This window comes from Tenrec ecaudatus, chromosome 14 (genome assembly GCF_050624435.1).
Source record: "Tenrec ecaudatus isolate mTenEca1 chromosome 14, mTenEca1.hap1, whole genome shotgun sequence".
Classification (NCBI taxonomy): Eukaryota; Metazoa; Chordata; class Mammalia; order Afrosoricida; family Tenrecidae; genus Tenrec; species Tenrec ecaudatus.
Window position 1 is genome coordinate 31,406,110 of NC_134543.1, and position 129,961 is coordinate 31,536,070.

At 39.9% G+C, this 129,961-nt stretch overlaps 2 protein-coding genes and 5 pseudogenes across 9 annotated transcripts in view; 2 read left to right on the forward strand and 5 right to left on the reverse strand.

The window, feature by feature from the left end:
• Nucleotides 1–34,969, reverse strand: part of PSEN1 (presenilin 1) — a 64,580-nt gene extending 29,611 nt beyond the window's left edge. The window contains exons 1-5 of one of the 2 annotated variants that reach the window (XM_075532136.1): nucleotides 34,832–34,969; nucleotides 21,773–21,915; nucleotides 21,546–21,674; nucleotides 3,997–4,253; nucleotides 1–51 (exon numbers count right to left, since the gene is read on the reverse strand). The exon at nucleotides 1–51 is cut by the window's left edge and continues 91 nt beyond it. In XM_075532136.1, the coding sequence (XP_075388251.1) occupies nucleotides 1–51; nucleotides 3,997–4,253; nucleotides 21,546–21,620 (383 nt within the window). In that variant the 5' untranslated portion in view covers nucleotides 21,621–21,674; nucleotides 21,773–21,915; nucleotides 34,832–34,969. Of the gene's footprint in view, nucleotides 52–3,996; nucleotides 4,254–21,533; nucleotides 21,675–21,772; nucleotides 21,916–34,831 lie in introns of both variants that reach the window. The other variant, XM_075532135.1, reaches the window with a different exon arrangement.
• On the forward strand, nucleotides 6,898–7,989 carry LOC142426057 (DNA (cytosine-5)-methyltransferase 3-like pseudogene; annotated as a pseudogene).
• Nucleotides 12,006–13,828, reverse strand: LOC142426059 (large ribosomal subunit protein uL14-like; annotated as a pseudogene).
• Nucleotides 34,970–41,896: 6,927 nt separating the features above from the next.
• On the reverse strand, nucleotides 41,897–87,538 carry RBM25 (RNA binding motif protein 25). Of its 7 annotated transcripts, XM_075531442.1 has the most exons (23): nucleotides 87,356–87,538; nucleotides 81,853–81,881; nucleotides 80,605–80,674; nucleotides 80,228–80,343; nucleotides 78,428–78,544; nucleotides 78,196–78,316; nucleotides 75,724–75,773; nucleotides 72,238–72,405; nucleotides 70,847–70,904; nucleotides 68,135–68,295; nucleotides 60,502–60,687; nucleotides 57,805–57,858; nucleotides 57,506–57,589; nucleotides 53,869–54,155; nucleotides 51,831–52,047; nucleotides 51,638–51,727; nucleotides 50,574–50,647; nucleotides 49,079–49,229; nucleotides 46,523–46,847; nucleotides 45,903–46,177; nucleotides 45,270–45,368; nucleotides 44,136–44,183; nucleotides 41,897–42,324 (listed from the first exon to the last, which is right to left on the reverse strand). In XM_075531442.1, the coding sequence occupies exons 5-23, from the start codon at nucleotides 78,467–78,469 to the stop codon at nucleotides 42,232–42,234; spliced, it is 2,583 nt and encodes an 860-aa protein (XP_075387557.1). In that variant the 5' UTR covers nucleotides 78,470–78,544; nucleotides 80,228–80,343; nucleotides 80,605–80,674; nucleotides 81,853–81,881; nucleotides 87,356–87,538; the 3' UTR covers nucleotides 41,897–42,231. The 7 variants fall into 7 exon arrangements, with proteins under 7 accessions (XP_075387557.1, XP_075387559.1, XP_075387560.1 ...); XM_075531444.1 differs by lacking the exon at nucleotides 81,853–81,881; XM_075531445.1 differs by lacking the exons at nucleotides 80,228–80,343; nucleotides 81,853–81,881.
• On the reverse strand, nucleotides 82,412–82,534 carry LOC142427121 (small nucleolar RNA SNORA42/SNORA80 family; annotated as a pseudogene).
• A 4,531-nt stretch (nucleotides 87,539–92,069) lies between the features above and the next one.
• LOC142426230 (solute carrier family 25 member 16 pseudogene) lies at nucleotides 92,070–93,153 on the reverse strand (annotated as a pseudogene).
• A 16,041-nt stretch (nucleotides 93,154–109,194) lies between these two features.
• Nucleotides 109,195–109,455, forward strand: LOC142426231 (large ribosomal subunit protein eL38 pseudogene; annotated as a pseudogene).
• Nucleotides 109,456–129,961: the final 20,506 nt, after the last annotated feature.

Consider the following 129,961-nt stretch of genomic DNA (forward strand, 5'->3'; position numbering starts at 1 on the left):
AGGGCTCTTTGGCCCACGGTCTCCGTGTCTTCTGTGAATGGTGTATATATTCTACAACACACGAAAGACAAAAGTCCAGGTGAGTGTTAATATATCCCCTGCCCACACCAGAATTATGCCTTTTCTTGAACCAACCAGTACTTTGTAAGACACTTAAGAATTTATAACTACTGAAAAATAGCGATACTCAGTAAAAGGAAATAATATCCAAGAGACTGAGAAGTGGTCTCACATGTAAGCCAGACACTGGCTCCATCTAGTGGGTGGTCTTGTACTGAAATAACTAGACCTCATCAAATATTCTTTCTCCATAGCTCTCCAGGGAGTTGGGGAGGAGCCAGACTGCGCCCTATACACTAGCCAGGCTATTGGTGCTTGTCAGCGAAAGGTAACACGGCTCACAGTGACTGCCTTTCACGTGCAGGGTGACTGCACTGGAACTGACTAGTGGTAACGCCACGTCTTTTTCCCCCTCATGTCTCATTCATATAAAAACATTTCTACTCCAAGTGCCAACGTTCTCAGCTAAGACTTCACTTTCCCCCCACCGCCTTAAAAACAAAAATGGTTTTAGGTGAAGGTTTACACTACAAATTAGGTTCTAACTGAATAAATTATTTTAAATTGCTCCATGATGGTGGGTGTATTTTTCACAACATGCCTTCTTGTTTCCATTCTGTTTACTCTGTTTCCGTTTTCTCTAGCTTCCCTGTCCCTCCTTGCCATTTCATCTTTGCTTTTGGGTACATAGGATGCCTGGTGGCACAGTGGGTTAAGCAGGGGGTTGCTGACCAGAGGGCTGGAAGTTCAAATCCAGAAATGAGGCAGTAAGGTCTGGTACCGATGGCCAGCCTCAGACACCCGAGTGAGTTCCACAGTCCTCCAGGGTTGTGCGCTGGCGGTGGCTATTGGGTTTATGTTACACTGTCTGGTCTCAGAGTTGGCTGCTTAAGGGAGCACATTTCTCACAAGTGATATTGTGGATGTGACTAGCCAATCAATTATTTGGCTAACAAGTGATGTCTGGGAGTAGCTGCAGGTCCGGGTTCAGAGGGTACCAGCAATTCCTCTAGTTCATCAGTCCAGTAAGTCTAGTCCTTTATAGAATTTGAATTTTATTCTACAGTTTTCTCCTATAATCTCAGGGTATAGGAGCATCTATTCTGTCTTTGGTCAAACATGACAGTACTAGTAGCAAGGCACTATGTAGTTTCCTGTTCTCAAGTTAGAAGCGGCTGTGTTCCTGTGGATTAGTAGTCCTATGGACTAGTTTTTAATTTGTGTCTTTGGTTTTCTCCATTCTCTTTTACTCCAGGTGAGTAGAGGCCAACAGGTGTAGCTCAGATAGCTGCTCACAAACTTTTAGGACTCCAGATGCTACTCAACAAACTAGGATGTACACTGTGGTTGTTACATACCGTATATACTCAAGTATAAGCAGACCCAAATATCAGCCGAGGCACCTAATTTTACCACAAAAAATGCATTAAAAATGTGCTGAAAAACTCGGCTTATACACGAGTGTATATGGTACTCTGTTGTCAATTTGAGACATGAGACTGAAGTGGTGCAATTTAGCCTGTCAATCAGGTCGCAGCTTGATGACCCTATTTGGAGGCACTAAGGAGATAAATAGCTCACTGAAGCCAAACCACAGACTCACTCCCCGTAAGACATTCCTGTTGAGAAGACACATGGAGCTATGCTAGAGTCACGGAGCGGAAGAAGCCACATGGAGACCCCTGCCAGCACTGAGATGCTTCCAATGCCACTGGATCCACAAGACTTCCCCCACTCATTGGCCTTTGATCTTCCTGCACTCAGCATCATTGCATGTGTTGCATGAGTCTGAAGAGGAATTTATGACTGGTATCAGACATATATGCTAATATCGGATTTATGGACTTGATCTGGACTAAGCTGGGTTGTTTTCTCAATATTCAATGGCTCTTGTATATAAAACTCTCTCTTATACACGAGTCTTCTTGGATTTGTTTCTCTAGTCAACCCAGACTAACATATACATTAATTATCTTTGTTAATTATGTTATGTCAATTGACTGAGTTGTTCCAGGAGACAATGGTGCCAAGACAAATACTTCATTTTTGACTCCCTTATAATTAGGTAGGGTCATTAAACTAAGTACAGGGTAATGAAATATAAGATGATGTGTTGTAAGGAACTTCTAGTAAAGGAGTGAACCGCTGAGATGTATGTCCCTTGTCCACTCCTCAAAATCTTCCCTTCTGTTTGGAATAAAAGCCATACCTGACCCTGAAGTAACCTACAGGACAGAAGCCAAAGGAACCAGTCTGGACTACCTATCCCTGCACTTCTCTGTACAAGAGATAGAAAATATGTCTTTCATTTAAATCAGTTATTTAAATTTTCTGTACAGGGTCAAACAAATTTTTTTAATAAAAGGAAAAATAGTATTTTAAGTTTTGTGAGCCATACAATCTCTGTTGTAACTGTTCAACTGTTACTATACTGTGACAAGAGTCACAGGTGGGGTACATGGATGAGTATGACTATATGCCAATAAAGTTTTTTTTTACAAAAACAGGTGGTAGGCTGAATTTGGCCTGCTACGGCTTGTCTACCTCATTCTGTAATGCACACCCAGATCCAACCCTGGCCTAGAGAGAGTATTCCCTTTGGGTCCATGTCTCCAATCCAAGTCCTTTCCTCATTGCCTGGGCCGTTCTCGCCAAAGGGTAAAAACCTGGTTTTCAGAACACCACATAGGTTTTCAGACTTACCGATTTTGAACTCTAAAATTCACTTAAGACTCTTCATTGAGGCCCATGGTAGTTATAGACAGAATACACTGACATCTGATTCAGAGCCAGGAAAGCTACATAATAGCTCTCAAAGAGACCAGAGTGCCAACTAGTATTTATGATTTTTTTCCATTGAACAACTTTGATCCAGCATTGACGATATGCCTGGCCCTGACAGAACAGTAGAAGAAGGAAACTCACTGCCAATGAATAGATTCTGACTCACAGCAGCCCTAGAGCACAGAGGCAAACTGCTCCTTTGGGCTTCTGAGCATTTACATCTTTATGATCTTCTCCCTTGGAGCCGCTGCCGAATTCAAACTGCTGGCCTGGAAGGTGCAGCTCAGTGTGTACCCTACTATGCCACTGGGGCCCTTGTTTACTAAGAAAGCAGCAGGCATTCAATGAAGTCAGTAAATATGTGTCTGCAGATGGTGAGAAGTGAAAAAGAACCCATTGCTATGAGAAAGAGTACCAGATAATAATATCCACTGCTCTGACTAGGACCACAAAATGCCCTGAAGAGAATGGAAGAAAAACGTGGAACAAAATTCAAAATCATAAAAAAGATCAGACTTACTGGTCTATTGACAACTGGTAGATTTCTAAAATTGTGACCCTCAGACATCCTTCAAACCTGGAACTGAACCTGCCCCTGGGGACTACCTTCAGTCAAGCAATCACTGGTAAGGAACTGACTCCTTAGAATATCAACCATCTAACATTAAAAGGATCTCTCTTACACAAACCGAAAGCACAGATCGCAGGAAGGGCAGGAAAGGAGGAGAAATGGACACTGGGAACCGGGAGGAAGCAGGAAGAGAGAGGTTACAATGAGAGCTGCAACTAGTGTTACAAAACAAAAAACGTACAAACACTGAATGAAAAACTTAATTTGCTGTGTAAACTTTCACTGGAACGTGATTTTTTTTTTTTAAAGAAAGAACAGCAGGAAGGACTAATTCAGTTAGAAGGCTCGTGGACATTGTCTTTAAGGACCTAACATTCAAACCAAAATGGGGTTAAGAATAAATCCAGTAAGATTACAAAAAGGAAGAATAGTCTAGGCAGAACAATGGTCCTAATCCGGTCTATCTAGTGCGACCCTTGAGAAAAGCAACTGTGCAGCCTTCACGTGGCTCTCGTGCCAAGGCCGCCCGGGAGAAGAGGACACGCTGTGAAGGAAGAAGCAAACAAAGCACTCATACGTACAGTTGCCCATCGTTCCGGGTATAGAAGCTGACGGACTTGATGGTCGCCACGACCACCACCATGCACAGCGTCACTGGGACAAAGAGCATGATCACATGCTTGGCACCGTATTTCAACGTCAGCTCCTCATCTTCTTCTTCGTCTTGTTCCACCACCTGCCGCGTGTTACCCTGTGGCTGTCCATTGGACAATGGCTCGGGGTCGCCACGCCGCCACCTCTCATTGTGCTCATGGCGCTGCCGTTCGCGACTGTCGTTCTAAAAACACAAGACATTTCTTCCTTAAGTCAGATTCTCCAAAGAACCAGGTACTTCACCAGAATCACAAAATGTAGGAAATAGGCTTGGGGTTGACAAGAGGTCCACCACCTGCATTCTAAACACTGGAGCTAAGAAAGAACTAATGAATAAGAAGTATACAGACACCCATGACCTCCCTTTTACCTGGGTCGTGGTTGACCTTAGACCTGGATGCGATCTGTGTGGTCAGCAGTTCGAAACCACCAACAGCTCCTCAGGAGAAAGACTGGCCTTACACAGACTCACTGCGTCAGCACTAACTCAATGGCAATGAGTGGCTTCCCTCGTTTCCTCTTTCCCTTTCTTAACCTAATACGGAAGTACTGACTCCGACGGGCACACTGCCACTTTGTCCTTCCATTCACACAGTGCGTGTGTCCTGCTTGCGGTTTCATCCCCGTGAGCAAGAAACTGTCTTACGTTCATCATGAACAACACTGTATGCCCGCCATGATGGATAAGCATCGCTATTATTTCTGATAAATGCACGTGAATTTGTAATTCTCTCCCATAAAAGTTTTGTTTTTTAAAAAGTCCCTGCACAGAAAGCATGCCGTCAGCACTTCTGGCAGCCTATCCCCTGACCCCGCCCATGCTGGTCGTGCCCAGAACAGAGTAAGGAAGCAACAAATACAAAAGGGTATCCCTGTACCCCCCAAATTTACAGGTGTTTTTTCAAAGTATTTACATTTTTAACAAAACAATCTTATCACCTTCAAAGTATTCTCCACTACACTTATTACATTGACCAAATCTGTGATTCCATTCTTGGGAACACTGTTCCAACTCATCTGTTTGGACGGCTGACAGCACCTCCCTCATTTTGTTCTTCACCTCCTCTCCATCCTCCAATTACCACCCGTCCTTTCATGCCCTTCTTCATTTGTGGAAACACAAAAAAGTTGCAGGTAGAGACGTCAGGTGAGTAAGATGAGTGGGGAATGAGAGGCACACTCTTTTTGGCCAGAATCAGGGGAACTGAGATGGCTGTGTAAGCAGGTACATTGTCGTGGTGGCAAAACCAGTCTGTCTGCCACAAATCAGGCCTTTTTAGTCACACACTGTTATGCAATCTATTCAGAACCTCTAAATAGCAGTCTGACCTGGTGGAATGGACTCCAAATGCACTATCCCCCTCTCACATAAAAAACAAAAACTAACACAAAAAATAACAAATGAGCATCATCTTGTTACTTGATTTCACCTGATGAGCTTTCTTTCCTGATGAGGTAACGATGGTGTCTTCCACTGGCTTCACTGATGTTTGCGTTTGGATAGCACCATGTCTCCTCACCTGGGAAAAACTCTGGGTTGCTTCCGAGCTGTTCTCTCAAAGCACGGCAGGTTTCCACTTGCCGCTCTTTCTTGGTCGTCAGAACACGAGGCAAATTTCACACCCACACTTCTCATTCCCAATCTTCCATTAAAACTTGCTAAACCGATCTCTAAGATGGTCCAGATAACTTCCTCATCTCTTCAATGGCCTGTCTTCAGTCTGCACTCGAGAGCAAGTACACAAATTTCGTCAACATTTTCGTCTGTTCGGGAATTGACAGATGTCCAGAATGAGGTTTGTCATCGATCAACATTTCACCTTTTTTGAAATGAGAAAGCCGCTCAACACTTGTTTTTCCCATAGTGCTGTCCTTCTAAGCGGTGTTCACCATCATAACAGTTTCAGCAGCATTTTTCCTGAACAGGAAACAAAATTTCACAGCTGCACACTGTTATCTTAAATTGGCATCACAAAAAAAATGAGGTTTGAGCAAAAATACTTTCACGGAAAACTTGACGTGATCTGAGAATAGTCCCAGACGACACCACTGGATGCACTGACTCAGAGTGAGTTGCTCGAAGGCCACCTCGCTGGAAAATTGTACACAGGTCTACCCAGTGGAACTTCTCTGTGGGTCTTAATGGGTATCCCCTCGCACTTCATCAAATACTAAAGGAGGAAATGAGCACCTTTGTTGGGCTCTGCTTTCCGCAGACCCACAGTCCAGGCACTCATGTTCCTTTTATCTTTAGCCCAGCTTGAGCTTTGCCTCCCATTCAAAGTCAGCCTTTTTATTTTGGCATTGGCCTTCTGTGTTAGTGCAGGTGGACTAGAAAAACAAATTCAAAGACATGCACATGTGTATAAGAGAGTTTTATATCAAAGAGCAATTGTACATTAAGAAAACATCCCTAAGTCCGATATTAGCCCATATGTCCAGTATCAGTCTATATATTCCTCTTCAAACTCACACAACACATGCAATGGTGCTGAATGCAAGATCGTAGGCCAGTAAGTGGAAATTCTTGTGGGTCCAGTGGTGGTGGAAATTACAGTCCTCTCTGCTTGGACTGGCCCCTGAAGTCATGACTGAGTGTCTGCTCTCATGGAGGCATAGTCCATTACTCGTTGGGCTGCTAACTCCAGGGTCAGCAGTTCGAAACCACCACTTGTCCGCAAGAGAAAGATGGGGCTTTCTACTCCTGTGACCACTGACGGCCTCAGAGACTCACGAGGGCAGTTCTACACTGTCCTCTAGGACACTGGCTCTGTGAGTCTGAATGAACTTGATGAGAGCAGTCCTGGACCTGGAGGACTGACCAGACCATGGACGTCCTCCTCGTGGACTCCAACGAGCTGTCATGTCCTTCACCCCGACTTGATAGAGACCTTATTGCCCATGAAGTCAGGGTTAAGCAGAGATGCACAGAAGACATCTGCACCTGCTGTGGGAGCTTCCAGTCCGGACAGAGCACCCTCGCTTGGAGGGAGCCAGGTGCGCTTCCTGTACGAACAGGTTCCTGGACTCCCTCCTCCTGTATGACAACGATGGGTACCAGTCCCCCTGCTCCATCTGCTGCTCGGTGAGACACTGCTCATCTGTGAAAACCCTGACTGCACCCGCTGCTACCGTTTCAAGTGTGTGGATATGCTGGTCAGCCCTGGGACCTCGGAGAAAGTTCAGACCATGAGTAACGGGGTGGGCTCCTGGGCCTGCCCTTCCCAAGCACGGCGGCTGAACCGAAGGAGAAAATGGCGGGGTCACCTGAAGGCCTTTTACGACCAGGAGATGAAACAGGAGAGTCCTTTTGAAATGTATAAGACAGTGCCTCCGTGGAAGAAAGAGCCAGTCCGGGTGCTGTCCCTTTTGGAGGACACCCAGAAAGAGCTTGTGAGCCTGGGCATTTTGGAAGAAGGCTCAGACCACAGTTATCTGAAGTACCTGGGCGATGCCACCAACGTCTTGAGGCGGGAAGTGGAAGAGTGGGGTCCTTTCAACCTCGTGTATGGCTCGATGCCTCCTCTTGGATACGCCTTTGAGCAGCCTCCCGGTGGTACCTATTCCAGTTCCACCAGGTGCTGCAGTACGCACAGAGCCAGGCCCGCTGCGGGCTGCCCTTCTTCTGGATGTTCATGGACAACCTGGTGCTGACCGCAGATGAGCAGAAGGTGGCTGCTTGCTTCCTGGAGATGGAGCCTGTGACAATCCAGGTCTGCGGCCGAGTCACCCAGAACGCTGTGCGTGTGTGGAGCAACATCCCAGCCGCGAAGAGCAAGCACTCCGCACTGACTGCTGAGGAGGAGCTGTCCCTGCTGGTTCAGGACAGGCCCAGGCCCAAGCCGCCCCCCCCCACCCCCCACGCCGGCACCTGCCGCCCTGGTGAAGAGCTGCTTCCTCCCTCTGCGAGAATATTTTAAGTGTTCTTCAACTGTGCTCCCTCCCCCTCCATAAATTCTCTGAGAAAACACAAGAGCAAAGGCCGCGTTCTTCAGAGGGTCCCCCACCCGCTCTTTGGAGGATTACTTTATCTGCTGGAGTTGTGCTTTCTCAAGGTGGCTACAGCTCTGCCTTTCCTCTGGTGCCTGGACAAGCAGGGTCCCCACTCCCCTCACCCTCGTGGGTGTGTGCGGCGAGTACAAAGTTCCTGCCACTCTGAAGCACTGTTCTTTCCCCAAATGTTTCTGTTTAATAAATATACTAAGGGTGCATATTATTATCTCTAAGATCTATCTAGATAAGACAGTGTAACATATGACAAAATAATAATAATTTATGCATTATGAAGGGTTCATGAGGGAGGGGGAGTGGGGAGGAAGATGGAAAAATGAGCAGCCAATATTAAGGGCTCAAGTAGAAGGCAAATGTGTTGAGAATGATGATGACAACAAATGTACATATGTGCTTGAAACAATGGATGTATGTCGGGATTGTGATAAGAATTGTACAAGCCCCCAAAAAAATGATGTGAAAAAATCAGAGTTACAGTCTTGGTACTCACAGGGGGCCATTCTAGCATCCTCTAAGGCTGTAAGTTCTGTAAGTTCTCAACCTTCCTCATGCCGCAACGCTTTAATATAGTTCCTGTGGTGGTGACCCCAAACCATAAAATTACTTTTGTTACTTCATCACTGTCATTTTGCTACTGTTATGAATCGGGCGACCTCAGTGACAGGGTTGTCTGCCCTCCAAAGGGGTCACGACCCACAGGTTGAGAACCATGCTCGAGGGTCTCTACGAGTTGGCATCAACTCAATGGCAGTGAGGGACTGCTGAGGCACGGGACTGCCACACCCTGTTCATGGGATTGTAGTTATATACTGCCTTCAGAAAGCTGTTTAGTGGCCCCTTCCTAAGAGGCCCCCATGATTACCTACGTCCTTTCAGAAAACCTATCCACGATTGTCCCTTTGAGAGCAATCCCCCACAATAGTAGCCATTCACCTGAGCTGTGACTCCTCTGCTTTGAATCTAAGGGGCCCAGCAGATCCTCTGCTTTGAATTTAAGGGGCCCAGCAGATCCTCTGCTTTGAATCTAAGGGGCCCAGCAGATCCTCTGCTTTGAATCTAAGGGGCCCAGCAGATCCTCTGCTTTGAATCTAAGGGGCCCAGCAGATCCTCTGCTTTGAATCTAAGGGGCCCAGCAGATCCTCTGCTTTGAATCTAAGGGGCCCAGCAGATCCTCTGCTTTGAATCTAAGGGGCCCAGCAGATCCTCTTTGGAAGGCACTGTTTTGACTTTTTACGGCACTCTGAAGAAACAAAGACAAGTACATTACTGAAAGAACTTGTCTGCAGCCATGCACTAACAGCAGAAGCCTGTTCAAACAGGTGTTGTTTAGAATAAACCTGGGCGCGTATGAAATGGAACCCTGGTAGCAGCAGGACTTTGGGGATTTATCTTCATATTTCTATGTATTCAGTCAGCACGCTTGTAATTTTAACTCACAATGTATTCCATTGTGTCGACATATTTCCCAATCTATATAGTTTACTTAAATGAATGTCTATCTCTATTAAAAAGGATAACCTTATAGAAGGGTCACGGGGAGATGAGCCAGTCAGCATGCAGTATAGCACCGATGAAATGTACAACTTTCCTCTAGTTCTTACATGCTTTCTCCCCCCAACTATCATAATCCCAATACTACCTTACAAATCTGGCTAGACCAGACCATGTACACTGGTACAGATAAGATCTGGAAACACAGGGAATCCAGGACAGATAATATTGAGAAGCAATATTGAGAGTAGCCATACCAGGAGGGTAAGGGGAAGGAGGGGGGAGAAAGAGGGAACTGATCACAATAATCTACTTATAACTGCCTCCCAGGGGAACGGACAACAGAAAAGTGGGTGAAGGGTGACATCGGTCACTGTAAGATGTGAAAAATATACATATATAAATTGTAAAGAGTTCATGAGGGTGGGGCAAAAAGGGAACTTGACACCAAGGGCTTAAGTAGAAAGAAAACATTTTATTTTTTTGAAAGAAAACATTTTAAAATGATGATGGCAAAAAAAAGTACTTGACACAATGGATGGATATATGGATTATGATAAGAGTGTGGGAACCCCCAATAAAATGATCTAAAAAAAAGAAAAAGGATCAGTCCTTTAGGACTTTATGGCTGCTGTTTGGATTTCTACAATTAGAAATACAAGGCTAAGCACCTTGGAAGACCTGAAGTAGAAGCTTAACTAAAGAACTGGCAAGTTAAATGGAAAATTTGAAAACACTTACTAATTATAGGCAATAAGTTTCCTACAACCCAGAATTCCAGCTAGCACCTGCCCAAACTTTTCACGTTTAATGAGTACTTTTCAGGTTTAATGAGAGGTAGACTGGCATTTCCCTAACAGTGGACACACATGGTTAGAGATAATATCTAACTTTTATGTGGCTGCTGTATTGTGGGAAACAGAAAGATGTCTCCCGTTTTCTCCAAATATATGTTAGACTTTGGACACTGCTTGCAGCTAATGTTAATGATTGTCAAGTTACCTCCCTGAAGGCAGTCAGTTGCCAGACTACTCTCTGCTCCTACCACAAGTAGGGCCCACTCCCTGCTGTTAAGGATAGGCTACTTCTCCCTAATGGCTTCTAGTCATAGGTTTGGTCCCAGCAGGGTGGGTGTTTATGTCCTATTGATAATGGTTTCCAGAGTGAGCCAGAGAACAGGTCAAACCTGCTCAGTGGCATCCGCAGTTAGGCTGCCACAGGAATCTAGGGTCCGCCCATCTTGTCACATGTATAACTTTGACCCCTCCTCTTCTTACTACGAAGGTAGCCCAAGATGAGCCCCTCCCGTTACTGTATTACCTATAGCACAAACCTTTCCTGTGATGTCACTACCTGTAATTAGGGAGCTTGCATGTCCCCAGAGAATATAATAGCCTTGATTAGCAATAAATCTCTCTCTCCCCCCACATGGACCACCAAGTGAGGCTGAGGTGAGCATGCTACCATGAAATGTGTCTGACTCTTATTTCAATCTCTCTTCCATCTCTCATGCTCTCTGACTTTACTATAAACTTTACTTATTATCGTTGTACAATTGGGTCTACCGGACCTGTGATGATAGGGGCTGGTTTCCCTCACAGTTGTATTAGATTTAAATAAAGCATTTATTAATTTTTAAGATGTGTAAAATATTTTTAATCTTGACACTGAGGCAAAGGCAAATGTTCCTCTAGAGGTCTCTGAGATTTTCAGTTCTGTCTCCTTTACTTTTCTTTGACATACCAGGAAAACAGATTCATTACTATGACAGTACAATAAAACTGTCAAAGGCTAACTGGGTCTGTGGAAACAATTCCATTGAAATTTAGAGCAGTACTTCTATTTATTTTATTTTCTCCTACAGGTTCCAAGAACTTCGATGGCAGTTTATTTTTTAGTTTTGCTTTTTCTGATTATTTTCATCTTAAGAGATTCCTCACCTCTAAACAACGTGAACCATTATGCACTACAACGGTGCTCAACCTGTGGGTCGTGACCCCTTGGGAGGGGGGGGTCGAGTGACCCTTTCCTGATTCATCACAGTAGGAAAATGACAGTTATGAAGTAACAACGAAAATAATTTTATGGTTGGTGGGGTCACAACATGAGGAACTGTACTAAAGGGTCGCGGCATTAGGAGGTTGAGAACCACTGCTCTAGAACATGAAATTAGTTTTGTCAGTTTATAATTTGCTGACAGCTTAATACAAGTACTTAATGTTTTGTATTCAGAATAGAGAGCAGATAACATTTATTTATAAAGACTAGACACAATGCTGAAATCTAGCAGCTGATGACAGCAAGCTACAAAATTTGTTCTTTAGCAATTGCTTTATAAAGAGAATCATTGAGATCTGTCAATGGATTACCATATTAAGACTTCTTATTTTAGTTAACAAATGATTATTGTCTATTCTAAACCCGAGGTTGTTAATTTATTTCCTGGGGTACTGGAAATTTGGGTCCAATTAAACCCAATTAAATTTGGGTCCAATTAATAGCATTTTTCTTTTATTTCTTTACTCGAAGCGTGGGGAGGGCACTTCAAAACGTTCGTGGGAAATTCTTTTAGCTTTAAAAAAAAACCATTTTATTGGGGCTCATACAACTCTTTTTTTATTTTTGGGGTGTGAATAATTTTCAATAGGGTTGGTGGTGGTTTTTATAAACATGTGGCAAAATCACGCAATGCTGCCGGCACTGGACGCGATCGGGGCCACAAGTCCGCACACTCCTTTGCAACCGGTCCTGTACTGACCGAACCGCTCATCTCGCCTTTACTGTTTCCGATGACCCCGCGTGGTCTTCCAAATAAAGAAACACACCGTCTTTTCTCCGACAGGACTTTCGTTGCCCTATCACCACCGCAGGATGGACCTTCTTTCTGAGCTCGGGTTTGCCTTTCTTGACTGTGGCCATCACCATGTCACCCACTCCGGCAGCGGACGGTCTGTTCAGCCGGCCCTCGATCCCCTTCACAGAGATGACATATAGGTTTTTGGCTCGTGTTGTCAGCACAGTTGATCACCGCTCCGACCGGAAGACCGAGGGACATCCGGAACTTTGCACCGGAGGACCCACCACGTCTAACGCGGGTCCATCTAAGAACTGGGGGCCCGGACGAGGAGTCCTGGCTCCAACCTCTGCACCACACAGCTCCCTCCTCTAAGGTAGAAACCCCCACGGACGCCCGCTCTGAACTAAAACCGTCCAACTTTAGCCCCGAGACCTCAGCGCTCCGCACGTGCCAGCCCGGCGCGCTGCCGGGAATCAGGGCGGGATCCCGCCTCGCTCGCCCCCGCCCCAGGAGAGCGAAGGGCCCCAGCTGCCCAGCACTGCCGCCCCCCGCCTAGCCCGCCGCCACCCTGCGGCAGATGGCGGAGGATTCTCCACTCATACAACTTTTATCACAATCCATACATACATCAATTGTGTAAAGTACACTTATACTTCGTTGCCCTCATCATTCTCAAAATTCATTTTCCGCTTGGGTTCTTGGAATCAGCTCATTTTGCTTTTTCCCCTCCCCCTCCTTCGATGCTCCCCCCTCCCTCTTGAACCCTTAATAATTTATAAATTATTATTTTATCTTATCTTACACTGCCCGGCGTCTCCCTTCACCTACTTTTCTGCTGTCCAGCCCCCCAGAGAGGGGGTTATATGTAGATCCTTGTGATCAGTTCCTCCTTTCTATCTCCCCTTCCCTCCAGGTATCACCACTCACTGCTGGTCCTGAAGGGATCACCCACCCTAGATTCCCTGTTTCCAGTTCCCATCTGTACCGCTGTGCATCCTCTGGTCTAACCAGGTTTGCAAGGTTGAATTGGGACCATGATAGTTGGGGGGGGGGGGGCGGAGGGGGGGGAGGGAGGGAAGGAAGCGTTTTAAGAACTAGAAAAAGGTTATGAGTTTCATTGTTGCTACACTGAACCCTGAGCGACTCATCTTCTCCCCACTACCCCTCTGCAAGGGATGTCCAGCTGTCTACAGATGGGCATTGGGTCCCCATCACGTGCTCCCCTCATTCATGATTATATGAGTTTACTCCCTGCCCCATCCCCCGGCCTTTGGTGCTTGAAACCTGGTCCCCTCGGCCCTTCATGATCACACATGTTGGTGTGCTGCTTCCATGTGGGCTTTGTTGCTTCTGGGCTAGATGGCCGCTCTTTTACTTTCAAGCCTTTAAGATCTCTCAATAGCCGGGGACCATCAGTCTTTTTCACCACACTTACTTATGCACACATTCACCTTCGGCATTATGTGGAGAAGGTGATCACACAATGATGGTTTTTGTCCTTTGGTGTCTGCTGATTCCTTCAACACCTCGTGTTCACACAGGCTGGTATGCTTCTTCTCTTTGGGCTTTGTTGCTTCTGACCTAGATGGCCACTTGTTTGCCTTCAATCCTTTAAGACTCCAGACACTATATCTTTTGATAGCTGGACACCATCAGCTTTCTTCACCACATTTGCTTATACACATGTCTGTCATCGGCGATCATTTCGGGAAGGTGGGTTTCATGAAATGACCGTTTAGCTGAGCAAGGTGCTCTTGTATTTAGGGAATGTGTGCGAGGAGGCCCAATGTCCACCTGCTACCCTACTATTAAACTTATAAATATATGCACATAGGTCTATTTCCCCATAATCATAAATATATTTACATATGTACATGTCTGTATTTAGGCTTCTCTGTATGCCCTTTGCCTCCTACTCCTTTCCTCTATTTCCTTACGCTTTCCTCCCGTCCCACTACCATGTTCAGCCTTCATTCTGGTTTCAGTAATTCCTGTTACCTTGCCCTTGGTCACTCCCTACCAGTCTCCCATCCCCTCCCTCCACTGGTTTTGAACCACTCCTTGTTCCCTTGTCCCTGTGTTGGCCAACACCTCCTCCCTTCCCCAACCTCCCACACTCTCATGTCCATCCGGGACCATTGGTCCCGTTATTTTCTTCTCACATTGTCTGTCCAGCCTATCTTATCTAGGTGGACCTGCAGATATAGTAATACGTGCATAAAATTGGGGATGGCTTTGACAGCACCAAAGTGGCAATAAGAACATGACGACAACGGCAGCAACACCGACAAGCTAACAAACGAAAAAACCACTGACATACAAAATTTAAAAGAAGAGAAAAAAAGAAGGAAAAAAAGCCTGTTAGTAGTTCAAGGTCTGTTTGTTGACCTTTAGGAGTGTTTTCTGGACGAGTCTGATGGGGTGCCATGTCCTGGCCCCAGAGCCCATCCTTTATACTCCCTCGGAACCTCCTTGCTCTGCTTCCCCCGCACAGCTCCATTGCACGCCCCCAGTGTTTTGCCTCAGTGTGGTGGGGTTCCTTTAGCTTTTAATTCCAGATTCCCACAAATTTTCTGAAGCCTCTTATACAGGGGTCCTAAAAGCACGGACCCTGGACCAGAAGCATTAACACAGCCTGAATATGATTAGAAATGCAAATTATCTAGCCCTAACCCAGACCTACAGAACCAACTCTGTGTGGGGTAAAGCCAGATAATTTGTTTTATCAAGTGCCCCCACAGGATTCCGATGCACATCAAAGTGTCAAAACCACAGTGGAGCTGGGAAGCATTTTCACTATCCTCAGAGGTATCAGGTGACCAGTGAACTCTGATAGCAGCTCAGAAATATGAACAAAATACTATCTCCAAAAAATTGACTATTTAGGAGGGGTAAACAAAGAAAAAGAGTTAAAAATCTAGAAAAGTATAAAGACTAGTACCATATAACACCTCTAACTTCAATAGGAATTTAAATTTAAATGTTTGATAAGGATACATTTTCCAGATAATCAGAGCTTAAAAAATTCTGGTTTTTTTTTTTTCATGAAAATGTCCTTCATTACACTATAAACACCTCAGTCTTGCAAAATGAAAACTCACACACATAGCCACACTTCTCGCTTTTGTTTCATCTAATTGGCTATTCTGACTCTCCCGCCATTGTTGGTCAGTCATCAAGCTGGAATGCTGCTCCCTTCCCATGGGTATTCCCCAGGAAGCGTATTGTTTTTGCAGTCTTCTTTCACATTAAAAATTTTTATCTTTATTTTTAAAAATAGTTTTTCTCTTAAACGAGGAGCTATTTTAGTCATAGAGCATTTGTTTTCTTCTCTAGTTTTCTGGTATAGATGTAAGACAATAGTGGAATAGCTGAGCATCTACTTACTGAGAACAGTTTCAAGCATCAATTAGTTCAGTCTATTTTTATAGGCTATGCAAAGTCTTTTTTCATTTTCAGGGCTGCTAATCTCTGGAGCAGACTGCTTACATGGTGGGCTGCTAACTATAAGGTCAGTAGAATTTGATCTTAAATTATTTTTAACTGAGAAAACACCAATTAATTTTTTAAAATTTTCCTTATTGCATTTAAACTATCTACCACAAGCAAAATGACAATACAAAGCAGGAGAAAATATCTCAAAAGCACATAACGAAAAGAAAAAAGAAACAAACAAAACCCAGTCAATTCTGACTCAGGACAACCCTCCAGGGCAGAGGGAACTGCCCCACATGGTTTCCAAGCCTGGGCATCTTACATAAGCAGACTGCGACGCTTTCTTTATCCCTCGGAGGGGCTGGGAGTTTTGAACCACTGACATTTTGGTTAGCAGCCAAATTAAACAAACTTTCCGAAGCCCCACTGTACTGACACTATCCATATAAAATCTACCCAAGAATGAGAAATTCCAAATTCAGCATCATCCCTACAATCCAGAGAAAAGATGAAGGAAAATTGGCGTGATAGATTTCAATTTTATCTGCAATATTGTTATATATTTCGCCTCTCTTTCCAAATTAAATTTTTGTTGTATTTTTAATTGGGTGTACACAACAGAAACAGAAAAGGCTTACTGGGTTAAAAAAAAAGCCTTCAAAATGAAAAGGGTGCACAATGGATAAGTTGGGCACACAAGTACTTGTTTTAGTACCTGCTAGACGTTTCTGCACAGGCTTGCTGTGTACTTTACAGTTGGACGCTTGAGCAGTGTGGGCTTAAACCCCTCAGGTCCCACTGAGATTGAACTGTTTTTCCTACTGCTATTGGGGTGAAAGAGCCCTGTTAGCACTGTGGCTAATTCCCTGGCTGCTAAAGCTAAGGTCAGTGGCTCGAATACCCCAGTTGCTTGATCTGCTAGACAAAGATGTGGCAAATTAGTCCCATAAACCATGACCACAGCTGGGAAGCCTGTCTTGTAAGCTAGTCCCAAGTTGGCAGTGGGTTGGGGTTGGGGTTTCAGTGAGCTCAGGTGCTGAGTTTCCACTGACGCTGTGCTCTGTGCCCTCGAGATGAACGCTCCCTCAGAGGGGGTTAGTGTCACTAGGCATTTAAAGCAGATACTAAAGCTCACCCAAAAAGCAACAGGAAAATAAATCCAACGATAAGTGGACCCACAAAGTTCAAACCCATGTTGTTCAAAGGTCAGCTGAATTTCCGCTTCAGGCATTCTGAGTTTATCGGTGCGAAATGAATGCAGACTTGGTATTTTCCTTATCCAGAATATTCTTACGCATTACCTCCTTTTGGTAGTTTTTTTCTTTATCTCATGTCCCTGAGGTAAAACACAACTGGATGAACACAATTAAACGTAGGAGCACAAACCTTGAAACTCTGGTTTCCATGTGATCTTGGACAAGTATTTAAACAGTGAAGCAGGGGTCACACTCACCGATGCAAGCTGGAAAGTTTGAATGTGAATGTACACAGATCTTTACAGGTCACAAGAAATAAACACTAGATAAATTTTATTTCATGTCATACTCACAACGATAGCATCGAAACTAAACAAAGAGGCCAAACCTGATTTTCTGGGAAGCGCTGCTCTAACAGGTCTGGAAGGTTCCACTCAGCACACTAGCTAGCCCTAAGCCAGCACACATTAACTACCAACAAACCCTGCAGCAGTGCACTTCCTCTGCGGCACCCTTCACTGTCACTAATCATGAAAGTGTGACTAAAGCAGATAAATATCATACACACTACACAAAATCTGAAGGGCTTTTTAAAAACAACACTCCATTAACAATGTACAGTACTTCACACTACAGTGGAGACTACTGCTCAGCTGGGGATACAGCAGCTTACATGTTATTATGAATAAAATTATGTCCCTCAAAATATAGGTTGTAAATCCTAACCCCTATAATACTTGTGGGTAGAGCCACAGTGGCACAGTGGGTGAATCACTGGGTTGCCAACTACACAGTTGGCAGTTTGAACCCATTGACCACTCCTTGAGAGACAGACACATGTCTGCTGTCAAGTGGGACCATCTCAGAGACACTATGGAGCAGTGGTCCTCTATCCTAGAGGGTAAACTCAAATGCAATGGACAGATGGATACAGTCTCACTCAGGGACAGGGTCTTCTTTGCTAAGTTAATGAGACCATGTCAATGTTGGTTGTGTCTTAAGCCTCAGAGATCTAAAACAACTGGATTAAACACAGAGAAGCAAGCAGAGATGAGAGAAGGCAGATGCCACACCACGTGATGATCACCAAGGAAACTCGGAACAGGAGCTGAAACAAGACAAGGACCTTCTTCCAGAGCAATGAGAAAACCTCCCTCTGGAGCCAGCACCCTGAATACTAGCTTCTAGCCACCTAAACTGTGAGAAAATACATGCCATTGTTACTTGTGGTATTTCTGTGACAGCAGCTAAGGAGTCAACACTACATAAGTAATTTGCTAGCAATGCCAACAAGTGCTATGCACACTTAGAGCAGAGTAAAAGGCAGAGAGAGCAGAGTGGCTGGCGGGAAAGGAAGGAGAGCTTCTCTTTCATACAGGGAAGGTCTCACTGATACGGTGGCTCTAAATCTCAGACCTGAAGAAAGTCAAGGAAGGGGTCATCTGAGAGGAGAGAGAAAAAGAGGCCCAGAGGTTCCACTGAGGTAGCAATGAATGGGAGGATAAAAATGAGATCAGATCTGTTGGGCAGGGATCTGCACTTGTAAGAACTGATCCGGGAAGTCTCCCAGGCACCAATCCCCAGGCTTAGGGTAAGCAGAGCTCAGTGGAAGGGAGATGAACTGTGCGGGACAGCCGCGCCTGGGTAGTGCTCGCACAGCCTCCTCATGCATCAGGGTCCCAAGTGCTGTGTCACTGCAAAGACTGTTGGCTTCATCAGTGCAAGCCTTACACCCCAAGGGGATGACTGACACTGCTTTACTTTTTTATTTCTGTGGGGTTTTGTTTTCTTGTCTTTTGTGTTTCTGTTGGATTTTCCAGTTAATGAAGCACAGAAAGAGTAGATGCATAGAGATAATAATTGATGCAAGGGTTTACGGGGATGGAGGGGTGAGGGTCGGAGTTAGGGAGGGTGAGGGGATATGGGGATATGCAGTGGGGGGAGGGAGCACTAGAACAGATTGTGATTATACAACTCATTTTAAAAGCGATTTAAGCATGGAAGTATATGATATATGAATACTCTATCAAGAGAACCATGGGGAAAAGAAAAAACTTGACCAATGGTTACCATAGGTGAAGGGGAAAAGTTGTTGCATGGGGCATTGAGTTTATGTCAATGGTGGTAGAATTTGGAAAAGGATATCAATAGTGGCTGTACAGCATGAATAGTATAATGAATGACACTGAATTATTCAAGTAGAAGTTGTGGATTTGGAGAATATTCTGTTGTGTACATTTTGCCAAAAGTAGAAAAAAATTACATGAAAGACCATGACTATAATAAGGAAGAAAATTTTCTAGAATTGAATATGATGACAACTGTACAACTCTTCTTGATATGGCCAAATTATTGAATTGTGTGACATGTGGATAAAGTGCTAATGAAACTGTTAAAAAAATGAGATCAGAGATGGCAGGAGTGGGACTTGAAACTTCGTATTCTGATTGAGTTGGGGCATTTTAGAGGATTTGGAACAACTGATTGACATGAAACTTTTTACCTGCAGAATCCTTTGTTCAAAGAAGCCCACAGAAGTGCAATGACAATATTAGTTAACACTGTGGTTAGGCAGAGAATCGTCAAAAAAGAGGAAGACCTTCAATGACATAGCAGCTGCCACCAGGTTTAAGCACAGAAATGATTGTGGAGATGGTGGCAGGCAGTGTCGAGTTTTGTTGTACATACGGTCGCTATGAGTTGAAACCATAGCATTGAATGGGGCTACTCCAGGACCTGCCTGAGTCAGTTTCTGCTCCCATTGTTCTTCCACTAAAATAACAGTTAAAAATTAATACAAAGGCTCCAGCATTCAAACTTTCATAACCTGTGTCCAAAGACCTTCTCATAATCTAGATCCTACTTGTCAAAAACAAACAACAACAAAAAAAAACACATTATCAAGGAATGGTTCTGAGAGAGAGAGAGAGAGAGAGAGAGACAGAGAGAGAAAGAGAGAGAAAGAGAGAGAGAAAACTGAGATCCTAAGTCTCCAGAATGTTTGGGAACTCCCAGGCATCCATGGCTCTACTTCAAAGTTTCATTCCAGGAGCTAATCCTGGCTGTGGTCTTCCCACCGGCTGGGACTGCTTTAGGGACATGGACATTCTAGCCCACAAAGCATCCCATTGCTCTTTCTTTACTACAGAGTTACAATAAGCAAGACAGTGTTTCATGTAATAAGAAATTATTGTTGTTGGCAGGTTCTGTGGAATCAGTTCAAACAGTAATCCTATATACAACACAATAAAACACATAAAAGCTTATCAATCAATTGAATAGAACCGTGAGTCCAGATATAAACTCATATGCACATCAATTAAATATTGGCAAGGGTGCCTAGACAATGCAATGAAGAAAGAATAGTCTGTCTAACAAATGGTACTAGGACAGCTGAAGAGCCAGACGCAAAAGAATGTAGAACCCGACCTCATAAGACATACAAAAATAACCTAAAAAAATACTTAAGATCCACACTTTGAACAACAATAGCCCCTATTTTTATTAATTTAATAAATATTTTTAGTGGGGCTCATACAACTCTTATCACAATCCGTACATACATCAATTGAGTAAAGCACCCTTATACATTCGTTGCACTCGTCATCCTCAAAATTCACCTTCCACTTGGGTTCCTGGAATCAGCTCATTTTCCTTTTTTTCCCTCCCCCTCCCTCCCCACTCCCCCACAGCCCATGCTCTTTTAGACTCAAATTATGAGAAAATAAACTAAGTCTCAGTTTCAGACAGTTAATTAGGAGAAAATTCTTTTTACTAAAGCAGAACCTGTTCCTGGGAGCTTCCACCACTCTTCTCAGGCCTGGTCTCGGTTTCAGCAGAGGCAGTCTGACCGCTCTCCCCAGGGTAGCCTTCAAAATTTCTATTTAGCCTATGTTTCCCATTTGGGCTGTACTCCTAAAATGTCACCAATTTGCTAGGCATCTCCCAGGTCAAGATTTGACCTCTGTACGTCTGATAAGTGAATCCATTATCTCAGTCCATGATGACATACCTTTCCTGAGTCCCTCCCTTGAACTCTTAGGACTTCTACATGCAGCCTGGCATTTGTCACTGGGCAATCACTCTGTCAATAAACACTTACTGAGGCCTGCCAGGAACTGTGCTAAGTGCTCAAAATGAAAGTAAATACAGAGATATATATATGTTAGACAGGGATATAAAGTGAAAAGGGGAAGAAAGTACATAAGATGATCTTGCTCTAAAAACAAAACCAAGATAAATAAAATAATAAGCACTGGAGAACCATGAGGTACCATGTATCTGGAACTTGGAGAGGGCTTTCACAGAGGAGCTAGCTATCTGAGCCAGCAAACAGCTCTATCAATACTCATGTCTTAAGCAGCTTTGTTGCTCATATGCTTCAGTCTTTTGCCCTCACTTGCAGTTCAAAACTGCATATATCTGGTGATGCAGAGGGAGACTGCCCAGCCCCCTCAGCCTCTCTTGGAGGGAAAAGGGGTTAGCACCTACACCTGCAGGATGACAATCATAGTTTCAGAGGTTGGCACTGTACCTGGCTACGTACGGTATTGCTCAAGTGGTTGTCCTCAGACCTCTGTGCATTCTGGAAGTAAGACAAGGGTGCAGGTAACTCTGTCATTGGAGCAAAAGTATAGAAATACTTTTACCACAGAACACAAAGTCTCTTGGGGTTCTAGAAAGGGGAGAAAGAGAAAAACAAACCTTTGTGCATTATGATTATACTTTAATTCCAAAACACTTTAATATAAATTACATTCACCAAAAACAAACCTTTCTTTCATGTGTTCTCTCCCAAGCCAAGTTTTCTAAGGCTCTTGTAGGCTGCGGTCTCTTGAGAGTTTTCTCAGGTTAGGACTGAAACAGGATTTTCACCAGGTCACAACCTAGTAAATCTAGTCACATCAAGCAAATCCCTGTAAGAGCAATTTGTAAACCAGAAATGTATTAATTTCCCATGAACTTTGGACTGACAAATTTACTGTCAGCTAAGAGACCTCTCGTAATGTACAGGTCTACTTGGGAAAGCAATTAGTCCTTATCACAAAGATACTAAAAAGACTTCAGATTTAGAACAAAGGAAGCTGAATGTCCTCATCAAGATTTATTTTTCTATGTAGACCAAACAAATCTAATTATATATTTCCCTAAAATTAGTTATCGAGTGCTTTTGATTTTGCACAATTGTTGACTCCTTTTGTGCTTATCACAATGTCTCCAAGGTGGGAAAAACTAAAACCCCAAAGTCACTGCCATGAATCAATTTCTGATAGTGACCTTAGAGGAAGACCTGACTGGCGGGGGTTCGGAGGCTCTAAATCTTTCTGATTCTTCTAGAGCACCTGGTGTCTTCAAACTGCTGACTTCGAGGCTAACAGCCCAATGTGTGCCACCAGGGGTCCTCCCAAAGCAGAGAGAAAAGGTAATATACTCACTGCAGAAAAGCAGGAGTCCAGAGAAATGTGGAGACTTGCTTTTAATTCACACAACTGGCCAGGCAGAACAAGGCAGGGCAAGAGTGGCAGACTCCTGGCTCCCAGCCTCCAAACTCTCCTTTGCATCTTACCAAACCCTTACTTATGCACATCACTATCTACCCTCATTTCCACCAGCCAATTCTTTATCACTTCAAATTTCCTTTTCACAGTCTTTGAATATACAGTGAAAAAAATTTGTTTGCATACCTGAAGCAGTATTCTAATAAACAATACCTAAACATTACCATATGTGAGTTAGGTTTACTGTGCCAACCTGGCCAACAGGATGGCATGGGATTAATCAGGTTGCAGTTTGATAAAGAGATAAATGGGTCTTCCATGGCCGCCCCTCTCTCTTTTTCTCTCTGGTGCTCGGAGCGTGCTGCTGCTTTAGCTAGTTCTCTGCATCAACCCATGAACTACACTACCTGTGGGCTAAGCCAACCCCTGGACTGTTAGTTGCTCCTTCGAGACCTGCTTCCCCACGCTGCTGATACTCATACATCACTTGAGTTTGAGGCTGGTGGACCCTGTCACCTTGCATTGCTTGTGTTCGATATCCCATCAGGGTCTGCTTCCCTAAGCTCCACTGTTACTGACTGTTGGTGACCCACCTTGCTGTTTGCTGCCTGTGGGTAGACTCTGCTTACCTTGTCTGAGGGAGGACTCTCTTGAGTCTGCTTCCTTGACCTTGGATCTGGCAGCCCATGTGAACTGGAGGACAGTATATTAACTGTTCCACAGAAGTGAGTTGAACTGAACCCTCTGCATTCTTGTGTGGACTAATAAGCTGTTTTATTCCTTCTTGCTGTATACACCTGTCCATATATCATATATACTTGAGTATAAGCAACCTGAATATCAGCTGAAGCACCTAATTTTACCACCAAAACTGCATAAAATATGTGCTTATACACGAGTATATATGGTATATAATCATAAGTATTCTGGTTTTGTTTCTCAAAGAGAACCCTGCCTAACACACAATGCAAGAGCTCTGGTGGCATAGTGGGTTATGCATTGGGCTGCTTATCACAAGGTCAGCAGTTCAAATCCTCAGCAGTTCAAATCAACAGCCATTCCTCAGAAGAGGCTTTCTACTTCCATGAAAAGTTAAATCTTGGAAACCCACAGGGGCAGTTTGCCCCCATCTTATATGGTCATTATGAGTCAGAATCAACTCAATGGCAGTGCATTTGGTTTAAGAAACATTACTGTACACATAAATATTTATTCAGAAAAGCATTTTACCAATGTTCTTTTACATCTGCTCATTTATCTTTAGGAGCCTCTTCCCTCTAAATATTCCTTTGCTTGACTTTAATATATATGGCAGCATTTTCCTCTAGTTAAAGTATCAAATTCAAATGAACCCTTCATTGCTGATTTTTGGATCCTTGGCATCATGACGAATTTTTAACCTGGGAAGACTTTCCCTTCTGTTTTACATGTGCACCTTTATCCCGCTATTCTACAGTCCAGTCAAATTTAAATTTATACTAACTAAACACAAAATTAACTTGGTTAAAAAAATACAGTGGATCAGAATACAAATAAGAGGCGATTAACACCTTTAGTGGAGTGGGTTGTTCACTGCAAGAAAGGGGAGGCAAGCTTCCAGGACATTGGAAATGTTCTTTTTCTTGATGTGGCTTAGTTACGAGCCAGTTCAGTTTGTGAAAATTCAATGAGCTATATACCTATGATTTGTGCACGTTTCTGTCTTACATTATACGTCAATTAAAAAGCCAGATAGATTTTTGTGAGATAAAAACTTCTACACGCACTGAGGATTATTCATACCACCAGTCCTGTCTTTGAAAATGTGTAGTATTAAGACAATGTAGTTATCTTGCCCAAGGTGGGTTCCAAACACACACACACGATTTATTTTCTAAATGCTGGAAATATTCAGAAGGAGCTCTTGTTGCCTTGTTCAGTAAGCTCTGGACTGTTAATTGCAAGGTTACTGGTTCAAACCCACCAGCAGCTCCTCAGGAAAAGACGAGGCTATCTGTTCTCATAAAGATTTACAGCCTCGCCAGGGCCTTACGCATAGAGAGCAAATGTTTTGAGAATGATGAGGGTAACGAATGTAAAAATGTGTTTTATACAATTGATGTATGTATGGATTGTGATGAGTTGTATGAGCCCCCAATAAAATGATTAAAAATATATATTTATAGCCTCAGGAACCCTGTATTGGGCTGTTGTGAGTCAGAATCAATTCAATGGCAGTGGGTTTTAGGTTTGGTAAGTATTCAAATTCATTGCTCTGCCCCAAGCTTCAAGATCAAAGTTTTAACATTCATGCAGCAATTAGACAAAAACAAAAACCTACTATTGTGGAGTGGATTTCTTTTTTTTAATTTTTTATAATTTTAACAATTTATTAGGGGCTCATACAATTCTTATCACAGTTCATACATATACATACATCAATTGTATAAAGCACAGTCTTTGCCCTAATCATTTTTTTCTCTTTTCTTTTTTTACATTTTATTAGGGACTCATACAACTCTTATCACCATCCATACATATACATACATCAATTATATAAAGCACATCCATACATTCCCTGCCCCAATCATTCTCAAGGCATTTGCTCTCCACTTAAGCCCCTTGCATCAGGTCCTCTTTTTTTTTCCCCCTCCCTCCCCTTTCCCCCCTCCCTCATGTGCCCTTGGTAATTTATACATCGTTATTTTGTCATATCTTGCCCTATCCGGAGTCTCCCTTCCCCCCTTCTCTGCTGTCCCTCTCCCAGGGAAGAGGTCACATGTGGATCCTTGTAATCAGTTCCCCCTTTCCAACCCACTCACCCTCCACTCTCCCAGCATCGTCCCTCACACCCTTGGTCCTGAAGGTATCATCCACCCTGGATTCCCTGTACCTCCAGCCCTCATATGTATCAGTGTACAGCCTCTGTCCTATCCAGCCCTGCAAGGTAGAATTCGGATCATGGTAGTTGGGGGGAGGAAGCATCCAGGATCTGGGAGAAAGCTGTGTTCTTCATCGGTACTACCTCGCACCCTAATTAACCCATCTCCTCTCCTAAACGCCTCTATGAGGGGATCTCCATTGGCCGACACTTGGGCCTTGGGTCTCCACTCTGCACTTCCCCCTTCATTCAATATGGTATATATATACATATACACATATATACACATACATACACATACTTATATCGTTGGTTTTTTTTTTGCATGCCTTATACCTGGTCCCTTGGCACCTCGTTATCGCACTGGCCGGTGTGCTTGTTCCATGTGGGCTTTTTTGCTTCTGAGCTAGATGGCCGCTTGTTCACCTTCAAGCCTTTAAGACCCCAGACACTATCTCTTTTGATAGCTGGGCACCATCAGCTTTCTTCACCACATTTGCTTATGCACCCATTTGTCTTCAGCGATCCTGTCATGGAGGTGTGCAGTCAATGATATGATTTTTTGTTCTTTGATGCCTGGTAACTGATCCCTTTGGGACCACTAGATCACACAGGCTGGTGTGTTCTTCCATGTGGACTTTGTTGCTTCTGAGCTAGATGGCCGCTTGTTTATCTTCAAGCCTTTAAGACCCCAGTCACTATCTCTTTTGATAGCCGGGCACCATCAGCTTTCTTCACCACATTGACTTGTTCACCCACTTTGGCTCCAGCCGTTGTGTCGGGAGAGTGAGCATCATAGAGTTCCAATTTAATAAAAGAAGGTATTCATGCAGTGAGGGAGTGTTTGAGTAGAGGCCCAAGGTCCTTCCGCCACCTTAATACTTGACCTATAAATATAGACACATAGATCTATTTCCCCATCCTCCTATATATATTTGCATGTACATGTCTTTGTCTAGACCTCCATGAATGCCCTTTGACTCCTAGCTCTTTCCTCCATCTCCCTTGACTTTCCTCCTGCCCCACTACCATGCTTCATCGCCACCTGGGCTAGAGTATACCTCTTCTCTAAGCAACCTTACCCTTGATCATTTCCCACCAGGCCTGCCACTCCCCCTTCTCTACCATTTGGGGTCCCATGTTTTTTCCTTGTCCCTGGGTTTGTTAACACCACTTCCTTACCCCCCTTACCCCCCCACCCCAAGTCCCCCCGGAAGTGTCGGTCCCGTTGTTTTTCCTCCAGATAGTTCATCCAGCCTGTCCTATTCAGACAGACCTGTGGAGTCACTAACATGCACGAAAACAAGACAGAAGAAAACAAAGCAACAGTATACAACCAGACAACAAAACAACAAAAACAAATCACTGACAAAGAACAGAACAAAACAGTTCACAAGAGAAAAGCTTGTAGTTAGTTCAGGGATCGTTTGCTGGCCCTTAGGAGCGTTTTCCAGTCCAGTCTGTTGGGGCACCACACCCTGGCCCCAAAGTCCACTTTCAGCATTCCCTGGGGACCTTGCCACTCCATTCCCTTGCTGTTCCGCTGCACTCCCCCAGTGCTATGCCTCGGTGTGGTGGGATCAGGTCAGGTGCAATTCCCACACTGTGTCTCCGGTGCTGTCCCCTGTATCGCCCTTAGTCACTGAGGGGCATCATGTCTCATAGTAGGGCCAGCCATGTTGTTCTCTCTGTGGACTGGCTGCTCTACTCAGGAACATCATCATCACGGCCTGGTGGGCCAGGCTGTGCTCCACTCTCTCCTCCTGCCCCTTCATCTGCTCCCATGTGCTCTGATCAGATATGTCCATCTCCCGGAGCTGCAGAGTCAATGTCGTCCTTTGGAACAAATTCTTTTCGGGGGATGTGGAGTGGATTTCTAATCACAGCGATCCTATAGGGCAGATTAGAATTGCCCCATAGGGTTTCCAAGGCTGTAAATCTGTATGGAAGCAGACATCTTTCTCTTCTGGAGGAGCTAATAAATTCAAACCACTAACCTTTTGGTTAGAAGCCAAGTACCATCATCCGTGTGGTAGCTATATAATCTGTTGTCAATTTGAGAGGATTAAGAGTAAAGGGGTGGAATTTAGCCTGTCAATCAGGTCCAACCTTGATGACCTCATTTGGGGGCACTAACGACATAAATAACTTGCTGGAGGCAAGATGCAGGTTCACTCCCTAGGAGACATTGTATCTGACAAGGCACATGGAGCTACACAAATGCCTTGGGTTGGAGGAGCCTCCTGCCAGCACTGAGATGGTTACAACACCATTGGGTCCACAAGACTTCCTACCCACTGGCCTGTGATTTTCCTGCATTCAGCGTCATTGCAAGTGTTTCATGAGTCTGAAGAGGACTTTATAGATTGGTATTGGATATATGGGCTAATATTGAACTTACGAACTTGATCTGGGCTAAGCTAGGATGTTTTCTTAATGTACAATTACTCTTTATATATCTCTTTCTTATACAGGATTGTCTATGAATTCGTTTCTCTAGTCTACCCAGACTAATACAATCCATTAATCCAAATATGCTACAGAATGTCAAATAGACAACGTGGCAATCGGTTATCTCCACTGGCTCGCTGAAGATCACAGAATTTCAAGTATAGCATTATTACTTTTTTATGGAAAAACCCTTAGGAATGTTTCCTTAATAGTTTCTTATGATTCCACAGAAACAAGAATTTTCTGAACGAAAGAAGGAAAGGACAAAAAGGATCAATAGCAGGCATGCATACATAAACCAACGGGTATAATATTTACAGGGAGCGCGTAAGAAGAAAAATGATCATGCATTCACTAAAAGACAGTTTACTGTTCACTTGCAGGCAAAACTCAAAACACTGAGATTTCATGCACATATGTACACATAATGTTCACTTTATCATTTTGCAAATGAAAATGCATTAAGATATAGAGAGCCGATTTTTACTAACTAGGCAATCTACTGCTTAGAAGCAAATGATAACTTAAACATCACTAGCTGGTCTAAATACAATTAAAATCTGAAGTTTTAATGCCATTTTCCCCAACCTAACAGCCCTATGATTTAATTTGTTGATAAAGAATAACTATAAAGGGGATGATTGCGTCAAGTTGTTTTTTTAGTTTTATACTTAAAGGAGCTGTTCAACAACTCTAAGAAATACATGATCGCCACAATGGGGTTTCCCAGACAGCTCTTGTAAGAATGACCAGTTACACTGTGATCTTTCTGGCAGACTCCAGTGGATTTTCAAAGTACTCTTCACAACCATGACAGGTAGTCCTCAACTTAGGACAGGGATCCATTCTGATAACTCCTTAAGTAAAATGCCTAATTATTTTTTAACATTTTCATTACTACTTTTATCTTCAGTATCCTTTTAAATCATATTGAACATTCGCAAGTCAACATCTGAGAATTATAACACCAACAAATTACAATGCTACAACATCACATGTAGACCACATTACTAAAAGATTTAACAACAAAATAGTAATAATAAGACAGTCATAAGAGTGGTTCGTAATACCTCAAAATATATTATAATTCAGGGGCTACCTATCCCATTTGATTCTCAAAATAAATCCTATGAAAAAATAAACAAGACCAGGCTTACTGTTCGGACAGAGACTGGTGGAACCCCTTGAGACAAAGACCCATGTTCACCATTTAGGTCTGGAAATGAACTCAATCCCATGGCTCAAAGTTAAGCTAAAAAGAGACAGGTCTATAAGGGGAACGATAACATTAGGGAAGTACACCTTCAAATAATCAAGCATGTGAGATCAAAAGGGCAGCATTTATCCCAGGACAAAGTTCAGAAGGGTTAGGAAAGGAGTAAGAATAAAAACAGAATACACAGGGAGGAAATGGGATCGGGAATGAAAGGACATTGCAGGGATTGGAATCACTGAGATGAAACACAAATGTGTATGAAATGTTAGATGTCAAACTGATGATCTGCTCTGAAAACCTTCACCCAAGCCACAACAATATATATATTTAATTTTTAAAGGCATCCGTATTTACATGTGAGGAACTAAGGAACTTGTCTGCCAAGCAAGCCAAAAGTAGCAGTTCTAGGACCCAGGCCTGCTGCCCAAGCCAGTTCACCCACAGGATTCTCAGGCCTCCCATGATGCTTTAAAGATTACCAGTGCTGCTCCAGGACCCCCCTCCTGAAAAAACTGCCCTGTTTGCTCAGGAAGAAGCAGAGGCAGGCGACAGGGCGAGGTCTTCATTTAAGGCTTAGGGAATAAATAAATCAACATCGGAGCTCCCAAGAAAGGGGCAGGCAAAGCCTGATTTGGTTTGGGTCCAGTAACAGCTGAAGACAACTGGTGATGGCACTGAGATCAATGTGCCCGCTGTTCAGAGAGCCGTGGCCAAGAACACTAGTGAACAATGTAACATCCTTAACAGAACACTGAGAACAAGACCAGACCGCTGGGGCAGGAGGATCCTCCCCGTAACCTGGCTTACACACGGAGGGGGGCTGGAACTAGATTTCTATATTTTCTCTTTCTGGTCACCTGCTAGAATTTCTGGTCTCTACCAATCATTTCCTTTATCTTAAGACACTTGCTCAGGGAGGGGTAAGTGGAGAGGGAGGAGGAAAAATGAGGAGCTTGATACCAAGGGCTCAAGTAGAAGGCAAATGCTTTGAGAATGATGATGGCAACAAATGTACAAATGTGCTTGACACAATGGATGGATGTATGGATTGTGATAAGAGTTGTACGAGTCCCCAATAAAATGATTTAAAAAAAACACTTGCTCATCCATATAATAGGGGGAAATCCTTCTCTGATGGGCAACTACAATTTCCTTCTACACTCGTATGTACAAGAGACTGCTCATATATACAAAGAGATGAAAAAAAGCCCCAGGAGAACCAATCCGTCTCCCCAACCTTACGGCAAACCAGAAAAGTGTTGTGCCATCAACAAGTACCTCAGCAGCCATGTGCAGACTCTCAAAACACGCTTACTACAAATCCCGCTGATGGACGCATCATTGGAAAAGTGCATCTCTCTCACTACAGTTCAGGGTTGACAACAAAGCCCCACATCCTTGAGAGCGTAGTTATTCGTTAGGTACCATTTTCTCCCTTCACTCTGAGATAGTAGACACACACAAACAAAATGTGCCCTCTTCCAGAGACTGTACCATTCTCTTCTCCAGTGCCCAGAGCTTGTGGCTTGCTCTGGCATGTGGCCACTTGACTTAGTTTCTCTTTCACTTAGAAAACTGCTAAGCAAGAAGGAGGATTTCTTGTTTTGTTTGCTGCCCTGCATTTTAAAGCTAAGAAGTTGTCAAGTGCCAAAAAATTTGGAGATGTGTTATTTTTCCACAAAAGTTAATCAACCTTGGTGGTACTCTGACAGCTTCTCCCCCGACGGGTAGTGCACATTCTGATGATACGGATGGGCTGCTGACGCCTCAATTTAAGTTCAAAAGCTCACATCCAATAGTAAATGCAACCAAACTCTGAACATCCTGAGAAGAGTCCTCTAATTTTTAATAAACTAGGAGCAAATACTTCCCCAAATTCACAAAAGACTGTGAAAGTAGAAGACGCCAAAAAGAGCAACGATAATGAGGCATCTATTGGTGATTCTTCTCCCCTCTCCCTCCATCCCACGCCACCTCTGTGTACCATCTGTGTCAGATTAGACTAAATTATCATCCAGCAAACATTCACTCCCTCCCCCAGCATCCCTAAAGTAGGACTACATTCTTGTCTGATGACGTTGGGTTAAGCCCTGTCACTCACTCTGCCTTCAAGGTGGGTACTCTATTACCCCTCCCCCTTGGCAACAACTGCTTGACTTGCTTTGGTCAGTAGTGTCACAGCAAAGGTGGCACAACCAGAGACCTTAAGCAGGCTCATGCCAATGGCCTCCAGAATGGGACATGCACAGCAGAGCTGCTCTGGCTGCCCTGAAGACCTGCACCTTAAAGCAGAGCCTTGAATGAAACCAGATTCTCAGTTGCTGAAGTGTGGGAACTATATTGTCTGACTGTGGCAACTTGTTTAACTTGTTTTTAAATAATAATGGCCTTGTGAACTCCAAAGTCCCTGGCGGCATAGTAGGTTACATTGGGCTGCTAAAAGGTTGGTGGTTCAAACCTAACACCACTCCACAGACAAAACAAGAGGCTTTCTGTTTCTGTAAAGATTTACAGCCTTGGAAACCCAAAAGGGTTGTTCAACTATGTCCTACAGGGTCGCTATGGGTCAGAATTGACTTGATGGCAGTGAACTACGGGGATTCAGATGATACAAAGAAGATGACAATCATGGATCTACAAGTCAAGAATCCTTTATCTGAAACCCAGAGGACAAATACATTTCAGAATTTAGTATTGTTATTGTTGGACTTTACAAAGTTAATATGATACAAATACCACATCTTATAAAGTGCCATTTTTGCAGGTTCATAGGTAGAAGTCCAAAGTAAAACTGGTTAGTAAGTCTAGAAAGAACTATAGTTTTAAGTTACATAATAGATTAAAATAGGTTCTTTAAGATGTTACTGTCAAATGAATTGTGAAAGACTTTTGGTTTTCTGAGGTTTCTGAAATATGGGAGGGGGAATGTAATTCTCTATTATCAACATTTGTGTACTTATAAAGAACTTTCCCCCCCAAAATATTTAACTTCACTAACTTGATTAGGAAAGTATGATTACCAAGAGTCAAAGTCTCCAATCCACTTTAAAGATTTTAATGAAAAAATATTGGCATTCACAGCAATGCCTGAATTCTTTCCTTTGCCCTGAGTTACCCAAAACAAGAACCTGTACAAGGCACTGGGAAAAATCAAACATTTCTAACTCCTAGTCAACCATCACTTACTTTGTTGTTTCTACCTGGTAGAAAATGCTGGGTGACTAAAGAATCAGGGCTAACTTCTGTTTTCTTAAAACTCTCTTACTAAGGCAAGTATATTTTTATACTGTTTACATGTTGAAATGCAAATATTTTGGATATGCTGGGTTCAATGTATTCAAATTCATCTACTTCATTTTACCTTTTAAGAATGTTTATTAGAATATTTTAAATGACAGTTGTGAGTCACATTGTACTCTTATTGGTAACACTATCCTCAATCTTCAGTTCTTTCTGCTACATCAGGTCTAAGACTCAAAATCCCTCATCATCTTTTCCTTCCTGAAAGCTCTGCTCAGCTTCTGGGACACCAGGCTACCTGGGTTCTCCTCTGGATCCTCAATCTCCACACCTCTCTCCTTACCTTTCTCTTCAACCTCCCATTATAAGTATTCCTGCAGGTCCGGCTTTGTCAATCTTACTTCCCCTAGATAGCTCCCTCCCTCTACTATTCCAGCATCAACTGGCACACCTATTTAAGCGACTCTCATGTTTACAACTACAGTCCTGTCCACAGGCCTTCTGGAACCAAAAAAGTGGTACCGCTCTTGGTATATATATTTCCACAATTAACAACAAAAAAGTACCGTATATACTCGAGTATAAGCCAAACTGAATGTCAGCTGAGGCACCTAATTTTACCACAAAAACTGCATTAAAAATGTGCTGAAAAAACGTGGCTTATACACACGTATATGCATAATACTTAGAAATGACTTCATCTTCTTCTCTAGACTAGTTCCTTCCTAACGTTCTTATTTCTGGTCTCCCTTTTCTCCAAATTTAAAACTTCCTAGTCATTTTCCATTTAATTCAATGCTCCTAGGCAGCTTATCATGTCCTATTGACATTTCTCTTTCTTAGCCTCCACCACCCAAGACTGATCTCTCAAACCCTTACTCACTCTACCCCTATGCAAGCACAGCAACGACTGATAGTGTCACACTAAGAACACCTTCCGAATCTGCCTGATGTTTATCAGACTAAGGAGAGCCAGTCTTGGGGTTTTCCAAAGGGTCTTTCAGAATACATCCAAGAGAAGTCAAGTCTCCCGAATAGCATTGGAAGAGCAAGAACAGTGAGAACCTGGACCTGGAAGGAAGACGCCCACATTTTGCTAGGATGATTCTCTGAGGCTAACTCCAACCCTCCAGTTCTCCCAGGGAAGGGGACGGGGAAGCCACGCAGCAGTTAAGAACGAGCAAAGCAGTCCTGGTGGTGTAGTGGGTTCTGCCTTGGGCTGTCACTCACAAGAGTAGTGCCTAGCCTCCACCAGCCTTCCATGAGAGACAGACAATGCTCCCTGACAGTCTTGGAAACACCACGGAGCTGCCCTAGAATGTAGCTATGAATCAGAAATGACTAGATGGCAGTTGGGAGGTTCATTTGTTTCTTTTGTGGTTACAAACTTAAAATCAGACTACATTTCATAACCATCTGGGGAATGTAAACCTAGAACTGTAGGAATCATCTTCTCCAGGGCCAGAAGAATGGAACCTGAGCAAATGACAGACTGCACAGAGTAAACAGGGTTCCTTTGTCGCTTTGAAGGGCTTATTAATGATATATATATAAAGGGCTGATTGTGGTTGAACCCTGCAGATGGCAACTGAACCAGGTCTTTTGCAGGTGGCAGAAATTAACCAAAAGCACAGGTTCCCATTATGTTTCTTTTTCATCATACCGGTTAGTTAACGTTCACAATGGGGCGCTAGCCTCAGTTATGATCCAGAGCCCCAGAGCGTTCCTGTTTGTGGCACATCTTCTGATCATAATATCTTCTCCTGTCCCTGCATCTCCAAGAGGTGGGGAAACTTTGTCTCTTTGTAAGATAACTCAAAACCCAAGATTCCCTTAAACTGATTTGATGTCTACTTGCCTCAACATTTCAGAGAACCTTATGACCTTACAATGCGCTTCATTATAATCAGCTGAAAATTAGTTTTATCTCGCAGACTGAACCTCGAACACTTTCTTGATCTTGGTCCAACACCTTCAAAATTGTCTCTAATTGACCTTCCTGCAAGAGGTGCGGGCAATTTAAAAGCCATCTGAGAAGTACTGAAGACACAGCAAAGCACAGGGCAGACAACGGTTTCAGGACAGTTCTGACCAAGGCAAGAGCATCAGACCCTGCTTTCCTGCGGAACGTGAGCAATAAGGAAGTCAGCCCGAGAGCCACCCGCTTCCCCGAAACCAGGACGTACTTAGGGTTCGCGGCGCGGACTTTCACCAGTTGCTCAACCAGACCCAGCGCCTTCCTCTTTTCTCCTCCTCCTCCTCCTCCATTCCAGCCCAGTCAGTCAATCTCCGCCCAAAGCACCTGCGCCCTGAAGTGTCTTGGGGACTAGGATTTCCGGACCCCGGCTCTGAGCGCAGTCGCCCAGCAGCGAGCCTGCCTGCCCGCCGCGCCCGCACAGCGGCCGCCCCTCACCGTTTCCCACCCGGGGAACCCTCGGTCCAGGCCGGCCGCGCCCCGCCCCTCATCTTGGAGGGCTCGGTTCGGCGGCCGGGAGGCCAGGGCCGGCCGAGGCTGCTCGTTTCGGGAGCGCCTGCCTGCTTCCCCCGACTGCCCCTCGCGCACTTACACGTCGCCGCCCGCCGCTCGCAGCCGAGGCGCTCCCAATCCGCCGCGGTTTGATTTCCGATGTGAAATCGCGGCCCACTGAACTGCCTGGCCCAAGCCCCGCCCAGAAAGCATCGCGGTGCCGTCACTTCCGGCCCGGGCGTCGTTGACGGCGGCGCTCGGAGAAGGGGCGGGGCCGGAGACGGCGGGGCGGCGCTCGGAGAAGGGGCGGGGCCGGAGGCGGCGGGACGGAGTCGGTTCTTGCTAGTAGCCAGGGAGCGGCCTGGCACCGTGGTCCCAGCAAGTCGCCCCGCCAGGAGGACCACTTCCAGAGTGCCGCCGCCGGTCCAAGGTGGTCGGGGTCCCACATCACCTGGAGCTCAGAGCGGAAGTTCCTCTGTGCACCATACCGCCCCGCCCACAAACGATAGCGTCTTAAATGGAAGGCGTTTTTCATTTCTCTAGGGCAGTGGTTCTCCACCTTCCTAATGTCGCGACCCTTTCAGACAGTTCAGGTTGTGGTGACCCCCAACCATAAAATTCTTTTCATTGCTACTTCAAAACTGGAATCTTGCTATTGTTACGAATCGTAATGTAAATACCTGATATGATTGAACACAGTGATTAATCACAAAAACAATATGTAACTTTATATTGTGAACTATTTCTAGTTAGAAATGAAATTTTATCTAGAAGCATGGTGTAGCATGGGAAACAGTCTTCACGCTTGGTACTCGTTTGTGGGCATGTCTGCATGTGGGTGGACCGCCTAGAGATGGTAGAGGAGTGGTGTCTCGGTTCCTAAAACGATCAGAATGTTTTCCGAAGATGTTAGGCGACCCCTGTGAAAGAGTCCTTCAACCCCCAAAGTGGTCGCGACCCACAGGTTGAGGACCGCTGCTATAGATAGAACATCTTCAACTTCCTTAATGCCAACCCTGGTGCGTCTCATAGAATTAGCCAGCTTTTTCTCCATACTCTCCGGGTTCCCAGGCCACCCCTCTGCCTGTTTCAGTCTTGTCAACCTATGAATTTCACTCTTTTGATTTTTCAGTCCCGGCAGACTCAGCCTTAGGATAAAGGAAGAGTCCCAGCAGCCTGCCAGATGTGTGGTGGAGCCAGGCCTGTGTCCTTAACCCCACATGCCCAGTGTGAGCAGAGCCACACTGAGTTGCAATCCATACTGCAGGCTACAGGCTGATACTCATCAGCCAGGACTTCAAGTCTTCACTTTGTTAGCAAGGTTGTGTCCTCTAACATCTCACAGGTGAATGAGCCCTCAACCGTGAAGCCATGTTGCTCCAGCATAGATTACACAATTGTCCAAGTATACAACACACACCTTCCCCGATTTTAAACTATACAGTAACCACTTGTCCTTGTCAAGTAACTGTTTTTGGTCTGTGCAGATTCTAAAGGAGCACCATTGTAAGTGTTGTAGAATTCATATTTTTCACAATGTTCTCAAATTTGTTATAATAGAAGTATCATATATACTTGTGTATAAGCAGTTTTTCAGCACAAAGAATGTGCTAAAAAACTGGGGTTTGGCTTACACATGGGTAAATGGTACCCCAGAGGTGTAACATCTCACGGGTAATAGCCGTTTCTCCGCTGTTAATTCAAATCCCACTGACACTGCAGGGCTTTGAATGTGTTTACTCACATCTAACCAATCAGAGCCGTCCTATGACATGGATGGCTCCAATTCGCAGAAGCACCCGTAGTGATTCACTTACGCCAGCAGCTGAACTGGTAAGGATGTCTGTGGCTGCACTCTATGCCGTGTTAATTCACATCCTGCATTTCCCACCCTAGGCTTATACTCGAGTCAATCAGTTTCTCTGGTTTCCCAGGTAATAAGTAGGTGCCTCGGCTTATACTCGGGTCGGCTTATGTTTGAGTATATAGGTACTTACTTTTCTGGCATTCTTTTTTGTCAAGCTCTATGTGCTATCAGCAATAGGATTACTTGTTCCACATCCTTTTTTGAATCTGGCCTGAACCTCTGGCAACTCCGTCACTGTATTGCTGTAACTGCTTTCAGAATTTTACTTGCATGTGGATTTTATTATTCAAGAATTACCACATTAGTTGCTGTGTTCACCTTCTTTGGAATAAGCAAAATATGGATCTCTCCAATTGGCCAGATGACAGCAAAGGAGATAGAATCCAAGTTGTTTTTGTTTTTTTTAAAAGCACACATTCTAGACTAAGTGAAGAGTATTGGAAATACCTGAGCAAGGCCCAAGAACCTGCAGGACACAGGTGGAACCGTAACCATTGGGGCTAGGAAGGTCTTCTGGAAAGGATGGAGTACATATTATTAAAGGAAGTGTAAGTTCAGAATGGATGTCTGTAGCTTGTGAACTAGAATTTGAAAAAACATGCTTAGTGACTTTTTAAGTGGAAATTATTTGCTAGTCAAGGGAGAAATATAATTTATTTACTTAATGAACATTTGTTCAGTAATCACTCTGTAGCACAGGAAGTTCAAGCAGCCATGTGTGAAGAGCTGAAATTCATTGAGTGGCCACTGAATTTAGGAGCAGAAACGGAAACACGATTAATAAAGTGACAGAAAACAGACAGGGAGTACAAATTTGCTGAATAATAAATGGGAAGAACGGATTTCAGTCACAAAGAAGTAATGCCAGAACCTATTAATTAGAAAACTAAAGGTAGTTTTTTACACCAATGATTCCAGGAGGTCCAATTCATTAACATTTCTACACGTAATAGCTTCTCATGCCACATTACACTAAAATTGCCAGCACTGTTCTTCAGAGAAGGCCCTCACTCACTCACTCACTGCCGTGGACTGTTTCAGTGACCCCTACAGGACAGAGCAGAAAGCCTAGCCCTTCTCGCAGAGAAGTTGGTGACTGAGTGGATACGGAGGAGTCTGATTTAGCTGTATCCTAGTCACCTGCAGTTTTTCTTCAAGTTTTGCTTGTGCCGGTTCCATTAAATGTAATCTCAAAAACATTGAGAGAAAAAAACTGGCTTCCATATCATTAACAAAATGAAACTTTCTTTATAGCAGTTCCACCTAATGTCACAAGTGGTCAAATCTTTTAACCAACTACCAGGAGACAAAAAAGGCTTTTATATGAAGTATGTGAACTCTCCAACATAAAAGTACTGATTTTTCTTATGAGAACAGGAAAACAGAGTTTACTGGTATTTTTCAATCCACACTACACAAGCTTCTCCTAAAACTGCTTTAATTCTGTGAAACTTTCTATTAGCACTTTTATTTGTCCATAGATGCCCATAGATGTCAAGCACCACTGTGGGCGAGGCAGTATGGGTTAGCAGCTCCAGTGAGTAAATAGAAGCGGTCTCAGAATAAGCCTTAGAAATAGTATTTTGTTATGAATGGGAATCAACCTAATATTGCATGAGAAAGTTATAATGTCCATCTCAATCAATCCTATTAAACTTGAGGAAAAATGACCTTTCTCCCTATAAAAAGATATATTTAAAATGAATTTTAAACTTGTGAAAAGTCTTTTTATATAACACTTCAAGAATTATACTGTCATGGTTTTCGTGTGAAAATGGTTTCTAAACATATGAACTCACAGGTTTATGCAAAATAAAAACCAAGTCCAGTGAGGGGGGGGGGATACTGGGAGTAGAGGGTGAGTGGGTTGGAAAGGGGGAACCAATTACTACGATCCACATTTGACCTCCTCCCTGGGAGACGGACAGCAGAGAAGGGGGTGAAGGGACACTCTGGATAGGGAAAGATATGACAAAATAATCTATAAATTATCAAGGGCTCATGAGGGAGGAGGGAGTGGGGAGGGGAAAAAAAGGGGACCAGATGCAAAGGGCTTAAGTGGAGAGCAAGTGCTTTGAAAATGATTAGGGCAAATGTACGGATGTGCTTTATACAATTGATGTATGTATATGTATGGATTGTGATAAGAGTTGTATGTGCCCCCCCTAATAAAATGTTAAAAAAAATAAGAAAACCAAGTCCAATAGCCCAAGGAATTTATCAGACATTTCCTATGTGTTGTGTACTCTTACATAAATTCTGAAAGCCAAGAAACTATGAGGAAAGATTTTTCACAGCACGTCTGGTGGAGAAACCTGACTCCATCTCCCTAGTCTTCACCCCATTAGTTGTGACCACACCTACTCTGCTACAGACGTGTCTATGCTTGAATTGGAGGTTCTGCCACAAACCAAACCCGATAGTGCCGTGGTCCTCAGCCTTCCTAATGCCGTGACAGTTCCTCATGTGGTAGTGAACCCCCACAGCCATAAAATTATTTTCATGGGTGCCCACCTCCCTGATACGATCAATGAAGACAAACATGTGCATAAGCAACTGTGGTGAAGAAAGCCAGTGGTGCCCAGCCATCGAAAGATATAGTGTCTGGGGTCTTAAAGGCTCGAAGATAAACAAGTGGCCATCTAGTTCAGAAGCAACAAAGACCACATGGAAGAAACACACCAGCCTGTGTGACCACGAACTGTCGAAGGGATCAGGTAGCAAGCATCAAGGAACAGAAAATCGTATCATTGAAAATGTGGGTGAGTGCAGAGTGGAGACTCAAAGCCCCATCAGTAGCCAACTGGACATCCCTTACCGAAGGGTTTTTGGGGAGATGAGCCAGTTGGGGTGCAGGGTAATAACAATGAAACATGTAACTTTCCTCTAGTTCTTAAATGCTTCCTCCCCGCTACTATCATGATCCCAATTCTACCTTACAAATCTGGCTAGACCGGAGAATGTACATAAGTACAGATAGCAACTGGAAACACAAGGAATCCAGAACAGATGACTCCTTCAGGACCAGTGGTGAGAGTGGTAATGCCTGGAGGGTGGAGAATGTGGGGTAAAAAGGGGGAACTGATTACAAGAATCTACTTATAGCCTCCTCCCTGGTGGAGGGACAGCAGAGAAGGCGGAGGAAAAACATTGGACAGTGTAATACGAGACTACATAATAATTAACGAATGATGAAGGATTCATGAGGTGGGGGAGAGGTGGAGAGGGAGGGGGAAAATGAGCAGCAGATATTAAGGGCTCAAGTAAAAGGCAAATGTTTTGAGAATGATGATGGCAACAAGTGTACGTACGTTATGTTCTGGACACAATGGATGTATGGATTGTGATAAGAATTGTACAAGCCCCCAATAAAACGATTACATAAATAAACCTGAAAAAAATTATTTTCATTGCTACTTCATTAACTATAATTTTGCTGTTATGAATCATGATACCCCTGTGAAAGGGCCATTTGACCCCCCCCAAAGGGGTCGCGACCCACAGGTTGAGAACAGCTGCTATAGTGGGTTATACAGCTTGAGCTATTATAACTACAAAGTCAACATTTTGAAACCACTACATAGAATGAGGTCACTGACAGGCTTGGAAACCCAAAGGGTCAGTGCAAACAGGGCCGCTATTCGTCGGAATCAACAATAGTAGGTGGTCTTAAGTATAGCTTTAAGAATGAAGAAACCAAACTAAGGGAAATGAATTCACCCACATGCTAATTATGGGTAAACAAACACAGCCTTAGAAGTAATGACTGGGCAGTATGTTAACAAAGAAAAATGTAGCAAACTGCTAAATAGAAGGGTTTGTACTGCTGTGAGAGTGGTAGTGGACTGGAAAAAAGGGGGTATGCTTTTATAAATATCAAGGGGAATCTTTCTGAAAATTTCTTCAGAAACCAGAATTTTATGTAATTTACATAAATTAAAATGGATATATTTCTGTAGCTGGATAGATCATCTATAAATAGCTTCTTAGACATTCAGCTACTTACTTAGAATCACTATCAAGCCCATCAAAAATTCAATTTTAAAAATTTTCAGTATGCACTACACAATTACAACATGATGCCATTTATTTAACAAGACTGAAAGAATGAGTCTTAGATCAAATATATACATTTTTAATATTTGAAATATTTACATAATGCAACCACCTCATATTCCAATGTTAAGGTCGGTGTTTTCAAATGTCCTCTGAAGTTGTAAAAACTCTAGTAACTTGAGCTCAGGGATACTCTCTAGCACAGCGCTCTGTCCTCCTTTAAAATGCATGCACTGCCAGGAGAAGCACTGGCACCTATCTGGGCTAGGAACTGTTTGAACTCCAGGCCCTTCTGCTCTCTGGTGAAGTTCCGAACTACAGTGTCTCCAAGAACATCATCAGTAAACTTTTAGACACTGATGAGAAGAAATAAAACTCTGTGTGTGTGTGTAAGCTTAAACACACACAGACACAGACATGATACAAACCTATTATAGAACGAAAGTTAGTAGTGGTTGATAACTGCCAAAAAGCCACCCCACCTCACCCCCTGAATTAACATGTAAACCTTGTGAATTGTGAAGTTGGATTTTTGTTAATCAAATTCCCTACTGTCTAATTTTGGATAATTCCATTGTTTTAGTTTTGGGATTTTTTTTTTAAGTCCCTTTCTTTTAAAAGGATTATTGGTTTGGGTTTTGGGGGTGGGTTTTTTTTTTGGGGGGGGGTATAAGTTTATGCTTTTGGAAAGAAGTTTTAAAAAGTTTTCCAAAGGGATACACCAAAATTAAGGATCAATTCCATGCAAAAGAACGCATCAAATAAAGCTCTGTAGAATCCAAGGATTTACCTCATTCATAAATAAAAGGGGAGCATCACTATGATTCATCTCCTTTCAAAGAGCATGTGTGAAGCAAGCATAAACTGGGAAGCCCCTTCCGTGCAGCAAGATGCTGCTGCTCACCACAACACAATACAATTCTGTGGGAGACGAATCACCTAATTTATCCCAGACAGTGGGTTGGCACAACTTTTCCTTTGTAACTCTACCCTTCAATTAAGACTGCTTAAGGGAGCCTTCAAAAGTCCAATTAGGTCTTTTTCACAAACATTCACACAAAAACACTTGAGATATTGTAAAAAGGGATTGTCCACCAATTTTTGCATTCTTTTAAAATTCCACAACTTCATGAAGATTTGCCATTTCTGATTAAAAGGGAGTAAGAGGTGTTACCGGTATTCTTTTGATTAAAATGTTGCTTCCTAAACAGTACAGTTCAATATTAAGTGCAATTTTGCAAAAGAATTGGGGAGTCATTTTAATATTTACAAGGAATAAATCAGCAGAACAAGATTATGTCAGATAGGCTGTGTACAGCAGCGGCAGCTTATAAAACATACCAGTAATTTGTACCTGGTGAGTATAAAGAGAACCAAAGTAAGATGCAGATGACTTTACAATCAAGGGAGTACATAGGGCAGCAACAAATTGGAGGACCAAAAAAAAAAAAATTCACATTTTCTACATTAAAAAAAATTATAGATCTCATAAATGTCTTTGAGGACAAAGAAAAACTCCATGTCCTTTGAATGATGGAAAAGAAATCTGAAATGGAACTCTAAATGCAAAAAAAGTTTTACTTCACAAGACCAATTTTTTTGGCTTCTGTTTCATATATCAATAATCTCCACATTTTTACTATAAAAACTTCTGCTTCTTCATCAAGTACCTAGGGGATGGAGAGAGAGAAGAGACAGAAAGACAATTGTTAACATCTCCACCATTTGGGCCCAGTATAAAATAGTTATAAGAATTTACTGACAAGAAAATGACTTAACTCTAATATGAGTAATGAAACTAATTTGCTGTATATACAACAAAAAAATACAAGAAATTACAAACTTTTTGAGTATTATAAGAAATGTATTGGCTATATAACTGCTGAAAAAATTTAGTAGAATTACATGACTTACTAAACATTAAACACTACAGTACTTTTCTGACCCACTTTATCTTTAATTTATAGTATAGAGTTGATATTTCAACATGTCTTTTAAAAGTTCTACAAAACAATTTTTAAAGAAAGCAATTGGCACTCTGGTAGTGTGGTGGTTACGAGTGGAGTTACAATATGCATGGTAGGCAGTCCAAACCACCAAGAGCTAGCTGCCCAGGAGGAAGGTTGGGCTTTCTATCCCATCAACAGTTACAGTCTCAGAAACCCACAGGAGGTTGGCTCAAAGTCAGCATTGATTCCATGGCACACAGTTTATTAATAGAAACAATATAGGCGCAAAATGCAACCAAAGTTCTTTAAACAGTACAAAATGAGGAAAGGCACATATACTTTGGAAAAGTGAACATTTAGAGTGTACTACTACTGAAAAAATTACCGTACACACTCCTGTATAAGCCGAGTTTTCCAGCACATTTTATGCAGTTTTTGTGGTAAACTTAGGTCCCTCAGCTAATATTCAGCTTATACTCCAGTATATACAGTAGTAAAAGTTTCACACTCCCCACCCATTTAAGAAACACCTATGGGGCCAAGAGCTTGTAACAGAGCTGGCAGACAACACTGGCTCAGCTGTTTTCTACTCACAAGAATCAAAAATGAGCCAGAGAAACCAAGCCCACAGAAGGGAATGCATAGTCTCACTAACTGTATTCTAAGAATCAGAATTTTTCAATAGATTCAGACATGAATAAGATTGACACATGAAATCGCCACTAAAAATGAAGGCAACTCAGCCAAGGATGAATGAAAGCTACACCATGGTTCACTCATGATCCCTCCTCTCTACTGCACAGCAGCTGGGGCTCTGACCACTTCAGGTTCTACTCTCAAGGGTGGGGCTTTTCCACACGTCCCTTTTTTAATTATTTCACAGACAACTAGACACCACAAATGTTTTATCGGAAATTCAAACAGTTTCATCTGGGTGGCTCAGCAGAAAAAAAGTATTAGCTGTAGCAAACATCAGGTAGTGACTTAACGATAAACATTTTGACTTGGGAGTTCCGTTTGGTTAGGAACCCCACTTTGTCCCTTCCCCTATCCTTGGCTGTATTTCAAAATGTAAGCTTCCATCATTGAATCATAACCCCTCATCCATAGTTGCTTTGAAAGAAATGCCTGGTGATCTCATTTCAAGAAATCAACCATTGAAGGGCCGATGCAGCCCCAGTTGAACTCTAACACATGGTGCTGTGTTGGGGCTAACTCAACAGCAAGTGGTTAGTGCAAATTAAATGTAAACGGTCAGGAAAGAGTCAGGGTGATTTATGTTTTTAACACAAGAGTAGGCAACTAAATATATATTTAAACTTATAAACACCAAGCAGGAAAAAGCAGATGAAAAAGAAAAATCTCTAGTGCTATGTAATGATATTCAATGATAACAACATTTAAATTTTAATTCATGACTATATAAAAAGACCAGCTGAAACCAACACATGTAGAAAATTAGAGTAAGATAATTTTTTTCTTTTTTTTTCTCACATGAATAAAATACTAGAAACGGCAATCTTCTAACTTACCATAGCAACATCATCTAAAATGCTCTGAGGTGAACTATGAGCCATAACCTGAAATAAACAAGCAATTATGATGATGAAATTATGAAAATAGCAATATAGAAAGAAATTTTAAGGGGCATACTCTCAAACTGGTATTGAAACTTCCTTTTAGGCTACTCAGAATCCAACTCTCTTAATGGAAATGGGATACCAAAATCTGACATTGGAATCACTAAAGTCTCCTCTCCCTCCTGCTTCAAAGCCAGAACTCAAGTGTTTTAAGTTTCAATGCTACAACAAGAATTACAAGTAGAAAAGGCAGGTTACATACGCTTTTAATAATTGAGAGAATACTAGGAAGAAAATATAATTCCCTTGAAATGCAATTAGTTATATATAAAAGTGGTATATTGCAGAAATATGGCACTTCTACAGTAACTGTCATGAGATTTTACTTTCAGGAGCTAATGGGAGGAGATAATACATTTTAGTAATTAATAACATTGGTTTTGGAAGCTTAATTCTGCAAACATACTTAGTCAACATCTATAAAATAGAGATTATATGATTACATTAGCAACTTATACTTCCCTAAGGTGGTCAGAAGGTTGAAAGGGTCCATATAAGATGCTTACCAAGCACCAAGCCTATCATGAAGCAGCAATCAATCCATATAGACAACTAAGCTATGTAGACTATTTGTTTCTCCCGAGTGATAGAGGTTGAGGAGATAATCACAGGTTCTCTCCACAAAGTCCTCCATCAACTCTCACATAGACTTCAAGGACAGGACTGTCTCAGGGTCCAAAGAAGAGCGCACAATTGGCAGCATCCGTTAGTTCTGTGGAGCCCTGGTGGTGTAGTTATTATGCGTTAGGCTATGACCCACAAGGTCTGCAGTTTGAAACCACCATGTGCTCTGAGGGAGATAGGGCTTTCTACTCCCACATGAAGCAGTTCAACCCTATGCTATAGGGTTTGCCATTGAGATGAGTGGATGGCAGTGAGTTTTGGGGTTTTAAGTTTTATTAATTCAGTGATCTTTGATCCCTGAAATGAGAGTGTGTGGTTCATTAAATCATTTAAGTTAGCCCATCACTAAACTAAATCATGGTCTTGATTTGAAAAGCAAGTGTGGGAATTTAAAATACTAACCTTAGAACAAACAAAATCAACTAATGTAGCTTCTTCTTCACCTATGTATTCTATGATTTTCTTATTAATCCATGGTCTAATTCGTCGTTCCATCAGTATCTGGAAAAGAAATTGTGATTAATTTTTCATTACTTTTCAGTTTCTCATTAGTTTTATCCAACTCTATATCCTGTCTTTCTTAAAACTAATTGAGGAATGTTTACTATTCAAAATTGATGCTAAAATACAAGTCACTACAACTACATATAAACAGTTGAGGCCTCCGAAGGAAGCTTAAACATGAAAAGATGGAAAAATAAGACATTGGGCAAAATCATGCCACTAGTATAAATTGTTTAATACATATTTTCTCTCTGTAATCCATATTAACCAAGAACCTTTCTTTCACCACAATGTCTGCCTGAGTTAAATGAAAAGACAGATACCAAGATACAATTTCTTGGTTCTAATGTTTTAATAGCTTGGCTTCACTGTAACGAAGGTATCACTAAGGATCTTCCAGTAATATAACTTGGCCATGGCATTTATTTGGTGTCAAGGTCCCAACAATGCTATTATCCCTTCCCTTACCAATGACAAAATAAATCAAATGAGCTTGTATTCAAATCCATTCCCAATAGCATGGCTACTCACAGAATCCACAATAGACCAATCGAGGGGATAGGCAAAGAGCTCGGGCTTGGCTGTAGGGATTTTCTCAATGAGGCTCTTGATGTGCTTGCGTTTTTCTTCTGTGTTTACAGTGCCTTTGGCAGCATTCTTATCATCTTCACCGTAATCCAAGGGAACTAGCTTTCTTTTTCGGGGCACGTCATCACTGTCTTCATCCTCAAATTTGTTAAAGACACTATCTACAGGGAGTTTCTTTCTCTTCACAGAATTAGGTTGACCAGGACTATTGGAAGCACCTACAGTAAAATCATCACATTAGCCCAATAAAATACTCTTCAAATATAAAATCTTACAACCCACCATCCCTCAAAAACAGCACAAAAAACAACTTTCACAAGTGTCAGAGAAAGATCCCAACTGGAAAAAGTAGCTCACTACTCACAAGTGCTAGAAAATTAACTTTCACTTCTTCTCAGAACTTGAGGCAGCTGCAGATATAGGATCACTAGTAGAACTATGAAAACAATCATGAGCTAGAAACGCATGAGTAGTTCTCTATCTACCTACCACATAATTACTTTCCCTTAGGTAAAACTTAGACCTTGGCAGGACGAAAAAAAGGGAAGAAAACGATAGCATACCCAGTTTAAGACTAAGTCCTATTTTTGGCCTATGTTCCTCTGGCTGCTGCTGGTCAGGTGAGTTTTCGTGAGGAATGATAATACCACAGGGAGACTCATCTCCAGGAGTGTTGGGGGTTGCATTGCCACTGGCCGAGGAAACAGACGGCGCAGAGCTGATGGGTCTCAGAGTCGGTTTGAGACAGGGCTTCTGTTCTGGCTCCTCTTCCTCTTCTACAGGCTCTTCTCGTTTTTCTTCTTTTTCTTGTTTTTCTTCCTCCTCCTCCTCGGATTCCGGCTCTTGCTTTATTTGTGGTTGCCTGCGTCTCTCAGCCTCTTGTTCCATCTATAACCACAAAATAATCTCATTAATTAGAAAGACCTCAGAAAAGCTAGTTTTCAAACTGTCTGAAATTTGTACTTATACATTTTATCAATAGATTAAAAACCTGTCCATTTTTAAAAGTAAAAGTAAAGTGTAAATCATGGCTTATATCAATGAAAAGCATATAACACTTTCTTGGGCCTCTACTCAAACACTCCCTCAATGCATGAATACCTTCTTTTATTAAATTGGAACTCTATGATGCTCACTCTCCCGACACAACGGCTGGAGCCAAAGTGGTGAACAAGTAAATGTGGTGAAGAAAGCTGATGGTGCCTGGCTATCAAAAGAGATAGTGACTGGGGTCTTAAAGGCTTGAAGATAAACAAGCGGCCATCTAGCTCAGAAGCAACAAAGTCCACATGGAAGAACACACCAGACTGTGTGATCCAGTGGTCCCAAAGGGATCAGTTACCAGGCATCAAAGAACAAAAAATCATATCATTGACTGCACACCTCCATGATAGGATCGCTGAAGACAAATGGGTGCATAAGCAAATGTGGTAAAGAAAGCTGATGGTGCCCGGCTATCAAAAGAGATAGTGTCTGGGGTCTTAAAGGCTTGAAGGTGAACAAGCGGCCATCTAGCTCAGAAGCAAAAAAGCCCACATGGAAGAAGCACACCGGCCAGTGCGATCACGAGGTGCCAAGGGACAAGGTATAAGACATCATGCAAAAAAAAAAAAACAACAACGATATAAGTGTGTGTATATATGTGTATATGTATATGTATATATATACCATATTAAATGAAGGGGGAAGTGCAGAGTGGAGACCCAAGGCCCAAGTGTCGGCCAATGGAGATCCCCTCATAGAGGCGTTCAGGAGAGGAGATGGGTTAATTAGGGTGCGAGGTAGTACCGATGAAGAACACAGCTTTCCCCCAGATCCTGGATGCTTCCTCCCCCCAACTACCATGATCCGAATTCTACCTTGCAGGCCTGGATAGGACAGAGGCTGTACACTGGTACATATGAGGGCTGGAGGTACAGGGAATCCAGGGTGGATGATACCTTCAGGACCAAGGGTGTGAGGGACGATGCTGGGAGAGTGGAGGGTGAGTGGGCTGGAAAGGGGGAACTGATTACAAGGATCCACATGTGACCTCTTCCCTGGGAGAGGGACAGCAGAGAAGGGGGGAAGGGAGACTCCGGATAGGGCAAGATATGACAAAATAACGAGGTATAAATTACCAAGGGCACATGAGGGAGGGGGTAAAGGGGAGGGAGGGGAAAAAAAAAAGAGGACCTGATGCAAGGGGCTTAAGTGGAGAGCAAATGCCTTGAGAATGATTGGGGCAGGGAATGTATGGATGTGCTTTATACAATTGATGTATGTATATGTATGGATGGTGATAAGAGTTGTATGGGTCCCTAATAAAATGTAAAAAAAGAAAAGAGGAGAAAAAAATGATTAGGGCAAAGACCGTACAGATGTGCTTTATACAACTGATGTATGTATATGTATGAACTGTGATAAGAATTGTATGAGCCCCTAATAAATTGTTAAAATTAAAAAAAAAAGAATTTGTATTATTCAATTCTGGACACATTTAAAACTAAGATCTTTTTTGTAATTATACTATCCTTAATTCCAAGAATACCTAACATCTTGTCTTTACATATAATTAAAAAGTGTTTAATTGCTAAAACGTGAATGAAACATTTTTTAAAACAAAAATATGAGGCGGCACAAGAAAGGACAGATGGAAACCACATAAAGTCCTAAGAGTCAGAAGAAAACTACTGGAAAGAGTTTTACAGCCAAGTTTTACGAAAAGACAACTCATTTAACTTTGTTGATTAGAGGAAGGAAAGCATTAAGATGTCTGTAAGATGTTTAGAATTAAAAAAAAGAGGACCTGATGCAAAGGGCTTAAGTGGAGAGCAAATGCTTTGAAAATGATTAGAGCAAAGAATGTACAGATGCGCTTTATACAATCGATGTATGTATAAGTATGGATTGTGATGAGTTGTATGAGCCCCTAATAAATGGTTAAAAAAAAGATGTTTAGAATTAAAAATCCTAAATCAATCAGTATTGCAAATAGGAGTGGGAAAATAATATAATCCAAAAATTATCATGAAAGATATAAGAATTAAGTATCTTCTTCAATTAGGTACGCTATCATTTGTTTAATATAAAGTGATGATCTTATAGAAACCAAAGTTATGGATCTGAGAATCTCTTACCCTTTGGAGCTCTGCATCTGGGTCTGGGTGTCCTTCTGCCAAAAGACGCTGCCTAATTTCCTCCAGTTCTTCCTTCTCTCTCTTCCTATCACGCTCATCTGCTTCCATTTCCTTTTCCCGATCACGCAATCTCTTCTGAAGAGCACTTCCCCTGCAAGAAAAAAACAGTAAGGATCATGTAATATCCACATCAACCTTTCTACATGCCCCTGGCAGGACTTTTTCCTAATGCTATACATGATATGCTAATTGACTGCAGACTCCTGTGTCTACAGAATGCCCAAGTCAATGTGTTCTCTACATGTTAGTCTATTAAGAAGGCAATATTTTACCATTTTTTCTTACCCTTGTTCTTCAGTCAGTCTAAGTGTACAAATGTAGCTTTAGGAGGGAAGAGAACAGTTGTCGTTTGGAAACCTTAAGCACTTAATTTGTCTTTCCTTAGATACTCTACTGAGAAAATAATTCAAGCAGAACTAGTACCATGAAGAATGGTTACGTCTCTTCAATTTAATTATTTTCCTAGTACAAAAATGAAGGTGGTGCAGAATTATCAGAAAGTATAGGCTACAAATACTTGTATATTTAGATAGCATTTTATTATGTTTCAGGTAATTGGAATTATGCACTTTCATTTTCTTATTCTCCTTCCTTCAGTAATTTATTTTTTCCCCTCTTTTGGAACTTTAACTTTTAAAATCAAACCATTGAGCACTTTCATTTTTATTACTTTTTTTTGGGGGGGGGGAAACACTCTATTTAAATTGCCAACTCGTCTTTTGAATATTTTGTACAAAATTAATTACATAGTATTGTGTATAAACGCAATTATATATCAAATACCTACACTACACATCTGTTTATCAGTTACAATAGAAATAAAGTAAAACCAAAGCACTGTTCAGACTTTGGGGCAGGCAAACAGGGACTAGAAGAACCATTCCAGGGCAGTGAAGTGCTAGAGTGGGCTGGAAAGTGTTAGGGGAGCAAAGTGTTGAGAGAAGTCCAGCTTTACAGCCTTCACTGCACATTAGTGGGTGTGGCCTGGTAAGTAGCCCTGTTTAAACCTTTTGCAGTAAAAATTTCTAGACAACCCTAGATAGCTATCAATATCATTGTTGGAAAAAATAATTATTGCACAATACTTTTTTTAATTTACTGTGATTTGTATGAAAGCTTTACACATTACATTAGTTTTCATTCAGTCATTCCTATATATTTTGATTAATGACATTGATTGCAATCCCGACTTTTTTTAAATGTTTTAAAATAAATCTGAATCAGATTTTTCCCAAAAAAGATGCTAAGAACTGCTGATCATTTTCCAGTAACTTTATTTCCTCCTGAAAATAGGATGTGCATATGCAACTACATAAGCTATTTTATCATCAGCTACAGTGATTTCAATTATCAGCTCGTAAACAAACCTAAGGCTCTGGGGTGACAAGGGATAAACACCTCAAAATATAAGTACTTTTATAAAGAGGTTTCTTACCGGTAATATTTGGGATCATCTCTATCATCATCATAATCTTCTAAGAATTCTTTTAATCGCTTAGCTTCTTTAGCCTTCGAAGAATAAAACAACAAAGGTATAATATTAACCGAAAAGTCTTAAAGACTGTCCTTTAATTCTCTTCCGGGGGAATAATTTTTCCTTACTCATTCAATCACACTAAGTAACAAAAAAGTACATTAGCACATCATATATTATTTTCTCTTTTACCCGAGTGACAGTAAGACTTATCTGTGAATGAAAACCACACTGTATACTACAATGAACAACCTCTGTCTGAAGTACAGCCATTATATCTAAAGAAAACTGAGAACACTAGGAAAGAAAGCTGAAAAAGCTATCCTACTTGATTTTACTGATTGGACAAAATTATTTCTAATTTTATTTCACAGGTCGAGGATGCTATATAATTTTATCTTGTAAGGTCCCAGAAAGACCCGCAGACATCGAGTCAATTCTGACTCATAGTGACCCTGGTAAGAGCAGAGTACAACTGTGACACAGGGCTTCTGAAGCTGTGACTCTGTGCCAAACACTTCACTCTTAAAATAGTTCATCAACCACATAAATGCAAATGCAAGAACTCATTTCTACATTTACGGTATAGTTCGATGAAAGAATAGCAGGGCGATGTAAGGATTAAAGTTCATATATGAATATATAATTCATAAGTGTTATATACACATTAATTTTTATTTATAAAACCAGTTCTCTCAGCACACTATTTGTTTCACTCAAATACTATGCAAATTACCGAATATTCAAAGCTCCCCAAAATTTCAACTATTTTGCGGATTCTGAATCAAAGGAAGCTTTATAAATTATTTGATATATTAGTCTATGGCAGTGTCATTTCGATTGCATTCAAATTAGAAAATTTTACATGTAGGAAAAGTTTGAAATGTTTGAAACATGTAATAATAGTTATCGATTAACTGGGAATAATAAGTTAGTTGGTTTTTATTCCTTTTATTTAACAGTAAGGAGGTGATGTGATTTTTATCTGAGAAAAATGTCATTAAAAAAAAAAATCACAATCTTACCATTTCTCTTCTTCTTTCTTCTTCTCTTTCAGCCTCTTTCTCATATTCTCGGGTTTTTTTCCGTTCTCTGATTTCCCAATTTTTAAGGCGCTAAAAAAAGAGAAAAAATTAGAGACGTTTTTAAATTATTGCTCAAAGAGAGCTAAAATGTTGACAGCCAAACTGCAAGAATAAAAACATTTCCTCCACTTACCTCTTGATAAGCAGCTTCTTTCTCTCGGAGTTTTCTTTCAAGCTTTCTCCGTTCATATGCATCTTCTTCATCCTCTTCCCGATCCCGTTTCTTGTCTTTTTCTCTCTCTCTCTCACGTTCCCTCTCCCGCTCTCGTTCTCTCTCTCGCTCTCTTTCCCGTTCCCGCTCTCGTTCTCTCTCTCGTTCTCGTTCCCTTTCACGATCTCTGCTCTTCTCTCTATGTAAACAAAACAAAACCTTCCTGTCAGCTTACTGTTTTCCTTACAAAAACAAAAATCACAGCAAAAAACAGTAAGATCTTGTAAGACATACTAAGCCTACAAGCCAGAATGAAGGCTTTAATTTCTACAAAATTTTAACAATCAGGTAAATGTATACTATTATTTCTACTCCAAGGTTCAGGAATGGTTTCTAAATGCTTACTGATAACTATGAAAACAAAAATAATGTCCCATCCTTAAAGAAAAATATAAATATTACATCATGTTGGAGATAATCTAAATGTCCTAAAAGACTAAAAATAATAAAATACCCAAGGAATAGAACAAAGTACAAACATAAATGATATACACAAGGAAACTAAGACATTAAAAGAGACCTCTATGAGGGAAGTTCCATTTTCATGGATTAGCAGGAATCAATGAAACTATCACTACCAACAGCAATCTGTAATTAAAATGTAATCCAGATGTAAATCTCAAAATTCTTTACAAAAAAGAACAATCCAATTGTCAACTTTATATGAAGTCTCAAATAGCCATACAACAGAGTAAGGATAGAGTAAGAGTGATCCAGTCATTCATTTGACAAGGGGTGAGGTGCACATCGCTTTCTGAAAGTGATGTCACTAAGACATGCACAAGAATATGGACATAGAGGGCCAGCGGGCGCCCGGCCTGGCAGAGCTTCCGAGGCGCCAGTGGGAGGAAGAGGCCGCGCGGGCCAAGCTTGTCCTCCTGGCTGGAGGCGGAGAGCCTGCCCACGGCAATCGGGGGCTCCAAGGACCCCGCCTGCTGGCTCCTTGGCTGTCCCAGGTTGCAAGTCAAGCCATGTAAAGCAGATTACAGAGAAAGAAAAGCTGTAGATAATATTTCTAGCTTATAAGGGCAGGGTATGAGAAAGAATAGATGATTAAACTCATTGCGAATTTTTTTTCAGGAGTGAAAAATTTGGTAGTTTATGAGTTGATCAAATTAAAGTTTGAATTCAGTGATTTGCTGTTAATTTTAGACATGGAATTTCGAAAGCAGTAAACTGGAAGTGGTAACAAAGTACCTGCCAACTTGAAAAAAAAAAAACAACAAAAATATGAGAAATCATTTGGTACATGAGTATGATGAAATGCATGCTACACAACAAATTATATCATATATAATAGAAATGAAGGTCTCAAATATTTCATTCACTGATAACCAAATTGTAGAACACATACTTAAGAAGGAATACTTGCATACATGTACATAGTGAAGACAGATATAACTTCACATAGATCAAATTCTAATGAACAAGTCTATCAAACGAGAAAGAAAGGCAAGGACGGAGAACTTCCCCTGCAACAACATGGTAGGTGGACTCAGCTAAAACCAGGTAGACAAACTGTTCACAGAGACATTAAATTTAGCTTGCAAAAGAAAGTAAATTAACATTGTCTAGGAGTGAGAAATGGAGAATAAATTTAGAGCCAGCAAGGAAGTAAACTGAAGTAGTCCAAGTAGTATATAGATTGAAATAAAGACCTAAGCGAATAAAAATGGTGGTAAAACATATTTATTTCCTAGTGTTAGGCCCTTCAATGGGTAATTGGAAAAATGCCCACCAATCCAGGAAGACCACCGGGTACATTTCTTTACCCAGAATATTCGGCATCCAGATGGAGTTTGTTTCCCATAAAGATCTCAGTTGTAACCTTAACCAGTGCTGCGTGGCTGTGTCACTGTGAGCAAGGATAAAGCAGCGCTCTCATCGCATACATAAACGTAAATGATTCTACAGAAAACTGTTGACCTGTGGCTCTATGAAAGCGATCGTAACACCTTACCTTGATCGACTCCGATCCTTATTTCGATCTGAGCTCCTCTCTCGGTCTCTTTCCCGATCTCTCTCTCGATCACGATCTCGCTCGCGCTCTTTGGTGCGGTCACGATCCCTATCACGGTCTCGTTCCCGCTCCCGTTCCTTCTCCTTTTCTCGTTCACGTTCTCTTTCCCTTTCTCGTTCCCGTTCTCGCCTTTCTCGTTCCCTTTCACGCTCCCTCTCTCTTTCTCTCCGTTCTTTCTCAATTTCCTGTCTTTCTTTCTCCTTTTTGCCTTTCTCTTCTTCCAGTTTCTAGAAACCAATAAAAGCACTTTTAGAGTTAACTCTGTAGTTCCCGTGTTCAAATCACTCCTGGTGCATTGCCCCCCAAGTACCAAACCACCAGAATCTAATACTAAATGGGGTTTCCACTTGAACAAATCCAAACTGAAACAATCACAAAACTAGATATATTTCTTGCACACCATATTCTGTACAGAGCAGGAATCTCCAATCTTGGATGCTGGGAGATTGTGTCAAGTGTGGCTGGACACTTATGACTACGCATTAACTAAAAGAATCACGGGCAATGTGGTGATCCTTAATTTCTTGAAATGCAATCACGCAAGAATTAACTAAAACTTAATCAAGTTATATTAATATCTGTAAATCAGTGGGACTGTAATAATAATACTCATTACATCCCAGGCTTCCCATTACCTGTAGGTTTACTACTTGAGAGACTGAGAAAGGACTTAAGGAAAAGTCATGTCACCATAATGCAACAAAATTATCTTTTTTCTTTTCCTGTTACCACCCTCCAAAAGGGAAATGAGCTGAATTCCGCCACAATATACTCTACGGAAACATGAACTCCTCCATTACAAGATGTATAGCTCACCAAATACAAAGTTTAAAATTCAGTCACTTCAAACAGAAAATGTACATAATATTTTCATTAACTTAATTTTACCCATAATACCTATAAAACAATGAAAATTACATCAACAATGATAAATCCATCCTCGGAAGCAACGATTATGCATTAACTTACAGATGCTGTGTTAGAACATGGATCGCCAACACGGGATTAACCTTGCCTACAAGCTATGTTTCTGGGAGGAAGAGCAAGTACATGGTTCACAAATAAACCAAATAACAAAGTCAGACGATGTTTGTACCTTGACAAGATTACCAGTGTACCACAAGGTTTCTACACAAACTCAGGGGGAAAAAACAAAACAAAAAAACCCAACAGGAAAAACAGAACACATTAATCCATTTGGTTCCATGTTTAGTGTCACTGAAATGAAATTTAACTGCAATAATAAAATGTCTTTTCTTGTTACGTAAAGCATTTAAAACAACTTTAAAAAGCAATCTTACCTGTTAAGATACTTTTGCTCCTGCTCATGGATCAGAGGACTGACAGAATTATCAAAGAAAAGCTGACAGAATTATCAAAAGAAAAGCTAATGCTTAAGAGATCAATATATTCAGTCACTCTACCAGTCTATAATATAAAAATAGAATGCAGGCAAAGCTAATACTGAATATGTTGAAATTACACAGAAAAGGAAAAAGAGAAAAAAGAACAGAAAGGCGAAAACTATAGGGGCTAAATCTCATTTTGGAAACTGTTCTAATGCAACATAAAAACTTACACTGTTAAATGAGGCTAGACTACATAAAACTTACCTCAGTGTCATACAGTTATAAAGAAATGTTTAATTTCTGAAATGATACTTACAGATTATTTTAGCTGTTCCAATAATAATTTGTGGGATTCCTGTTTTGTTTTATTTTTAACTCCTGCTTATTCACTGCACTACTTATTTCTTAAATATAATTTCACTTATGGTAATAATGATTTGTTTTAGGACTCTTACTCAAAAGTTTTGTTTGAAGCAAATGAAATAATGAACGAAACTAGTCAGTGCCAATTGCTTTCCTAAAGTGTTACAAATAGAGCACTTGAGTATTTATATATTTGAAGGGGGGGGAAAAAAGACCCTGAAGAAAAATGGAAAGGAATAGCTACTGAAAGACGTAAGAAAATTAAGAGGCAATGAAAAGGACAGATTAAAAACCATAGATCTTACCTCGTTCTCTCTTCAGACTCGTCCGTGCTGTAAATGGACGCCCCCTGCCACGCTGCTAACCCTGACAGTCTGTGGTTATTTAATAAACTCATACCAAAACATGCAAAGGTTCACTGAGCTCATTTTGTAATCATTAAAGTACCAAACATTCCCTTTAATCAGACCATCCCAATAGAAGTGTGCTGTTTTTTGTCCTTTCCGTTGTTTTTTTTTTTGGTTAAAGGATGTTTTTGAAATTCAAGACATTTCTCCCCCCACCCACCGCAAGTGAAAAGCAATCAAATGCCTGACAGCTTCTCAAATTATGAAGCAAAGATCTTTTTAAATTATTATTTTTAATCATGATTTCCTCATAATTTATCAATAACATGGCAGGGTTTAACAAATAACAAAAAGGGGGTAAATCACACACACAACTGTATACCATTTTCAAGCTTACACAGATCCTGATCTTCAATATTGAACCAATCAAAAGTATTTACCTAAGAGGACTTCCCACAGACTACCTTTCAATTCTCAAAATAAATTTTTTGAGGACAACATTGAATGACAGGAAAAGTACTGTGTATGTGAGCTAGAGCCAGGTGTCTGGATAATGCAGCATTCTCATAAAATTGTCAACGTGAGCATGATTGACTGAAAAGAAAAAGTCAACACATTTCACTGAGTCAAAGGCCAACCTCAGTCTACAAGAAACAGTAACATATTATTGCCTCTAATATCAAACGATATTATTTCATGCAGTATTTGCATTTCACCATCTGTAAGCATTACCTTCAATACCAGCGAACATTCACAGATGCACTGTCAATGAGAGAAGCTTTCATAGGCAAAACTCGTGAGTGGGATTTATTATGTACAAATACACCATTTCCAAGCCAGTTACCCCTTTGCATATTTTTCTGAGGGGGCATCCATAAATATAATAAAAAACAGAAGCGCATACTTACATCCTATTCCTTGTTACTTTCCAAGCTGAGAGTTTCATCTTGCATTAGTCACCATATGATCTCTATCATAATGGTGGGGGTCAATGAATAGATTAGCTTTAAGGGAATTTACAGTTCTTCCATGCATCTAAAATTTGGTAAGTCTGGTAACCACTGGCCTACTTTAAAAAAAATTTCCCCCTCAATTTAAATCTACACAAACATAAACCTTAAATTTTATCTCAGCTCTACAGATAAGGTTTTTGTAGGACTAAACTGCCACAGAAATATACTACTATAGTGTATGTCATTCTACTTGCCCCACTAAAATTCAGTTTAAACCTGGTCTTGAGGTTGATGTTTAAATCTAATCCCAAAAAGACTTTCATTCATATTAAAGTGAGATGACTGCAAAGCAATCATTAACTGAAAACAGTAAGCCCACTATGTCAAGGATCACTTTAATATGGTATTCGTTTTGTTTCTTGGTTTCTAGCTAATTACCAATTAGACCTATTATAAAACACATTTAAAATAACTCTATTGCAAAGTTGATTTTCTTTTTGACTGCTTGCTTTGGATTCTGTAAAAAGTCTAGTTCAGTATCAAGTGAAAAAAATAAGAATACTACCTTGTGTGTGTCTCTGAATTTGCTAATCTCTCGGGATATCAGGTCTCTTTTGTCTTCTTCCATTTCTATAGCATTTATATCCTCCTGAAAGACAAATAGGACGGGGGGAAGACTTAAAATCAGGCTCCAACCAGTTACTTCTTTGTAAAGGTTACCAAAGAAAGGGTAAATAAATAGACCTTTTACAGTAGAACACCTAACAATCTGAAGTCAGACACTGAAAGATTAAATAGGCAAGAATCACAACTATGACACTTAGAAGTAAGCCTCGTGAATGTTAACAGCTACAACAAACTAACCTTCGTGATGAGCGGATAGGGGATCAGTGGGGCCACTGGAAATCTGCGGAAAATCTGCGGAAAAATCCACGAAGATTATCTTTTAAAAAAGAGTTCACACTGCTCTACAAAATAATGCTTACATTTTAAGCAAAACAGTATTTCTCTGATATTTCTCAATAGCAACCAAAAAAAAATCCACTACTCCATAGCCCCTTCAATCATCCCAAATAGTGGAATAGGAAGTTCAAAAATGCATGAAAAGGAATCCTAATAGGGTCAAGGTTGATGGTTTAAACCTACCTGCCACTCTACAGGACAAGGACAAGGGCATTCAATCCCATAAAAGTTTACAGTCTCAGAAACCCTACACAGGGTTTCTATGAGTCAGAATCCTCTCAAAGGCAGTGGATTCATGCTTACTACACTTGAAGAAGCCCTGGTAATGTAATGCAGTGCTAATAGTTCTCAGTTGCCACCGAACAGTGAATGATTTGAATAATCCAACTGTTGTGCTGGAGATGCAAAGATCTATAGCCTTGAAAACCCTATGAGACAATTCAACTTTATCCTACAGGCTTGTGATGTTACAAATTGAATTGATGGCCCTGGGTTTTGAGTTGGTAGACAATAGCTAGTAAGAATGGTATTGCCAATTTGCCAACATTTTCAACTGCCCTTTACATGACTATACCTTTGAACAGATTAGCACTAACACCAAGAGATTCCAAAAGGAACCACAGTGACCCACTGGATTAAGTAATGGGCTATTTATCAGGAAGTGGGCAATTTTGACCCCACTCAGCCCCACTCAGAATGATGAGATAGTCTGTTTCCATAAGATTTACAACCTCAGAACTCTACAGAACAATTCTACCTTAGTCCTGGAAACCTTATGAGGCAGGTCTACTCTGGCCTAGGGGTCACTGTTAAGTCAGAACCAACTTACTTGCTATAGGCTTAACAGACTCCAAGTAACACTATTTCAAGAATGGAGATTCAATATGTGGGATTTTATAATCATTAAGAACAAAAAGTCATAGAAAGCAAATGTTTTGAGAATGGCAACAAATGTACAAATGTACTTGACACAATGGATGGATGTATGTATGGATTGTGATAAGAATTGTACGAGCCGCCAATAAATTAAAAAAATAAAAGAACAAAAAGTAACAGAAATGTAATTGGGCACAAAGAAAACTGAAGAGTGTCTAATAAGACAACAAACCCGAAGAATATCAATTTTGTCTCCCTAGAAAATCACTATAAATGGATATACACCGAAGACCAATAGGTGCATAAGCAAATCTGGTGAAGAAAGCTGATGGTGCCCCTCTATCAAAAGATAAAGCGTCTGGGGGGAGCGGGGAGGGAGGGGGGGGAAAGGACCTGATGCAGAGGGCTTAAGTGGAGAGCAAATGCTTTGAGAGTGATTAGGGCAAAGAATGTACAGATGTGCTTTATGCAATTGATGTATGTATATGTATGGATTGTCATAAGAGTTGTATGAGCCCCTGATAAAATGTTAAAAAAAAAAAAAGATAAAGTGTCTGGGGTCTTAAAGGCATAAAGGTAAACAAGCGGCATCTAGCTCAGAAGCAACAAAGCCCACATGGAAGAAGCACACCAGCAGGTGCGATTCATAAGGTGTCAAAGATATCAGGTAACAGGCATCATCAGAACAAAAAATCTTACCACAGTAAATGAGGCGGGGAGTGCTGAGCAGAGACCCTAGGCCCATTTGTCGGTCACTGGAGATTCCCTTGCAGAGGGGTCTCGGGGAGGAGATGAACCAGACAGGGTGTGATGTAGCAACGATGAAAAATAAACTTTCCTCTAGTTCCTAAATGATCCAAATTCTACCTTGCAAGTCTGGCTAGACCAGAGGATGTACACTAGTACAGATAAGAACTGGAAACACAGGGAATCCAGGTCAGATGATCCCTTCAGGACCAGTGGGGTGAGTGGTGATACTGGGAGTATAGAGGGAAAGTGGGTGGAAAAGGAGACCGATTAAAAGGATCTACATGTAACCTCCTCCCTAGGAGACGGACAACAGAAATGTGGGTGAAGGGAGACGTTGCACAGGGCAAGATATGACGAAATAATTTATAAATTATCAAGGGTTCATGAGGGAGGGGGAAGGGGAAGGGAGAGGAAAAAAAGAGGACGTGATGCCAGGGACTTAAGTGGAGAGCAAATGTTTTGAGAATGATGAGGGCAATGAATGTACAAATGTACTTTCCACAATGGATGTATGTATGGACTGTGATAAATTATATGAGCCCCTAATAAAACGATTAAAAATAAATGGATATAAAATTCTTCTAATATTTTAAAAAGAACACTTCCTGTGATTTTTTTACTAAGTTCATCTAACAAAATGAGTATAAAAAAACAAAATGTTTTTCAACCTGGACATCCTACTGTATACTCTTCTTTCTTAGTACTCTAGTTTAGTTGACTGTTCAACACTGTTATTGTACATGGACAAAACTGAGAACTGGTTTCTGGAGGAATGGTGGCTGAATAGTGAAGAATACGTGAAACTCCCCAATGCAGAGACTAGCTTGGAACAGAAACAGGTCCACAACTAGGGAGTTATAAGGCAAAACAGGGCAGTCACTTCATTTATCCCTCTGGAGTTGAAATGTAATCAAAGCACAAAAGTGACATCGTAAGAAATCAACTGCTTTGGCAAAAATCAGTAACACATACGTCCTCCTTCTTTTCCTTTTTTTTCTTCCTAGGGTGGGAGTCAGATTCTTGTGAGGGGGCATTCAGTTCACTGGAGTATTCACGTATTAAAACTTCAATTGCCCCTTTAATCATCTGATCTCTTCTCTTTGTTTCTTCATCTAAGGCTTCTTCATCATCAGTAGTGACGGTCTCTGGTCTGGCATTCTTAAGCAACAAGGCAATGTCAAGAGAGAAAAGGGGGGGGAGAGAATTTAGACATTTTAATGTAAAAGTTCACAAACAGAAAGTAAAAACAATATGTCCTCCAAAATATGCCCAGGTTCTATTATAGAGTTGGCTTTAATCTTTAACTTAAAAAGACTAAACTTCATTTGCTTTATTTTCTTAATACACTGGCACTTCATTTTCTTTCCCTCTTTTCCCCTGAGACCTGTATTTCTGGCTCCTAATCAACTAAAAAAATTAAATGGCAGGACTATCAGTTTTAGACTGTCTTAAGAGTTAAACATTAAGTTAATATTTATAAAATAACAACTGATCCTTACAAAAAGACATACACACAATTTTGTGTAAACTACAATAGTTACCATGTAAAACAAGCTACAATGGTTACTATGTAAAACAGTATTATACTGGGTATACAAAAAGCACCAGACAACTACATACAACAAAATGCAAGCATCAGATATGGTAGCACTGAAATCATAGCTTTCTCCCCACATCCACACAACCGTTAAAAAATCTACCAACTTAATTTTAAAAGCTGTGTTTCCAAAAAAATTTTTTTTGAATAAATAAAAGCTGTGTTTCTAAAATAAGAAAGCTAAACTCAGTGCCATGAAGTCAATTCTGACTCAGCAACCCTATGAAGACTGCCCCTGTGGGTCTGAGGCAGTAAATCTTTACAGGAAAAGAACGCATCTTTCTCCTGTGAAGCAGCTGCTGGGGAAGAATGGCTGGTCTCAAGTTTAACAGCCCAACATGTCAACGCCTACGTAGCCACTGCTCCTGTAATTGTAAATACTATACAAGTCTTCCTCCCCATGACCCAGGCATGTAATACTGCATTAAAATGTTTTTGTAATTAAGTCTACGTCGTGATGGCTGTCACAACTAAGTACTGAATGCTTGTAGGGCTTCGATGATTTTTAAAGATGTTCAGATTGTTAATTCTATGTCTTTGAAAAAGAAAGTAACAGCTTCAAATGTGCTACTTGTTTCTACCTTAATGTTAAACTCTCCAATTCATACAGGTGAAACAGTAAGCAGAGAACCACCTCAAAACTTTCAGTAATCCCCAGGTGTTATCAAGTAACGATGTAAAACATGGGAAGTGTACAGGAAATGTTTCGACAATAACGTAACTGATAAAAAACAGGTAAAAGTCACTCATCATTCTAAATTAAAACTACAAACAAGCCTGCCCCCAAAATAGATACTTCATGAAAATATATATCCAGAACATTCTCACAGATACAGAGAATCACACAATTTTGCACAAATACCTGCTTCTTGGTTAAAATAAATCCAGGGTGAATTTAACATCATGTTAATTCCTTAGCAATAACAATGAGCAGTGGTTTCATAACACTGCCACACCACTCTGTCCAAAGGAAATATATTAAACAAGTCTTTCTTGTTTTCTCTAGAAAGTTTTATTAAGCGCTGTGTATGAGATGGCGTAAGATTCAAAATAGATTACTTTGCCCTCAACTATGAAAAATGAGATAGGTTATAACACAGAAAACTTCAATTTAAGGCACTAGTTGTTACTGAACTAGTCAGTATAAAAGTTTCTTACTCTCAAATCTTTCCCCTCACTCTCTTTTATTCTTGAAAAGTAAGCAATTGGCTTTTATTTAATTAATCATTTCACTGGGGGCTCATACAACTCCATCCATCGTGTCAAGCACATTTGTAGATGTTATCATTCTGAAAACATTCTACGTGAGCCCTTGATATCAGCTCATTTTTCCCCTCCTTTTCCGACACTCCCTCCAAGAACCCTCATAATTTATAAAATATTATTTCGTCATGTCTTACACTATCCAATGTCTCCCTTCACCCACTTTTCTGTTGTTTGTCTCCGAGGGAAGGGGTTACATGTAGATCATTGTGATCAGTTCTCCCTTCTACCCCACTTTCCCTTTCCCCTCCGGGTAACACTACTCGCATTGAGTGGTTCATCTGTCCTGGATTTCCTGTGTTTCCAGTTCTTATCTGTACCAGTGCACATCCTCTGGTCTAGCTGGATTTGTAAGGTAGAATTAGGATCATGATAGTAAGGGGGAGGAAGCGTTAAAGGACTAGATCCAAGTTTTATGTTTCATCGTTACTACACTGCACCCTGACTGGCTCGTCTCCTCCCCGTGACCCTTCTGTAAGGGTCATCCACTCTTCTTGAGGCCAACTTTTTACTTGGCATTTGGTAATTTACCTAAGGATGGTAATTGTTAAAATTAATTGCTAAAAAAATAATAAACTACAACTATGGTAATGTGTTCCTTTCTTCTATCTATATATTTTGATCATTTTTAAAAACTGTCTCAAAAGCCTTTCAATGATACCTTGCTTTCCAAGATTAAATTAAATATCAACTGTACAGTAGGTTACATGGCATTTTTTCATCCTACTCAGCTGTTCAGTTCAGATTTAAGTTCTGTATCATGAAGGTATACTATTGCAGGCATTTTCCTTTCACCCTGAACTCCTTCCCATGAGTGCCCCAGTCTATTTGACTGATATTGGGGAAGGGAGCTATGGAATCCAGAGTCCTCTCTATATAATGACCATCGCTCAAACCAACATTGAAATATTGGTCAGTTTGCATAACTTAGAAAAAGTTATTTAGCATTAACTACACCGTTTTGCAAATAACTACATTTATAAAGAAATAGTGAAAAGTTTAAAAGAAAATCTTAAAAACCAAATTTCTCGAGTGTTTTTTTAAAAAGAAAATAACCAGGTATCACAAAAATTTAAGTTATTATTGGTTAGAGACCATTCCACAAACTGACATATTTTGCCTAAAGCTCTGCTTCTTTTTCTTCAGACATATACGCACTCCAGATTTCCAGATTCTTCTCCACTGTAGAAAGCAAGCACACAGCCAGTAATAGAAGACCAAAATGGGGACAGTTGACAGAGATCTACTAACAGCTAGGGTGTGGATGTTTTAACTAATTAAGTTTATTCTGACTCACAGCCATCCTAGCAGAAAAGAAAGAACTGGACTTGTGGATTTCCAAGGCTATAAATCTTTACCAGAACAGAAAGTTTAGCTTTGTTCTGTGACTTTGCAATTAAGGAGACAAGTGCCCAACATGTAACCCATGATGCCATCTGCACGCCTTTAGGATGACCACCCATCCTGTTTTTCCTCGGCTATTTTAAGTGCCAGAATACTTAACTCGTTTCAGATGAAGTAAAAGTTGAAAAATAGCGGTTAGGCACTCTTTGGCACAGATTTATACAATTAAAAAAAAAAAGCCAACTTGAAGTCAGGGTTTTTGCAGAAAATGTCCAGGTCAATGAATTAGTATCTAGGCACAGACATGATGATCCACCCAGAGCACTCTATCATCTATCAGAATAGAATGTACATGACTCCGCTTCCTGAGAAAAGGTGAGCTTGATAAAGCTGTCAATTTCACTCCTGAAGATACTTACCAGTCAACAATGTAAGATGTTTGTCCATAAGCAACTTCAAAAATTAGCAAGATTAAGACTAAAATTGGTATGGTTGTCTCAAGTGCAAGTTTTATTAAAGGTTAATAATAAAAGCCACCACCATGCCACCACTCAACCAGACTATTTGACAAGCACTTAATTCCTCTGTCAAGTCTAGGTGAGGAAAACTGACACAGTATTTAAAAAGAAAAAGTATGCTCTATTTATTTGATGAGAACTATACTTTCTGTGTTGAAATCAGAGATAATGTCTCACACATTCTATCATCCACCATCACTGCCTTCTAAATTTCTGCAACAAATTAACAATAAAGAACACATGCGCTGAACTTCACAGGAAAGCTTGAGCTTGAAAACCTATGTCAAATCTTCACTCTCCTTCACTCTAGATGGATATACAAAGCGAACAAGCTTCAAGACAAAATTATTCAACAAAATAAGCTCAAGAGAACATTCATCTTTATCTATCCACCTCTAAAGGGATGTTCCCGTCTTACTGAACCGTCCCCTAGGAGTTCTACACACTTTGATCAACAAACATCGAAAAGATGATGACATTGAGGCATTAAAATCATGTTCCATTAAATGCTCATTGAGGTGTACAAACAAGAAGTCTGAAAGGGCAACATCAGGGCAGTAGGAGGGATACAATAAGGTTTCCCAGTGAAGTTCTTTCAGAACACACATGATACTCTCAGAGAATAAGCAGATGCACTGTGGTAATGGAGAAATTCCCAGGGCTTTATGCTCAGCAACACAGTTGTCAATTTCTTTAAATTTCTTAAGAGGCCCCCTATGCATCTTGTGTTCTTCAAGAAAATTTATCTAGATCACCCCACTTTGACATCCTAAAATGGCATCATAACCTTTTGTATGAACTGAAACCCTAGTAGCAATACTGTTGTATATACCCTCATATGTCATTAAGGGAAAATAAATTTACAGCAGACGGAACTGCTCAACCTCTGCCATTTAACCCATATTGTTATCTCTTAGAAAATATACTCTATGATTGTCCTGTAATTTCACTCTGGGGATAAGGACAAGTATATCCAGAATTACAACACAGGTGGAAAAATATAAAACTGAAGTGTCTCTCAATTCCACTTTATCTGAAATAATGGTACTAAATTTGTTATTGGAGTCCTAATTCTATTTTTATTTCATGTTTTTATTTTTGCTGTTGAGATTTAATCCCATTGGTAAAAAAACAAATATATTATAACATGGTTTATCTTGTTCTTGGTGCCTATAAATTAAATGTAAAAATCGCACAACAGTACACAAGGGGTACCCCACCAAAAATCTATGTATTTAAATTTTTCCATATCACGCTTATCACCTTCTATCTACTCTCCATTACATTTAATACATTGGTCAAATCTACAATTCCATTCTCGCAAACATTTTTCAAACTCATCTATTTGGATTGCTGACAGCAACCATGCCCGTTTTCTTCAAATCTTCTAAGTCAAAAGTCTCTGTCCTTCATTGACAGAAACTCATGGGGCGAGGTCAGGTGAGTCAGGCGCATGGGGCAAGAGAGGCATGCTGTTTTTTGCCAAAAAATGGCACACTGAGAAGGCTGCAGTAGCAGTGCATTGTCATCGGTTACAAGTCCTTTTTTGCTGCAGTTACGCGATCTTTTTATATCCTCTAAACAGAAAGCTTGATGAACAATCTGACCTGGTGGGACAAACTCCCAATGCACTACGTGTAGTCATTGTCGTCCCTTGGGGAAGGTTGACGGATATCCAGAACGAGGTTTTGTCATCAATCGATAGTTCACCTTTTTTGAAACAAGAAAACCACTCGTACATTTGAGTATCCCATAGCGCTGTCCTACAGCGGAATTTTCCCCAAGAAAACAAAATTTCACAGCCATATGCAGTTCTTAGCACAATGTTCTCTTAAGTCGGCCCTCTCTCTCTCTCACTCTCTCTCTCTCTCACACACACACAAGGTTTAAGTGAAACTGCTTTTACAAAAAAACTCAGTATGACCAGAGAGGACCTTCCTAGGCAACACCTCTGGGTGCACTAAGTCAGAGTGAGTTTCTGATACTCACCAACTGTGAAAAATATGTACTATGAAAGCCCCACCCAGGGGAGCTTCTTTTCAGGTTTTTTGGGATACTCCCTTCTACGTCCTGATTTATACAAATAAATATAAGGTGATTCATTTCAAGAGAATATATTATACTATTTGATGTAAATTAAACCACCTTGTAAACTGATAAACATAGTAAAACTGGGAACAGGAGGAAAAATAGAGGGAAAATTTGATGGTATTTAATTTATGCATTATTTAAGAATTCAATTATCACTATAAAGAAAATCTGAAAATCCTTCTGGAGGCTTTGCATTTTTTACTGATGTAACAGGTAATAAATTATGTAGTGAGGTGTAATTTATAGTACAGAGAAATTATTGTTGCCAATATTCAAGATCACAAGGAAGTAATAACCTTATATTCAATGAATGTTCACTGTACTTTGCTGCTATGGGTATAACGTCATGCTAAGTGCTACACATGGTACAAACTGAAGTGACTACCTGGTAGTCATAACAGGATGTCATAGGAAGATTTAAAATCGATACTAACAGTTAAAATCTGTTTCATATGGTAATATAGAAAATGTAATGAAGGCATGAAATAAGGGATATCTCGACTTTAATTCTAAAAACAAAATTTACATAAGGGACTTGAAGAGACAACAAGAACATGTCAGCAAAGACATGGAAAAGATGTGGGCAGCTAGGAACATAAAGTAGACTGGCACCAGTCTTAAACACGATCTTAAAGAACTGGGAATTTGCCCGAAATTGAAGTTGCATGAGTAGATGCTAACTTAAGTATACTTGTGCTTTAGAAATAGAAAAAGTATTCCAAACTCTGATGAGAGTAAATGACACCCATAGACATGTTAAGAGTAATAGTAAAAGGTCAAGGAAAAATAAAATTAAGTTATAAACTTGTTTACAAAACAGTACTTAGAATGCAGTGCAGTTCTTATAACATTAAATTTGTATGTAGAGAAACATGTACCCCAAAAATGCCAATGTCTATAATACTTACATACGTGAACAACTCTTAATATGACAACACTTAAATTGTGATGTAATTTATATGCCAGTAAAACTAGTTTTAGAAATTATTCCATGAAATTTTTAAGTTACTTATGGTAATGATATTATAAAAGCTATTATTTTGATGCTTGGATTTAATTTGTGAATTCTTAACAACATTTTTTGTAATAATAGAGGGAAAAGAAAGGTGTTTGTTTTGAAAATAAAATCCTGAAAGTATGAGCTAGAACGCAGACTGTTGTCCTTAGAATGTTTCTGTGAGAGAAGGTGATAATCTAAAGTGGCCGGTTGAGCTTTAGGTGGCAAATAAGGAATTAGGAAAGAAAGCAAGGGGCAATATAGTCAGGTTTTTGCATTTGTTAGGAAGGGGTACAACATACACATTACAACACAACATACAAAAATTTACTTCAACTTAACTTCACTTAATATAATCTAAATAAAGACATCCAACTGTGGAAAAATATTAAGATTCATTTTATTCATCTTAGAACCTCTGTATATCTAAAAGAGGGCAACTAATAAAAACTGTGTAGGTTGAAATATATTTTGTACTTACTTACAAAGCTGCCTTAATGAATTAGCTCTGTTTGGAATAGTCTGTACCAGTGTTTTCTCTGGCAAGTTAACCTTGTCCAGCCTCCCTTACTACCTTCATCCCAACCTGGAATAAGCAAACCAACAGTCACCCACGCACTGTGGGTAGATAGAAGACTTAAAGTAACTACAAACTAAAAATTACCCTCCTGCATTTAGCCACACACATGATTTATGATGACGATCTTTGAATCCCCATATTAGATTCATTTAAAAGAAATCATTTATACTGAAATAGCACAACTAGCCACAAGATATAGCATTAGGGAAACATACCCCATTAGAAGCTTTCTTCTTTGCTTTCCATTCATCAAGTTGTGCCTTTGTCTTTGCATCAACTTTAACAAGTAGCTTCTTCTCTCCAATCTGCAGGTCGTGCAATAACCTGAGTGCACGGAGGGTAGATTCAGGCTCCTTATACTCACAGAATCCAAAGGCTATCAATGGATGTAAAGAATTAGTGAAATATCAATACAATTATGAAAGATTAAAAAAATCATTAGAGATCAAAAACAACAAAGTTTATGCAAATGTTCCCCTTTCCTTCATTCCCTTTGGTAAGCATTTCAATAACCTTAGGGCCCTAAACAACCAAAGCTCTCATAATAGCAGTTTGGATATATATTTATGTCTTTACCTCCTGGAAACACATGGTAAAAATATTTAAAGAAGATGATCTAGTGCTTCAGAAGAAGTGGATGGGAGAGAGAAGACGGAAAACTTGGTATGAGTTCCTCAGAGTCAAAAATGGGTGATGCGAGGGGTCAATGGGATCAGGGACCAGGCATCTAGGACCCAAAATAAAATCATACCCAAGATGAAGAATGTGGGGGGGGGGGGGCTGAAGTAGAGACCCAATTATCTGTAGATAATTGGACATACCCTCACAGAGGGGTCATAGGGAAGAGATGAGCCAGTCAGGGTGCAGTATATAATTGATGAAACACACAACTTTCCTCTAGCTCTTTGGTGCTTCCTTCCCCCCACTATCATGACCTCAATTTTACCTACAAATCAGATTAGACCAGAACATGCACACTGCTACAGATAAGAGCCCACAACACAGGGAATCCACGATAGGTAAATAAATGCCTTGGGGCCAACAAGGAGAGGAGAGATACCAGAATTAGAGGAGGGTGGGGGAAGACAGGAGGAAATGTTCATAAGGATCAGAACCCCCTTCCAGGGGAATAAATAACAGAAAAGTGAGTGAAAGGCAACAGATGATAATGTAAGACATGGAAAAAACGATCTATAACGTATTAAGTGTTCATGAGGGAGGGGAGGCGGAAGGGAGGGGGAAGAAATGGGGAGGTGATATCAGGGACTCAAGTGGTTTGAAAATGATGATTGGCCACATATGTGCAAATGTGCTTGACACATTAGAGGAATGTATGGATTATGATAAGAGATGTAAGAGCCCCCAATAAATTTTAAAAACAACATTTTGAGTACATGAAAGTTCTTATTATTTTTTTAATTACATGAAACTGTAAGTAAGTTTTTAAAATGCATAACTGTGAGGTGAAATTAATTACTACGGTTCTTTTATCCAATTTTCTTTAACTCCCACCCAAAAAATGTTATGTGAAACACTAACAGGATTGGTCAGTTTTGCCATTCCCCTATGAAAGAGCCACCTCTAAGACAGGATGAGAGAATCTGGAATAAATAAGGAACAGCAACAGCAGTGTATGGGAGATTCCTGTCTGAAGTGGTGGTGGTAGAGGCCCAGCGACTACATCATGAGGGAGAGGTTGAAGACCCCAGAGATGAGATCATGAGGCTGTGAGGCTAGCTACCTGGCCCACAGAGGGAGCGAGAAAGGGTTATGTGACTGAGAAGTTGGGGGTAAGAGAGACTTGGCTGCTGGTTGGAGAGGTGCTGTACTGAATTGACTACACCCTTATTGTTTTCTAATCATTTGTTTTCCCAATATCCCCCCCATTAATTGTGAGTATTGTTATAGAAACAACAGTTTTGGTTTCATTTTTTAAGAATTATGGCAAGAGAAGCCGGTGGAATTGGGAGCTAATAATGGGTGCAAAAATGAAGAAAAAGTTATAGATTTGTTGTGGTGATGACTGCACAACTATTTAGACAATTTAAACCATTGAATTGTATGGTATGAGAATCATGCGTTAATAAAACAGCTTTTAAATATTTGAATATTGTCTGTGAGTTTGTGGGGACGTTGCAATGCCTTGTCAAAGCTAACCAAAATGTGTAGTGTGCCATGGGAGGCCCATTTAGTGTCAGAAGAGAGTGAAAGAAAGATGGAGAGTGGAGACATGTCTTGTACTGGACACTGGGTTGGTGGAGTTAAATTCTCCTCCTCCCTACCATAGCCAGAGGTCAGATGTGGCCTCCATGCTGTTTTCACAATGACCATCAAGCACATGAGATCAAAGGGCATCATTAGCCCAGGGATAAAGCCCAGGATGTAGGAAGGGTTAGGAAAGAAAGACAAATGGAAACAGAAAACCTAAGTAAAAAGAAAGCTTTTACACTCTATTACCATAAACATCACAAAATAAAGCATGTACAAAATATTGAAAAAACAATTTGCTCTATAAATTTTTAACCAAAGGGGAAAAAAAAAGTACAATTCAACAAGTGCTTCTACCAATAAATATTAGGACCGTTTGCTTTACACAATAGGTCACCCATTGCCTTTTACCGATACTTTTTCTAAATTTGATCATGTTGTCCCCCACTAAGACAAAACTTTTAAAAAAGTATTATTAAAAGAGAAACAGTCTAGAAAAATTTTCCCTTCTAACCACATTTATGTATTTTAAACTTCCTATTCTTAACTCTAAGCCACCATCTTCCCAACTGACTTTTAACTTTTCAGAACATTAAAATAGAAAGAATGCTAATCTAACAACTCCTGTGGTTGCGGATCAAAATAAACATGTAAAAACTGATTTATATGCACAGGTTAAAATAATTGCAACCAAAAGACGGGGGGAAATTTTTACCTACCTTGAAGTTTTCCAGAAGCACCCTGTACTCTCTTCCAGCTCAAAACAAGACCACATTTCTTAAGGAAAAAAAGAAACATCATAGCCACTTATCAATTAAGATAAAAGCACAAGTCTTTTATTTTGAACAAAAAAGGAAAATCCAACATAAACATGTACAAACCCACTAAAAAAGAAAAATCAACAGACACTAAAATCTATTAAATTACTAAATTTATTAAAATTCTCCCTATCCCGACAAGCCTATCATAAAAAATTATTTAACAAATTGTTTTACATATAAATTCTTAGCCCCCAATAAAATGATTTTTAAATAAGTAAATAAATAAGAATTCTTATTGGTCCTTATTTACATGGAAAATTATCTAACTTCCTATAAATTAGAAATTTTTTAGCTTGTACGTGCTACAAAAAAATAAAATGTTATGAATGGATTGTGCTTAGAGTTGTACGATCCCTCAATAAAATTACTTTAAAAAATAAATAAAATAAAAGGCAAGACCGAAGTACCTCATAATTTTAAAAAGTTGTCAATTAGATACATGATGACCCTAAGTCAGAACTGAGGGCAATGGGTTTGGTTTGGGAAATAATGGATATAAATCCGAATTATCAAGTCCACTGCCATCAAGTAGATTCTGACTAAGAACAAGAGAGGAATTTTGCTTAAGGTTTCTAAGTCAACACATTTTTTTTTGAAAGCTGACAACCTCTTCCCACCCCCAACAAAGCAACTGATAGGTTTGAACTGCCAACCCTGTGGTTGGTAGGCCAGCGTTTAAACCACTGTGCAACCATGGCCCCTTCTGTTGAGTATACTATTTAAAAACAAAAACACAAGCCCAGTGTTATGTAGAACAACTTCTGGGTCTTAGGATATATTTAAAGTATTCAGATTTTGTTTTTTTCAGACTTTTTAGAAACTGTGTTATCTCTAAATATTCTCAAAACACCATGGAGGGCAGAGCAGTAATGTACGAGAAAGACAGATAAAGCCACCAGGTCAAAAAGAGCTCAATAATTAATCTAAGTAATGGGTATGCTGCTGTTTGTTGCCACTGACTCAATTCTGACTCATAGCACACCCCAAGTGTTCAGAAAGGAAGTATTCCTTCCACAGGAATTTTAATGCTGTGACCTTTCAGATGCAGATCTCCAAGGAACCTCTGGGTGGGTTCAAACCACCAACCTTTCGACTAGTAGTCAAGCGCTTCACTGCTTATACTACTCACAGACTTGTAGATAAAGGACATAAGGATATGTATTCATTATATTCTTTCACCTTTTCTATAAGATTAAAGCTTTGTTTTCAAAAGAAAAAGTTTCACTAAAATAATTAATCAAGGCCCACTTTATGCATTTATTTAAGTGGAAAATAAACCAGTAACTTACAGCTAGGAGTTGTCTTATAAGCATGTCTGAGGCTTTCTCGGATATGTTGCCCACAAACACTGTAGTGGTAGGACCACAGTTTTCATCATTTTCTTTCGCCTTTAAGCCTGGATGATCCTTTCTTGCTCCCAAATGCTTTCCAACCATGGACACAGTGGGTACTAAAACCTAAAGCGAGAGATGCATTCAGATTGAATGACAGTTAAACTTCCTATCAGATTAATATGAAATTTTTATCAATTTTAAAATAATACAAGTGGGCTCCAAAAGTTCATGGAAACATTCCAATATCTTTTAATTCTATTCTTTCCATGACCTTTTTGAAAACCCTTCATAATTACAATACATTATCACTAAGCATCTACATATTTACCATCTAAAACTCTTAAAAGCACACAGCATTTTCCATTGATACAATCATGTCCACAACAGATTACACTACCAGATTGCCTTTAAAAACAACTTGATTATGTAAACAGTAAGTTTGACTAAAAATTGCAGCTAATTTTAAAATAACCACTTAAAATTATCCAACATCCAGTATTAAGAGTGCTCTCAATATCACTACAACTGCAAATTTCAATTATTCCTGCTAATGTTCTAGCGCAGATCCAATTTTATTTAGCCTACCACTGCACTACCCCACAAAAAAATAGCATCACCTTGGCAGTAACGTTTGTACTACAGCCTATCATCCAAGAAAAAGTAAATTATCTGTTTTTGCAGCCCACTCCCCCAGTCATTCCAGTGCTCCCTCCCCAAGAATACTATCTCCTACTTTGACACATTGCTCTTGAAAGGTAATCTTTCTAGTAGAATACTTTCAAAGCACACTTCGTGCACTTATAATTCTCCTTTTATCCCTTATGTTCTTGTCTTGTTTTCTCTGTATGTCGTTCAACTATTCAGAGAAAGTTACAGCCTTGTTCAACTCTATCTGACATTGATTTTCGCACACCAGGCACAGTAAAGACTGAAGGCACAGTAAAGACTGAATACACAGTGGTGAGTGCGGGGAGCTGCTCCAAAATATCCTGGGCTAGCCTGAAATACTAGAGGTATTGCCCAGGGGGTCCAGAATCACGTCATCTTTAAAGTTGGCCTCACAGTAGATCCCTATTTAATCATTTATTTGCCCAGTATTGGTTGTCATTCCTCTGTATATAAGTGACCCATCGCAGAAGCAGAGAAAGAAAACCCTCTGACCATCAAGGAAGAAGAGTCAAGCCTTTAAAAGAGCATTTTCTTTACATGAAGTGCTGGAAGGGACAAGGCACAAGATGTAGGAGAGAAATGGAAGCTATGCCACGACCAAAGATCAAGACAAGGAAAGCAAAACAAAGCAGACATTCAGTATGGATACTATGAAACTGAAGCAGAGCAGCATGCAGGGTTCCAGGTCTATGGGGTGCAGAAGCCAGAAGCTATGGACCAGAGAGAAACATGATTGCTGGCTGAAGGTGCACAGACCAATGATTGCACCCTTAATATTTTCACATTCTGACTTATGGAAACCCATCCATTTCCTTAACACACACCTATGATTATAAGTTCTATCAGTAAATTCTGCAATGCCATTGCAACAAAATATTGAACCAAAAAGAAGAGTGCTGTGGATGAATGCCTGGGTATAAGTGTGAATGGTGTGAAGAAGGTAAATAAAGATGGAGGATGGAGGTTGGAAGTGATATCTGACATCTGCCTAATAGTAACAGGCTTTTGGCTGGTTAAGGAGATTCTTTCTCCCCTGTATAGTCAAAGAAGTTCAGATGTAGACTCCATGTCATTTTCACACCTTCATGTAGTCTATTAGCATTATACTTTTCTTAACTAAGATGCTTTAAGTGTTCAATAGCTTTAATAAATTTCAACCAAGTATTAAAATTCCAAATTTAAGATTTAGTAATGAAAAAAAAAAGATTTAGTAATGAAGGAGTTCTGCCACGGAATGCCTTCAGTAAAGCTAGACAAAGCTTGAAGGTGTCATACAAGACAAAGAAAATAAATGTGAAGGGCTATCCCCAAAACAGCCATAATTTTATTTTTTCAAAGCTATGTACTTAAATTTTTTTACAAAACAATTTTATCACCTTTGAAAGTACTCTCCATTACACTTAATATATTGGTCAAATCTGCGACCCCAGTCTTGTAAACATTTTTCTAACTCATCTGTTTGGATGGCTCCCTCATTTTTTTTTTTCTTCACCTCTTCTACGTTGTCAAATCGTCGTCCTTTCATGTCCCTTTTCATTCGTGGAAACAAAGAGAAGTCTCGCGGGGCAAAGCCAGGTGAGTCATGTGCATGGGGTAAGAAAGGCAATGGTGGTTTTTGCAAAAAACTGGCACACTTGAGCTATCTGCAGGAGCAGCTATATTGTGGTGGTGGTGGCAAAACCAGTGCCTGATCTGCTACAAATCAGGTTTTTCTGAACTTCTAAATCAACAGTTCTCAACCTATGGGTCACAAACCTTAGAGGGGTCGGATGACCCTTTCACTGGGGTCACCTGATTCCTAACAGTAGAAAAATTAGTTATGAAATAGCAACAAAAATAATGTTATGGTTGGGGGGGTCACCACCACATGAGGAGCTGTATGAAAGGGCCACTGCTGCAGCACTGGAAAGGTTCAGAACCACTGTTCTAAGTAGAAAGCTTCATTTAACAGTCTGACCTGATAGCATTAACTTCAAATGCACTATAAGTCAACATTTTCATCCCTTCTGGAAGTTAATAGTTGTTCAGAACAAGGTTTGTCATCAATGAACATTTCACCTTTTTAAAAAACATAACACTTTTTTGCCCATAGCGCTATCCTTGTAAGTTGTGTTCAACATCACAACAGTTTCAGTGGCATTTTCCTGAACAGAAAACAAAATTTCACAGCTGCAGGCTGTTATTAAATCAGCCATCACAAAAAACAAGGTTCAAGGGAAACTGTTTTTATGAAAAAATTTCACTGTGACCAGAGGACCTTCCCAGGCGATGCCACTGGGTACACTAACTCAGAGTTGCTAGATGCTTACCTAGTGAGAAACATGCATACTATGAAAGCTTTTTTCCGGTTTGTTTTGGATACCCTCTAAGACAGGGGAAGGTGTTTAAAATGAAAGGGAGAAAGAGTACTCCATATCAATTTCACTCTTCAATATTGAAATTTTTGCTTGAGTCTTATAGATACATGTATGTATATATGTGAGTTTGAGTATTTGTTTACTGAGATAAGAAACAGGGAATAGCCAATGATTTTTTTAAAAGAGGAAAAGTAAAAGAAGGGAAAAGCAAAAAAGGGAATAATTCTATTATATGAATAGGGCAATTGAATATGCAATTTATTCAATTAAGTAGTATTACATAGATGAGTGTTGCCATTTTTTTCCTGTTACTATTTTAAACATTTAAATCATTCAACTAAGTCAACCAAGTTATTTGGCTTGAAAAGCACTAGCACAACCTTATCTCCTAATTCTTTTTTAAACTTATACTTACAGTTGGAGCAGGAGCCATAATGCTCATCGGTACAGGAATCATCGGAGTCCCTTTGGAAAAAGGGAAAGAAAAAAAAAATGAGTTTTAAAAATATTGTAACAGATAACCATATTCTATAACAGCTACAATTTATACAAATCTTTTCTACTTATGGTTAATAGGCATAGAAATATGTAACTAATAAAAATGGGATTATGCCTGTTTTTAAGAAATAATGTTTATCAAGTGAAAACTTACAAATTTATATGGAACAAAAAACTATTCTGAATGTAAGCTATCTCATACAAAGGATAAAATTCTGGACATTTGATCAATTCATATTCATGTGGTTCAGCAGGTCCTCAAAACCAGCACCTTGCATAAATACATATTAATTTATAGGTGTGTACAATGGTATTAATCATTGAAAGTATCAAGTGAGAAATTAACCTTCAAACCTAAGAATAATTTCACTATTTCTGGTTCAACAATACTGTACATTCTCAAGTACAAGTCAACCCGAATATCAGCCGAGGCACCTAAGTGTACTACAAAAACTGCATTACAAATGTGCTAAAAAACTTGGCTTATCCACCTTTATAGACAGTAATTAGAGATTTATATACTATTAATAGAGATTTAAAATACACATATATTTTAAATGCTTGTACATCTATCTGAAGTTATGAAATCATGCTTCAGTTCAAATTCAGCAACAAGTTATAATTATGTAGGACTAATAAGTTCTTAGCACTATGCCTTAATATATTTATAACAGATCCATGCTTTTCAAAGTATGACTTTTAGAAAATCTTGTCAATAAGTCTATAGAAAACTGTACAAAGTAGAAAAAGATTTCCTATTAAACTTGAATTCATTTCTTGATTCTGTCGTTTTGCATTAAACACTTTGGGTCAGGTTCTTTATCCTTAGCTTTTTCCTTCCATTTCCTTAATTCTAGTGAAGTAATTATTTCCTCAAAGTGTCTATGGGGTATTGACATAATTTATGTGAGCACTTTTAGGAAACTGAAATTCACATCTAAAATTTCCTTAACTTATAATATATATATATATATATATACACACTTCCCAATAAATTTCTATTAAATATTGGGAAAAAAGGCATGCTGAGATTTTTTTTCCTACGATGTAAATAAATCTGCTAAAGTGGACAAAGAACAAAGAGTGCCAAGTGTGTGCGGTACGTCACCATTTGTATTCTTGGCAAAAGGGGGAGCACAGCAAACCTGCTGGCTGTGCACAGCCCATCCCGAGAGCTACACATTAGAAACTGTTAAAAAAGGTTGTCTTTGGGAAGGACTATGGAATTGGAGGGTGTGCAGACTTTTCATCAATTTTATTTTTCAATATGCATTTTTTAAGGAAAACTTACAACAATTTTTCAAAGTTACTTTCCTTTTTTTTTTTAAACCATTTTATTAGGAGCTAATACAACTCATCACAATTCACACATACATCAATTGTGTAAAGAACATCTGTTCATTCATTGCCCTCATCATTCCCAAAACATTTGCTCTTCACTTAAGCCTCTGGCATCAGCTCATTTTTCCCCTCCCTCCCCGCTCCCTCCAAAGTTACTTTCTAACTTAATACAAGGGGAGTTTACAAAAGTTCATGGAGATAAAACAACAAAAATTTCCACAATTTTTTTAAAGATCCCACATACATACCATTGCCACCTACGTTATCTTATTCAGTACTCAATTGCATTATTAGAAAAGATGAGAAAATTACACATGAAGACAAGTATTACAATTTTGAACCCTAGTTTAGAATATTATTTCATTATCTGAGGTTGTACACAGAATGTAGATGGCAACTAACCTACCACTCTACAACTAGACTGCCATTTATCACAGGTATGGCATATTGTTACTCATGAACTCAAAATCAGAGTAACATTCCTTTCTGTGCACAAAGGCCCTTAGAGTTCCACCAACCAAATACAGTAACAAATACTGAATATATCTCATTTTACAATGTGCTGACCAATCATAACTAGCCGTAGAGAAATATGCCCCTTGCTTTCTATTTCCTTTCATCCCAAAGATTATGTTATTCAGGCACCCTTCATGTCTAGAATTGAACTCATACCTGTGATAATTCAACTTTTTTAGTCAAATCATGGGACATACCTATAAGGGAAACAGTAACACTAGGGAAGCTATATTATACCCCTTAGTACAACTAACCATGAGATCAAAAGGGCTGCATTTACCCAAAAACAACATTCAGAAGAGTTAGGGACAAAGGAGGAATGGGAATGTGAAACACAGGGAACAAGGGTTGTTACATATGGGAATGTGATGTTACATATGGGAATTTCAGTCACTGAGAGGAAAGAAAATGTGTATGACTGTGAAATGATAAACTGACCTGGAAAACAACAAAAAGGTCTTTTTATGTTTGTTTTTGCTTTTCTCAATTCAAGAAATAGAGATTTAAAATAAAACACCACCAATAAACTTACCTGGAGGTACAGGTGGAGGAAAACCAGGAAACTGTGGGGGTGGGATCCCTGGTGGAAGTGCTGGGAGTCCCATGGGAGGACGATTCAAATGAGGGGGGAAAGACATTCTTACTGCAGCGTTCTAAAAAAGAAACCATGACAAATCATTTTATTTGAAAACTTTACTATTCGTATGCCTGGCTTGTTGACCTTCATTTTTTAGAGTATCTGCAAAAATCTAAAGTTTTCTTACCCAAAGTTGTTGGCAAAGACCCTCTTTTCTCTGTCTGTCCATTGAGAATTTTTAAAACTTAGATCTTTTCTAAAATAAGTTCCCAAAATGTACACGATCTAAGTTCAGGATAGACTCCTACAATCATATGGGATACATATAAAGGAAGAAAAAATTTTTGAAGTTGTTAATATCCAAAAATTAAATGCCAAACATTAATGAATCTTTTCAAATCAAATTCAGACTCCAGGATGGTATCTAACATTTTTTAAGTGTTCTGATGCATTCCTTTTTCTAATACCTACCAACACACTGGAGACTAATTTAAAATGGCATAGTGTTCATTGATGTACCGTGGACAGCTCCTCAGAACAAATGTGTTTCTCCAGAACAAACTAAGGAAAAGGAAACTGAACCCCAGGCCACAAAGTAATGCTCAAACATAAAGAGCTACATAACTGATGGTAATGAAGAACCATTCATGAATCCCATTCAAGAATCAGATTGCTAGCATTTGATTTTTTTTAAAGTCAAGAATATTAATTTTAATTTGCTTAGCATTACTTAAGTGAAATGTAATTTTGTATTTTAAAGTATTTAAATCTTTTCTTTCCTCAAAATGTTATTTTTGTCAACAGATATCAGAATCTAAAACTACTGGGGAAAATAAAAAAACTATTAGAATGTTCTAGGAGGATCATCTATACCAACCAAAAGAAAAGTCAAATAGGTGATCCTAATGCAATTATTGATTTGATCAACAGAAGATAATTGACACTTGAAAATTCCTACCTATATTCCAAAACAGGAGCTCTTGGTGGTTGAGTGGTTATGAGTTAGGCTACAATCTGCATGGTGCCCAGTTCAAAACCACCAGCAGCTCCTCTGGAGAAAGCCTGGGCTTTCTACTGCAGTGAAGTTAGTCTCAGAAACTCACAGGGAATCGCTGTGAGGCAGCATTGACTCAAAGGCAGCGAGTATGCCATAACTAAAGAGTTCTAGAGATGTTTCTCTTCTTTTTTGCGTTTTATAACACTCTTTAGAAGAGATAAGGAAAAAAAATACAAGTTTTCCACTTACATGATTATAAAACTGTATTATCTACAGTTGATATAAGGAGCCCCAGGTGAGCCTGAAAATTGAGTGTTCAGTTGCTAACCAGAAACTCTGCAGTTTGAACCCAATAGCTGCTATGTGGGAAGAAGGATGTGGCAGGCTGCGTCCAAGTCAGAGCCCTGGAAACCCTGTAGGACAGTACTACTCTGTTCTACAGGTTTGTTACTGAGTCTGAGCAGGCTCAATAGCAACGGACAGGTACAGTTTGATGTAGTGACTCCATACTCTCTAGGTATCTTTCTGTTTACACGCAAATATGTTTGGGGACAATATAATCATATTGTATTATTACATGCAGTTCTTCCTCATCATTTACATGACTTTGCTTCATGTCATTTCAAAAAACTCTAGTGCATTCTTTGTAATGCTGTAAACTCTAACACAAGAATACATTATGTAAGCAACATAGATGGTTGCTTCCATTTATTAGTTCTTACAAATAATGTTGAGCTTCTTGGATATAACTGTACACAATCCTATAAACTTGTGCAAGAATTTCCATAATACACATTACCTTCAAATCATCCTCCAAAACATTTGTAGAAATTTATATCCCCTCTACCAGTCTATAGGTATGTCCTTTCAATCATATTCTTACCATGACCAAGTCAAATATGTTTCAAGTCTAACAATGTTATAGGTTAAAAGTATGTTTTAATGTGTATTTCCCTAAATTACTAGTAAATTATCTAGTTATATAGTTACCTATTAATTGTGGCTTAGAAAGTCCTTGAAAATCACTTCTGTCATTCCCCTAACTGTTCTTCTTCAGAGTGTTTCTTTGAGTTAATGTGTTCGGATAAATTCAATATTCTAAAAATCTAAATTTCAATTTCATTAAAAACAGCATAAGTAAAATATTCAAAAAACTTTACAGATAAAGAAGTTCCTAAAATAATTTCACATACATAGCAAATAAAATACTAGAAATAAAAAATTTAAAAATACAACTAAGATTGTGTGTTTTGTTCTAATCATTTAATATTTTGTCCAAAATATGAAAACAAATATTCTATATGAAAAGGGAAGGATTGTATCTGCCTTTTAAAGTAAACAAAGAGGGCTGCTGTCCTACTACTTACAGAAGCTCTTGTATTATCATTATAATACTCTATCTCAGCATTTTCTTAGATGGGCAGTTGGTTTTAATACCTGTTGAATAAATAATCAGTGAATGAATCAGCATACAATTAAACTGTGAGGACCTCATTAATCAAATTTATTAAGCTACTATATGCTAGTTAATTACTATGCTATCAATGACCCACAGTCTAACTTCTGTTATTTCAGAGTCATGAATTATCCCCCATTAGGATATTAAAAAATAATAACTCTGGTCTTGGTGTTTATACGGCATTTCAAGGTTTTTAAATACAAACAATCCCCTAGTTATGAACATATGAACCAAAGCCGTAGTCTCTGAAAATTTCAAAGCAAATACATGGCTCGTGATAACAAATGAGTGCTATTTGTAACACAAAACAAAACATTAGTAGTATCTACAAGTGTTTAATGTTCATATGGGTTGAAAGGTAAAAGACAAACATTTGCCTGTTACATATAAATCATACCTAACTATTCCCAGCTTATCCACAAAGTTGACTTAAAGTAAATTTAGGACTAGAATTAATTCATAATCTGGGGACTACTGGTATTTAATTTATTCAATAAAAGTCAACCAGATTATAAACATTTAGTTTTTGGCAATACGCCTACTTCTTTTGCTTCTAATTTTTCTATGCAAGGTTTCTTTCCTTTGGAGCTACTCAATATTAAGGCAAACCTCAAAGATGAAGGTAGAAATACTAGTTAATAGACTATTATTACATGAATAATCAAATAATGACTATTTACGTGGGAATTCAAAAATACCACATTTCTAGTGATCTTTAAAAATATGAGCTTAATTTAAATATCCTAAAATCAGAATTACCAGTAACTTAATTTCAAAATAAAGTTTTATATTTGGGAGCATATGTGAAAATCATTAATAAACTTTCAGAGCCATGAGTAAAGCTTATCAGTTAGATTACCTATAGATGATAATTAACACCATTTTACTATATAGAAATGAAAAACTGCTAAGTGCTTTTTGGAAAAATAAATCAAGGAAGAGAGCTAGGAAGTGGTTTCCTTTATATAATGGCCATAGAATTGCTGTGTTTGGCATATCTTCCCAACAATATTTTTTTTTAAATATGAAGCGAGTTGAACTTTCTCCATGGAAAAAGATACATCATGAAACAACTATGCTTAAGATAGAAAAGTTGAAAATTACTAAGAGGCTAAAATACAGTCTGAATATTAATTATAAAAAAGTCTTTCCTTACATTACATTCCTTCATGTCCGAATTAATTTCTGGGGAAAGATGAGAATTATTTAATTATGAGTCAGAATTTACTTACTATAACTTATTCCAAATTACACAAGAAATATTTTAAAGAGTTAGATGGGAAAATGTTTTTGCCCATGATAAAGTATATATTCTGCAAAGTGGCTTCAAAAGTTCATAGAAAAATTCTATTATCTTTTAATTCCACTTTTCCATAAACATTTTGAAGCTCTTTCATTTATTACCTGTAGGTTTTAAAACTATCCTCTTCAAAACTATTGAGTTACACCAAGAATATTTGTAAAAATGATTAAGCTATAATATTTTGTTTTGGGTTTTTTTGTTAATCATTTTTTGGGGGCTTGTACAATTCTTATCACAATCCATACATACATCCATTGTGTATCAAGCACATTTGTACATTTGTTGCCATCAGCTTTCTCAAAGCATTTGTTTTCTACTTGAGCCCTAATATCAGCTCATATTCCCCCTCCTTCCCCAAGTTGTTATAATATTTAATAAAATAGACAGCAGGTAAACACATAACTTTTTTTTTCACTGTGCAACCCGCTTCAGTGCCCACGAAAGCCAGGCAATGGTCCGGGGCTGCAGTATGCTTTGGCCTGGGGCACTGTGAGAGGCCCATGGGATCGGACCTGCCATATATCCAAACCCAGGCACAAACACATAACTTAAATAAATAAATACAGTAGTCAGACTTCACCCAGAGGGGGACATCTGAATAAAAAATAATGAATAATGCGGCCGTGTATCTAGAGAAGACCCTTGCAAGCAGAGGACAGTGCAAATACAAAGAACCTGAGGTTATCAGAGAGCATTTGAAAGAGAACCAACCAAGCACAAAGGGAGAGCAAGGACAAAGGTATGGTTAAAGGGAGTGAGGCAAAGGAGACAACTGCTGAGTATTCATTGGAGAGGCAGTTCTGAGAGAGTTTGATAGGCCACAGGTGAAGTTTTTGGGTTTCTTTCTGAAAGGTTTTGACTTGACTTGTATTTTAAACATTTTTAAAAGTATGTGAAGAAGAATTTGGAAGGGGGGTGGAAGTTAACATTTGAGGAATCTGATTGAAAGGTACCCCCGATGGACTAAAATTGGGGAGGAACAAGATTCTACAAAGCTACTAAACAATCCAGAGGAAAAAATGGTGGCCTAGTAATGAAAGTGGCAACAAGTAGTTGGATTGTGGTTATGGTCTAAACACAGACAACAGGATTTGCAAAGCAAATACTGATGTAATATAAAAAACATTTTTAAAATGTAAATTTATAAAGTTAAAGAATTTTCTACCTGCCAAGTATAAGTACCTATAATGGAAGCACTCCATATTACAAGTTTGTGGTCACACACGGGTGCATGCACTTGTCAAAACTCATCAAACTGAAAATGAGTGCATTTGATTACATATTCATTTTGTTGCAATAAATGTTTTAAAAATTATTTACACTCAGAACATATGGATGTTTGGTTTTCTTTTTAAATCACACTTTCCAACTATTTTTCCCTTCACACCTGAAAATGCCATAGAACACAAAAATACAGCAAGTTTCTGTGTATAAGGATTACTCCATTGCAGACCTGTCCAGCTAACTACGTCATTCCACGGGAGAAAAATTAGGTTTTCTACTCCCATTGAGTTAAGTTTTGAAACCCACAGGGGCAGTTCTACCCTGCCCTATAGGGTGGCTATGAGTCAATATCAACTCGATGGCAGTGAACTCAAGTTTTGATATGAAATTATAAAGTCTAATAACTAGACATTCATTATTAGATTAACATGTGCTGTTTCCTATTCTGCTTTTAGAGCCTGCTAGGCACACTGAAGCTAACCCCAGTCTAAACAAAGCAATTCCTTAAGTCGTATCCGAAACGGAATTTCCACAAAACTTCAGTTTCTCTCTGTAGCTATTCCAAGAAAAAGATAGACCTTGTCCAAAGAAGAATGTGTTTGATTAGCCCAAACAAGTGGCATGAAAATAACCCAGTGCTTTTAATCTCCTCGAAGGGAGATGGCTCCTTTTCTAGAAGAATTCATTTGCTGTTACCACTCTCGATGATGAAGCATTCCCCTATCACCTAAAGAGACAGATTAGTTGCTGTCCGGAGCTGGAGTGGAGACTGACTTACAAATGTTACCATGTAAGAATACTGTTAGGGTGATAAAACTGGATTAGGGTGATGGTCAAGCAACTCTACCATTTACTAAAATTCACTGCGCTAAATACAAGTTTATACCACGCTAAAGCTTGTGAAATTCAAGAAACACCTGCAGACTAGAAAAGGTTATGGTATTTTCCTGATTTTGATAATTATACTGTTATTAAGTAAGAAAATGTCCTTGATTTTAGGAAATAAACACCGCACATGGCAAGGCGGTAAAGGAATACCATGCCTGCTATCAGCAAACCATTTCAGAAGAAAAATAGGAGAAAACTCACAATGTTAGCATTTGGAAAATCTGATTAAAAGGTATTTATTTGAGAATTATTTCTATTGCTCTTGCAACTTTTTTTTGGAACTGTGCCAAAATTTTAAAAGTAATACAAATGTGTTAAAGGAGATGACAAAGTTTGGGGCTGGTTAGTGGCAATGTCTGAACACCCCCAACATGATGAACTTAAGTTTCACCAAGCCATGTGAGGATGACATGAAGGGCAAAGGTTTTATTTCATTACCTAAAATAATTACGACAGTAAGGTGGGGAAACGGGTACCCCCCCAAAAAACCCCACTGAAAACAATACAGGGCAGTGAGGCTGTCATGTTCTTCCTTTTATTTTCTGCCAGTTCCAAAGTTAAAGGGAAAAAATGAATAGAAAATCTACAAGAAGCTGTGAGAGAGAATCGAAGGAAATTCCCTTTTATGAAAGGCAGTGATAACATTTGAAGATCATTGAGATTTACAACATACAGAATGTGTTTACAAAATATTGAAGATCTTACTCCAAAAGCTACAATTTTTTGTGTATCATATGAAAGCTACAAATTAATGAGAAAAGTATAACTAATTTGTCTGTGGTGAAAAAGTAACTTAATCCAAAATTCTGAAACACATATGTCTGAAGTACTCACTCATATTTAAATAGATTAGAATTAGCATAAAAACATTTTTTAAATATTCAGATCAACAAGGTGGAATAAAAGATTATTAATCCTTTGCGCAATAGGTAAAGAAAAAGAATCTTCCTGGAAGTCTTTTGGTACCAACCCTCATTTCATCCCCTCCTACCCCTCAAAAAAGAAAACACTTTGGTGATCATAAAGAAATTCTCGGTAAGAAATAAATTTTGAGGAGGCAGTGCTGGAGGGGTAGGGAACACATTTTAGCAAATGTAACAATGAATCTCAAAACTAATGTTTGACTTAGTGGGAGTTAATGCTAAAAACCTGTAATGGACGATTAGAGGAATTGCCAGTGAGACAAACTGAGCTCCCAGACAAGAATCCAATGTAGATTTTATCTTTATCAAATGAACCTAAAGGAACAAGTCACAGTTGAAGTTGGAATGGAAGAGCTTTCCGTTGTTCCACATCCAGTTGCTGCTTTGGACATTCTTTGGCTGAGCCGACACTGCCATCAACTTTTGAGCAGGTGTCTGCTGAACACACCGTCTCATAGTCAACCCAGAATCAGAGGCCATGGACACAACTGATATTTTCTTTTTTCTTTTGCCTTTTCCATGACTAGATTCACTGCCTCGTCCTGATTTATAAGCAAAACCTGGGAAAACCTACAAGATTAAATGCTTGCTGGTTTATTTAGGATTACAGGAAACATTACTGGTAATTTGGGTGAAGAAAATCAATTTTGTACAGTTTATCTCAATCTAAATAAAATGTGAATTTTGTTTATAAAAAAATTCTTGGTAATGCTATGATGATGAATTAATAAAATACCCACATTTTAAAATTTAGTGTTACTGGTTACAAGAGCTGCCAACATCATTTCAAAATAACCTGGAGTAGATACATGAGTATTTTCATTTATGCAGAAATTATCCAATAGAACACATTAAGTGGTTGGGAGACTAGCTTTAAAATGAAACCCCATGGCTGTTTTCACAGTACCACAATTCCTTTCTCTTAATGTTAGTAAATAAGGATTAATTTTAACTTTAAAAGTCTATTAATACACAAGAACAAATATTAGTGTTAGTTAAGTTCTTATACTTCATTAAAAATTCTCTAAAACCAATATCGACCAATATAGATTAAGCACTTGCTATGTTACTTAGGTCTTGCACTAAGAACTTTAATATATTTTCCTCAATTACTTCCCAAACCCAATAAACCATAAAGCGGATACCATTATAATCATCCTTTTATATATAAAGAAAAAAAAAGTTTTAAAGAGATACTAATTAACTATCTACTTGAACCGGGAGGGGCTGGAACCTGAAGACCAAATGAATGGCTTTCTAAACCGCGGGAGGAGTTTGGAAATAAGGTTTTATAAATGAAAAAAGCCTGGAGACAATATAGTAATAATTTTGTACACTACTGCCAACACCTAATACACATTACGTCACATTATAGCAGTCCGGTGCAAGAGTAGACAGGAGTCCAATCAATCAGTCAATCAATCAATCTCTTCCCTCCTTTTGGTTGCTCCACTCTGCCCAGTATCAAAATGGCATTTCCATGGCAATAGATATCCTTATTACACAACTTCAAAATAATCTTCATCCTCCTAGATCTATTTTGAAAAACGCATTTAAAATGTAATATTGAAGGCCAAAAGAGAGAGAAAGGCAGAGAAGTAGCACATTCTAACGTGAAGCCTGGTCATTCCCCCAGAATGAATGGAGACTCCCAGTCTGCAGCATCCTCCGGGACAGGGGGTGGAAGATGAGCAATAGAACTCATACAGCCTTAGCCTAGAAAGCAGCAAAGGTGCCAAAGAAGGTGCATCTTGGCCCAATTCAAAGTGGACGAGGCCCACTCTGCTTAGAGGCGGGCCCTAAGAGGAGAGCGCGGGGGGAAGCGGCCCGTTGGGGGGCTGCAGCTCGCTAAACAAGGGCGAATGCAGGGCGGCTGGAAAGCAGAGCCTGGGGCGAGTGTGCAGGAGGCCCTGGGACTCCACCGCGGGGCTCTGCAGGCAGCAAGAAAGAGAGAGGCCGAGTGGAAAGGCTCCCCCGGGGGGCAAAACGCAGAGCCGGACAGCGGCCGAGGCGTCTCGGCCCGCGGCGGAACGTGGACGGGAAAGGGAAAGCGGGCGAGAAAGCAGAGAGCGCTCAGGCTGTAGGCCCGGCCTACGCGGGGGCTCCAGTGCCCGGGGCGAGGCCAGCGCCCACTGGTTTTCAAAGCCTGAAGCGAAGAAACCCAGGCCTCGTGCCCGTCCCCTCCCCCATCCCAACCCCCCCCCCCCCCGCTCACCCCACCTTACCCCGGCCTTTGCGCAGCCACCCCGGCTCTCCCTCCTCACCCAACGGAGGTAACCCGGTCGCCTGCTTTCCGCTCGCCTTCAGAAGCCTGAACTCACCCGCCGCTGAGGAAACGGTAGTATCTTCGCAGCCTTCCGGGCTCCAGATTACGAGCGACCTCCGCCGGTTCCAGGTTTCTGGGCGCCGCTCACCCGGGAGACTGGTTCTGAGCTGCCTCCTCTCATAGGCCGCAAACACAGCCGCGCAGCGCGGGCGGCTTATGGAGGTCTTCCTCTTACCCGGCGTGCACTGCGGCCAAGGGAGCGGATAGGGGGATCATAGAGAAGAGCGCAGCTAGATAGTCTTCGCCGTCGCCTTTGAGTCGCCACACACAGCCGAATGACCATAGAGAAGAAACGCATAGTAGGGGCTAGAAAGGCTCGAGCTATAAATGACGACCCACCCTGCCATTTCTTTATTGGAGCCGATTGAGTCTTGTGACTCCGCGACGCCATCTTTAGGTCAAGGTTCCGCCTGGACTCGGCGCGAGAGCTGTTAGGATGTTTCTTTTTCCGTGGTAGTTTTGTGTTTTGGGCGCTAGAAGCTTGATTAGTAGGTTGCTAAGGTTCATTGGAATAAAGACTGGACCGCTCCCCAGCACCTCATGAGAAATTTGAAATATTAATCTTTTCCTAGGAGAAAAAAGTCTAGACCTCAAGAAACAACTGACAAAAAGCCTTGGTGTTTTTTTTTTGTTTTTAATTCCTGTGCGTTGGTAGGTCATATTATCGTCCCAAGATACAGCTGGGAGATCTGTGAAATTTCTGGAAAGACTTAAAAAATATGTAACTTTGAATCCTGTGATGTCAACATGCGAAAAAAAATCTCATTTAAGATATTAATGAAAATGAATAATCACAAGAGATTAGATTATTTCGTCTATGGACTTTATCGTCAATATCTGTTGGCCTTTGCTTCCCAAACAAGGAACCTCGCACCGCAGTATCCCAAAGGTGGCAGTTCAAATCCAACAGCCAATCCTTGGGAACGAAATGTAACACTTACCTTAATGTAAATCTTTCTTAGCAACTTGGAAACCTTTTAAGCAGTTCTACTCTGACCCATAGGGTAACTATGAGTATGCATCTACTTGATGTCAAAAACAATTGGATTTTCCGGCTGCTTGTTGATTATGCTTACAATCTCTTCAATGTGAAGTGAGTTGTCTATGACTACCTGGTACTAAACCAACTGCTGGGAATATAATGGTGCTTCGTGTGTGTTACTGTCTTGGAGGAACTGTGGACAACATGGAAGGTGTAGATGATACCCCGACTATAACATGTATCAAATTATAAAGCATACCTACATGTTTCCAGTACCCTTTTCCACTTTATTTTATCTAACACATTTCGGTTTGGCGGTGATGTAGTTGGTTAACCTTAGGGCTGTGAACCACAAGATCAGTTCAGAAATCAGTGGCTTCTCGGCTGCTTCTTGGGATAAAGCGGAGGCTTCCTGCTCCTGAAGACAGTTAGTGTCTGGTTTGTTAGTTGGGTTGTTTTTTTGTCTTTTAAAACTACCAAAGGCATAAGCACCGAAATCCTCTCCAGTTATTCCCTACCCATTTGTATTGTTTAAAATATTGTATGTGTAATCAAGTGGTGGTAATAAAGTAAAACCTCAGAGAGAAATGGGCTCAGGCAACAATTTGCTAACTTCCCTAAAATAGACATTTGTTATTTATATTTACCCAGCAACCATTCTCCTCTTTTGTAATAGCATTCCAAATTTATTGAAAGAAACTTTTCCCTTCTACCATCCATGTAGTTTAGATAAGAAGAGCTAACCCTAACACACTACCTCATAGGATCCAGGGATAAATTTCAAGCCCAATCTGAGCCTTACAGTCTGTGCTTGCCTCCGCCATCCCTGCCCTATGAGAGCTCTAATTGAGTGAAGGTGAGGCTCCCCAATAGCCCACAACAGACGCACTGAACAGTCTGCGAGCCAAGTGGGCCCCACTAATTCACAGCCAGATATCAGGGCTCCCTGTTTGAGAACATAAGCCATAGATAGCTTTTAGCTGCCTGGTTACCACACCAAAAGGAGGAATAGCAGGACCAGTAGGAAAATAAAATTTTGAGGTTACAGGTTTCTAGTTGTTTTTCTTGGTGCCCTATGTAGAAGGATTGGAATCTTAGACCTGCTCCCACATCTACCCAGAAGTCCTGTCAAATTGTGATATATGTGTGTGTGTGCGTGCGTGTATATATACATATATATGTGTATAGTGTGTGTGTGTAAACATGGTGAATTATATTGTTTGATCTTAAAGTATTATACAGTCCGGACACTCTTAGGTCACATCTCACTTCTAAAATAACTCAATGGCATGGAGTCAATTCTGCTTCATAGCAACCTTATAGGACAGAGTAGAGCTGCCCCACGGATTTCCAAGACTGTAAATCTTTGGTATAAAATCTTTCTATGAAAAATTTAGTAAAAAACCTCATCTTTCTCCTGCAGTGTGGCTGATGGGTTCAAAGTGCTGACCTGGCAGTTAATATAGTTCCGTGAATAACCGACAATGCCACCAGGGGCCCTACGTCTCACGTCTCACTTAGTGTTGATAAATTGTTCTTTTTATATACACATCACTAGGTTTGATAAGGCCTTTGTATTTATATTTATGAGGAGTATTGTTCTAAGGCTTTATTTTCTTGTAATGCCTTTGTCTGATTGTAGTATCAGGGCAATGATGGTCTCATAAATTGGTAGAATTCACCAGTAAATCCATCTGGAACAAAATTCAATTCATAACATAGCATTATTAACATCATCTGTTTTATCATCAGAGAAACTTGTTAGTTTGGATCCTTCAAAAAATTGACCATTTCTTTCAAGTTGTGCAATTTATTAACATATGAGCATAGGTCAAAAAATATCATTATTAGGGTTCAAATTCATGCATACACAGCGTTATGCCCAACACAGGGTTATGCCCAACAAACTGTGATCAGTGAATGGCTGAAAACACATACTTTCAGAAAAAAATTTATTTTATTCTTGTTAGACTGCCATGGGGAAAAAATATTTTGAGGTAAGAGTGAATAACAATTTTTTATCAAAACTCCAGTAGACATCCACCCAAGTCACCAAAACTTCACAACACATTTAACGGAATACTATCCTGCATAAAAGAAGAGTTTTTTCGCTGGATCAAGCATTTTAAGGAATGTTGGGAAGACCTCAAAGATGAGCCCGGAGAAGAAAGCCCATTGACCTCCACAAATGAACCATGTGTGTTTCTACCAGTTGGATCACTTAAAATTATACAAAGATACACATTTATTTTAAAATAAAGATTATAAAATGAAGACAGGTCATCAAATTTACTAAGATATGATAAAAAATAAAGTAGTTTTAGAAATTAGATACTGTTTTCTACTTAATTCAGCATTTTTCTTGGAAGTAAAAACATTCAATATCATTACCATTGGGAAATAATGACTTAAAAATGCTTGTCTGGTAAAAAAGGTCTGCCTTGAGCAATATGCTCCTTTTTTTTTTTCACACGCATGGTTAGTGTTTTATTTTTTTAAGAATGGTTCTAAAACATCACACTAAGGTTAAAAGGTAAAGTTTAAAATAGACCACTTTATAAAGATAAGTTACAATATATGTAGTAATGGTGTACAAAATCTTGATCTCAGAGCATATGATACACCTCATTGGCAGGTGCACCCAGGTGTTCCAAACCAGCCAGTCATTTTTCTCTTGTCTGAATAGACTGCTCGCTGACTGCCTTCTGCTTCTGCTGCGTGATCTCAGAATCTCTGCTTCCTCTGAGAGGGAGTCAAGCTGTCTTCTTTTTCCCTTGCTCATCTCCTGGGTCGTCTTCATGTTTTTCTGGCAGGCAAGTTCTCTTTGATTTCCAAGGGTCGTGCCTACCATAGGGACGGAGCCTGGAAGGGAGAAGTAACGGTTCCCTCACACCACCCACCAATCTGGAAGTGTGATATGCTCTTTTCATAACTGCCCATATGGGATCAAGTCATCACAGAAACTCAAAAGATTACACAGGAATGAAGCTCTTTCCCATACACATATGAGTTGTGTTAGTCCAGGTAGACTAGGATACATATATGTATAAGAAAGAACTTTATATACAACATTGAGAAAACATCCCAACCCAATTCAGATCAAGTTTATAAGTCCGATATTAGCCCATATGTCTGATATCAATCTATAAAGTCCTCTTCAGACTCCTGAAACATGCAATGACACCAAATGCAGGAAGATCACAGGCCAGTGGGTGGGAAGTCTTGTGGATCCAGTGACATTGTAAGCATCTCAACTCTGACAGGGTTCTCCACATAGCTTCTCCAGCACCCGGGGCTGCATCAGGATAGGTCCATGTGGCTTCTCCTCAGGGATGTCTTGCTGGGAGTGAGCCTTGTCAGTAGAGTATCCAAGGGAGTGAGCAGAGAGAGTGTCTCCCACATCCAAGGAGGAAATACAGGAATTCCCAGAATCCTCAGGGGAAAGCCTCTTTGGCTATAACCCGAATGACAAATTGGACTCCACCCCGTCACTCTTAATTTTCTTGAGTCCCAGATTGACACCAGATTATGTAACTACCGCATAAGCGTCTCTGGATTAGTTTCTCTAGTCAACCCAGAATAGCACATACTTTCCAAATTCCATGATGTCCATACACAATTCATCATTTCTTGCCTGGTAAAGCACTTTCAAATTCTGACAAAACAGTTCCTAATTGCATTTTTCAATGAGTTCCATGAATAGTCTAAGGATTGTCTGTGCTATTGCTCAGCAACAATTTCCTAATATAGTAGGTATCAGGCTTCTGTAAAATCCAAATGTGTTAGGCCAGGTTGACCAGGGAAACAAATCCAGTGACACTCAGCTATGTGTATCAAGAAGTAATTATATATCAAGAAAACACCCCAGCCCAGTCCAAATCAAATCCATAAGTCTGATACTAGTCCATAATTTCCTCTTCAGACTCATGAAATCAAAAGCAATGATGCAGAATGCAGGAAGATCACAGGTTGGTGGGTGCAAACTCCGGTGGATCCAATGGCAGTAGAAATATCACAGGGCTCTGGCAGCAATCAGGGCCAGCCAGCAGGAAGGCAGAGTCAGAGAGAGGGAGAGTTCCCTGGACCCTCTTTAGGAGAAAGCCACACCGACAAGGAAGCAGGGCTATGACCTGATTGACCGGTTGAATACCGCCCATACACTTTCATATATCTTCAAGCTACCATGAAATTATGTAACTACTACACCAAGAAAACCACCTTCCCTGATGGCAACAAATGTACAAATGTGCTTGACACAATGGATGGATGGATGCACTGTGAGATTGTGATAAGATTTCTATGAGCTCCAATAAAATGATTTTGAAGAAAAAAAAAAAAGAAACCCACCTTCCTTTGCTTAAATTGTTTTAAATGCATGGATAATTCCGGTTCAGGTGTATTCTCCTTTCACCTGAAATGCTAGACATACTCTAGCCATGTCAAGAGGGAACGTACAGATACCAGAACGTACAGATACCGGGTGTCATACCTACCATGGATCCAGCCATTAATCTATGCACATGACCTGAAACTCACAGTTTTGTAGTAATTAACACGCTGTAATGTTCACACGCAGTCAATGAGATGGAGCTAGAGGGAAAGATTCCAACCATCATTACATCATTTCCTTTATACAAATAAAGCCAGCCTTCCTTTTGGAGAACAACACGTGATGTAGAAAACGCTCCTAAATCTTTATAATGTTGGTTTTGAGCTTATAATAAAATCTTCACTCAATCCAAAGAAACAACTGTTGTTTTGCCATCACATGCAGTAATACCTCCAGCCAATAAGATAAGGTGACCAGACATCCCGCTTTTGGCAGGACAGTCCCAATTTTTAACAATTTGTCCCGCGGTGTTTTAAAAAAGTCCCGATTTTTGGAAAGAATGCACGACAAGCTAGGGAACTACGGGAGAACGGGAAGGGAATATACAGTTTTCAGCTGCCATGTGGCTATTTCGCCAAGATATGAGTTTTATATTATTTTTGTTAATTTTATAATGTTAAACTTTAATAATAACAATTGTTGAGAACTGATTATTGAGAACTGCTTGTCAAAGTTCGCATTGTTGATCAGTTGATAGAATTCGACCACCATTGTTTGGACTTAATGAACAATGGCATTTTTTGGCATTGGCAACGACGAAAACATTTTTTAACTGTCTCTCAGACGATACTCATCCTGCTGCGGGCTAGTGCTAGTTAAAGAAGGGATGTCAACAAATCAGCTGTTCAGATAATTTAGGTAAGTTATTTATTTATTTATTTCATAAACATAAATTGTCTTGAATTTAGCAGACAGTACTCATATTATTTATATTTTATAGTGGTAGCAAAAAGTCTAGTGCCAGCCTTGAAAGTGACATGACTTACGTTACAGCAAATTCAGAGAAAAAATAATACAAGTTAGTATTGTTATTATTTAGAAAGAAATATAGGATTAAAATTAAAATATATTTTTAAATATAGTTACTTTATAACAATCAAATTAATTTAATTTATAAATTAACAATAAAATATGTTCATGTAATTATATACCTACTTGCTGTGTTTTTAAGCAATATGTATATAATAATTTAAAATATAATTTTAAATTATTTTTTAGATTTTTAACATAATGAGTAAGAAAGAGGATGCAAATTCAACGATGATCTAAGAAGTGAAATTCCTTTTATTAAAAAAACCAAAAGCGGTTACATGGTAAAATGTGAGAAATGTAATGGTGAATTTTCTATTTCGCAGGGCAGGAAGACTGATATTTCAAAGCACTTGGAAATACAGAAACATACAAAATATTTAAATACTGTTGCATCTTCCTTGAAAATACAGGAATTTTTTCAGAAAACAACTTATGGAGACTAAGAAAAGAAATTAGGACTAGCAGAAGGACTTATGACTTTTCATGCTATTAATCACAATCATTCCTTCAGATCTATGGACTGTACATCGCACCTTGTCAAAAAATTAATCAACAAAAATTTTGCCTGTGCTAGAACAAAATCCGAGACAATTGTGTGCAATGTGCTTTACCCATATGCATTTTTAGAATTTAGAAAAACTTAATTTTATATCCATATATTCTGACGCATCTAATCATAAGGATATAAAGTTATTTCCAACCATTATTAGATTTTTTGATTCGGAAACTGGAATAAAAATTAGAATTTTAGATTTCGTTTCTGTCCCCGGTGAAACTTCTGAAATAATTTTCAGTTCCATTATTAATATTTTGGAAAAAAAAAAAACAATTTAAAACAAAATAATTGTATATTGTGCACACAACACGAACACAAATTTTGGAGGAAAAGCGAGAAGAGGTACAAATAATATTTTTAATAAATTAAACAAAAATTTTAATAAAAACATTATTGGTGTTGGTTGTGCAGCGCACAAAATACATAACACCATTCAAACAGCTGCTGTTTGTTACCCATAGATGTGGAAAATATTGTTATTAAAATACATTCTTATTTCTATATATACACTGTGTGCGTTGAAATGCTTAAAGAATTTTGTGAAACTGTAGAAGGTGAATATCAGAAAATACTTGGACACAGTAAAACGCGCTAGTTAGCTCTTTTGCCAGCTGTCAAAATAATTTTTAAAATATACGATCCTTTGAAATCCTACTTTTCTATCACAGGATAAATGTCCTAGAATTTTAGAAGAGTTTTTTGAAAAAGAATCTTCAAAAATTTGGCTAGAGTTTGTACACAATTAAGCAACTCTTTTTCAAAATGCTATAAAACTTATTGAAGGTGACAAAATTTCGGTAATCAAAGTAGCAAATTAAGTTACTAATTTAAAATTTCAGTGTCAAGAGCGAATAGAAAATAATTTTCTTCCATTAACTATCCGTAATAGTATAAGCCAGCTAGAAGAACAAAGTGTAATAAATTGTGCGGCTATCATGAATCATGTTTAAAAGTTCTATAGTAACTGCATAGATTATTTAGAAGAGTGGATGGTACATTACAATGATATTGAACATTTTCATTGGGTTACATTAAAACAAGAACTTAATTGGAATGATGTGCAAAAATTATTTGATTATATTACTCCAAATATCCCATATAGTAATATTTCTGAAAATGATCTTTTTAATGAGGTATTATTATTAAATATATATTGATAAGGAAAAGGTTAAATGGGCATCATCAAAAATCACAATGGTTAGAAATATTTCATCATTTTGAAACAAACCATGTTCCATACAATAATGCACTAAAAATTGTGGAATACGTGCCGTCCTTACCAGAAACTAATGCTGCAACTGAACTTGTTTTTTCTACGGTAAATAAAGTGTGGCCATCAGAAAAATCACAATTAAGTGTTGAGACTTTGAAAGCCATTTTATGTGTGAAATATAATTTAACAAATTTTTGTGAAAATTTCATGACCTTTTAAACAACGACAGCAATCTACTAAAAAAAATCACTCAAATGAGCAATATGCCAAAGAATAAAATAATACTATACATAACTTTTAATGCGTTATATTTGTAAATTGTACTTATGTTGAAATAAAAAATACATTATATTACTATTTTTGTAATCTATGAAAATTTTTGTTGCTCCATATAGACCAAATGTTTATCAAGAACCAGCCCCCACCCCCCATCAATGGTGTCCCGCTTTACCAATGTTAAAATCTGGTCACCTTACACTAAGAGCACAACCAGGAGAAATCTCTGTGGACTGTGGGCCCTCCAGTGCCTCCACTTGTGGTATCTTGGGAGGGCAATCAGCTGATGCCAGGCCCATTGCCTTGGTTGCCATCAGGGCTAGAGGCCAGAAGCTTTGGGAGCTAAGATACAAACCACTCACCCAGGACATGGTTGGAGAGACTGGTGACAGGATGAGGATTTTTCATTTGAAGCAAACTTTTTTGCCTCAGCCAGCTTTTGACTTGATTAGTTCCAAAAGAGTTGCACAAAAATCAGCTACCTCAAAGAGCTGATCTTTCCTTCACTCATTTAAACAAGATTGACACTAATGTGGAGACAATTTTATAAAATAAATACAGTCCAGAGATCAGGCCTAATCAAGAGTGGTTTCCCATTGTGGGAGGGAAGCATGCTTGTCTCACAGAAGGCAAGTACAATTTCAGGGAAGGCAAGTAAGTTTCTATTGGTAGGAAGAGGAGGACAATCAGCCCCCAATCAGGGGAATAAAACATTTAACAATACTTATACCAAGGGAGACTATGCCTGGTACTATTGTTCCAATTGGATACTTTAGACCTAGTTGCCTTGGTGACCCAGGGCACATCCTATAGACTACTGAAACTTTAGAGCCTGTTTTTTCAAGGCATGCAACATCCTTCATAGGCCACGCCAGAAGAATTTGATGTGGAAACCTCACTAAGTGAACAGAGTCCTATTTCAAACTCACGTGCAGCCCTTAGACTTAAGGCTGAAATTACGTAGTGTGAGAAGAAGCAGATGGCGCTATACCAGGAGTATAAAACTGGTGATCCTTGAATTTTGGCTCTAATCTCTAATCTCCTGCCTTTACAGTGTCCAATGAATGGTGGTCCAGGACTACCACATACTTACTATTTTAATGCCCTCCTTGTTTATTAAGATATATATTAATTTGAAAAAAAGATATGCATTAATCTTGTAGGTCTGGGTTCTGCCACTGTCAATGAATATAATTGAAATATTGCTTATTGCCAACCCCCATTGTTTGTATAGTGTCCAGTCACTTAAGAGTTTAAGCTGCACAAGTCAATAATACATATATTGCTCTTCATAGCCAGCTTATTTTTGTATAATCTCCTTTTCTCAAGGGCTTTAAATTCTGTACCGTTGGCTAAATTAATGATAATATCAATAGAATTACTGAACGAGTGATCTAAAATCAATGGAGAGAGGGCGTAGGATCCCTGGTGGGTGGGGCTTAATCAAGAGCAATGTAACCATGAGGAATTACTGAAACCTGAATGAAGGCCAAACATGACACTGGGACAAGAGGAAAGTAAAAGGAAATGGAGGAAAGAACTAGGAGGGAAAGGACATGTATAGAGGTCTAAATAAAGACATGTACATATATAAATATGTTTATATATAATGGTAGAGAAATAGATCTATATACTTATAGTTATAAGTTAAGTATTAAGGTAGCAGACAGACATTGGACTCAAGTTCTCCCTCAATGCAAGAACTCTTTGTTCTAATAATCTGGCATTCTGTGATGCTCATCTTCCTGACACAATCACTAAAGACAAAATGGGTGCATAAGCAAATGTGGTGAAGAAAGCTGATGGTGCCCAGCTATCAAAAGATATAGCATCTGGGGTCTTAAAGGCTTGAAGATAAACAAGCAGCCATCTAGCTGAGAAGCAGCAAAGCCCACGTGGAAGAAGCACACCAGCCTGTGTGATCATGAGGTGTCAGTGGGATCAGGTAGCAGGTAGCAAAGACCTAGAACAAGAAATCTTATCAACCTGAATGAGCAGTGGGGGGTGCAGAATGGAGACCCAAAGCCCATCTGTAGACAATTGGACATCCCCTTTACAGAAGGATCACAAGGAAGAGATGAGCTAGGGTGCAGTATGAGCACCAATGAAACATACAACTTTCCTCTAGTTTTTTAATGCCTTCTCCCTCACACTATCATGACCTCAAGTCTACCTTACAAATTTGACTAGATCAGAGCATGTACACTGCTACAGAAAAGAGCTCACAACACAGGGAATCCAAGACAGATAAACCCCTCAGGACCAACAGTGAGAGTAGAAATACCAGGAGGGTAAGCGGAAGGTGGGGGCGGAAAGGGGGAACCAATCACAATGATCTACATATAACCACTTCCTAGGGGGATGGACAACAGAAAAGTGGGTGAAGGGAGACAGCTGGTGGTGTAAGACATGGGGTGGGTAATTTTTATATATTATCAAGGGTTCAGGAGGGAGAGAAGGAGGGGAGGGGGGAAATGAGCTGATTTTAAGGGCTCAAGTAGAAAATGTTTTGAAAATGATGATGGCAACATATGGACAAATGTGCTTGACATAATGGATGGGCGGATTGTGATAAGAGCATCCAATAAAATGATATTTTAATAAAATGATTTGAAAAATTTTTTAAATTACCGTATGCCCCAGGGAGATGCTTGAAAGTGTTCTCTAACATAAAACGACAGTGATCGCATGAAGAGATCACTGAAAACGTGGGCACTATAGCAAAGTGCAGTGAAGAAACTAGATGCTGCCTGGCTGTCAGAAAGCATCGTGTCTGGGGATTAAAAGCTTATCTTCAAACAAGCAGCCATCTAAGTGAGGCGTCCCTTAAGTCCACATGGAAGAAACATACTTGCCTGTGTGGTCCAAGGATTGTAAATAATATTACCCAATGTGATTATTAAGGTGGGAATGGTATCAGAGTTTAAACTGTGGATACCCGGTTTGCAGAAGGCTATAGATGACAGGGGAAGCCCAAAGTCCATGATCAGGGTCCACACATAGATTAGGCCTCCGGTGAATTCCCTCTGACCATAGTTGAGGGATGTAAATAGTCTTGTTATCAGACAGAGTGGATTGGAGACACAATTATAATAGGTAATAGATGACATATGAGGGGCTACCAAAAAGGAAAAAAGCTCTGCTTGCGTAGTAGGCATTTTTTCCCACTAGGTGAGCATCGAGCAACTCACTCTTGAGTTAGTGCACCCAGTGGCATTGCTTGGGAAGATTCTCTCTGGTCAGAGTGAATTTTTTTTAAAAAGCAGTTTCCCTCAAACCTCGTTTTTCATGATGGCTGCTTTAAGAGAACAGCATGCAGCTGTGAAACTTTATGTCCTGCACAGGAAAAATGCTGGAGAAACTGTTATGAAGTTTTGAACACAGGTTACAGGGACAATGTTATGGGTAAAATGCAATTGTACAAGTGGTTTTCTTGTTTCAAGAAAGGTGAAATGTTGATTGGTGACAAACATTCTGGATGTCTGTCAACTTCCTGACTGGACAGAAATGTCAACAATTCATGCACTTGTGCTCGAAGACCAATGACAGACCATTGAAAGGTTGACGAAGTTATCTGAGCTGTCTTGGAGCTCCGTTCAGCAAATTTTAATGGAAGATTTGGGAGTGAGAAGGGTTGCTGTGGAATTTATGCCTTGGGGTCTGACTGACCAGGAAAAAGAATTTTGAGTTGAAACATGCCATGCTTTGAAAGAACAGCTCTGAGGCGACGCAGACCTTTTTCCAAGGTCATTACTGGTGACAAGACATGGTGCTATTCTTACAAGCCTGAAAGGAAACCTCAATCAAGCCAGTGGAAGATGCCATTGACACTTCACCCCCAAAAAGCTTGTCAAGTAAAAACAAAGATCAAGACGATGCTCATTTTGTTTTTGATGTGACGGGGATAGTGCATTTGGAGTTCATTCCACCAGGTCAGACAGTTAATCAAGCGATTTAAAGGTTCTGAGAAGATTGTGTAAGAGTGTGCCCCCAAAAAGGCCTAATTTGTGGCACATAGGGACTGGCTTTTCCACCACAACAATGCACTTGCTCCAACAGCCATCTCAGTACACCAGGTTTTGGCAAAAAAAACAACACAGCACTGCCTCTCTTGCCCCACACATCTTACTCGCCTGACCTCACTCTGTGCAACTTGTTTGCATTTCCACGAATGAAGAGGGACGTGGAATGACAGCGATTAGACATAGAAGAGGTGCGGGGGGGAAAAACAAGGGACGTGTTGTCAGTGATCCAAACAGATGAGTTTGAAAAATGTTTCCAAGAATATAATCAAAGATTTGACAAATATATTAGGTGTAATGGAGAGTACTTTGAAGGTGATAAGTTATTTTGTAAAAAATACATAGTTTGGGGGGATATCCCCTCATAGACAGGTATGTTATTTCTTTGCTCTACAACAGAAAAACCCAGAAAGCTCAGACAGTAATTTGAAGCCCTACATCACTGAGAAAATGGCTGCTGACTGTGCCTAACACACCCACAGTGAAAGCAGGCGGTTGAATCCACAAACAGATATCAGTATTTCCCTGACTCTCCCCTTGCCAAAGCAAATTGCTCCACCTGCAGCCCTGAACAAGCTCCCTGAGACATACCCCTAAGGCACCTACCAGCAGAATAACTCCTACCATATTGCAGAGCTTGAGAGAGAGAGAGAGATAGACAGAGAGAGAGAGAGAGAGAGAAGAGGATAATTAGGGAGAGGAGAGAAGAAATAGAAAAAGAGACTAACTCTTTGGTTCTGTATATACATTTCAGGTGAACAAGGCAGTATCTGGGTTACTATGCACAGTGGCTGGTTGTGCACCTCCTTTTGCATACAGAGTACAGTTGGGGCAGCCTGACAAAGGTGCAGGTCAGGCAGAAATTAGGCCTAACGTGAGAAACATGGTAAAACTAGCAAAAGGGGACTGAAACATCTGTGTCTCTACAGTCAGGCCCTCTAGACATCAGGGACTATGACCATTCATATGACTCCAGAATCCGCCTCTGTCAATGGTTTTGAACTCCTGGACAGGCCTAGGGCAAAAAGCTGCTGCTCCACTGTGTTTGTTTATTCCCCACCCCCTTCTTCCTTTGTATTGATAGACAGCCAGCTGCAACAGGGGAGACGCTGACCCTAATTCCCATACCTCCTAATGTCATAGAAGGCAATTGGGGAACAGGCTTCTGGTAGGCAAGAAACAGCACCCAGGTTTTTGTTGTTGTTTAGTTTTTCTTGTGATTCTCTCCCACTGATGTTTTAATAAACCACCAGTAGAGAGACACAAGATACAAAGGTGGCAGTCAGACATGTGGGAGATCAGCATCACTAACTCCCCACAACTGCTTGTTGACTGGAAAATACACCAGATTCCACTCTCATGTCCAGGTGAATATACTCCAATTGTGCACAATCTAGTGTCATGTTGATAAGTACACACTGGTGACTGCAAAAGAGAAAGCAGCTTTCGGTCCCAGGTATGTCACGCAGGTGTGTGGCTTTCTTGTTCATGTAGTTATTCTGCTTATTCTGTTCCAGGGGTTCTACACCTGTGGATCGCAACCCCTTTGGGGATCAAATGACCCTTTCACAGGGGTTGCCTAAGACCATCGGAAAACATAACTATTTCACAATATATATTACATATTGTTTTGTGATTAATCACTATGCTTTAATTATGTTCAATTTGTAACAATGAAAATATATCCTGCATATCAGATATCTACACAACAATTCGTAACAGTAGCAAAATGACAGTGATGAAGTAGCAATGAAAATAATTTTATGGTTGGGGGGGTCACCACCACATGAGGAACTGTATGAAAGGGTCATGGCATGAGGAAGGTTGAGAGCCACTGTTCTATTCTGGGTTTTTTTTAATGTGTTGCTACTATTGCCACTGTTTGCTTTTATGGTTTTTTGTTTGTTTGTTAATTATTCCTTTCTCACCCCACTTGACAGTCAACTGTTCCTACAGAACCCAGCCTCCCTCGCATTCCTAACAGTTGCATCAGGATGTTGGGGAAACAATTTCAGTCCACATGAAGAAGCAGGAAAGGCTAGCCTCTTCTTACTATGACTGAGATATTGAATTGTATGATATGCTAACTACATATCAATAAAACTATCTTTTTTAAGGCTAGCACAAACAAGTGACCAAAAGGCATTTCTGAGGAAGAACAGGCATTGAAACTACCTAGCAGAAGAATTCAGAAGAATGGTGTTCAGGTACTGGCCATCAATGGACAAAAATTAGAAGCCATAAAACAACAAAACACACACACACACAAAATAAAAACAACAAAACACAATTAGAAATCCAGAAGATTGATCCTAAAATAATAGAATTAGATAACATTTTAAAAAACAGACCAGTAGAATTAAAACAATGAAAGCTGAATTAGCGAACTTCAAGACAAATGTCTTGATTCCAATGTTCAAGAAGAATAATCAATACAAGAGGAAAAAATCTGAAGAAAGTCTAAGAATTATGTGGGGCACTATCAAGAGGCACAACATATAGCTCATTGGGATTCCAGAACCAGAAGGGAAAAAAACAGTCCGCAGAGAAAATAGTGCAAGGATTCCGGAAGAAAACTTCTTAACACCATAAAAAAGGAGAACATTTTTAAAAAATCATTAAAGGATAAATAAATTAGACTCCTTTAACAGAGAGAGAGAGAGAGAGAGAGAGAGAGAGAGAGAAATACTATTCAAGGAGCTGAAAGAATGCCAAGCAGAATAGATTCCCAAAAGAAAATCACCACAGCATATCATAATCTAACTTCTATTATCAAGAACAAGAAAATAATCTCGATGTCGGACAGGGCAAGATATGACAAAGTAATAATCTGTAAATTAACAAGGGTTCATGAAGGAGGAGGAGTGGGGAGGGAGGGGAAAATGAGGAGTTGATGCCAGGGGCTTAGTTGAAGAGCAAATGTTTTGAGAATGATGAGGGCAATGAAGGTACAAATGTGCTTTACACAACTGATGTGTGTATGGATTATGATAAGAGTTGTATGAGCCCTTAATAAAATGATTAAAAATAAAAGAATCTCGAGAGTAGCTTGAGGAAAAATGGGAACAAATAAGAATAAAGTCTGATATTTCAGCAGAAATTATGCAAGCAAGAAGACAATGGAATATCAATTGTTTTCATATATCATTCCATTGTCTTCTTCCTTGCACAGTTTATATATATGTGAAAGAAAAAATTGCCAATCTTACACTCAGCAAAATCAGCTTTCAAATATGAGGGAGAAATATGAATATTTCCAGACAAGGAAAAATTAAAAGAATTTCTAAACTTAAGACCAACTTTTCAAAAAATATTAAAGGTAGCTTTTTGGACACAGTATCAACAACAGCAGACAAATATCTGAGAAATTACATAAAAGATATCACCACCCACTGATATAGAAACTACATCCCTAAGTGGGATTATAACCACTAACTTATTAGAAGTTATAACACATTTTGGGGGACACAATTAGATCCATAAGGAGGATTCAAAAAGTTTATGAGAAAATTGAATTAAATGATAATGGATTTTTTTCCACAAACTTTTGAAACTGTTCTCTCCTCTTCATTTGCAACTTGAATGTAGTTATTTCGTCCATGATCGCCTGTAGTCTTAGGACAACTTGTCCTCAATACTAAAGCAATATACTCCAGAAGATTCTTTTCAGTATCACACTTACTAAGAAGTTTTTCTTCTTTGCTAGTACAGACACAAATGATTGAAAACCCTCTCTGAGTTTCTGGAATTGTTCTATCTACTTCTTTGTGTTGGTGGTGATTGTTTCTCTTGGGACCTCACGTAATTCCCTCATATCATACATTTGCATCAATACTTAGCCAGAGACTTGGATGGGACTGCTGTGCAAATCCCCTGAGTTTTCTATTTTTTTCACTGTATATTTTAGTCTCTGTGGCTTGTCTAAAGTCTGATTCTGTCTCTTTAAGTCAGTGAAACTGCTGGAATCAGTTAGACGTTCCCTCCCTGTCATGCATCTTGATTGTGTTAACCAGGCATACTAAGTCAGCTGATTTTCTAATACAAAATGGCCAGTACCACTCCATTGCAGCTCACTAATGCCTATGATATCAATATTAATGCATTCCATTTCATTTTTTATGACTTCCAGTTTTCCTAGATTAATACTTTACACATTCCAAATTCTAATCCTTAGCCGTTGTTTTCTAGCTGTTTCTTATTATTTCAAACAGTAAATGAAGACCTCTATGGTTCCACTCCCACAGACTCTCCCTGACTCTCATCACCATGGTCAACTCAACTCAGAGAAATCAGCTCCTTTTCAGGCAAGTTTTGAGTGACCTTGGACCTGAGGGGCCCAACTTCTGGCACTATTATCCTCTGACAATGTTCTGCTGCCGTTCATTAGGCCTTTAGCATCTGACATTATTTTGAAGGTATGCATAAGGTTTTCATCAGCTACTTCCTCCCAGATGGGAAGCTAAGTCCTTCTTCTTTATCTGTTCTTAGCCTGGAAACTCTGCTGAAAACTATTCACTCTGGGTGACCCTGCTGGCATTTGAAATACCAGTGACATCACTTCTAGCATCACAGCAAGACACAATCCATCACAGCAAGACACAATCCATCACAGCAAGACACAATCTATCACAGCAACACACAATCCATCACAGCAACACACAATCCATCACAGCAACACACGATCCATCACAGCAATACACGATCCATCACAGCAAGACACAATCCATCACAGCAAGACACAATCCATCACAGGAAGACACGATCCATCACAGCAAGGACTAAGGTGTGCCTGAACCAAATCATGGTATTCTCTATGGCATCAACTTTCAATATGAAAGTTATACATTGAATAAAGAAGACCAGAGAGCAGCGGTTCCCAACCTGTGGGTTGCAACCCCTTTGGGGGTCGAACAACCCTTTCACAGGGGTCAACTGATTCATAACAGTAGCAAAATGACAGTTATGAAGTAGCAAAGAAATAATGTTATGGTTGAGGGGTCAGCACAGCATGAGGAACTGTATTCAAGGGTCGCGACATTAGGAAGGTTGAGAACCACTGCCATGGAAGAATTGATGCATTTACATAGTGGCGCTGGAGAAGAACATGAAAGTACCATGGACTGCTCAAAGGACAAATCTGTATTGGAAGAAGTAGGCCAGAGTGCTCCTTTTAGGCAAGGATAGCAAAAATTTGTCTTACATACTTTGAAATATTACCAAGAGAGACCAGTCCCTGGTGAAGGACATCATGTTTGAGAAAGTGACAGGGCAACAAAAAAGACCAAGGCCCTGAGGACATGGATTGGCACAGTAACTGCATCAATGGGATTAGGCATTGGAACAGCTGTGAGCATGGTCCAGGACCATTTAGTGCTTCTTTCCGGAGCCAACTCGATGGCATTAACAACAACATGATACTTTATACTCCTGTCAATAAATTCATTTTCTTCTTAATTTATTTAAAGTGAATTTTACAACACAGCTCGATGTGATTGAACTATGGAATGTTATGATATCTATAAGAGCTCCCAATAAAATTATTAATTAAAATTATTTTTTTAATTGTAAAAACACAAAGAAAAAATAAAGTGAATTTGAGCCAGTCTCTATGGATAGTCAAGTAATATGAAGAAAAAGATAACCTTGGAGAAATTAAATTATTCTAGTTTTATGGGCAAGAATCATTACCAGCAGGAAGTTTTTGCTTGTTAACCTTGTGCCATTAATTTCAATTAATGCAAATTCTTCTTCCTTGTTCCAATTCTACACTCACTTTTTTCCCCCTAAGAATTCTCTTATAGGTTTGTTATCATGTGAATGAATGTGCTATGCTAATTTAAGCACTCTAGTCAGGTTGGCAACTCTAGTGGCACCTTAGTTAGCTATTGAGATGCTAAGTGCAAGGTTGATAGTTCAACCATCCGCATTTCCACTGGGAGGGGGGGGGAAACAAGGCTCTTGTGCTCTTAAAGATTTATAGTCTCTGCAACCCTGCATAGTTGGAATTGACTCAATGGCAGTGAGTTTGGAGTGATTTTAATCTGTGTAACAATAGCTTTTATTTTAAATCTATATTGCTTACAGAAACAAGAATTTGTATAACAGAATGCATTTATTTTGAGTAGATACAATTCTAGCTCAGCAGTGTCTCCTGAACTGTTATTAAGGTACTCTAATAGGGGTGATAGTTACATAATTGGATGTCAACTTAATATATCAAAGTGTACAGGTGGAGTGTAGCCTTTCAGTCAAGTTACAGCCTGATGGTGGCTCCTTGTGGTCATGGCCTTCTCGTAAAGAGGGCCTTGGGAACCTCCTCCTCTCTCTCTGCCTTCCTTCACCTTCCTGCTGGCTTACCTGATGGCAGCCAGAGCCCTGGAGATGCATCTGCCACCATTAGAGTCACAAGACTTTGCACCCACCAACCTGTGATATTCCTGCATTCTGCATGATTACTTGTGACTATGTGAGCCTGAACAGGGAATTATGGACTAGTATTGGACTTATGGACTTGAGTTGGACTGGGCTGGGATGTTTTCCTGATACACAATTACTTCTTGATTTAAAGCTCTTCCTTCTACTTACATGAGTGTCACTGGATTTATTTCTCTAGGCAACCTGGCCTACCACAAGGGCACAGTGAAAATGGTTCTATAGTTCATTGTTATGCTAATTTATCAGGAGATAATACCGAAACGTGGGGGTAGATTACAGAAGTAATCATCATACAGAAGCCTCTAGTCAGACCCTCAGGTCCCTATTTCTCAAACATAGCTGCACAGAGATAATTTTCCAACAGAACTCAATGCCTAAGGCAAAACACTTTGTTGCTGTATGAATTGTTGAATAAAGAGCTAATGATCTATTATGTAGACTTTCACCCAATTCACAATGAAAAATTAAAAAACAAAACCCACTATCTTCTAAATTGCTCACTAAGCTATTGTTTGGCCTTAAGGTAATTCCAGGGAACCAATGTCTCCGAGATTCAAAAGAACACTTAAGGGCAGAGAGATGGTCTCTGGCTCACCCCAATTCTGTGAATTCTGAAATGTGTATTCCAGGAGAATCTAAACAATTCTGTCATTTCTCTTTTGTCATACATTATTGGATTGACATGTTCAGTCTGTTAAGTTAAGCTTGATTAATGTCTGGTTTTCCCCTAGGACCACTTGAGGTTGATGATAAAATCACATTTTTGTACCTGGTCTCTGGGCTCTAGTAAGTTTACCAAGGAAATGCGTGTCATCCTTCAGCAGTACTTGGGAAACAGATTTTGCTTCAGACACATTGAATACCTGGATGAAGCTATCTGCATTTGGAAGGGTTAGCTTGGGAATATGTGTTTTAATAGTTACAAGTCAATTGTATGTATGTGTTTATGCTAAGGACTTCCTTTCAGGGGGAAGCTTAGGAAGGAAAAAAGTTTATTTTCTCCTTGTTTTGAATCTCCTGTTGTGGTTAAAATATTCTGAAGACCTTAAGAATTTAATGTGCTCAATAAATGAGGAAATGACTTTATTAAGTCCAAGTGCTTGGTTTACTTACCTTACAGAATCTGCCTTTATGAAACCTTTATTGGGATCAATCTAAATAAATTTATTATCAATTTATGTTCTCCTTTGTCACACCTGTGACACTTGTCCTGATGTGAGCTGCCATGTGGCACTTGTCCCTCTTATTGAAATCACCCTATGTGAGGTAGTACCGATGAAGAACACAGCTTTCCCAGATCCTGGATGCTGCCTCCCCCAACTACCATGATCCGAATTCTACCTTGCATGGCTGGATAGGGCAGAGGCTGTACACTGGTACATATGAGGGCTGGAGGTACAGGGAATCCAGGGTGGATGATACCTTCAGGACCAAGGGTGTGAGGGGCGATGCTGGGAGAGTGGAGGGTGAGTGGGTTGGAAAGGGGGAACTGATTACAGGGATCCACATGTGACCTCCTCCCTGGGAGAGCGACGGCAGAGAAGCGGGGGAAGGGAGACTCCGGATAGGGCAAGATATGACAAAATAACAATGTATAAATTACCAAGGGCACATGAGGGAGAGGGGAGGGGGGAGCGGGGAGGGAGGGGAAAAAAAAAAGAGGACCTGATGCAAAGGGCTTAAGTGAAGAGCAAATGCTTTGAGAATGATTGGGGCAGGGAATGTATGGATGTGCTTTATACAATTGATGTATGTGTATGTATGGATTGTGATAAGAGTTGTATGAGCCCCTAATAAAATGTTTAAAAATTAAAAAGTAAAAATAAGAAGAATGGTGCGATATAGCACCGATAAAGAAAAAAAAGAAAAAGAAATCACCCTAGTCTGGATCATACCTGAGCAGGTAAAGGGCCCAAGACCTAAGGAACCAGTTGCAAGGTTGGATTCCTCACAACACCATTACATCTGACTCCCTGGTGCAAAGTTTGGGTTTCCTCATTATTCCCACAAGAACCCAGGTGAGGGTACTTGCTCCTCCTCCTTGTTTCTAACCTGTTGACCCTACTATGCTCTAAGGATCTAATTTACTTACGACCACACCTCACAGAACTCACGGAAGGTACTGTACTCACGATTACTGTTTCATGACAGCAAAAAGGATGCAGGTGAAGAGATGCATAGATATTTCAAATAGTTGTAAACTCCAGGGTGTTAGCAATTGTTCCTTAGGAATTTACAGATTGAATTATATTCTCCCAAAAATGTATGTTGTAAATCTTAACCTCTATGTCTGTTATAATCCCACTTGGAAATAGGTTGTATTTATTATGTTAATGAGACAGGGACCATATAGGGTATATCTTGAGTCAATATCTCTTTTTAAAAAATGATTATGAATTAGGTAGAGGTTTATAATTCAGATAATCAATTTTGTATTCAGTCACTTAAAGTACTTTTTAAACCATCCAATAGCCTGCCCTGTGCCCCCACCCCCACAATCTTGACTTCTCTTCTCTCTAGAGCGTAATGCTATCTTCCCCTTCACCCATGTTAACACCTGTCTAACTTCCAGTCTACTGCTTCACCTTCTGGGGTAGGCTGCGCTGTCAAGAGAAACAAAATCAGTGACGCTCACGTTTGTATTTCTCAAATATCTTATATAGCTTTGCATCAAGAAATAATCCTAGATGAAGAATGGAACCCAGTTCAACTTAAGTCTAGGGGTACAATGTTAGCCAGAGCCCTCTTCAAACTCAAAGTTAGAGGGCAATGATGAAGAAAGGTAAAGTGGGATGCAGGTGGGGAAGAATAGCAGAAACCAGAGGGAAGGGCGACAGCGGTTGGTGTGAGATTTGAAAATAATAACTATCTGCTCTTCACCTTCGCTCTTGCGGCTTGCTGGGCAGGTTCAGTCCGCACCTTGTCGCCATGCCTCGCAAACTTGAAGAGATCAAGGATTTCCTGCACACAGTCCGGTGAAAGGACGCCAAGTCTGTCAAGATCAAGAAGAACAAGGACAACATGAAGTTCAAGGTGCGGTGCAGCAGGTACCTCTACACCGTGGTCATCACCGGCTGGGAGAAGGCCAAGAAGTTGAAGCAGTCTCTGGCCCTGGGTCTGGCAGTGAAGGAGCTGAAATGGACCCGGCTGGCTAATGCGAACTCCAATGAAAACTTTAAATTCTGGTAACTGGACACCCCCTTACAGAAGGGTCACGGGGAGAAGATGAGCCAGTCAGGGTGCAGTGTAGCAATGATGAAACATACAACTTTACTCTAGTTCCTGAATACTTTCTGCCCCCATCCCCCCATCATGATCCCAATTCTACTTTACAAATCTGGCTAGACCAGAGGATGTACACTGGTACAGATAGGAACTAGAAACACAGGGAATCCAGGACGGATGATCCCTTCAGGACCAGTGGTGAGAGTGACGATACCAGGAGCGTGGTGGGAGGTTGGGGTAGAAAGGGGGAGCTGATTACAAAGATCTACATATAACTTCCTCCCTGGGGGATGGACAACAGAAAAGTGGGTGAAGGGAGGAAGACAGTGTAAGACATGACAGAATACTAATTTATAAATTATCAAGGTTTCAAGAGGGAAAGGAGTGCGGGAAGGGAGGGGAAAAAACGAGGAGCTGATACCAAGAACTTAAGTGGAGAGCAAATGTTTTGAGAATGATGTACAAATGTGCTTGACACAATGGGTGGATGTATAGATTGCAATAAGTTGTATAAGCCCCCCAATAAATGATTTAATTTTTTAAACTTTAAAAATAATAATAACATCTATAATATATCAAAGGGCCATGAGGTTTGAATGGGGGAGGGGGGAAAAAGGAGGAGCTGATCCCAAGGGCTCAATGGAAAGTAAATGTCTAGAAAAGATCAATGGCAATATTTGTACAAATATGTCAGATACAATTGATATATGGCTTGTACCAAGAGTTGTAAGAGCCTCCAATAAAATGATCTTAAAAAAACAACAGTGGGACTCAGGACACTCACAGGCTGCTGGGTACCCTCCCAGTCATCTGCATCCAAGGTCAGTGGAAACATGACAGGTCATGGACAGCTCTCAGGGTTGGATGGCCCACATGGAGTCATCCCTGGAGGCAGAAACAGAGTCCCAGCAAACAGGAAGGAGAAGGGACCATGACAATAGTGAAATTGACATATCCCAGGGGGGTGATTGACCATGATGTGCTTCTTTGTTTATCTGGGTTTTTGCTTCCCTGCTTGTAGCTTGCTTTTTTTTAGAGGGGTGGGAGGATGTGTGTGTTTTGTTTGGTTGGTTGCTTCTTGGTTTATGGCTGCTGTTGATGCAGTTGATCTTATAGGGTTGTGAGCCAATGTAAACCTGAGATGTGCAAACCCATGGACAAGCAGATAGAGCCTGGGCGCCTAGTGCCTATTTAACTCTAGCCCCAATTCAAGAACAGTTTGTTCTGATAACATGGCCCAGCTCTGAAGATAAGGGTGCTACAGCAAAGCGTGGTGAAGAAAGCAGATGGTGCTGAGCTATCAAATGCAGTAGTGTCTGGGCTCTTAAAGGCTTGTATTCAAACAAGCAGCCATCTAAGCGAGGAGTCAACCAAGTCCACACGGAAGAAGCATGCCTGCTTGCGTGATCCAAAGATGACAATTTAAAAATCTGAATATGGTGAAAGGAAAAGTATCAGACCTAAAATTATGAACACCCCATCTGTAAAAAGCTATGGAGGACAGTGGGAGCCCACAACCCATCTGCACAGTATCTGGTCAGACTGAGCCACTGGCAGATCCCCTCTAGCCACAGGCAAGAGTCTCTGGACAGCCTTTACTCTCAGGCAGAGACCAATGTAATCTTGATTATGTTGGATCGAACTCAATACTTGGCCAGATGACCTCCTTAGAGACCCAACCTGAATTGGTTCAGGGTGCAAGTAGCTCCTACTTGTTCCATCACAGAAATTTCTTCCCTGCCTTTATGAATCCTGATGGGGGTCTTTTCTTTCTTACTTATTTTTTGTATTTTGGTCTTTATAATATCATTATTATTTTATCCTTCCCATATTTTGATTTCATTTTTCATTGTTTCTGTTTGTTTTCCCAGTTTGTGATGCACGGGAGGAATGGATGCAGAGTGATCATAACTGATACAAGGCTCGATAGGGGATTCAGGAGTGGGGGTTGGGTGACAGGGAGGGAGAAGGGGATTTCAGGAATAAAAAGGAAAGCATGAAGGAGAGGGAGCACGAGAAATGAGTGTGATTGCACAACTCATTTTTTAAAATCTTTTTATTGGGGCTCATAAGGCTCTTATCAGAGTCTGTACATACATCAATTGAGCAAAGCACCCTTATACATTCGTTGCACTCGTCATTCTCATAATTCACCTTCCACCTGGGTTCCTGGAATCAGCTCGGTTTCCCTTTTTTACCCCTGTCCCCCTCCCTCCCCGATCCCACCCCTGGTCCCTTGATAGTTTATAAATAATTATTTTATCTTTTTTTTTCCAATTCTTTTTTTTTTAATTTTAACAATTTATTGGGGCTCATACAATTCTTTTAAATAATTATTTTATCTTATCTTACACTCCCCGGCGTCTCCCCTCACCCGCCTCCCCATTGCCCATCTCCCAGAGAGGAGGTTACACATAGATCTCTGAGATCGGTTCTCCTGCACAACTCATTTTTAAAGGCGATTTCACCATGGGGGGAATATTCTAAAATTGAGATGGCAATGGCTGCACGATTCTCCTTTGTATGATTGAATGATTGAATTGTATGAGATGTACATTATGTGCCAATAAAACTTATAAAAACAAAATAAAATGAAGGACCCCTGGTGGCTCTGTGGGATAGGCCCTGGACTGATAAATGTAAGGTTGCCAGTTCAACTTAACCAGCTGCCTACAGGTGAGGCTGATTGCTCCCATGAAAAAACAAAATAAAATGAAATTCAAGATATTTTCATCTGTGAGCTTGGCTTAAATTCCTCCATTTATTTAAGCTGTCTTTTATATGTGACAATAAAACCTTGTACTTTCTCCTTAAATAAGAGCCTCATGTGCTGTTAATAATAGACACGTGGTGGTGGTGGTGGTGCTGTCAAGTCAGCTCTTACTCATGCCTGCCCTGTGTGTGTGCACAGAATGAAACTCTGCCTGGTCCCACACCATCTTCACAATCCTGACAGTCCAGCTCGTTGTTGCGGCAACCGTGTCCCTCTGTCTTGTTGAGGAACTCCTTCTTTTTCATGCCCCTTCTTCTTGTTCGATGCCCCTCTAGTTTCCCAAACATGATGTCTTTTTTTCCCAGGGACAGTCAGAATGTTCCTTAGAAGCAAGGATGGCAAGACTTTATACAATCTGCTTTGGACATGTTGTCTGTAGAGACCAGTCCCTGGAGAGGGACATCACGTTGGGGAAAGTAGAGGGGCAGCAAAATAGAGGAAGGCTCTCCAGGAGAAGGACTGACTAATATTGTTACTACGACAAATATGCTCAACTGTGGGAACGATTGTTAGGATTGTGCAGGGCTGGCTGTGGTTTGTTCTGCTGCACATAGGGTGTTAGTGAGTTCAAACCAACTCAATGCCACTTAACAACAACAAAAGCAAAAATAGATGTCCACCTGTAGGGGAGACATGAAACAGGATCTATATGTTATACCAAATACAAAAACAAACTAAAAACAGTTCAAAGATCTAAATGTTAAATCTAAAACTATCCAATTCCTGCAAGACAGAAAACACAGGAAGAAAATTATGTTTTGTAAAAATAGGACAACAAACATTACAATAAATGCTTGAATAGAAGAAGAAAAAATAGATAAGTAGGTTCTCAAAAATTAAAAACTTACTGAAAAGCTTTATTGAATTAGTAAATATCTAAATCCACACATAGTTTACAGTGGAAAAATGTGAAAAAAGTAATAAATAAACAAGATACAGTCTGGGGGAAAAGCCTTTGGAAACACTCCAATATAAGGCTAAAATATAAAATCTACATAAAATTACACAAGCCAACAACAAAAATACAACTCTTGGACACCATTTTGACTTTGTACTAATGCCCTGCCTACCCAGATGATGTATCCATGTCTTTGTCCCATTAAAGACTTCATAAATGTTTTCCTGAAATTGCAAAAAAAACCAAAAACCTCAATCACAAAGTAAGAAAAGGACAGGGAAAGAACTTTAACCAAAGAGGGCATTCAAGCAGCCAACAAATGTATGAAAAAATGTCCACATGATCATTATGCACTATTGCTGTTATTAGGAGGAAACGGACCCATAAGCCTGCCTTACCAGAAATATGCAGCCTGAATGTACATCTCCTGGTGATGACCATATTTGCTCTGCTGTTTCAACCCATTGCTTCCTATATCCCCAAAAAAGTTGAAGCCTGGAATTTTTTTAGATTTGTTTCTCCTATTAGAAGCAAAAGTAAATCCTCCCAGGGAGGGTTGGACCTTTATCACCTTTATCTTAGGCCTCAATGAATTTCAACTATAATTTTGCAAGATAAAAGTAGTTCACATTAAATAAGAAAAAAAAATCACTAAACACATAAAGAATGCAAATGAGCAAAGTCATTTACAAGAGAAACAGACACCTGGTCGATAATTTCAAGAGTAAAAATGTATTTATAATAAGGCTTGGGGCAGGGAATGTATGGATGTGCTTTATACAATTGATGTATGTATATGTATGGATTGTGGTAAGAGTTGTTTGAGTCCCTAATAAAATGTAAAAGAAGAAAAGAGAAAAAAATGATTAGGGCAAAGACTGTACAGATGTGCTTTATACAATTGATGTATGTATATGTATGAACTGTGAAAAGAATTGTATCAGCCCCAATAAATTGTTAAAATAAAAAAAATAATAATAAAAATAAAAAATAAGGCTTTTTCTTCCCCTCTCTGGTTTAAACTCCTGGCAGAAAAACAAGGCTTTCCACTTGCGTAAAGATTTGCAGTCTGCAAACCCACCAGGACAGTTCTCAATCCTGCAGCGTAGATAGGAGTCCTAACTGACTCAATGGCAGTGTGTTTGAATTTTGAGTTGAGTTCACTCCTTGGTAGTAACCCATTTTCCATCGTTGTACATTTGTTTTGTTCTTGTTGTTTTTAGATGCTATTGAGTTAGTTCTGATTTATACACAAAACCCTTCTGGTCCGGTGTCTCCTCACAATTGTTCTTGTGGTTGAGCCCATTGTTGCAGCCACTGCGTCCATCCAGCTTTTTTTTTTTTAATTTAATAAATCTTTTTATTGGGGCTCATACAACTCTTATCACAATCCATACATACATCAATTGAGTAAAGCACCCTTATACATTCGTTGCCCTCGTCATTCTCAAAATTCACCTTCCACTTGGGTTCCTGGAATCAGCTTTTTTCCTTTTTTCCCCTCCCCCTCCCTCCCCGCCCCCCCTCCCCCCTGAACCCTTAATAGTTTATAAATTATTAATTTATCTTATGTGTCCATCTATCTTGTGGAGGGCCTCCTTCCTCTTTCTCACTGGCTCTCGGCTCTACTAAGCACGATGTCCTTCTCCAGGGACTGGTCTCTCGTGATAACAGGTTCAAAGTACATTATATGAAGTCTTGCCATCCTTGCCTCTTAGGAGGATTCTGGCTGTCCTTCTAAGACAGTTGTGTTTGTTCTCTTGGCAGTCCTGGTACTTTTAATACTCTTCCTCAGCACCTTCATTTAAACGTATCTGTTCTTCGATCGTCCTTATCCAATGTCCAACTTCCACACATGCCTATTAGGTGATTGAAAATATCATGACTTGGATCAGGTGCACCATAATCCTTAAGGTGACATCCTTGCTTTACAAAACTGCTTTTTGGTGTGTGTTTTATTTGTATTGTTCTAGGAGTTACCATTTTACCTTTAAACACATATACACACAAAAAAACGTTTTTCATTATGCTGCTCAAAACACAGAACTTTAAGATGTGTATCACTGCCTTTAAAAACTAAAAATAAAGGGTAGGGGAAGGAGTGGAAAAAGAGGAGCTGATACCAAGGGCTCACTCAAGTAGAAAGAAAATGTTTCAGAAATGTTGATGGCAACATATGTACAAGTGGGCTTAATACAATTGTATGATGGATTGTTACAAGATTTGCAAGAGTGTGGATTGTATCAAGAGTTGTAAGAGCCCCCAATAAAATGATCTTTTAATAAAAAATTCAAAACAAAAAAGATTTGTAAGAGTCCTAAAGAAAATGATTAAGGGGGGGGATAAAAAAAAAGAAAATGATTAATAATAACAATAATGAAGCATTGAGTGGATTCTGATTTATAGTGACCCTATACAGGGTTTTGGAGGCTATATTTATTAATCATCATCTTGTTTTCGGGTATATTAATATCCCTATTTTATAAGTGGGGGTAGGAAGCAAATTATAACGGCTAAAAAGAAATTTCAGTTGCAGGCCTAGGGAGAAAATCTCGGGAAATGTTACAGTGTAATAAACATTCCCTGCCATCAGTCCATTCAGACTCATAGTGACCCTGAAGGACACAGTAGGACCATCCCTGTGATTTTCCTGGGTTGTAAATATTTACAGGAGCAGTTTCATCTTCCTCCCCAGGATCAACTTGGCATTGATCAAACGTCTGACTAGCACCCCAATGTATAGTCACTCTGCCCAGGAGGTCTCTGTGTAGCTTGAGATCCAGGCTCAAGGTCTATTTCCCTAATCTTGGTAACATCCCTCCTTCCGTCTTTCTTTCCCCTCTCTATTGCAAAACACACTTTGAAGTTTTAAGGTACCTGTTATGGATTGAATTACGTCTTCCAAAATATGTGCCTTGGTTCTCAGTTCTGTGTAATTATACTCCATTGTAATGTAATTATTTTGCGTGCAGTTAATCCTAACCTCTATTAGCATAGGAATGAGGGCAGTTATGTTAATGAAGCAGGATGCAACCTACAGGGTTAGTATGTATTCTTTTTTTTTTTTCATCAGGGGATTCTGAATCACTCACTTTTGAGTAAAAGGGGTTAAAGAAGGAAACAGGGATAATTGGACCCAGGGTGCCTGTACTGAGAACCTCTTAGAAGTAGAAGACACTGAGAGAGAAAGACTCCCCCTAGAGTCCGCCTTTTGAATTCAGATTTGTAGCTTCCTAACCTGCAAAAACCTAAATTAAAAAACCAACAAACCTAAGTGTAAACTTGTTAAAACCATCCACCTGCGTTACTCCTTTTATAGCAACACCAGATTGCTAAGACAGTGCTTCCTTCTTACTATTCTGCAACAGTGGGAAGTACTGTCCTGTTCCTGGCACTCTCCCCACGCTTACAAACGTAATTCTCAGTAAATCACCTTCGCGTATGATCCAATTATTATTGTGTAGATTTGGTTTACTCTTGGTCTAGTTATGTCCTCTGCCTTGTAAAGGGAGAGAATAACTTCAAGTCAAAGCTTGTCAGCAATTTGCTCTGTAGCTTTGGTAAGCCCCTTTAGGTTTCTCACCTAGGTTAACAAGGATCAAGAGAGCATCCTAGAACATTAGAATCTGCAGAGATCTCAGAGAGCTCATACAGGGTAACTCCGCACTGCCCAAGTGGGGAAAAGTTACTCACCTTTTACACACACACGCACGCACAGAGAACCCCGGTGGTTGGACTGCTTGATATGATTGACCTCGTGAGTTGTATGATATGCGGATTATGTGCCAATAAAACTGTTGTAAAAAGTCAGAGAAGGAGAAAGAGTTAGACTGCTAACAGAAGGTGGGGCGGTTCAAACTCAGCAGCTACTCAGCGGCAGAAATCGATGCTACCTGCTTCCCTACAGAATTTTTTTTTTAAGCCAATGCTGAATTTTTCTTGCATGTGCATTTTAAATTCACTTATTTAAAGAGAGAAGTTTTATAGAAATATTAATTGGCTGTGAAAAGCAAATGGACGTAAAGGAAAAGCCTAAACGGAAAGAGATGGAAGGAGATGCTTGTTCTAGAAGAGAGTCTGGCTTAGAACATTGGCAACGAGGCTGGTGTTATGAAAGGCGTAGGAACCCAGGAACCAACTGCATGTGGATGGAGGGATAAGGCTAAGGGATCAATAGGAGTCCTGAGAAAGGGCAGTCCAGAGGGGACATGGCTTTGGTAGACATCCAGGTCACTGTTTCATAGACTGATGTGACGTAGGGTAGACAAGTCTAGACTTTTATGCCGTAGGTGGAACCCAAGATTGGCAGTTAGGAGAGCAGTCAAGACAGATTGGGGAGCCTTGTGAACTCTGGTGAGAGCTAAAGAATTTCAGTCGAGTTCAGCAGAGGACGTGTCCCAGGAAGGCGGTTAAAAGTGAAGTAGAAAAAAAAAGAGAAAAAAAAAAGTGAAGTAGAATGTAGTATGTAGACTTCAACTACAGGGCCATTTCTCTGACCATCCCGTCTCATTCTCCCTTGACTCCGAAAGAGTCACTGCCTCAGGTAAGTTCAAACAGCAGAACAGGCAGAAGAGAAAATGTACATAACACACAGTCCCTAGGCGGAAGACCAGATATTCTGGCATGAGCCAGATTAAGCCCAATGATTCATATGTCATCAAAAATAGATGCGGATAGCACCTGGGCTGAAAGGCATCCCTTCACTCACCCCCCTCGGCCCCACACGCCTTTAAGGCCCACAGAGGGGTGAAGGAAGAAAAACTATGGCAATGGGGGTCAGGGCACTAACTCACCAAGGGGCGGGTATTGTTCACATCTCCACAGGAAAGGGAGAGTTAGAGTAGACCTCGTTCCAGTGTGCCAATCCTTGAGGGTGAAGCCCTGCTTGGAGCAGCTCATTCCTAGAGGTGAATGCAGGGCTGGCCTCAGCTTGAGCCTTGATGTCCTCTCCCTAGATGACAGCCCTGCAAAGGACAGCCCTGAAGATACAGCTCCCAGACTTAGGCCTGTCTGACTTGCCCACATGGGGGCAAACCAAGAGGGGAGTGCAACAGACCAGTGATGGGAGCGAAGCCACCAAGTCCCGGAGGAACCCGGACTGTAGACTTCGGACTCAGAGGGCAACGCTTGGCACCCCGTCTGAACTGGTTGGGGGTTACTCACAAGGGGGCCACACTGAAAGACTAAAGGTGTAACGGGGTGTGTGTGTGCACTAGACTGCTCCATCCCTGACTGCAGGAATAGCAATGGGGACATTTTAGAAACGCGTCCCTTTCAGACACAAACGCTGAAGACTTACAGGGTTTATGTGTTGTTGGGTATGCTCAGTGTCAGAATACCTGTTAGACTTGTGATTATCTGTATGACCCTTTGTGTGTGTGTGTGTGTTTATTTATACGAGATAGGCAGGAGAGGTTCCTGGGGGCATTGCGGGGAGGAGGTGGGGTGGGGATAGGGCAAGGTTAGTGGTGAGCCAATAATGATGGGTACAGGGGAATGGTAAGTGTTCTAAAATTGATAGCAAGGAGGGTGGAAATTTCTGGTTGTGTTTGATCAATCAAATTGTATCAGAGAAGAATTAATGCGAGGTGACTGATGGGTAAACATGATAGTTGGGCAGGAGGGAAAAAAGGGGAAAAGAAGGAAAAATATGTATAAATGCAAATATATAAATGTGTGCATTTGTACATATATGTATATATGAGAAAATGCAATAAGGAAGCAGGTAGACTTTGGGCCTCTACTTAAATCTTACCTCAGTACAAGAGTTTTTTACTATAATGATTTTTATTTGTTTTACCTCATTAATCATGTTAGATTTGCATATGTTCATTTGTATATTTAAGAGTATTCGGTACATGAAAGCCAAGATAGATAACCCTTCTGAAACAGTAACAGGGGTAATGGTTTCCTGAGAGCACGGGAAGAAGCGGGGCAGAGGGGGAAATAGGGAGCGGAGAGCATTGATGGCTGTATATCCCCACTTGATGGGATTGAACAACAAAATTGTATGTGATGGATATATTGGATTGTTTAAGATATGGCAAAAAATAAAACAAACTATTATAGGGGGAAAAAGCGTTCCTGGGGAGTAAGGTGGGGGAGGTAGGGGATATAGGGGAGCTGATATAAAGGAATTCAGGAAAAAAATGTTTTGAAACTGATTGTGGTAGCAATTGTACAATACTGCTTGATGTGATTGAACTATGCAATGTTATGATATCTGTAAGAGTTCCCAATGTGAAAATGAAAAAAAAAAAGATTTATAGCCTGAGAAACCCTATATGGGGTCGCTCTGAGTCTGAATCAACACGGTGGCAGTAACATACACACATAAGCACACACGAGCATGAGCACACATATGAGAGGCTTCTTAAATTCTGTGGGAAAGTCTGGGCTTTTAAAGTCATTTTTTGGTCAGGAACACTTATTCTTAGATTATAAATCATAATAATTATTAATATTTTGCCATATCTTGCACCATCCAATGTATCCATTCACCTATAATTCTGTTATGCATTCCCCTTGAGTGGGATTATACAGTCATCTTTACTATTGGTTCCCCTCCCCTGCTTTACCCTCTCTTTCCATACCCGCCCTGCCCCCAGGGAACTGTTACTCCCTTTACTATTTCTGAATGGTTTATCTATCTTGGATTCAATGCATCCGATGATCTTCATTACACAAATGAATACATACAAATCTAACATGATTAATGAAGTAAACCAAATAAAACTCATTATAGTAAAGGAAGAAAACATTAAAGAACTAGAAGATAGTTATGTGGTTCATCAGTGCTAGACAGCACCCTGGATTTATCATCTTTTCCTTCTGAGAGCGACTGTTCGATTATTTTACAGGTGGGTCTTGGGTCTCTAGTATAGCTACATCCCTTCACATTGATTTGGTTGCTTGTTTTTGAACTTCTGATACCGCTTTCCTTTTTTTTTTTTTTTAAATCTGATACCTCTTTCCATTGACACCTCATGATCATACAGACTGATGTGATTCTTGTGGACTTTGTTGCTTCCCTGTTAGATGGCAGCTTGTTTAATTATAAGCCTTTAAGACCCCAGATGCTATATCTTTTAATAGCTGGGCCCCATTAACTTTCTTCACCATATTTACTTATGCACCCATTTGTCTTCAGTGATCGTGTCAGTAAGGTGAGTATCATACATTGCCACATTATTAGAACAAACTGTTCTTGTACTGAGGTAAGATTTAAGTAGAGGCCCAAAGTCTGTCTGCTTCCTTTGTGTGTGTATGTGTATGAATACACCTATATTTGTATATTTACATATATACATATCTATATTTATACCTATATAGATGATTATTACGTTCTAGTTCTTTCCTCCTTCCCCACTATTATGTTTACCTATCACTCACCTCTCAGTTATTCCTCTCAGATACATTTCAATTGATCAAACACAATCCGGAACGCTACACATTCCCTGTCAGTTTTATATCCTTTGCTATTTCCCTGTCCTGATGTTAGTGGCTTATCTCGTCCCCCCCACCCCCCCACTCCTTTCCCATTCCCCGCCCCAACCATGGGTCCCATTGTGGTCTCCTTGGGATTGCTTATCCTGTCTATTTTAGATAGATACCAAAAGACAAACAAAACAAAACAAAACAAATAAGTAAGAAAAAAAAGGTATCATGCAAATAGTTCTAAGTCTAATTGTTGTCCTGCCCCAGAGTAAATGAGCATGCCTCTGCTAAAGAGCTAGCAGGGTCTGTTATAATCCATTGGTCCAATGCCCTTTTCTTTCAGGCTTCCTTTTCCCAAGACCCGCTTATCTGACATCCCTGTACCCTTTTAGTCCTCAGCGCTCATGGCCAGTGGGTGAACTTCCACAAGACCACATTGCTCCTCTTGCAGTCAAGGATGAAGCGGTCTAGCGCCCCACCCTCCACCCCATCCGTTTTTAAAATTGCATTTTTCTCAAACTTTTTGAAGCCCCTTGTATATATGTGTATGTGTCTTAATTATGATTTGACTTTTTAACAAATGCAACAATCAATAATATTTTGGATTGAATGCAAAAGTGCTGTATATGATTTTCAGGGACTGAGATGAACTATATTATAAAATTTTCAGTGCAATAATGGTTGTACAACACAAAGAGTATCATCAATGGCACTGATAGAAGGTGTTGAATTACAGGATGTTTTTTTTTTAATTTTAACAATTTATTAGGGACTCATACAATTCTTATCACAGTTCATACATATACATACATCAATTGTATAAAGCACATCTGTACAGTCTTTGCCCTAATCATTTTTTTCTCCTCTTTTCTTTTTTTACATTTTATTAGGGACTCATACAACTCTTATCACAATCCATACATATACATACATCAATTGTATAAAGCACATCCATACATTCCCTGCCCCAAAATTACAGGATGTTTTGTTGTGTATATTTTTGCCACAAGTTTTAAAAAGTAAATTAATAACAATGAGTACAAGGAAGAAGATAACGTTCTAGACTTGGTTGTGGTGATAATTGTACAACTCTTCGTGATATGATTGAACTATTGAATTCTATGACATGTGGATGAAATGGCACTAAAACTGATCAAAATAAGTAAATAAATAAAATATTTAGTGGATGCATGGTCCTAGGATTTTTCATGACATAGCACACATTTTCTACAAAAAGAATGTTTCACTTAGTCTACAACAAAGAGCATGAATAAGTGAATTACATTGTTTCAATGTAAAATTCTGCTGATTTATCTCCAGGAAAAGTTGACTTTTGCCAATTTTACTTTAAATGATAACAGAACGACTGAAAGATGTCATGAAAGAAAAGTTCATGTAAAAAAGAAAAAAGAAAAGTTAATGTTTAGAAAATAAATATTACATCAAATTACTATATGTTTAGATCGATCTTTAATCTCTAACACATTACAATAAAAAATTTCTTTCTAGTCTTTGCTTTTAAAAATTCTCCAATGATTTCTTCACACTTAAGCTGCTAAACCATCTACTTCCATACATAATATGAAGAGTGAATCTTTCGGGAGTAATTGTTGTGCACCAAGGGTTTCTGAGTCTCTCTACGGATAAAAGTGAGGATTCTGTTGTACAGTTTGTGATCATTAAGACTAGGAACATGTATAAAGAAATTTCCATATCAAGAAATGCACATTACATTAAAAAATAAATGCACATTATGTTTTATTTTCTATTGTGGAATCAGAATTGTCATATCTCTATCTATCTAATCTATAAACAGTTCTGTGAGATTGAAGTTGTCATGCCTCTCCTCCATAGAGGTTTGTGGTTAAGTCATCAGGTTAGCCTGCACTAATATTTCTTGCATGTTTTTTGTGCATTCTTCACTAGGTGTGTCTACATTGTTCAAACAGAAAATCTATTTGAAAGAACTTCAAACACTTTTGTCCTTTTCATGCAAGACATATGTGTGTCGGTGATGGTGAAATATGTGGCTGTTTACATGAAATTGATCTCTGGAACTCAGTGACATTTACTTGTTTCTTTTTTCATTCCTTTGCCCCCCTTACTTTTACTGGGGGCTCTTAGAACTCTTATCATGATCCATACATTCATCCAATGTGTTAAGCACATTTGCACACATGCCACCATCATCATTTTCAAAACATTCTCTTCCCACTTTGAGCCCCTGATACTTGTTTCTTTCTAATGCTTCTGAAATGGTTACTCACTTGATATCAGCATTTGGCACTATTTGCTTTCTTGTGTATTCCAAGATGTTTAAATCTTCTTGTGAGTGACATAAACACCCTGTTAATGGCTAGTAAAGATCTGTGTCTGTCTTTACATTTACTTTTGAATCTTGGAGAGCTTGACTCCTCTGATAAAACTCTTGCAAAATATTATTCCACATGCCCAACATACATAAGTACATAATGTAGTGTTTGCATTTTCTTGACAATGGTTTCAACTTCTCTTTTCGTATCTGATCTTAAACAATATTTTCTTAAGCAATATTTCTAAGGCATCTATAATTGGGGTGTATGATTCCAGGATTGTATCTGTCATGATAGCATGTGGTTCGCAACCTGTATTTGACACATAGCTTACTACTCAATCATTGCCTAAATACAAATGTACTTTTAGAACTGCTCATCAGTGAATAGAGGTGACAAAAATTGAATCGAGCAGCTGAGCAGTACAAAATAGAGAAACGTGGTTCTTCAGAATGAATAATCTTTTGAGCTACATCTTGTAATATTAGGAGAATGTACAGCACACGGAATGAGTGGCATATCCATGACATTCTCAAAATTTCTGTGGCATGATTTTATAACATCCAGATATATTGGCAGCACTGTCATAAGAGTGGATTTTTCACTTGTTGATTTTGTTGTAGTTAGGTGCTATTGAGTTGGTTCTGACCCATAGCGCAACCCAACAAAACACTGCGTGGTCCTACACGGTCCTCACAATTGTTCCTATGCCTGAGCCCATTGATGCAGGCCACTGTATCAATCCATCTCATGGAGGATCTTCCTCTCGTTCACTGCCGTGTTAGTCTGGGGAAACTAGAGAAACAAATTCATAGACACTCATATGTGTATAAGAAAGAGCTTTATATAAAGAGTAATTGTATATTAAGAAAACATTCCAGCCCAGTCCAGATCAAGTCCATAAGTCTGGTATTAGCCCATATGTCCAATATCAGTCTGTAAATTCCTTTTCAGATTCACGCAACACATGCAATGATGCCAATTGCAGGAAGATCACAGACCTGTGGGTGGAAAGTCTTGTGACAATGGAAGCATCTTAGCTTGGCAGATGTCTCCACGTGGCTCCTCCAGCTCCAGGGCTCTTGCTCCATTGGCGTAGCTCCATGTTTCTTGTCAGCAGGAATACGAAGCAGAGAGTGTGTGTCTGACCTCCAGTGAGCTATTTATCTCCTTAGCCCCTCCAGATGAGGTCATCAAGCCGCGACCTGCTGGACAGGCAAGACGCCACGCCTTTATTCTTAATAGTCTCAAGTTGACACCAGATTAACTACCACAGCTGCCCCTATGCTTTACAAAGAAAATGTCCTTCTCCTGGGACCTGTCTTTCCTGACAGCATTTCCAAAGAAGGTAAGACGAAGTCTTTTTTTTTTAAATTTTTATTTTCTTTTGGTAAGACAAAGTCTTACCATCTTTGTCTTTAAGGAGCACTCTGTTCTTACTTTTAAAAATCATTTTATTGGGGGGCTCATATAGTTCTTATCACAATCTATCCATCCATCCATTGTGTCAAACACATTTGTACATTTGTTGCCATCGTCATTCTCAAAACATCTGCTTTCTACTTGAGCCCTTGATATCAGCTCATAAACCCTTGATAATTTATAAATTTTTTTTTTCATATCTTACTCTCTCTGACATCTCCCTTCACCCACTTTTCTGTTGTCCATCTCCCAGGGAGGAGGTTATATGTAGATCCTTGTAATAGGTTCCCCCTTTCTACCCCACCTTCACTCTACCCTCCAGGTATCGCCACTCTCACCACTGGTCCTGAAGGGTTCATCTGTCCTGGATTGCCTGTGTTTCCAGTTCCTATCTGTACCAGTGTACATCCTCTGGTCTAGCCAAATTTGTAAGGTGAAATTGGGATCGTGATAGTGGGGGGAGGAAGCATTTAAGAGCTAGAGGAAAGTTGTATGTTTCATCGTGTTCTTACTTCTTCCAGCATATATCAATCAGTTTGTTCTTTTGGCCGTGCATGGTACTTTCAAGATTCATCTCCAGCACCACAATTCAGATGCATAATTCTTCTATGGTCTTCCTTAGTCAATGTCCAACTTTCACATGCAATTGAGGCAATGGAGAATACCATGGTGAGGTAGTTAGTTTATTGTGCCAAGCTGACCGATAAACACGTGTGGGGTTAATTGAAGGGCGGAGGGATAAATGGCTCAGTGAGCCTTGCCTTTCTAGTTCTTGTGTCTCTTGCTTTCTGATGGTTGGAGCAGGGTGCAGCTGCCTTATCCAGTTCCTGCTTCAGCTGGCAAGGCTCACTTCCTGCAAGACATCCCTGAGGAGAAGCCACATGGACCTACCCCGATGCAGCCCTGAGTGCTGGAGCAGCCGTGTGGAGACCCCTGCCAGCGCTGAGATGCTTACATGTTCACTGAATCGACTTTCCTCCTGCAGTCGGCATCACTGCGTGTGTTCTGTGAGATGGAGGAGGACTTTGTGGATTGGTGTCGGACATATGGGTTAAGGTTGGGCTTGTGGGCTTGGGCTTGTGGGCTGGGTTGGGATGTTTTCTTGATGTGCATTTACCCTTTATATAAAACTCCCTCTTATACATGAGTTTCTGTGGATTTGTTTCTCTAATGTATGCAGACTAACACACATGGCTTGGGTCAGGCACACCTTAGTCCTCAATATGAATGAGAGGCATGGTCATTACATTCTAAAGATGAGGTTTTCTACTCCCATAAAGAGTTATTGTCTTGGAAACTCACAGGGGCTGCTTAATTCTGTCCTATAGGTTTGCCATGAATCACAATTGCCTGGAAGTCAGTGAATGATGACTTCAAATACCCTGACATATCGGCAACATTGTCACAAGATTGGTGTCTTCACTTAGAAAAGTTAATTTTCTAAACTTTACATAGTAAAGTATTTGATTTGGAATTTTTTCACTAGTATTATCCTTAAAGCTAGGAAATGAGATAAATCACTTAATAAGCTTTTCATATATTGGAGATGTATCTTTAAACAGTATTTATTTGGTTTTATGAGAAAGATCAAGGGTGGAATCCACAGACGAACTGAAATGCTGAGCTTATTTATTTTACTGAAAATAGTGGATGGAACATTACCACTTAAGTTAGTTAGGTCTATTAATTCTTCAGACTCTATTTCAAACATACACAATGAGTTGACTCTCCTGTATGACCGTATTTTGAGTTGTGACCTGCTAACAATGAGTCATTTTGCAACAAGTTCAAGTAAACGTCTCAGTTAATTTTTGTTTTGAAAGGAGCCAAAGACAATGTCGTCCTTGGAACGATAGTTCACATTCAGTGGTTGCTTTCATGACAGCAACAATACGTTTCCAAAATGTTTCTTTCTTCCTTTTTGGCACAGAAAACAAATTTATTTCGTGAATGCTGCTGGCAAGCATTACCCAAGATGGGAAAGGCGCTGTGACCGCGAGGAGGCTTTCCGTCCCCGCAAGAAAAGGCCCGGGCTCTGGCTGGTGGATGGACAGGGCTGTCCCCGGCTGTCCCGCATCGTCGGATGAGCGCTTCGTAGTGGACACACCACGGCTGGCCTCGTGCCCTGCCACCAGCATCTCTGATTCTCTCTCCGTCATCTTCGCGCCCAAGGTGACAGGGACATGCCGGATTTGAGCGCCCAGGACAGTGCCGTTCCCTTCCCAGGCAAACACCGAAGGCCTTGCACATCGTCCTCCCAGGTGTCCGGGTCCTTGTTCCTGGCCATAGTCCGCAGCTCCGGCAGGAAGTGCTCAAAATCCAGCACCTTCACATTCACCTCGTCACTCTTGGAGTTCCCCCCGCAGGACCTTGAGCGCCTCGGCATTGGTGAGGTTTTGGTCCAGGGCCCTCAGCCTGTCCCCGCACTGGCTGTACAAGACCTTGTCATCACCTGTTGGGTCAACAGCCGTCGGCCTCCTGAAACACTGAGGTCTGGTCCTCCGTGAAGTCACCCACCTCTGCAGTAATCCAAAATAGTTTGCTAATAATGATGTACTTCATTAATTTGTGTTTCCAGTTTATGAGCCAAGTCAAAATTCATGTTTTAGTTTAATTATGACAATTGAACTGTTTTCATGCTTATCAATCATATTTGAGTTGCACTAATTGTTGAATCCATCCATGGCAAATTGAGAATTAAATTATTTAGGCCAGAACAGTTTGAAAACAAAACAACACACTCACACAGAACAGACTGGTGGATAAATAATAGCAACTCTCCCTCATAAGTTCATCATTAGCTTTTCAACATAGAAGTGTATTGTGGCTACAGAACCTTGCTTGTTTAACATAGACATTTTCAATGTGAATTTTCAAATGGTCTACACTGCTGTTGACAACCGCTTGGTCCTTTTTCAACTCAACTCAATAATTGATATCAGTAGGAGAAAAATAATTTCACAAAGTAGGAGCTTTACTTGATTTAAGGGGTCTGTGGATATGACCATTTCAGATTCTCAAATGATTTTACTTTCTTTTAAAAACCATTTTCTTGGGGGCTCTTACAGCTCTTATCACAATCCATCCATCCATCCATCCATTGTGTCAAGCACATTTGTACATGTGTAATTTTACTCTCTAAGCCATCACAGCAAGAAATGGAAGCAGAATTTGAAATACATTCTGTTATAGCCACAGTACTTCATATTACTTCAGCACAATGATTCCCACCCATCAAACTCGAACATTCAATGGAAGAAGTCTCTTCTGATGCACTACATTGTAAAAGGGAAGTTAAGATTGGAATTGTCTTTAGGGGTTCACAAATCCTTCTTCTTTTTACCTTCTATAAGCTTTTGGTTTTGTGCTCCATTTAGTTGTTGCCATTTCATTGAACCTGGATAAAAACTATGGCAAATTTAAAATGTAGTCATACCATAGCACATAAGTGTGAATGTTGAAAATACATAGAACTTATAACATTTACATCCAAATTTGGATACTACTATAAAATTGTGTACTTGAAAGTTGTCAAGTTGAAACAATGGATTTGGAACATGTAACTTTGTTCGTTAGGTCTAAGCCCAAGAAAGTATACTTCCAAAGCAGTTGGACGTAATTAATCTGTTGTTAGTTGACAGGCACTTTGAGGGTCTCCACATCTGGAACTGGTATTGGAAAGCTTGCCCACTTACTTTCCGTCCTTCCATGCTGCATCTTCAGACTACTCTTGATACACAATGGGGTGAAAGTGATCCCAAAGAATAGGATCCAAATACAAGAGGACGCTCAATCTGAAGACACGTTTTAGCTTGTTTCGAGGAGGACAGGGCCAAATATGTCAGAAGGCTTATGAATATAGTATTGCTGGCACATTCTCATGTGGTCGACACTAGAGAACTGAATATGAGATTACACTTAATTAGCCCGAGGTGAAAAGGAAAATATAATCGTTACTGTATACAGAATGTATAGACTGTTTCCCTGTCTTGCACAGACTGCTACTTTTATCACTGTTTCCCACAGCACACTCTGCCTTTTAGCTGGGTTCACATTGCAATGGCTACACAGAACTCATAGACCATCCTCCCTATTAGGGGGCTTATTAGAGAACTTAACAGGCTACAATTCAGGTGAGAACCCTTCGGGACAGTTTCTTCTCTGCTGTGACTGCAGGCAGACCCCTCTCTGGCCTTGGCCTTTGCCCAGTTCTGGCAGTTATAATCTCAGCCTCTTTTAGGGCTGCCACGGAATGCCTAAAGGCCATGCTACCCCAAAGTTAGCCTAGCAGGTTGGCAACCAAAATGAATTCAGGTAAACCATACTCATAGTGTTACACCATACTCCACTCAGTATCTTTCCCACCTTCAGGAAACCACTCCTCTGGTGGGAGTAACAAAGGCTATGCCTAGGAGAGCCGCAGAGGTAACTCACAACCTTGCAAATGGACATTGTATTTCTTTGTGGACTTGCTCAATTCTCCCATTTGGAGATACGTACATAATTCTTGTAGTAACAGTAACACCATTTTTCGATGAGCAAGATTGTTTTGAGTCCATAATATTAATTTTCTAAAATTCATCTGAATGGAAATAGAAAATAAAATACATTTAAATAATTGTTATCTGAATATGCATTTATTTCCCAAAGAAATATTCAATTTCTTTGAATGAAGATATATAAATAATATGATAAAATATAAATGTAATGTTCTGATAATCATTCTTTGTTGCTTTCTTGGAAGAAACCTATTTTGTATGATAAATACATTTTGAACTATGTGTCCACATATACTAAGACAGATTTTTCCATTCTTTTTTTTTTTCCTTGAGGGAGGGAGGGAGGGAGGGAGGGTTTGTGGGTGTGTGTGTGTGGGGGGGTGTGTGTGGGTGTCGATTTTTCCATTCTTTTGGTAGTCCATGGTGTATTCGTTTTTTTGTTTTTGTAGTTAGTTCAAGGATTGTTTGTTGGCCTTTAGGAGTGTTTTCCAGTCCAGTCTGTTGGGGCACCACGCCCTGACCCCAAAGTCCACCTTCAGCATTCCCTGGGGACCTTGTCTCTCCATTCCTTTGCTGTTCCGCTGCACTCCCCCAGTGATTTGCCTTGGTGTGGTGGGATCAGGTCGGGCGCAGTAGCCAGACTGTGTCTCCTGTACTGTCCCTGGGTCAGTGAGGGACGTCATGTCTCATAGTGGGGCTGGCTATGTGGTTCTCTCTGTGGACTGACTGCTCTAATTAGGGTCATTGTCCTCAGGGCCATGGTGTATTCTATATTCTTTGCCAACACCATAATTCCACATTATTAGTTCTTTTTTTTTGCTTCCCCCCCGCCCCTATTAGTTCTTTAAAAAAATTTTTTTTGTTGTTAGTTCTTCTTCTAACTTCCTTTTCTTTTTTTTCAGTTTTGTTAGCACTTCTTCCACATATCATACAATTAAAAAATTCAGTCATATCAAGAAGTTATACAATTGTCACCATATTCAATTCTAGAACATTTTCTTCTTCCTTGTCATCATTGCTATTCATGTAATTATTATTTTTAAAATTGTGGCAAAAATATACACCACAGAACATTCTCCAATTCCACAATTTTTTCTTTTATAGACTTTTTATTTATTATTTTAAAAAT

Excerpts from the sequence above, each read along its gene's own strand:
- RBM25 (XM_075531443.1), bottom strand. The coding sequence starts at position 78,469 with ATGGACAGACAGAGAAAAGAGGGTCTTTGCCAACAACTTTGG. Across the intron at positions 60,688-68,134 it reads AGAAGAAAGCTTCTAATGGG|AATGCCAGACCAGAGACCGT; the intron begins GTATGTTTCCCT and ends TTGTTGCTTAAG. Across the intron at positions 51,728-51,830 it reads AAGAAGCTGCTTATCAAGAG|CGCCTTAAAAATTGGGAAAT; the intron begins GTAAGTGGAGGA and ends CTCTTTTTTTAG.